A 140,140-nucleotide genomic window follows, 5' to 3' on the forward strand; every position below is an offset into this window, starting at 1 on the left:
GACCCTTTTGAAAAGGTAAAAAAACTTACCTGTCCTGCAATATACCCTCGGAGAAGCTCTCCCGGTGTGTACAAATGATGCGCCGGGGGGGGGGGGGGGAGGAGGGAAAATCGCTCCCCACTCTCCTGGCACATCATTTGTACGTGCCGGGAGAGCTATTCCGAGGGTATATTGCAGGACGGGTAAGTTTTTCTTACCTTTCAAAGGAGCCTGGAGGCTTGGGGGGAGGTGGGTAGGTCCATGCAGGAGTTTACTAGTCAAATGCCTCCAGACATTCTCCTGGGCTAATCCTGAGAGAACATCTAGATACCCACCCCAGCATGTGCTTAATGGGGTAGGTGTGGACAGGCCCCCAGGAACATCCTCGTTTTTTAAATGCGGATTCTGCTGGGATAAAGGCCTGTCTGGATCCAGCCTGAATCCACACTCAGATAATGTGGGGTTTTTTTTGCCTTGATATTCTGGGATATAGGGCTGTGTGGAAGGACCCAAAGTCACCCTGGAAAACCTAGCAAATTTCTAGAGAAAATACTTCCAGCAAAAGTTTTTCATTTTAATAGGGGAATCTATTATTCAAGGTTTCCTGTATCCATAGTAAGGTCAGGACTGTATCCCATGACATACAGCAGTCATATTCTGCTCAGAATTTTGCTTGTTGTTCTTTCATTCTGTGTCATTCTGAAATGGTATAAATGCCCATGAAATGTTGGCAAGTTTAGAATTGAATGCTATGGAACATTACACAAAAGAACTAGTTTTGTTTTTTAACTACTCCACAATAATTGTTAAAAAACAAATTTACTTTCTTGATTTTACATGGTTTCAGAAAGAGAGACATGAAGCTAACTGTATAATTAGGTGAGATGTGATATTTCAACACAGTAAGACATTTCTGAGTTCTATAGTTTACAAAGCAAGCTTATACATGCTCAATCAGAAGCTACAATCTTATACATCCTTCCCTAGGAGCAAACCCATTGAGCTCAGTGAAGCTTACTTTTGAGTAGCTATGTATGCATTGATTATATCATTATCACCACTATCATCACTGCTTCCACTATAACTACTACTGGTACATAGCAATTTGGATTTTCTGACTATTTCTTTCATTTATATGAAGCCTTTCTTCTGGAGTTGGTAAAAAGAGAGAGAGAGAGAGAGAAAGACACTATTATATAAAAATGTATGTTTGAGGATTTATTTTTGCTACTGAGTATAAGACATGATCATCCTCAATGAGTCTCAGGTGAAATTTTTAAAAAGCATACTAAAATTGGTGATCACAACAAACCTGTAAAATATATCAATAGCAACGTGAAAAGAGAATTTTATCAGAAGGTAAATCAGAGTCCTTTGTTTACATGTTTGACCTAGACTGTATTTATATTGTAGACTTCAACGTCTACAGTATAGATGCAGTTCAATGTCACTTTAACTACCATGGCACAATGCTATGGAAACATGGGAGTTGTAGTCTGGTGAGGCACCAGGACCCTGGCAAAAAAGTCTAAAGACCCTATAAAACTACAGCTTCTGTAGCATTGAGTCATGGCAGTTAAAGTGGTATCAAGTTGCATTAATTCTGCAGACTGGATCAAATGTGTTCAGGATTTTAGAGGTTAAAACGAGCTTTTACAAATGTGATTAGAAATTAATTGGGGCTCCGGCGTTGTTCTTTCAGCACAGGTGTGATTCTCCAGATTGCCTCATTCCTGCTAATAAACGGGCTGTGGCGCTTTTAATTAAAGACAGCTTTGGAGATCCCTGAGGGCGTGTGATAAATGAACAAAATGGATTCTGCATTATTCATCTTTCATACCAGACTTTTCTTAAATGGCAAGAATATTTCTCTTTTCTTGAACTCTACTTATCCTCTGAGTCATGGCATGGGCAGCCCCAAGGGGAGAAGACCCATTGAATCAATGGGATTCATGTAAATCCTTCCTAAGCATCTCACAATTGATTTAGTTGACTCAGGTCTGAGACAGCAAGAAAAAAAAAAACCAAGCCAAGAAATTGAAGTATGGAGTGCATTTTCCATTGAATTTCCCCTCATTATCTTGCTTTCGAAATTGCATGTAATAGCAACCGGAGCCACTAGATGTTCCCATTTCAGCAACTTTGGCTAGCGGCCCCAGCGTGAAGGTTGGCTTTCCCTGCAGAGCAGTTCCAAGAGAATGTTTTTTTATGGCCTATTGAAAATGTCAACACAAGGCGAGGCCTGCCAAGTTATTTATTAATGAACAGCATTAAATATCACACAAGAGTTCAGGAATAGCTTCAATCTGATTATGCCTGTAAACCCAGCAACATCAAAGGAATGTTTGAGGCTTGGGACAGGTCCATGCTGGAGTTAACTAGTCAATCGCAATGCTGTACCCAACTCCAATGTCTCACAGTTGTGATATCTGTTCGCCTGGTATAGTTCTCACTTTGAACATAATGGTGGATGTTTAAGGCTCCATGGTTTTCAGAATATTCTGAAAACAACAGTAAAGTGAAAAGGGCTAAGTATTCTCACAAATCCTTCTATTATCTTTTATTTAAACTCCATCTTTCTGTGGGCATGAAACCTGTCTGTAAGAAGATGGACATGACATTGTGGTTCTCGTACTATTTTCTCTCTTAAAAAGCAGAGATCTGGTATTTGTTTGGAGTCTGCTCTTAATTTCAATAAACCTCTAATCCTGGAAGGGTCAACTATGTTGTCTGAATGCTAAAGGAGTAAATAAAGAGTTACTGACTGGACTTGCGTGAGACTTGGGCCCCATTTACACTCACCATATGTTGCAGTTTGAAGCCTCATTATATGGCTAGTGTAGACTCATATAATGCAATTCAACTGCATTGAGTTGCATTATATGAGTCTACACTGACCATATAATGCAGTTTCCAACTACATTATATGGCAGTATAGCTGGGACCTTTGAAAGGACTGGGAAATAAATGGAATGTACTACAGTAAGACCCTAATATCCATGGGGATATGGTTCCAGCTGGACTATGGTTATCTGAAATGGCAAATACAACCAAATACAATTCAATTAGCCTACTTTTAATTCCAGACATAGGGTTGCATTGGAGAACCTAGATATGTATCCCTGTTTTATACGGTTCTGGCCCATCTTATAGGTCCAAACACATCTCCTTCTATGAACCGTCTTGGAGGTTATGATCTTCTGGGGAGGCCCTGCTCTCGGTCCCACCTTCTTTGAAGGTGCGGTTGGTGGGGATGAGAGACAGGGCTGCTCAGTGGTTGCCCCTCAGCTCTGGAAGTCAGATCAGCGCCTTCCCTTTTGGCCTTCGGAAAGAACATAAAGACATGGCTATGAGATCAAGCCTTTGGACAGTAAAGTAATGCAGTACAAGAAATGAATAGGAAATACGTGCAATTGACAATTGGAACGGCTCAGATTACGATTGGGATTATGTAATTTTAATGTTAATATTAAGATGTTTTTGTTTTATGTTTAATATGATTTTAATGGTTTTAATTTATAGTTATATGCCATTGTTTTAGATATTATGCTTTGGTCTTGTATGCATGTTAGCATTGAATCTTGCCATTACTTGATGTACACTGCTTTGAGTCCCCCCAGGGGCGACAAAAGTGGTATATAAATGCAGCAAATAAATAAATTTGCTTCTTAAAGTGGCCAGCTACAGAAGTGTTTGAACTCCAATAAAAATTCATAAATATCGAGGAAATTTCAGAGATTACAAATTTGAACGGAAAGGGCAGAGAAAAAAAGAGTTCTTAGCATAGGTTCCATGAACTGTCCTTGGGGAGTCAATAAAATTAATACAAAGAAGGTTTTCCACTTAATTTCCCTCCTATTTTGGAATATTTTTATGTTGTGATGGATCTTAAAATAGAAATATAGTACAATCGTCATATCCACAGAGAATACGAAACTACAGACAATAGTGAACCTTTTGGAAATGAAGAACTTCTGGTTCAAGAATATCACAGAATTGTGCTGGAGGATCTAGAAAATGTAGTCCAGGGCCCCACCTACACTTCCATATAATGCAGTTTTAGAATGCAGATTAGCTGCATTAAGATGGATTATATGGCAGTGTAAACTTGTATAATCCAGTTCAGTGCTGCATTATCTGAAGCCCCTTCCATACAGCTGAATAAAATCCAATATTATCTGCTTTGAACTGGATTATATGGCAGTGTGGACTCAGATAATCCAGTTCAAAGCAGATATTGTGAGTTATTCTGCCTTGATATTCTGGGTTATATGGCTGCGTGGAAGGGCCCTGAATCTATACTTACTATTACAATTAAATTCAAACTGGAATATATTGCAGTGCAGATGCGGCCTAAATCAAGGAAATCAATTTCGAAACAATAAAACTGCATGCAAAGTTTTATATGTAGAATTGTATTTCTCTGGAGAGGGGTTCCTCTGATTCTCAGAAGAGACTGTAAGGTCAAGCACATTGAACTGGAAAGAAATACTATACAAGTCAAAGAAGAGAAAGTGTCAGAGAAGCAGATTAGGGCAGCATCCTCCATCATAAAAGCACCCCAGTGGTTTATGTGAAGCAGTTGTTTGCATTTACTTGCTCCTAAATGCATTTAAAATAAACAGATCACTTCCTAGTAGAGGCCTTGGCGTGCAGCAGTTTACTGTAATAAAAAAGGGAATATTATGCTGCTGGTATTTCAAATTCAACAAAGAAGCAGCAAACCTTTTCCTGTTATGGGGAAAAAACGGAAAGAAAATATAAAAAAGGGATATTTCTCAAGAGGATGTTTTTAAGCTTATTTTTGCTTCAAGAAAAGGCAACATGTTTTCCTTGGCAGAAAGTTAGGGGCTTTTTGCTTTAGTACCGTTTAAGAATGTGATGATTTAGGGCATTATCTCGTCTTTCTGGATAACGAAGGCTCCTGTTCAGAATTATTTCAGGGCTTTCTTAATTTTATAGAACATTTTAGACAATAAACAGGCACCAGGTCAACAAAGTTCCTAAGCCTAAGCCAGATTCCCAACAACGTAGACAATAGACTTATTAATAGAAAGGACCATTAAACCATGCATTTGATTGCTGTACCTTGCTGAATCAAGTCCATGCATTGTTTCGAACATTCCTGCAGTAAAGAGAAGACATTTTATTCTGATGTAAAAAGAATACACTCTGAAGAGATTTTGCCAAAAATGAATTGAAGCCAGGAATTAAATCATTACAAGCACACACACACACAATTCCAGTCCATCCTTAGTATTAAAGTATGTTTTAACCTGGTGGTAGCAGGTCCTTATATTTATATGCCAACTTCCCACAGCCCTGGGGCTCTAAATCGCAAAACTGTAAAACTTAAAACAGATATAGATAAAAGATTAGCTCAATAAAATACCCACTTTTAATATTCACCTATTATTATCATCAACAACAACAGCTTTTATTACAGTCCACAGACTATTAGGAGACATATAAAGGACATATGATATAGATATGATATAACTCAAAACAATTTAAAATGATATTCCTTAAAAAGAAGGCAGTCCTTCAACCACAGATTCAACCAGTCATGGCTTGAAAATACAGTAGAGTCTCGCTTATCCAACATAAACAGGCCACCAGAACATTGGATAAGCAAAAATGTTGGATAATAAGGATGGATTAAGGAAAAGCCTATTAAACATCAAATTACATTATGATTTTACAAATTAAGCACCAAAACATCATGTTTTACAATAAATCGACAGAAAAAGCAGTTCAATACATGGTAACATTAGGTAGTAATTCCTGTATTTACGAATTTAGCACCAAAACATCACAATGTATTGAAACAGCTGTGGATCTGGGCAGGACACAGACTGTGTTGGATAATACAGAATGTTGGATGAGCAAAGTTAGGATAAGCGAGACTCTACTTTTATTTTTAACAATAAAAAAGCAAACTTTGTATGTCGGAGATACTCTTTTACTATGCCATTGTATACAATGGGACTTGATCATTCATGGAGTTTTATTTCCATAGGGGAGGTGTCACCTTAAATACAAATAGCACAGCATACTTTTAAAGCCTTTCCCAAAGACACTGTCTATGCCTGCTGCTGGAAAGATACCAAATAGAAAGATAATCCATTCTCTGAGTTCCAGAGCCCCCCAAAAGGTCCTCTCCTATGTTCTCCCCGGGTGTGACAGAAATGTGATGAAGATGAGGGCCTTCCTTGAAGATCTCAAAGCCCTAGAAGGGCCATATAGTCCTTCAGATCATCTATCCAGAGCCATAGAGGTCTTTGGGGCTCATACTCACCACTTTGCATTGTGCCTGAGAGCAGACTACCAGCCAGTGGAACTGTTTTAAACAAAAGAGGCACATAATCCTTGTAAGCAGCTGGTTGAAATTTTCAACCACTCTTCAAAAATATTCATGCTAATGAAAAGGTTATTCCTGTCAAGTTAAAGAGAGAATGACATATTTATTTTACCCTAATTCTAGATCAGGCCTGCACAACCTGTGGCCCTCCAGGTATTTTGGACTTCAGCTCCCAGAATTCCTGAACCTTGGACAAGCTGGCTAGGGCTTCTGGGAGTTGGAGGCCCAAACAGCTGGAGGGCTGGAAATTGTGCAGACCTGCTCTGGATCATTCACCAGATTAGGTTCAGAATTAACACAGAGAATGTTGCTATGGCACAACACGCAAACAGTGTGAATAAATTACAGAACAGAATGGAAATTGTTTTCTCAACTTGCTAGTTAGAGTTAAGGAAGCTGGAATTACAATGGAATGTGGAAATATGACCAGGGGACCACTCATTGGTGAATTAGTGTAATTGAGAACAAGTCCAAAAAGCCAATACTTCTAATGAGGCATTCTTGTTGACTAGTTCCCACTTTTGAAGCTCTAGGGTTGCCTGACTCCCATTCAGGAAGCAAGTAACTGTAGTCGATCATAAAGATCAGAATCTTCTTTTTATGTTTATATCGATACCATCTATGTCTATATATATTCCTATATTCATAGAAAATTATCTGCTTTGTTGTCAGTGCCATGTGTTATTTATATTCATTCATCTGTTGGCTTACACATGGAAAGCCTCTGTTTTTGGGCCGCAGAAATCCATGTGATACCTTGTGTTTTCCCTAATAGAGGGAAATGACATGCATAGAAATGTCATTTTTTTGTGAAATGGCTCAAATGTTTGCTGTTTCTTCACTTTTTCCATTGCAGTTTACAAGAATTTCTAGATGTAGATGTAGATGTAGATGTAGTTACTTGATGCAACTTCAGGTAGATCTAGCTCATAGCACAACTAGAGTGACATTTTTTAAAAAGCTGCAACTCTAAATCCCCAAGCCCTTCAAATAGTTAATTGCCACTACAGTTACAGTTTAAAAAATAAATTGTTACTTTTTCAAAGTTTTAAGAATGTTTACAATACTTGAAAAAAATGAATATTTTAAATTCATAGGTCACATTTTATAAACATAAAATTACCTTCCAAAACCAAAGTTTTTCCTCATTAAGTTATTATGTAACATTGCTATATTTTAGATATTGGGGGAAATTAATTAATTACAAATGGCACATTTTTGTAATTTGTTACATTCAGGTTCTGGAAATAATTGCTTACTATAATATGTTTTTTAAACTTGAGTCTTACGTGCATGAGTCCAAACCCTGCACTCACTGTGAATGGACTGCTGGCTGTTCCCACGAGGCACAATGACTTCTGGTGAGTATCCCACGGGTAGGATCAGTTTAAGATGAGTTTGCCCCACCTTTGACAATTTCGGGAGATACTCTGGAGTATCCTGGGGCTTCACGGCATAGAAGGATAAGGTCTGATTTGATCCAATTTGCTGTTCAGATTGAATACCGGTGCCGTCATCCTGCCATCAACCCAGGGCTCATCATCTCACCCTGCATGAGGTGTTAGTGCTCCTAGCTGGCTACGTTCTATAATGTGGATGCTCCTTTATATGTTACTCAGATTATGATTTAGTAAAAGCTTCTCTTGTTTAATATAGTTGCAGTTAAAATGAGGATCCTGACTATCAGGTCTGTTACACTTGAAATAAACAGAAATGGATACGAAAGCAAATGCGAATTGTTTGAAAGGAATATCTAAGCAGACATATTGGGCTGTTGGTTCACTGCCAGGCTCCAGAGAGGTGGTGCATAACCAGGATAGCAGGTGAAATTTGTCCAATTTTGTTTATCCAAGATCAGTGAGCTAATAGGATTAGTGACATTATTTTTCAGCTCTTTAGTCACTAGCAACTCAGTGGAAATAATCTGATATTGACCAAGCATGTTTGTGTGTGTGTGTATGGGGAGGCAAAATACTATTATCCAGAGGAAGGCAAAGTCCATTTCTGTTAATGTTTGGTAAGAGAATAAACTTAAATACCCTCTTACTTAATGGATCAGACTAGTGTTTGTGAAATGCACCATTGCAACACGTGTGAATGTCATGAGCTATCGCATGATAACCTGATGCCAATAATGCACATTAGTCGGCAGAAAAAGGGCTGCCAGCTAATAAAACTCCCACTTTAGTTTCCCAGCCAGATTATATCAGCTTTGCAATAGGCGCGTGATTTCCACTCTGCCTATTACATTGTGAATCAGAACAGCAGTCAGGATTAAAAATGTGGTTCGTTTTTTCTGAGTAGTCAGAATAAATCAAATAGAAATTGATATTATGCAAGATTGTTGCCCTTTCCCTGATAGACTTGCATAAGGACATTATATGTCCAACACTCTTTTGGTTTGCTATTTATAGACATCCCAGAATGGTAGACCAAAACTAGGGCAAGTTTAATGACACCAGGAGCACAGTTTCTTGGATATTCTCACCTCTGATGTAAACTACCATCCTTTTAGGCTACTGATTTATTTTGTGATTTTGTGCAAAGTCATAGGCCTGAACTAGAGGTAGAGACAGTTAGTTTTTGGAACTCCAAAAATTTCCCAGCCAGCATGGCCATTGATTGTATGGCTGGTGGATTCTGGTAAGTGTACTCCCCCCCGCCCCCAAATCAGTCTTTCCAAACTCTAAGCTTAACTACATTACACACAAATTGATGTAAGGCGGTAAGAGGAGTTCTGCTCAGTCAGGGCAAAGGTCTGCCCATCCAGTCCAGCATTCCGGTTCTACAGTGGTTAGCCAAATACCAGTATCTATGGGATGCCAACATTCTGATTATGGATGCAATATCCTTCTGCTTCTGTTATCACATACAGAGATAAGTACAAACAAACATGTGTACCACCCTCCCAACATCAATTCCTTTGTATATGAGGAAAATACATTCAGAAAATGGCATCTTTCCTTGCATATCAGATGGTCTTCCACATCAGTAGTGGCAGACCATGTTGTTATTTGGCCTCGAATCTGTGATGCTAGTCAATCAAAACAGCTATACTTGCACCAGTCAGGGACAAGGCCAGGTCTACCCAAATCAGCTACATTGGCTTGGAAATTCTGGGGATGTAGTCCAAATAATGCCTCCAAGCTACAGGTGTTTAATTAGATTACAACAGAATTATGAACAAGTAGGAGATAATAATTTTCCCGGGGGAAAAAAACATTTGAGCGTTCAGAAAAGTAGAATGGTTGCATCATTAAGATTTTGTACAGTGTACAATGCATACATGGTATCCCCAAGGTGTTCTGCCATTATAATTCATTTGCTTGTCAATTAAGACCACATACAAAGCTAATGGCCTTAAGAATACAACTATTTTTTTAACTTTTAAAACCGCCGCTTGCCCCATGGGCAATCTTTGGATTTCATTGGTATTTGGAAAAATTTCATAATCATGTGGTCTCTTGCAAAAATAAGATGCCTAGACTTCTTGGTAAATGACGTGCATTATAGGAACTGTTCTTGGAAAATCCCACCCACCCGTCACCTTTTTGGAAAAAAGAGAAACACGCACCCACAAAAAACAACAACATGTTATTGAGCCCAGACAATGGAATGTACTGGGTGCAATAAAATGGAAAAAAAGTCCTCAGACATGACAAGAGATGGAATGAAATCCCTCAGAATTCATGTATCAACAAGTGAAGGTACGGCATGCAGAGCACTTAAAAAAATAATTTTGCAACAAATAGGAAATCCTCTTTCTTATTTGCTATATGAAAATGAATGTATTTGCTAATAGAAGGCATCCATTAGCTATTACAGGATTTGTTTACACTTCTGATTAATTATGGTAGTAGCAAAAAAACAACTTTCCCAAGAGCTCCATTTAAAAAATATGTGTGCATGACCATTCATCTGCCAATGTTTCCCATTTTTGGTGGCAGGTGAGCACAGAGCAGCGTCAGACTAAAGTGAGTGGAATCGTATTAAAAGCAAAGGAAGAAGTGTTGGTTTGTAAGAAAAATGGCAAAATCCCAGTCAATATTTTTATTATTAGAATCAACCGATGTCACAAACTGGGGAATGAAATATTAAGTTCTCTTAGGGCTTAATCCAGAATTCAGCCAAGTGGGGTGGGATTTTGCTTCCTAAAGTCTGGATTTTGTTTGAGCTTTAAAATGATGTAGAACACAGACATTTCCTGCCTGTAAATATTTTGGAACGTACTGATTTACCCTGCAAAATGGCCAATGGACATTTGCTGATTGAAATGGGATGATGAAGGAGTGTTTCAACTCATTTGAAATACTCCTTCTTCCATTTAAACTGGGTGAACCATTACCTTGACTTTGTTGGAAATGCAGAATGGGAGCCATTGTAACAAAAATCTTGTAAAACAAAAATATTTTGCAACAGAAAATAATAAACGGTTATATTTCTAGGGGATGCATTAGTAGCCCAAGATAATGAGCAGCATCTTCTCTTTGTTTTGACTATGGGTTTATGAGATAGAGCCGCCTGCTCAGTTGTGTCCTCATCAAATTACCTTCTTTCTGGGGCTGCTTGCTTCTGCAAATCCTGTTCCATGTGTACACTGTAGAAATAACAAATCTCAACTTTGCCAGCATCATGTTTGGTTCTCCAGTTATTTTCCAACCTTGGTTCTTAGAGTACTTTTGAGGGAAATTATTTAACATTGGGATGAGGTGGCAAAGACTAAACATGTGGCATTTCCTTGACGTTCTTCGAAGGAGAATAAACACTCACGATATTATCTACAGGAATATTTGGGGCTGGAGTCTAAATTACACGAGTGGTTCATGATTCTGGCTCATTCTGAAACTCCCCTTGAAGAAAGTGACAGCAGTTCTACGCAATATGAAAGTAGTTGTGAAATTGTCAGCCAGGGAGTTTGCCTGGCTTTATGCACTCTTGAGAGATAGCAGAACCCTTCAAAGAGAAAGCAGAAGCCACAGCAAATCTGTGGTAAATTTGCATGAATTCATCCAATTGTAAGTGACTGACAGAGGACTAGTTAACATGCATGACTGGTTTACTGAACTGGGAAGATGCTGCCAATGTCTAGAGTGAATTAAACACTATTTTCCCATAGGATTCATAATATGTGTTTTTATGAAGTGATAAGCTGGTCAAAGGTATTTTTTCTTCATGTAATCCTTTCCAACATATACAAGCAGTTCTAAGAAGACACACAATTGCAGAACCCAGTATATCTACATGTTTACCTTGTGACAGTAACCCCTGTAGGATGGCGCATGAATCAAGCAGCCATTCAGATTTTGTAAGACTGAAACTCCCAGCTTCCCTAGTTAACACAACCAGTTGTGAGAATGCTGCTACACTCAGTCCAACAACAATGAGAGGAACTCTTTATTACCACTCCAGATGTAAAACATAGAAATGTTCAATCTGACTTGAGAACAATGGTCCAAACAGGTTTGTAAACCTGCTCTTGCAATCTGTATGAACCTGTAGCTTAATATCCTCTTCTTTCCTCCTCCTCCTCATCTCCTTTTTCTTCTACTATTCATTTATATACTGCCGTTCATCTGATAGCAGGATTCAATGCAGTTTTTTCCCCTGTGTCAGGAGCAACTTGAGAAACTGCAAGTCGCTTGTGATGTGAAAGAATTGGCTGTCTGCAAGATGTGAAAGAATTGGCTGTCTGTTTTACCATCCTTGTAGGAGGCTTCTCTCATGTCCCCTCATGGGGAGCTGGAGCTGACAAAGGGAGCTCATCCGCACTGTCCCCAGATTTGAACTTCCTGCCTGTTGGTCTTCAATCCTGCTGGCACAAGGATTTAATCCATTGCACCACCGGGGATTTCTAATACAGCTAACAACATATTAAAAATAAAACAAATTAAAACCAATACAAAAATCAGAACAAAAGTATTCATATCAGATTTAAAAACAATTAAACAGTGTGTAAATAAAAACATTCAACATTTCAAATACTGAAATATGTTTCATATATACCTACCTAACAAAAGTTACTTTCTCATAGGTAAAACTACTTGGGCATTCCACCCACATGCCAGTGGATCTTCAACCAGCAACAAGCTTCCCCACACGTATTTTCTTCCATTCATTTTAAGAGGTTTTGGACCAAATCGCTCTCCTACAGATTGTAGTTAAATGCCCAGGTTTTTTTTTTTTTGCTATGTAGTAAAACAACTGGGAAAGTTCCTTTGCAGACTCCAAATTCCCGAGTTCACATTGTCCAAAAAGAAATGCTAGAATCGTGGATATAATGTCACAAATACAACTGTTGTAAACCCTTCAGTCGCAGTAAGCATTCACCTCTGCTAAGGATACCAGAAGCAGATAAGCCTGTATAAGTACTTTTGGTTTTTAATAATAATAATAATAATACAATAATAATAGTGCAATATGCATGGTGGTGAGGCATCCTCTATTTTCACCCCAAAGCCAGCAAATGCAGAGATGCATCTACAAGGGATGTATTTTCAATTGAGGGTATTCCTCCTCCAAACACCCCTCAAACAGAGGGTGCCTCCAGACAACAGAGGCCAGGCTACCTCTATGCACATACCCTTACTGATTGACTTTGCAGCTTCATGGCTACTCAAATGCTAATTCAAGCTTTCCCATTGCAACATTCACTTTTGCTTTAAACAGGCAAGGTTTCGTTCTCCCACCCTGGACATTCCACAGGTATATATACACTCCACTTGCTTCACTGTCAACAGAACCTCTGAAGATGCCAGCCACACATGCAGGCAAAATGTTAAGAGGGCATACTGCTGAAACATGGCCATACAGCCTGAAAACCCAATTGGTTATCATTTCTGCCCCCTCTAACCCATGTCAAGACAAGGTATATGATTCTGAAGGCTAGCCTTCCCCTGAGGAAGAAAATCCTACAAGCACCCCTTCTCCTCTCCAGTGCAATAACCTATTAAAAAACAAACAATACATTAATGACCAGTAGCTGCAGGTGAGTATCTCTGCCTAAAGCAGTGGAGTATCATGGCGACTTTCTGAACCGCAACTTCCATCATTCCTCACTGTTGCTTAGGCTGGCCAGGAATTGCTATCCAACAGCATCTAGAGAACTTTATATTATAGAGTATGACTGGCCCTTGTCAGCCCCTGAGTAGCATATATGGTGGTTTTTAAATAAAGGAAGCAACACCAGCTATCTATATATTATCTCCTTCATCTGTGATCTGTACTAATTATGCATTTTTTCCAAAGCTTGTTACTGTAAAACTATTTTTTTTAAAATTGACAGAATAAATTATGAAGTATGATGTTGTTTCAACATTAAGTTTCAAAACAAAGGAATATTGGCTTACCACTTGGATAAAACAGTGTTGTTGCTGCTGAGTGTTTAAGAGGACAAGGGTTTCAGTAGCAACAATAAAAAAGACAGAACAATTTGTCCTAAGAAATTTTTCCATAATCTTGTTTAGTTCCTACTTAGGATTATGGAAATATGCTTACTAAATTGATATGTGAAATTAAATTCTAGAAGATGGAAATTATTCATGCCATAGATGAAGTATGCTCAAATATTCCAGGTTATTTTCTCTAGGAACAAGATTGTCAATGTTATATGAAAAATAAATTGCCAGAATTTGATTTTTTTCCTGCCATGACAAACATTTTCCTGCCATTTATTTTCTTGAGACTGATTGTTGGTTTGTTCTCAAATATATAAGGAAGTCAACTGTTGCTTTCTATCTGTTGTGGTTGGATAAATTGTTCCCTGCCATCCTCTATAAAGTGAAGGATGATCAAAGTACATTAAAGGAAGCAACAAGTAAATAACAGAAAACATAAATTCCTCATGATTTCTAGTGTAAAAGTAAATTCAGTTGAATTTGGTGATGCTTATTTCAGAATAAGAGGTATAAGACTGAAATGTTGAGTACTTAACTTGTTAACTTTGGTAAATGCTGATATTATGTCTAAAACATATTGAAAAAACATCTTTCAACAAACAAGATTGAATCAAAAAGATCTTAGATGCATTCATATATGTTCATATTTGAAAATACTCATGTCAAGATACAGTGTTGAGATTAGACTAATTATTTAAAGTTTTGTGGAAGACATCTTACTCTTTCTTAAGCACTTGTTTCATTGGCTTCTGTATTGCTTTTTGTGTTGCTTCATATTACATAGCAACCTCATTGTTTTTGAAATGTTACATTCAAATGAAACATGCCCCCAAATTATCAAGAACATCATCTGGCAAGGTAAGATGAATAATCGGATATTAAAAATGCACACAAGTACCATTTTGATTTTGTGTACCATTTTGATTTTGCCTTTCTAAGTCCTTGTTTAAGAACATATTTATGACGACTTGTAACTATTGTGTCAGTACATTTAACTATTTATTTCTTCAGTTCTTTATAGGCTTGTTTACATACTCTTGTCATTCCATAATCGAGATTTGTGAGGTTTTATGTCAGTAGGTGGCGAATGCATTCCTGGGCCATGGCTCTAAAAGAACTATTCAATGTGCTAAAGCTAATCTGGGAGATAGTTCAACACCTTGGAGAGCTCATTTAAAGTTATCCAAAACTCTGAACAGATTCACTACTCCATTGACATGATTTGTCAGCTGCCATTGTCATTCCAGTGTCAACAATCAATTGCCCTATGATTTTGATCATTGTGCAGAGCCAAGAAGGAGTGAAAGACAAAATAATGAGTGTCCGCATTGTGTGGGAATATTTTGGAAGAAATGTTTGAATCCTTATTTCTCAGATGTCTGAGAACTTTCTACCTCATAATGCGCATGTCTTATGAATGTAGGGGAAATTGCTCCTTCAGGAAATCAATAGGAAACTGGTACGATACTGATTATTCCAATAGAAGCTCCATCTAATCCATTCATATAGGCATTTTAATGACCTTCTACCCATTAGTGAACCACCAAAGATCATTGTTTTCACTATCAATTAATAAAGGAGTATGACATATCATTATCATCTTCTTGGAGTCATAGAACCATAGAGTTGGAAGAGACCACAAGGGCCTTCCAATCTAACCCATTGCTATGTCTGTATATACAACCAAAGTACTACCAACAGATTACCATCCAGATTCTATTTTACTACATACCGAGAGGAAATGCTTAAAGCAAAGTGATATTATTTTAACACAATGTCGCTATTGAGAAAGCTTTAAGAAACCAATATGCAATTATTGTTTACATTCTTCTTCCTATATATTTGTCCCAAGATCTTCTGGTGTCTTTTTGAAGAGAGGGGCAGGGATATAGATATTCCCGAGTCTCTTTGGGGAGAAGGTGTGGGATATAAATAAAGTTTATTTATTCATTTCATTTAAAATCTGACCACACAGACACACACCACCTAGAGAACAACAAGAACAACAAATTCCCCTTAGCATCTGTTCACAGATAATTCCTTGGTGCTCCTCACAGTTTTTCCGAGTACAGGCAGTCTCAAGTTACAAACATCTCAGAGTTAAGAATCGGGGAGAGATGACAGGAAGTGAATGAAATCTACCCCTAGGAAAGGAAAATCGCTCCTGGAAGAGTAATCATGGGGAAAAGGTGTCTCTATTGAAGCTTTATCACCAATCCTTGTTTCTGCAACAAGCCACATTTTTCAAAATCCAGTTATCTCAGGGACAGAAAGTGAGGTGAAATCTTCTAAACAGGGGCACAAGCAGCAAAACAAACTCCAGTGTGGTGTTAACCCTTCCTTATGCTATCCAAAACTAAAAATACACATTTTTGGGTGGTGTTATACTTAAAAATGTACTTGTTCTGACTTACAAACAAATCCAACTTAAGAACAAACCTACAGAACCTAACTTGTTTGTAACTTGGGACTGCCTGTATAGAGCAACGATCACTGTATTTTATTTCAGTGAATATATCAATACCAATAATTTTGACAGAAGACAGTATTACAGATGCCTTCCAGATGAGTTATCAAGATGTTACAGAGGTACTTGCTGTTGTGTCGATTTTAAATGCCTAATTTTTATTATCTTTTGTTGTGTTAATATTTTATAAACAGACACTCAGAAAGACATGATGCAAAATATCTCTAGTCTGTACCTATGTAAATGATTAAGTAAGTCTTGTTCTTTATATAAATATGCAGAATTTATAATTTCAGAATCTCATATGGCACGTGGAATTTAAACTCTTATTAATTCCCAAGCTCTGTCTCCAGTGGAAACATAATTCATATAGAATTCATATTTCATATAGCCTCCTCCCCACATATGCTCTCAATCTTGTTATATTTCCTTTTTCAAAAATTTTCCCTTTCCTCTAACGTTGGGGGGGGGGGGGGTATAAATTGGGCAGAAAAAACTCTAGGATCCTATTACTGTGAATTCTTCCCAAACCTCTCCAGTATTTTCTGTTGGTCATGGAGGCTCTGAGTGCCAAGTTGGCTCCAGATTTGCTTCAGTTTCCTTCTGGTTGGTTAGAAGTGTCCCCCCCCCCCAATTCACACTGAATTTTAAGGTAAAATCTTTCCTCTCAGTGTTTATCATAATTTTTTTCTGTTCCAGACTACTCTATGTGAAGGAAAACAATTTTAAGTGCAATCAAATTAAATGTATGCAAAATATTGTGTGTATGCATTTATGGATTTTTATTTTTATTTTCTGGGGAGAGGATCCATACCCTCCATCTTATTCTCAAAAGGCAAGAAATGCAAAGAACTACTGCTGTAGAGCAGCGGTTCTCAACCTGGGGGTTGCGACCCCCAGAGGGGTCAATTGGCAATTTTGGAGGGGTCACGGCACTGCCTCATTTGCCTCCCCAGAATGGCTGCTGGGCAACTTCTGGCAGCCAAATAGCCAGCCAGCACCCATGCTGCTTCTCCTCTTTAAACATCTGTCCAACTCCAGGTCAGGCTCCTCCTCCTTCCTCCTTGGAGAAAGAAAAAGAAAAGAAAGAAATAGAACGAGAGAGGAGAAGGGTCGGCACCTGCACCTGAAGAAGGATGTCAATAGTCTGTTGATTGGGTTTGGAGGTAGGGTGGTGCCTGGTAGCCCCTGAGTGTGGATGGGCATTCAGGGAGTGGCTTGCCTGCCATCCCTCATGCTAAGTGGTTGCATCATGAGGACTGGCTGGGGTGGGGAGGGCCCCCTCCCCCCATCAAGCAGGGATCCCTTCTCCTTTTTTCCCCTGGTGAGGTTGGCGGATGACTGCTCCATGCCGGCTCCCCTCCCCAGGCCTTGCCTTACCTTGGCTGGGTACCTTGCAGCCCTGAGCTTTGCTAGGCCTGGTGCAGGGTGGGAGGGAGGCACTTTTCAAGGCAGGCCTCACTGCCCAGCATCAGTTTCTTGTTTTTAGTGCTGCGGCCGCAAGGCACTTTCCCATCTGTTTGGCAGATGGGCATGCAGATGGGATCGCATGAAAAGCACCTTTAATCAACAAACACCTTTCATGTGACTCTGCCTGTGCCCCCCCTGCCAAACAGGCGGGAAGGCGCCCTGTGGCCGTGGCAAAAAAAGAAGGGGCCGGCACTGGGCAATGAGGCCTGCCTTGAAAAGCACCTCCCCGCCCCGGGCCCAGCAAGAAGGACGGCTGCAAAGTTCCCTTCCCTCCAGAGCCCAGGCAAGGGAAGGTGATGCCCAACAAGTGGCCTATCCTTTGCCTGGCAGGGAGGGGGTGGACCTTGATGCCTCCAGACCTGCTAAGCCCAGTGTTGTGCCAGTGGGTGGGTATGTCCAATGGCTGCCTCTCGCTTGGCGCTGGCTCTTTCCCTCGTCATCTGGGTTCAGTTCTCTTTGGATGTGGGTGAACTACAACTCCCACGTGCAAAGGTCACTCACAAACCCCACCTGTATTCACAGTTGTCCACGTTGGTTATGTGTGACCAGTGTGGTTCAGATCAATCATCATTTGGGTTCACAGTGCTTGCCAGATAGATGAACTTCTATTACTACAATTATTATCATTATTATTATTATTATTATTATTATTATTATTATTATTATTAATATTATGAGTCTGAATGACCATCTGCCAGGAGTGCTGTGATTGTGCTTTTCCCTTATGGCAGAAGGAGGTTGGACTGGATGGCCCTTGGAGGTCTCTTGCAACTCTAGGATCCTACTACTGTGAATTCTTCCCAAACATTCTTCCCCCAGTATTTTCTGTTGGTCATGGAGGTTCTGAGTGCCAAGTTTGCTCCAGATCTGTCATTCATGGGTGTCTTACTGGTCTGTAGAAGTCAGAGCTGAATCAGTTGAAGTACTGCAAATCCTATCATCCGTTGTTCATACTCATTACGATTCATTACAGTAGCAAGATTACAGTTATGAAGTATCAACAAAAATAATTTTATGGTCGGGGGTCACCACAACATGAAGAACTGTATTAAGGGGTTGCCACATTAAAAGGGTTGAGAACCACTGCTCTAGAGTAACCAAAGCAGCTGGTGTTGAACTAGTTTTTTTAAAGCATCTGAATGCTCAAATATTGGCTTGTTCTACAAGGCATGTTGTTCTCCATTCTACTTTGTCATCACTTCAGCAGCTATGTTTCTTTTCTTCTCCCTATTGTTTTACATTAATTAATCTTCCGCCATCTGCACAAATTGCCACATGAATATTACTTTAATTTGTTTGGCTGCAACAGCATGCTTAAGACAGTTGCCTTTGACAGGACATTCTTTGCTCAGACAGCAAATTATTCATTTTCTCCTATTGTGAAAGATGCCAGAAATGACCTATTCAATATAATGCAGCATCAATCTGATGCAAGGCAATTGCAAAGCATTGCTTCTCTAGTGATGTCTAGAGAAGCAATGATTTGCAATATTTAGTCATTTGGCATAGTTATAAATAGGCAGAAATACCATTGGCATCAGTACTAGTTAGACCTTTCACTTCTGCCAGCTTAAATGTTGTCTAAACTTGGACAACAGCTCTTGCTATGATGTGAGGGACATATTTGGAAGCACTGTGTAACTAATGTCACATTTACATGTTGTTACCATTTTCATGGTGTCTTCATCACTGGCAATCCTTCATGGCCAAGTATGATTGCCTTCCAGTGTACAGTCCATAGGTGACTATTCTTGATCTGCATGTTCTTCCACAGTGAGAACATCGATTTCCAGATAGAAGGCAGTCCCAACCAATGGTTGACTTGATGCACCTTCCTCTTGACATGTTTCTCCAGTTAGAACGCTTGAAGGTCAGGGCTTCCCACTTCTCGGTGTCTATGCCACAGTTTTTAAGGTTGACTTCAAGCCCATCTTTAAATCTCTTTTCCTGTTCACCAACATTACGTTTCCGGTACTTGAGTTGAGAGTAGAGTAACTGGGAGACGGTGATGGGACATTTGGACAACATGGCCAATCCAGCGGAGTTGATGGCGGAGAATAATAGCTTCAGTGCTGGTGGCCTTTGCTTCTTCCAGAACACTCCTTATTTTCCCAAGAGATTTGCAGGGTTTTTCAGAGACAACACTGATGCAATCTTTCCAGAAGTTGGGTATGATGTCTGTGCTGCTAAGAAAAAGACTGTGCTGCTAAGAAAAAGCTTTGAAAAAGCTAAGAAAATGCTTTGTGCTGCTACGGCAGCACAAAGCTGAGGTCCAAAGAAGGACAAGAGAACTCAAGAACATCTGGTGGACAAAGAAGGCTGACGAAATCCAACACCTGGTGGATACCCATGATGCTCAGGGATTTTTCAAAGCCACAAAGGTCATCTATGGACCAAGAAACCATGGCATACAGTCTCTCCGCTCATCAGATGGAACCAAACTCCCGAAGGACCAAAAATCAATTGCACTACTTTGGAAAGAATACTACCAAAGCCTCCTGAACTGCAGCTCCAATGTGGCTGAAGAGGTTCTCTCACAAATGTGGGGGTGAGCAGCAAGTTGTGTTGTTTGAAGTGATGCGAAAGGGGAGAAAAAGCATAGTTCTGCCTGGGAAGTGCTTTATGGCCCATCTCCTGATGCAAGACCATGGCCATTGTCTCTGTACAGGAAATATATCATGAGTGGCCAGATTGTGTGCTGTCATATCAATATACATTAGTAATTTCACAAATGTATTCCAAATAAGCAAATATTGAGTAGTCAACTAGAGCTGTCTTTAGGATTTTCATATTTATTTCAGTCTTCATTGTCTCCCTTAGCTCAGATGGAATAAGTATTAGGAAACCATGTATGCTCTTGTTGAAACTTTTATCATTTCATTATCTTCTTGTGGTGAGGCATTATTATTCCTCCAGCAAAGACAAAAGTGTCCCTTTCCTGCTTTCCATTTGTCATCCTGATATTTTGTCTAGTTGACCTATCCACCACAACAAAACTAATCAGCTGTTGCACTGACATTTTGATGTGCTTCTACAGAGCCTTTTGCTGGTTGCAAGAGAAGAAATGTGCTTCATATACACCCAGGACTATTACTTGAACAACCCATGACTCAAGAGATGGAATAAATTCAGTTTTGTTCACTGATATTTGGATACAAAATCTGAACAATGCAATTTAACATGTTTTCTATAATGGATGCTTTGAAGAGTTACCCGTCTAGTAATATCAGGCAATATGTAGCCAGGGGTTGAATAGATATTCATATTTGCTTTATATATTAAATAAAAAATTCATAAATTAGGGGTGGGAACATTTTAGCTTCAGGCAACATTCAGCCTTTCAGCCTCATACTGCTCTTTTTCTGACAAAACAAAACTACCTCTTCAGAAAGACTCCAGGAGTAGTTATTCTCCCTTTAAATAGCTGACAGGTCATGGTTTAAGTTGTTAAAAAGTTAAATAGTTATTGCAACCCTGGTTAATACTTTGATGGAAAATCTTATAGCTATACCAAAGATCTCCAGGTAGTCCTGGGAAAAAATCCTGCCATAAATCCTGGAACTCCATTATTGCTGGGCAAAAAGGACAATACCAGGGTAGATGGTCTAATGATCTGATAAGGCTGTTTTCAATATTCCTCTTTTTAGGTTTTAAGCAGCTCTTCATTAACTTTGCAGTTTTGCAGTTTAGCCAACAAAGCCTCCACTGGACTTGACCCCAGTTTCAATTAAGGTTCATCTGAGCAACCAAAGATACTGTTTTTCTTTTTTACGTTGGCTGCTGTTCAGGCTTGTCAAATTAGTTTTACAAGGAATGAGACTTGATTGGAACATACACTGTCATATGATACACAGAACAAGGAAAACATACCACTCCACTGGAGATTACAGTATTTATTAAACTTTGAAAAATGTAACTCACTTGAACAGTATATTAGGCTGTATTTTTACACACACTTACCCAGGGACAAAGTCAACTGTACTACTAACTGAGGCTGACTCAGAGCTTGAAAGTAAGTAGTTACAGATACCATAACTATTGATTCTCCCTCCCAACTCCCAAAAGAACCCAAAGGTATAATTGCAATTATGGTTGCAATTGCCACATAATGAAGCCACTCTATTATAGGATGATGCATTTTCAAGTTATTGTTATGGAACTGTGGCTTTACTACATGGTACAGGGGTGTATTGTTTGGTTCCAGTGTTGGCTTGCATTATGCCTTATTCTGTGTTGTACATGTCAAAGTAAGAATGAGGTAGATGGAAGGAGAGCATATTTTAATTTCAGAGGAGTCACAACAGGATGCGCTAAGTGAGAAGGCAAGTAATGACAGAGGGTCACTCTTTTGCCAGAGATACTATTTAGTAACCATTCAGCCTTGTTACCATCATTCCTCTACCCAACTTGTCAGTTTCCAGTATTTTTAATTTCCTAAAGCAGGACACGCTGTGTGAGCAGCCCCCTTGAGTCCCCTTGCAGAGAGAGGATGGGTTAAAAATAAATAAATAAATAAATAAATATTAATATTATTTCATTCATTCTCAGGACTTTATTGCACAAGACAGGCATTGCAGTTGGATTGTATCCCTATCAGATTGAGGCAATGAACATCCTGCTGCTGATCTGCCTCCTACCTGTGATTATCCATACTAGCTACCGACTAGTAAAACCTGTCAATAGCTTTTAATTCTACCATATTCCCATCAACTACCTTGGTGTGATGGGTCCCTTCTCATTTCCACTGGTATGCCGGAAGTAAAGTGACATCAGGATGTGGGATTCACCTTCTCCCTCCTTGCTATCCCAAAACCAGCTAGTTTGTTTTTAAAAGCTAGAATACTGCAATTGCTCTAAAATAAAAATTTAAAAGCACAAGAAGGTGGGGTGATGAGATTTGTAGAAATACAACACATGTGGTGTATTGGAGCAACTGTGTAATTGAAGAGAGGTGTGATATCAAAGGTGCTAAACCTTGTATGTATCCACTATCAATCATATAGTGGAAAAGCGGGTTCATATGATAAAGCCCTCAGAGACACATTCCCAGTCCAGCTAATGAAATGGACCAAAGGAAGCAGAAAACTCTTTTATTGCAACAGGTCCATTTCCAGGCAGAATTCAAATACTGAAGATTACTTTCCACAAGCAGGTAACCCCCTTTATATTTCAGCAAGTCTCCGAAAATTGATTTTTTTTAGAAGAAACAGGCAATGTATAATGCTATGGACTTCCATTTGTTATTGTTGTTTTTATTTACTTCAACTGTTTTAAAATGTTATGATGGCTTAATTGCTTTTGAACTTTTATATACTTTTAATATCTAATATTTGTTTTAATTGTTATATCAAACAATGAAAAGTTGGATAAAAACAATAACAACAAGAATGACAAATAAAATAAAAATTCAAATGCAGGAAAGACATTTGCCTTTCTCTCTTTAAATTTCTATATCATGAAGTTTATTAATGGGCAAATCACAGTTTTCAACATGCCAAAATAAGCTTTCCCTTTTATTCTGCAGTGTGTGAGTGTAATACCTAAATGCATCATGACCTCAGCCTAGAAGCTAATATCTAACACCCATCTGCTTTGGAACACTCTAAACTTCATATTGTATAACTGGAACATTGGGTATTGGTTAAAAAGACCCCATCACAATTCATTCCTGAGCCGACCTGAACTTTAAAACAGAAGATTAAAGACATGGGCTGCTCAGGTTGATTGTTTTAGTGCACTGGGAAAACATGTGTGTGCTCATTAGATAAGCAGCTATGATTTGCTGCTTCATACTTTGAGCAAAATCCATGTCTTAAAGACTCCAGTAATCCCTGTCTTCTGCTCCATAAAATATATATGATATTGTCCTATGAAAGACACTCAGAGAACACAAGTCAAAAGCAAAATATGACCCTTCTGATTTCACTGGGATTTTTGAAGAAAATTTAAGCCATTCGAAATGTCTGCTTTGTGTTGAGGAGTAAGGGAGGGAGTACTTTTGAAGGAACTCTAGAGGTGTAGTTGTTTCAGCACTAAAGTTCCCCAACATAAGATACCTCACAAAACTACAAATCCCATCATTCCATAAAATAGCACCATGGTGTTTACAGTGACATCAAACTGCTATAATACCACAATTGTTGTTATGTACCTTCAAGTCCAGTCTGACTTAGAATAATTGTACGAGTTATATTTATAAACAAGATTTATTCCAAAGTGGTTTGCCACTGTTTGTTTCTTCAGATGGGAGAGTCTAACTTCTCATTCAGTATGTTTCCATGGCTGAGCAGGAATCTGATCCTGAGTTTCTTGAAGTCCTAATCCAACACTCACATTACTATATCACAGTAGCCCCCATTTGTGTACTGTAGATACTCATATCTAGGTCAAGAGACAGAACATTTGAAAGGATTCTCAATGGAATGACAGCTGAATTTCCACACAAAGACCAATTTACTGAGGCAGGTTCCACACAGGCTTTTAGCCTGCGCCCAATCAGGTTTAAGAAACCCAATTGGGCACAGGTTAAGTTCACACACCTCCCCCCCACTAGATACATTGATGGACCTTCTGGCAGGGCACCCAGACACTGAACAACCTCCCCCCCCCCCCCCAAAAAGGCCTAAAAATTAAAAAAAAATTCACCTGGTCACTATGAAACTGCTGCCACAGTCCTCCTCATGTGAAGAAATGACATGGCAGGAAAGGGAGTGGGTGCTGTCTTGGGTTTTCTGGAAATCCCAAGACACCTGTGTAAATTGGGCCCGAGCATCACATGGTATGATCCTTGGCCCCAATCCACATAGGTCCCACACTGGAAAGATCTGGGTCTTTTCATGTGTCAAATTAATTCAGGACAAAGTAGGGTTTTCCTGCTTTGTCCCAAATTAATTTTGTTTTACCAGAGATGTCGTTTGGACACCTCTGGTAAAACCGCAGGATCTCCCGCATTATGGGCGCTGTCTGGATGGGCCCTGAGCAAAAAGGGATGCCAGAAAGGTTATTCAGAACAATTGCTGGCACCATGCCATATAAAAGGATCCTTTCAAAGCCTTGTTGTTGAACAAGGTACATTGTTTTCTAATGCCGGATCTTGATAATTCTGACAACAGTTCCTCAGATACCTTTCACAGTCACCTACAGACCCACCAGTACACTGATCTTGGAAGACTATCCTACTCAGACAGGGAGGGATCGCTTAAGTAAGTAAGTAAGTCCTCAAATACCTCAAGGATCTCTTAAATGAATGGATGGATATATATATCTGGAAATGTATGTTAAAACATGTTGCTTTCTCCAGACTTTCTGCAATTTCTCCCTGTTGGAACAATGACTGGAGGTCATCATGTCCTCTGGAATTATTAGGAACAGAGGGCTCTATGGATTGGAAACATCACTGTTTTCAGCTCACCAGAAACTTAGACAAGATTATACAACTGTCTGGTTTCAAAATGCTTTTCGACACATTGCAGAAATCCCTGAGGTATTCACTAATTTTAGAGTATAGATGTCCCCATCACAAAGAAGAAATAATTTTAGAGAAAAATGAAGGGAATCATGGAATATATTTTACTTATGATGTCTTACTTTAAAATGTATTTATGACCCATGGGGATTCTAGGTATTAGAGAGTAAACCACACAAGATGACAGTCCTCTGTTTTCTATTTGCTAACACATGGACACTTCTGGTCTTCATTAGCACAGCTGGTTATGAGACAATTACTTCACAGACTTTAATTTGATGAGTATTGAGAGCCAGCACAATGTGGTGGTTTGAACATTGCATGACGACTCTGGAGACCAGAGTTCAAACCCATGCTCAGCTGTAGAAGCTCCCTGGGAGCTCTTGGGCAAGGCACACACCCCTGGTCTCAGAGGAAGGCAATGGCAACCCCCCTCTGAACAAATTGTGTCAATTGTGATAGTTTCGCCTTGGGTTCACCATAAGTTGGGAATGATATGAGGGCACACAACAACAACAGCAATATTTATGTTAGTTGATTTTCCCATGCAGAAATAGTTTTGCTGTGAAAATGACTTATGTCCAATGAATTTTGTGCATGTGGAAAGTATATGTGTTCATTCTAGGTTCCTTGAATTCAGTTCATCATTATGAGCTCCTTCTCCACAAACTGTACCCAGCACTGTTCCTAACCATTTTTTTTATTAGTCCACAGAATGGACTAGTAGAAATAGAGCTGCCATCTATTTCATGAATGGAAATGCTTACTCTTTGTACAAAAATGTCTTTGGATGTTAGCTAAAGAATTATAACTTATAGCACACAGCATTGTTCTCAGTAGTTCAGATAGCCAGGCTCAGAATCAAACTCCTTTGATAAAGTACGAATAGAAATCTGTAAACTTTTTAGTTCAGAAAACACATCCTTTCAATATCACAGAATGTTAATTTGTTTTGAGGTTAGCTGTTTCAAATTATAGCTTTCCAGCTGGTTAAGCGTGGGAAAAAGATGAAACTCCAGCCATGTAAAAACAATTATTCAGGCTAGGGTGCGTGGAGAGGGAGAACTCACAACAGTGCTTTCACCTGAATTGGGATGGCAAAAATGAGTGGTTTAGGACATGATTTAAGTCAAGGCCCCTGTACTTACAAAATGCCAACAATCCATTAAGAGTGCCCTTGCCAGTTCAGGGGATGGGGGTGTTTGCATCTGGATCAGCAACTAGTGCTGACATTTGGATTAATTTTTACCTTGGGAATCATCCTTTTTCTTGCTATAGACATTTTAATGAGAAGGAAAACTAATGATCATTTTCCAGAAAATTCATAGCATACATTGAAATTAGCTAATTCTATCTATTCTCAGCTGAAGAAGTGAAGGGTTTCACTTCTTTAAAGAGCCAAAGCACACCAACATTTTGTTTTGGGGCAAATATATTGTCACTCTGCACAAGAAATGTTTTGTTATTAATGAAAATCAGCTGCCTGCTTCAGACTAATCAGTTTATCAAGATGGGCTGTACTACAAATTGGCCATTGTTTTCCCCCTATGGCTAAGCTGTAAAATAGACTGATGAACAGATACCAAATATACATAGACACTCATCACAATTGTGACAAAGCTTAAACAGAGATGATATAGAGTCATTTTTACACTCTAAGGGAACATGGGCAAACCATGGAAAGAGCTTTTGCTCTGACAAAAATAAAACAATGCAGTCGTTGTACATGCAAAAAATCTCAAATCCAAGGTCGTCTTTAGGGTTGTCAATTTATGGGACTGAATTTTCTATATTTAGCCTTCCATTTAACCTCTATTTTCTGGCTGTACAGAACTCAGACCCCACGTCTTCCTTTACTCAAGACTCAACATTAAATTAACATTGATTTGCTATTAGACCTCTATATCTGAAGATAACATGCATAAATCTACTTTTAATGTTACAAGCAACCATAAACTGCATGTTCACATATTATGGGCTGTCACTTTTGAATGCCTCAGCTACCTCTGTTTACCTAAAATTACTTATTTTATCCTCAGAAAAACTGAAACCAATAGTCATTTACCAAGTTGGCTGGAATGTTCTGAATTTGATGTTAATGAACTAAGAAAAGAATTACAATTCTGTGAAAGGCGACCAATGGAAAATTAGACTAATTTCAGCATCTAGTGTGGCTTTGAATATAAAAGTGTCTTCAAGCCAACAAAAATGTTTGCAGTTTATTCAACACTGTTATGACTTTTAAAGAAATGTTCATCTGTTCATCTAAATGTTGATTATATAGCATTAATCATGCTTCCTTATGGGAAGTGAAGAGAATGTCAACTGGGGTTTCCTTTCCTGCTTGGATGTATTGCAGTACAGACATATCCCAGTTAACAAAGACTTTGATGAAAAAAGTTCTTTCCAACAGTCAAACTACATTAATTCTATAATGTAGATGCACCTTCTGTAAACCAGCCAATGACAAATATGGTAAGGTAAACAGCAGCTGTTTTCAGAATCCCTTATTGAGGATAAGTGAACAGCAAAACAGAGACAAAGGAACATCAGATAAGACTGCTTCACTAGCTCTCCCCAAAAATGTTTTAAAAAGCACAGATCTATAGGTCTAGCCTAAATAAATAAAATAAATAAATAAATAAATAAATAAATAAATAAATATCTCTTGGGAAAAATGAAAGAAAAAGCCATGGACGTGGTTTGGAAGAAGCATTCAAGTGGTTTCCAGAAGGTTCATAATGTTTGTGTCATACTTGTGCAACAATTCATTGACCTAATTCATGATATCCATGACAAACATGGGCCTATCCCAACTGGTTTCTGGACCAATGCATTCAGTATGTCATACCCTTCATGCGATTTTCAGCTTGGAACAGACAGATCTGTGGGCGGAGGTCATCGATACCTCACATTGTCATAGACAGAGCATTATCTGGTCAGGCTGAGTATCACAGCTACAACCTACCCTTTCAGGGGTGGAGGAGCTATTCAGATGGTCCACTCTCGAAAGCTAATGGATCCTTTGAGATTCTAATAAGACTTTGAAGGTGCTATGGCTGGCATCACTGATGATCCTTTTGAAATCCTGGTCAATAAATGGAATCAAAATCTAGCCAGGGTTTTTGACACAATCACTCCCAAACGTCCTCTTCGACCTGTTACAAATAAAGCTTCCTGGTATACAGAGACCCTCGGAGAATGAAATGGAAAGGACAAAGTAAAGAGGCCACCTTTGTTCCTATAAGGTGACAATACGTGTAGAAAAGAAAGCTTTGTTCACTGAATGCATTGCATCTGTGCATCCTTGCCCAGCCGAGATGTTCAGAGTGGTGAGAGGCTTAACCCAGGTGCCCTCTCCTCTGAACCCATTAGAACCTTCAGTAGGTCACTGTGATGCTTTTAACAACCACGTTGCAGATAAAACGTCTCACATAAGAGCCGACTTAGACATTGTCATTGGAGCAGAAGACAACAATGAGGTGTCCACTGACTCTGTGATTGGGATTAAACTAGATCAGTTTCAATTGGTGAGTACTGTTGAAGTGGACAAGTTGCTGGGACATTAAGGAGTACAACCTGCTTTCTTGATCCCTGCTTCTCTTGGCTGGTCATCCAGGGAGGAGATGTAATACAGCAGCCAGACTGGTTACGGGAGCATCTAAGAGTGAGCATATTACACTGATCCTAAAGTCACTCCAGATTGAGTTTAAATGCATGTTTGCAGAATTGAGAAAGTAATACTTCAACAGCAGGTCAGAAAAAAAGGAAATGGACTTTCGCAATGTGGTCTTTCCCATAGAAATGGGCCAAAATTGAAGACAGCACTGCTGGGATTTTTGAAAACTGGATGTATTTTGGGAGGGGGAAGTATATTTGGAACACCAGTTCCTGAACATCCCTCTCAAATCTGAGTCGGATCCAAAATAGTAAAAAGGACTTTTTGCCAACTCATTGGACTAGATTTTAGAAAATGATTTGATTTTGATGACTTGAGTGAGATCACAGTTCTAAAAATGCTCTTGTTCTGTGGGATAGGATCCCTGTTCCATGTGCCATCATAAGGGGTGCATCTACACAGTACAATTAATTTATTATTTATTTATTTAAATTTTTTCTATACCGATCTTCTCACCTACAAGAGGGACTCAGATCCGGTTCACAACATGTGTTCATATACAAAAATACAAACCACACAATGCATCATCATTACACAATTAAAAACATATTACAATACAACATCGTCATCATCACAATCACATAGCCATGTCGTCAAAGCATTCCTGGTCATAATTCACAGTTATTCATTCTCCTTCCATATGAACCAAAGTTGACTCAGTTGTCAAAGGCCGCATTCCATAGCCAAGTCTTTGTTAGCTTCCTGAATCTCAGGAGGGAGGGGGCAGTTCTAATCTCCTGTGGGAGGGAGTTCCAAAGCCGGGGAGCCACCATCGAGAAGGCCCTGTCTCTCGTCCCCACCAACCATGATTGTGACAGTGGTGGGATCGAGAGCAAAGCCCCCTGGAAGATCTTAAAGACCTCAATGGTTCATAGGGGAGAATCCATTCGGACAGGTAAACAGGGCCAGAGTCGTTTAGGGCTTTGTAGGTCAAAACCAGCACTTTGAATTGTGCTCGGAAGCTAATCGGCAGCCAGTGGAGCTGGCGTAACAGAGGGGTTGTATGCTCCCTGTACCCAGCCCCCGTTAGAAATCTGGCTGCCAAGCGTTGGACTAGCTGCAGCTTCCGGGCAGGACACCAGCCATCTTTGGCAGAGAAGGCTATTTAGCTCCAAATATGTCAGCTCCAAGCATTCCATAACATTGAGCCATAGCAGTTAAAGTGGTATGAAACTGAATTACTTCTACAGTGTAGATGTACAGGACAAGCTGAGAAGGACTGGGGAGATCAGCTAAAAGGAATTGATATGAAGCTGTCCACCCAATGTATTTCTGAAAGCTTGTTCTTTTGACCCCTCATTTTGTACATGTAGTAGCACAAAGATGTGGTCTTCCAGTTAGCAAATGCCTATAAAAGATCTTTCCTGCCTTAGAAAAAACAAGATGACTCTCACTCTCCCACTTGCTTGCTAATAAAATTCTATTTGCCAAACCTCCAAGCTATTTTATAGGTCATTAAAGCCAGATAAAATATTCTGCTCTCACTGCTCTCTGTTGTAAAATGGTCTGAAATCCTATAGAAACAACCTTCTCCCAATCCATTATCTTAAAAGGGTCGTTTCACATAACCCCTTGCAGAGCATCTGCAAGTGGGCCGAAACAATCTCTGTAGCTGCTCCACTTGGGGCCCTTCCACGCAGCCCTATCTCCCAGAATATCAAGGCAAATAATACCACAGTATCTGCTTTGAACTGGGTTATCTGAGTCCACACTCAGATAACGTGGGATTTCCTGCCTGGATATTCTGTGATATAGGACTGTGTGGAAAGGCTCTTGGAGGGAAGATGGGAGTGTTTCCACTATGAGCTGCACATCTCCGTGTCTTTAAAAGACTGCACATCTCCGTGTCTTTAAAATTGGCTTGTGATCCAAGTGTAAACCGTAGACCACTGCATATTACAAGGATGTTAGAATCCCATCCTTGTTCAAAAAATAGGAATTATTTTTTGAACAAGAACTCTCAGAATCCTCTAGCTTATTGGCTGGATAATTCTGGAAGTCAGGAAGGAAACCAAATCAGGAACATTCCCACTGCCCTCCTAACTTACTTTCTTGATCATGAAGAAAGGAAAATTCATGAAGAAAGGAAAATTCTAAATCAAACAGGAATGCAAAATCATGGCAAAATCATTTGGAGGAAGAGATAGAAAAGCATAAGATGAGAAAAGACACACTTAGGTTGTACCTACACAATAGAATTAATGCAGTTTGGCACCATTTTTACTGCCGCGTCTCAATGCTATGAAATCCTGGAATATATAGTTTAATGAGACACCAACACTTTTTGGAAGAGAAAGCTAAAAACTTTGTAAAGCTACAGTTCCATAGCACTGAGCCAATGGGACTTAAAGTGGTGTCAAACTCCATTAATTCTGCAGTGCAGAATTATAGAGACCCACCTCTAATTTCTACAATCCAGGGGGTGCCATCCTATCTAAAGATACTATTCAAAGAAATAAGCTACATTGTTATTCTGATCTGAAGATTATTTTATATTTTCCCCATGATATTCTGATTCTTTTGGTGCATGGGGCATTGGCTGCATGCACCTTTTTTGTTTTATTTCATTTAATTTTATTTCAGGAAACATGTTTCACCAGAAAATGCAACCTCATTTGTTATATTTAAGGCAGCATATATTCTTTTTGTTGCCGAGCCTCTTTGGAAGGTTTCCTCTGCTCTTTCTGGCAGGCGATGGCCAGCTGAGATTTAGCACTAACATACGGAGGATATTGCTGACACAACAGAATGGCTTTAATAATCTGCATTGCTGCAAGGAGGACATGATACTCCAGGGCACTGCCGGCTCTTCCCATTGCAAGAGCCAATGGGGCAGCTGCTTCCCTTTCCCTCCCCTGCCTCTGGAGAATGCCAGAGTGCTCTTCCCCCACCCCGCTTTTCTTCAGTTTCCACTGAGCCAGAAAGATCCCTTGGGTCACCACTGTCTTTAACATAATGAGCCATCAATGTTCATTAGGAGCACACATGGGTATGAAACATTGCCCTCTTCCACCGAAGCAAGATTTCTTCAGAGCTTGGAAAAGTTACTGCTTTGGACTACTTACAACTCTCATAATTGCTTGGCATTCATAGGCGCAGTCTGTGCTAATTAAGGAAATTTAGTAATTCAAACTAATGTTTCCAAGTTCTCGCTAAGACCTCTTAAAGGACTCAAGCTTTTTTGAAAGAATAGATCCACAAAACACACCAATCCTATTCTTGCTGTTCTGCCTGTCTTCAAAAAGTGCCAGCAGCAAAAACTTGGATCAGACGTGGTTCACAGATATCTGATTTATTTCTACATCTACGCCAACTCCAGCTGAGGTTTTTGGGTGGATAGCAACAATTTAAATTTCCACTGATTTCAGGCAATATTTTCTCTTGGACCAATCCTGTGAGGCCTGTGAGGTTTTGCTCTCTGTGCAAACAGCAACTCCATTCGAGGTGTATAGTGTTCAAAGACAGGCAACTTATTTTGTCAGAAGGGGCTGAAAATCATTTAAGCACCTCTTCCTGTTGATATAAAAATCACCTTTTGCCAGGTGTGCTTAGCCCAGTGTAAAATACACCAGAGTGGAGATCTGACTCTCTTTTATTTCTCTCCACACAGAAGAAAGATAATATAGAATATTTTTTCAAAACTAGTTCAAAGCCAGCATAACAGCAGCTAGATATTTATACATTTTCTTAGGAACATTAACCAAACAGGCATCGCTATTTGCATCTACATCCCATTACACTGTCATAACCATACTAATTCAATAATAAATAATATCCTAAAGCTGCTATCTGGGAGGACCCACCATACTCTGGTCCAAGTATGAGTGAACCCCTTTTAGCTAAGTTACACCAGTTATTAGCAGCCATCTCCTTTTACTATTGGCTGCCTCCCTTGCTGAGTGTGTAAAGGTGAAACTACTGTCACAATGGACCGCTACATCAGCATGGTGTCTCACCAAGAGTTTTGCTCTGATGCATTGCATGGCATGGGCATAAGGCTGGAAGTTAAATTCATGATCAAACATACATTGTGCTTCTGTAATCACATTTCCCCCAGCAAACTCATCTCATTGTTCATAGCAGTCCACATTTCCAGTCCTTTGCATTATTTTTGGCCACATGGCCATGAGCATAGCTTTTTTTATCCATGGAAACATATATTCTGTGAAGTAGGTGTATTAATACGGCTAGACTGCTATTTGGGGATTTATACATACAAACCTTCTTTTAAAAAGTTCACCCCAGGTATGAATCACTTCCTGACAGGAGTCATCATATCCCACCAACCAGCTCTGCCCATCATTAACTTCTGCTCTTAACTCCATAGTGAAGTGATACCACCTGGAGTGCTGGTCACGCACTAAAAAAAGAAAAAAGAAAAAAGGATTTTCTATCAAACTGCAGGATAAAAGTCAAGGATTTTTGAACCAGATTAAAGCCTAAAGAAATGCATTGTAAGAAAGGCAGAAGTCATATTTCAGGATCAGAGCATTTATGAATATGAATATTTTTAGTTCATGTAGACCAGTGGTTCTCAACCTGTGGGTTCTCAGGTGTTTTGGCCTACAACTCCCAGCCAGTTTACCAGCTGTTAGGATTTCTGGAAGCTGAAGGCCAAAACATTTGGGGACCCACAGGTTGAGAACCATTGATGTAGATGAATCCACAGAGAGAAAACTATAAGACAAGACCTTTCAAGATAAGAGATACAGGGCACTCATGATTCATTTTAGCTTCCCTTTACTTTGCTCCCTCTTTCTGACTTTGTTTAACCCCTTAAACATCTATGCAGGGGCAGCTGCCTAGGTTGTTGTTATGCCATTTGGTTTTCTTTATAGCCTGGAAGACTATGACCAATTTGTTAGAAGCAGGGAAACTAGGCTACTTCTGATGGCTACAGTAAAAATACATACTTTCCAGAAGCACTGGGAAAAATGAATCCACAAAAGACTTTCACTGCAGGCAGAACTCCTCCCTGCTATAAAAAGAAAAGTTACAGGTTTTAATATTTACAGGGATGTGGGTGTGTGTCTGTCACATACACCTTGTGTTGTGTGATTATGACTCTACTCAATTTTATTGGATTCGTTAGCATCTTTTGTAAGAATTTTGTTATGGCTTAAGGCTGGATAGGTTTATTTTAATTAAAAGAGTTCATTTGAATTAAATTAATTGTGTGTAGCTAGTGCAGACAATGTACTACCAGTGATGACGGAGTGAACTAGACATGTGAAAAATGCTTATTTGAAGTCATGGGTTTTATTTTGTGTTATTTTAGATATTGAGATACACCTTTTTAAGGCAGACCACATTTTAAGAAAAGGTATTATTATATATTGGGGTGAATCTAAATGACCTTTCAAGCCGAATGACTCTGAATAGAAAGGCGTTCAGCATTTGTGCCAAGACTATAATGTTTTCATTTAAGATATAAGTAGAATCATCAGTGTGAGTGAGTTGAGGCAATTCCTCTTAAAGGAGAATTGATGCCTACTAACATACTAGTGACAGAGTTGAACTAGGAGTGCTGAAGGAGGTCATAGATGACCTAGGGGCCATAAAGACAACCATAAAAAGGGGGAGATCTGCAGCTGCCCCATATAAGAGAGGAGTGAATGTACATAGCAGGCAATCCATCTATATTAGAAGTTAATCTTAACAGAAGAAGAGCTGATTTTAGTACCAATATGAAATCCTATGGTATCACATAGTGTAGGAAGAATAATCTGCTTGGGTATTATCAATGTTATCCTTAATCTTATTCCTTTTTTGCATCTATGTATAAATAAACCTTACATCACTCAACTCTCCAATATTTCATAGATGAAAGCTGGGAAATGTGTGGTCAAGTAGAATCATGGCATGTTTATGATAGCAAAATGTATTAATGAAGATAAAAACACAAGGCAGGAAAGGTGACAGCAGTTTGCTTTTTCCTGAGACTATTGGGAAGGGCCATTTGGAAGAGGGAAAGCACAGAGAGAACATTACAAAAGTGGGTTGCAAACATCACGCATACAAGGTGCAGATGATTATTTTCTACATCAGGGACACTAAGAGGTGGTCCCCAGTCTATTGCAGATTAGAGACAAAACTACACCAAGATCCAGATTTCACTGGACTTTAAATTCATTCAAGTACAAACTGTGTGAGTCACTGAACTTTTCAAAGTTTGTTCAATTATGTTCCGAATAAATGTTTATGTAGGCATGTGTGCACAATAATTCACTTCTCTGTGAGATAGCTCTGTCTCCACCCCACAGGCCACAGGGGCCATTGATTGGCTCAGAGGAATGCTGAAAGCTCCCAACCTATCTTTGAATGTCTCCCATTCCACTCTCTGAGGGCCCTTCCAAACAGGGCCCAAAATGCAGGCCCTGTTGGACTTTTACCGGAGGCATCCAAATGACACCTCTCGTAAAAGAGAATTAACTTGGAACAAAGGAGGTGAACCCTGCTTTATCCCAAATTAATTTGATACTCCGTTAGATCTGGACCTTTCTGAAAAACCTGGTTCTAATAGGGTATGGGGCCTGTTGGTACTGACCCACGGGTAGTCTCTTGACTACCCAGAGGTCAGTCCCCACAGCTCATCCCAGTTCTTCCAGATTCCAAAAACCCAGAGAAGTAAGGAGGGCACCCCCTCCCCAACCCTGCCCAAAAGTAAAAAAAAAAACCTTAACGTGCTGGCATGCCACCCCTCCAGCAGGCCTCCTGGCCCCCCACCTCCTGGCACGTCATTTCCATGCACCAGTAGGCCTGCTAGAGGAGAGACATGGTAGCCTGGTAAGGGTTTTTTTTTTTTTTTACTTTTAAGGGCTTTCGGTTTGTTGAGGGGGATGAGCATGGGGATACCACCTCCCCACTCCAGGGTTTTGACAAGGGTGTGGGGAGTTAAACCCACAATGAAGCGGATTTCTTAAGCCAACTTTGTCGTGGGTTTAAACCCAATCTGGAAGCGTCTTGAGTCTGATATCCAGAATTGGTACACTAGTACACCTTTTCGTATTGACAATAGTATATGCAGCACTGGCCTGCTAATACAGATTGAGTATCCCTTATCCAAAATGCGTGGGACCAGAGGTGCTTTAGATTTTTTTAAATGGATTCTAGAATACCTGTATTTGCATATAAGTACATAGTGAGATGTCTTGGAGATGGGACCCAAGCCTAAACATGACATTTGTTTATGTTCCCTATGGACCTTATACACATAGTCTGAAGATAATTTTATATTTTGGTAATTTTGTGCATGAAACAATGTTTATGTAAACAAAAATATCAGAAGCAAGGATACTACTATCACAGCCAGGCAATTCTGTAGTACGGTATTTCAAATTTTGGAATTCCTGTATTAACACCTGTGAAGAAACCAGCAAGTAAATGGACGTGATTACTAGTTCTGTGGGGGATGTGTTCAAAAGAGTGAGTAGCATGGACATGTAATTTATCAGGACGTCTTTTCTAGAAGACAGAGAAGGGTATGTGTGTGCGCTCATTACACATTTCAGAACACCAGCCTGTCAGCTTTATGACATAGCTATTCCTTTGGATAAACAAAGCTATAGTTTAAAAATAAAAAGTATTTATTTTTTGTACTGCCACAGCATGGTAAGGTTTCATAAAAAGAGATGAGTAGCATACATGCACACGTATGCATGTCAGTTAATTGCATATCATAAAATGCATTTGTTTGCTCTCATGATCAAAAAGCAGCCACTGATTTATGAGTTGGAACGTTTTCCCCAAAGCCCTGGAGGCTCTGAAAATAACATAACCTTCGGAGAATCAGAAAAGAACAACCATTTTTAATAAATAAAATCCCCTAGAAACAGTATATATTTAAACTCCAATCCAAATTATGATTATATTTCACATGAGAAAACAGTAGGAGTTTTAGAAACTGTCATCAGTTCCTTGTTGCGGTTATATGGTCTCATGAAAAAAACACCAAAAGTCCACTGTGAAATTCTTCTGTTTCCTCTTTTCAAACACTGATATGTTTGAAATGTAGTTGTATAGCTAAGAAGTTATACATATTTCTGCTTAAAGTTTTTAGAATAAATGGCTTTCTGAAACATCTTCATTTCCATGAAAACTGAAGATACTATAAGGCAAGTGTCTTTAAAAATCAAGCTGGTCTAAACTTCAATACATTTTCCTTCATAATATGATCTAGAAATTCTGTTTTATACAAAAGCTATACTCTACTCAAGTCTTAGCACTAAATTCAGTCTGAAACATGCACAGTTGTCATTGACTTTCCAATATCTATAACAGTAGAAAGAGAGAACTTTGTGATCAGCAATGGACAAAATGATGCCCTCCAGATGTTTAGTTGCATCTCCCAGGATTCCTCACCATTGGGCTAAGGCTTCTGGGAACCGTAGTCCAAGAAATAGGAAAATGCACAAAAAGTATAGACATCCTACAAGAGACACAACATTTCAATTCCAGAGTATACTAAAGCTTATCAAATATTGTATAGAAAAATTGTGGAAGGCAAACTCTATGTTGCCCATCTTGTTTAAAATGATGAAATCTAAACCAATGAAACTTGAGGTAGGTGCTTAATGTGAACATAGTGGTGTATATCTCAGAACTATTTTTGCTTTTGTTACATACAAGACAACAAGTACTAATTTTATTTAGTTAAAATCAGACTGCAGCTTGTATTACTATCTTCAGCCACTAGATGTCAGTCCCTTTCTAAGCAAAGTTAGACTTGTGAGATTCAGATCCAGGATGGCTCTCCTTCTGGTTGGCAAGTAAAAACATTTCTGTTCTTCCAGACCTTTACAAATTTTTGTTGAAGGTTGGGCTGTTGATGCTGTATTGAAGATGTTTAAATGATTTACATGTCGGGATTTTAAGCAGATTTAAATATTTCAATGATTAATGTTTTATTTTTTTAATTATTTTAAATCTTATGTTTACATTTTTGTTGTGATTATATATTGTTTTTAGCTTGTATTATTTTAATAGACTGTTATCTGCCTTGAGTCCCATTATTCGAAGAAAGATGGAATAGAAATAAACAAAAACAACAACCACAACAACAGTTTATTTCTCCATAAAGCCTTTAGGGAATTTTATTTTACTTTCCTTGGCATGCTACCTAGAACTCATAAAACAGCTGGAGCTCTCCAGAACAGTGTTCAGATTATGGTGTTGATTTGTGCTTCAGATGAGAATTGTGTAGCTCTTTGGATTGTAATTTCCAATAAACCAGAGTCAGGATACCCAATGGAGAAGAATGCCAGGAGTTGCAATCCAACATCGAATTGCACGATGACTACCACTGAAGTACATCTACAACACCTAAAATACCCACTCCATTCTATCTGCACTATTATAAATAAATCCTTCATTTGTAAGGTTTCCTAAGCCATGTCTTACAAGGTTTATGGGAAGAAGTGGGCTATACTTCTTGTACTTCAAGTTTAGATCAGTTTCTCAAGTTCCCCATCGAATTCCCTCTCATAAACCAAAAGGGCAAATGCGTTTCTGAGCTGAAGGTGGGCGTGATCTCTTTGAACATAATGAAAAAAGGGCTTTCCAGTTCAGGAGGTAATAAATGTCACCACCTTTTCCCAGTGCACAACGATTTCCCTCTCAGAATCCCAGATGGCAGACTTGCCCCAACTTGCCATTCAGTAAATACTATGTGTCTGGCCTGAATAAAGTAGTCAGAAACATGCACAATCTGCCCTCATAAAAATCCCCACTGCTTTGCAACATTCGGTTTGCTTGAGGGCACTCTCATGAAGAGATCCCACTGCCAATTTTGCCAAGATCAAAAGGACCATCCGTGCTGCTACCACCACACACGTTTTCAATCTTGGGGCAATTTCAGAAGCATATTCAATGTCCTGGTCTCATGCTCATTTCCACAAGAGGAAAGATATTTATCAAAGCAGGTCAACTGAACTTGTGTTGGAATTAGTGCATAACAACATATATGAACAACGTATGTATGAAGATAAAGAGCCCACGTTGTATTATTACAGTATACTAATACATACAGAGCAAGGATCCAGTATACTGTTACAGTATACTAATACATACAGAGCAAGGATCCAATGCCAGTATTATGTACATGGGCTATGTATAACTTTATTTTCATATATTGTGGTCCATATTGCATTAAAATGCAATAATAATTTTATTGGCAGTAGGACGAGGCATCCTGACTACATTTCAGTAGGTTGATCTTCAAAACCAGCTAATGTCAAAGTCTGTTTGGCATTACTAGAGTTGTAGTCCATTCATATTGTGTGTCTTCAAGTCAATTCTCACCTATGGCGATGTATCTGACCACCATTTTTTGACTAGTTTTTTGTTTAGGTGGGATTTGGCAGTTTTCCTTTCATTCAGTATGATTTGTCCAGGATTGTGCAGTGAGTTTTTGTGACTATTCCAAGTCTTATTCCAACACTAAAATTACACCAACAGATTCTGAATCTTTTAAATGTGTCATCTTTTCTTTGTTCATATGAATTCAAAAATGGATAAAAAAGAAATCAAGGCTCTTGTAGCCAATAGGTGATTCTTGGAATGATGCAGTAACCCTGAACTCGTGTTAATGCTTAGTAGTGATTTAGCACATCACTACTAAAATATTCAGAAATCTTGTCAGAAAAACTGTTTCTTTTATTGTGAAGCCAAATTTTAACTGCAGAGCTGAGCAACTTCAGTGATAATTTTCACCAGAATGAACAAGCAGAAAGAAAAATATCTGGAAAACTACCAACAGTTTGTTGATATAGATATTTTAATATTAAAAGCAAATGGTAAATGTGTCTTTATAAACAATAGGCATAAAATAGATCTATAATAGTAAAGCTCTGTCTTTGTAAATGTTTTTTTTTCACAGTAATTTCTTTGGCATGTAATATTTTCCCTTTTAAAGAAATAGTGCAATTTGAAGAACGTACATCATGTCAGTGGATTAGAAATTCTATGGCTTTTAATACAAGTCCTTATAAATTTCTTGTAGGAGTGGGTGAAGGCTCATATCTGTCTCCGTTTTCTTTATGATCTGCAACAGCTGCACATGCTCCGTTACAATCTGCCGGAGATCTGTCATTTTCTGCAACAATTTTGCAAACAGCTGTGATGACTCAGGGTGATTCAGCTTTAACTGGAGTTCCAAAGCTTGCAACAAATTGTCTTGAATATCTTCGATGGGCTTCACATTGAGTAATCCAGGGCGATCTAAAAGTGAACAAAGCAAAACAAAACAAAATGTTAACACGTGTAAACTGTATTCATAGGGGCTTCTGCAGGATTTCTAAAGCAATACCACTGTAGCAGTTGGAGATAAATAGGTCTGGGTTAGGGCTTTTGCTAGTTTTTATCATATATAAACTGCTTATTATAGAAGGAACACTATTTTACTGAATCAGGAGATAAGGAGATGCATATTTTTTGAATCAGCAAAATTCCTAAAGCAGTCTCCAGCCCTAAGATGAACACTCCAGCAAATACTTCTGCTCTGGTCATTTTCTGTGGAAGAGGTGCAATAAGAACAAAGCATTTTTAGGATGACAATGATGTTCTCCTTAACACGCTGCATCATATGAGTCTGAGCACCATCCTAGACATCTTTTCTAAGAATGTGATTTGTAATAATTCTTTTGATTTTGAACACAGCTAGTCTTGCTTTTTTTATCAAGTTCTCTTGAATCAACTGAATGGATGGTGCATTTCTTAGACCTATAATGATATAACAACATCAACAACAACAGTAATAAGCTTTATTTATATCCCGCCCACTCTCCCCGAAGGGACTCAGGCGGCTTTAATTTTAAGCTTTATCAGGGTTTATGCCTTTCTGCTTTTCATGCCTTGCCTTTCCTGCTTTATTGTCACACCATCCTTTATTCACGGATCAAAGGATACTAGACCCTTCTTTCCACTTTTCCCTTCCTGCGTGATTTAATAGGCACCAACACCGTTATATGTATTTTACTTGCCCTTTCGGATATTATATGTTCCCTTTTGCACTTAGGTGCAAGAGATCAAAATAATAAATTAAAGTCTTTTGAATGACTGAACATCTCCAGGTTCTCACAAGCAAGTGGAAATCTTTCAAGGAGACATTGTATGGGAATTCAAGCACTGTAATAGATAGATTAATCACTATCTTTTCCTCCTAAGACCCACTTTCTATACACATCCATCTCTGTTCCTTCATACATATTGTATTGCATTTTGTTCGCAGGCATTTTCTTATGTTTTTTAGTTTTGTGAGAAGCTTTGGAAAGGCAAACAAGAGCACCAACTTTCAGTACTTTCTACATCATCTTTGTTGGATAATTTTCTTGCAATCCCTGTTTCAAACCCCAAACTCTGCGAAGGCTAACTACTGGCTTCATGTTGAACTTAAGATAATAAACAGTAAAATTCAACAAATACGAGAACCCAATAGATGGTGAAACACTGCTTATAACTGTGCAGGATCTTCATGTTACAACAACAATTGAAAATGACTTATTGCTGCCTCTGCTGCTAATGTATAACTTCTTCTAAACTTACTTGGCAACACAAAACGACATCTTGATTACCAGAAATCCACTGTATGCATGCAACAAAATAAGTTAATAAGTAAAACTATGGCTAAGCTATCCAACTAAATGGGCAGACTGGGTGTAGTCTCTTTAAGACTCTTCTGCTGCCTGGGCTGGGCTTACTATGCATTAAAAGGAAAAGGGATATATTTGGGGGGGGGGGGGGAGGGAGAGAAAGAAGGACACTGTCTCAAATCAGAAAATTGCCCCCCACCATGAATTTTTCCTTCAGTCTTCAAATTTCTAGCATTTCAGCAACTTAACACTTCTGTTGAGTATTTAGAAACAAGCTTGTTCCCTCCTCCTGATTAATTCCCCTCACATATTTATACATGGCCCCCATGCTCATTTTAGGAAATCAAATTTTCTGCATCAGCCTTTTCCTGGTCTCAGTACTTGTCCCTCTAATGTCTTCTTTTGCGGGTGGGGGAGCTTTAATGATGTGGCCACTTGTGACAAGGCTAGGTTCTTGTTTCTTTATTTGTACTTAAATATTCCTGAGCATTAGTATTTGGATTCTGAAACGGCTATAAGCCACATATCCAAAGGCAAGGGCAGTTGATACTAAGCCAGAGGATCCCAAACTTTGCTTCTCTAGATGTATTGGATTTCAACCCTCAGAAGACCCAGCCATCTTGGCCAAATGACAGGAATTCTGGAACCCGAAGTGAAAACATCTGGAAGCCCAAAGTGTGGTAACCACCACTGCATAAGCTATCCCTGTGCAGTCCACTGAAATGGGGTGTACACTAGGAGTATAGAAATGTTGGGGAAGGTATGAATTCATTATCACCCCAAACATTAATTCTATCCCCATACCCCGTGAAATTATCAGTCTGTCTCTAGACTTCTAAAACTGTTGACACATAGAATTCATATTTACTGGGTTGACTTTTCCTTAGTCATTATGGCTGCTTCTTTTCTTTGGGTGCCTAAACTGTATTTTCTGCTGCACTGGAGACTAGGATGTGGAGCAATCGCTTCAAACTACAGGAAAGGAGATTCCACCTGAACATGAGGAAGAATTTCCTAACTGTGAGAGCTGTTCAGCAGTGGAACTCTCTGCTCCAGAGTCTGGTGGAGGCTCCTTCTTTAGAGGCTTTTAAACAGAGGCTGGATGGCCATCTGTTGGGGGTGCTTTGAATGCAATTTTCCTGCTTCTTGGCAGGGAGTTGGACTGGACAGCTGATGAGATCTCTTCCAACTCTATGATTCTATGAATGATCCTGTTTTTAAAGCTCTGGACAAGAGTCTCTGTGAAGAAAAAGTCCATTTCTGTATCCCTTTCTTAAACTTCTCTTAAAATGGGAAGATGAAAAATGTAGTTCTGTAATATTGTAGTTCAGCAAAACTCCCATTGATAAAATGTACTCTTAGTAGTAATTTGGACTTTACAAAGTATTTTCCTCATACCATGTACAACAGATAAAGGAAATTTAAAAAGTAAGTCTATCATATCACAGCTACTTCCCTTTATTTAAAGAAGGATACGTGGGCTGAACTAGTTCCTGTGAAGATTTACAATCCAATCCTATGAATCACTTAAAAAGTGACTGAGTCACTCTGGAGAAAAGGAGTGTGATAATCTATAAGCTAGGAACGGATATGACTTGGGATTCTTGTAAAGTTCTCTTTTTAAACATTTCAAGTAAGAACATATAGGTTTTTTTTTAAAAAAAACTGGAAGCCACACATCACTGCTTTATTAGGAACACTATGCAGCAGAAATAGAAATTCTGCTTTAGCTATTAATTTGTACTTTGCCCAAGAATATAAGGGATATCAAACTTCTACTTTTAATATAATAAGAAAGAAAAAGCTCTGGGATACCAAAAAGTTCATTAAGAAAGATCTCTATACTTAGTATTTATAAAACTAACAATCAAACATTAAGTTCCAAAGTGTCTGCATGCCAGGAAAATGGGCACTGGCTTTATAGTTGGGACATCTAGTGCAACCAGAAATTGACACTGAAAGATTCTCAATAGCAGATTTTCAGATATGCAATATATTGGGAATATGGAAGGATATCCCTGTTATATGAACCGCTGTGAGTCGCCTTCGGGCTGAGAACAGCGGTATATAAGTAAGGTAAATAAATAATAATAATAATAATAATATGAATAGAAGTCCACTTACATGACATGGGCAAAACCTCAAGTGCCAATATGTTCAGTTTGTTTCTAGGTCTACTTATCATACTTCACTGGATGACTAAATGACATAAAAATCTTTAAATCTGAAGAGACCTTACCAGTTTGGCTTTTGGAATAAAATATGGCTTTAAACAAGATTAGATGAAATCTGTAGGATACACTGAAATAGCTGAATATATGACTCCTCTGCACACATGCATAATTCACATAATGAAGTCTATAACCCTTCTTTCCCATCATATTTGAAATGCTAGAGAATTCTTAATTAGTTTGCCTCACCGAAGAATGAATATGGAATGATGCAACCATATGCATCTGCCCTCAGAAGTAAGCATCACAGTGGGGTCCACTCCCAGTTGAGTGAGTACAGTATATGATTACAACATAAATGATGGGTGTTATCTCTAAAATAAGATCAAGGAGGCTTCCAGATCTGGCTTTAAGAAGTCACATTATCTGGTGCTTAGAATTTTACAAAGGGTCTAGACCAGTGGTTCTCAATCATTTTTTGACCAGGGACCACTTTCCAACATTAGTAGCAAAAGGGTTACAAATCAGGTTTTGGTCAACTTTAGATTTGGTTTGGTTATTTGGGGTGCTGATTCAGAAAACTGCATTGGATAGACCACATAAGCTCTAGTTTCTGATACAGAACACATGCCATCCAGTAGTTGCCATCTGCTCACCCTCAGAAAGCCATATTTAATAAATCTCGGCAGTATAAGAGGGTTTCACGAGACCAGATGCTCTTGTTACAACAGTGTAGTAATGGTGAGGCCACGGACCATATTTTTGTTCTTGTGGACCACTGATGATCCACGGACCACAGGTTGGGAACCACTAGTCTAGACAAGTGGCGATGAACTTATAGCATGCCAGAAGGGAAACACAGCACCCTGGCATGTGAGCTGTCACCTGCCCCCCACTTGCTATCTGTCCTGCTCACTCACCCTCCCCGCTTGCTCGCTTTCTTGCCCCCACTGATCACTCATTTACTGTTTCTGAATATTTGATCTGTCAATTCCAAAAAATGGCCCCAGTTTTCCTTTATTGGCCCCAGTTTTGAGATAAAGTCCCCATCCATTTGCCCATAGAAAACCATGATAACCACATCTAAGAAAGTAGAGCTGATATGGGCTACCCAATACAATTTTCTGAATCAATGCCCCAAAGAACCCCCAAAACAGACCTAAAAACCAAGTCACCAATATTTTTTGTTAATCTGTGTAATCAATCCACAGATCGAAGTGGGAATGAGCAAGTACCACACCCCAGCATGTTTATGCATAGTAGGCCAGTTTCCTTTGAACCCTGGATTAATATGTATAATGGCTAATACCATAATACATTTCAAACCTTACATTGTTTTACACATGTACGTCTCTGGTAAAAAAAAAAACAAAAACCCAGGCAGAATAACTATTTCTGGTTGCATTTAGCTCTTTTCCTTCACCAATATAATCTTTATAATTTTCAAACATTATTTCCCCCTGAACATTAGTTGGAATATGAAGCTTGCTAGAATAGTAAAATCGCTTGATGGTGCCCCTGCACTATAGACTTAATGCAGTTTGACACGACTTTAACTGCCTTGGCTCAATGCTATCGAATCCTGATTGTTGCAGTTTGGTGAGTCACCAACATTCCTTGATAGAGAAGAGGATAAACCAGGATTCCACAGCATTGAGCCATGGCAGTTAAAGTGGTGTCAAATTGCATTAATTCTATAATATAGATACACCCTTGGACTGCCAGAAATGAAATCCCATGGAATCTTAAAAATACATGTGCTCTCTCTCTTTTTTCACTCACTCACACCCCTTTATAAAGACATAGTTTTACAACAATACCACTAGCAATGTAATATCAATAGAATGAAAAGTATTTCTGAAACACTGCAGATTATGGGGAAAAGCCTGATGATAAGATTCAGATGTTGGGATGAAATAGAGGGAAATGTTTTAGAAGGATGTTTCTTCTCAATGTGAAACCTATTTTCATTCTTCAAAAATCTGTGTTAACCATGCCTTTTGTTAATCATTCACTTGCAAAAGGTCCATAAGAATGAGTTTATGTTTTATGTACACAGGCAGAATTCCTATGCATTTCTTATCTCTTACAGCAAATGCTACTGAAAGTCATTTAGAGTAAGAATCAGTACTTGTCTGGGAGCCTTTGTCGTACTGTTGGTATGACTCAGCACTTGTGTGCCACGCTTTAACAAGTACACTACAAATCAGGTTTTGAGTTCAGAGAAACGTCTTACACAGCTCAACGTCTTGGTTTTTAGGCCTGTTCCCGGGGTTTTTTGGGGAACTGATTCAGAAAATAGCATTCGATAGGCAACATCAGCTCTAGTTTCTTAGATATGGTTATCATGGGTAAGCTGATGAATCCGATGAAGACTGTCGGTATATGGCATGTCTTCCATCTCTCAAAAACTAGATGAGGGGAAAATTGTGCCATTTTTGCAATCAGCAAGTCAAATATATCTGGAAACAGATCTGAGGCACCAAAATTTGTGTTGGCTAGTGATCAGTTCTGCATACAATTAAAATGTGTTTCATTATTTTAAGACGATCAAAAAATCATTTTAAAAAGGCGGAAACTGTGATATTCTGGATATGTTCATTGATGTGTTTGTTTTTAAGACGGATTTTATAATCAACTGTTCATGGACTGGTAAAAATTCAAGGCTCACAAATTACTGTATGTTAAGAAGAATAAGTGCAAAATTAAATTGTGTTGGATCCAACATGTGCCTCCTTTTGCAAAAAATGTTTCTGATCCAGCAGGGAAGAGGAAGAGCCTCCTTGGTCAATTTCCCTTCCAAAAGGTTGGATCTAAACACAAAGTTCTAAATAAAAATGGCAATTTCAAACAACAAAATTAAATCTATTTTAAACGGCTTTGCCAATTGTTGTATAAGTTTTTTCAGATTTATGGCAATTCTATGGTGAACCTATGATGGGTTTTTCTGAGCAATATTTCTTCTGAGAGGTTTTTCCTTTGTCCTGTTTTGAGGATGAGAAAATAAGGTTTGTCCAAGGAGAACCAGGAGAAGAATTTTGGGATCCAGGGTCATTATAGGCAATTTAATATACCTAATTTATTTTTTTAATTTAAAACTAAATGTAATAATAGCATGCTAAGAAGAATTTATGGCACAAATTCATACCATATTTTTTCTTAGAAGTTTAATATTTTCAGTAAATATGACTTGAATCTCCTCAGAGAGGAAGGAAGGGAACAATAAAGTAAATAAGAATAGTAATAATTTAATGTTACTGCTTAGCAATTTTTCACAATAATTTTATATTAATGCTTTAACAATTTTGTACAATAATTCATTCGTACTATAATCATGTAGTAATTCACAGCAACCTTAAGAGCAGTGTTTCTCATCCTGGGGGTCGGGACCCTTGGGAGGGGGTTGTGAGGGGGGTCACCAAAGAGCATCAGAGAACACAGTATTTTCTGTTGGTCATGGAGATTTTGTATGGGAAGTTTGGCCCAATTCTCTCACTGATTAGGTTCAGAATGCTATTTGATTGTAGGTGAAATATGAATCCCAGCAATGACAACTCCCAAATGTCATGGTCTATTTTCTCCAAACGCCACCAGTGTTTACATTTGGAGATTCTGAGTATTCATGCCAAGTTTGGTCCAGGTCTATCATTGTTTGAGTCCACAGTGCTCTCTGGATGTAGGTGAACTATAACTCTCAAGCTCAAGGTCAATGCCTATCAGACTCTCCCAATATTTTCTGTTGGTCATTGGAGTCCGGTGTGCCATGTTTGGTTCAATTCCATCATTGGTGGAGTTCAGAATGCTCTTTGGTTGTAAGTTAACTCTAAATCCCAGAAACTACAACTCTCAAATGACAAAGTCCATCACCCCAACCCCACCAGTATTCAGGTTTGGGTGTATTGGGTATTTGTGCCAAATTTGGTCCAGTGAATGGAAATACATCCTGCATATCAGATATTTACATTACAATTCATAACAGTAGCAAAATTATAGTTATGAATTAGCAACGAAAATAATGTTATAGTTGGGGGTTACCACGACATGAGGAACTCTATTAAGGGGTTGCAGCATTAGAAAGGTTGAGAACCACTGCTTTAGAGGATGAGTCTGGCTCAGAAAACCTAAGATTCTGGATGAGTATTATATTATTGGCCCAACATTTTAAATTAATTATACAACATTCTTTTCTAAATCAGAAAAGAAAACATTTTGTGTACAGAGCCCTTATGTAACCAAAGACTGAATACTTTTACAGTAAGAATAGGGTGTTAGCACTCTGTTTCTCAACCAAACTGTTACCAAACTACGAGAAAAATCTCCTAACATTCTGAAAGCTGGTTTTGGCCTTTAAAATATTATGCGCACTATCCAAAAATATACTTGTTCTAAAATCTTCCTCATGCAAAAGCATTCTGACACCTTATGTAATTGTTAAATGTGATTTTAATAGTCTAATAAAAATGTTCCCTAATGCTGTAGTTTTAAGTAAAAGAAAGAAAAGCACCAAATAATATTTAAGTCATTTTAAATCTGACATATGGCAAATTATGTAAAACATATGTGAGGAGAAAGAGATAGAAAGACACAGCTGGGGGTTGCTGGATATGAGATAAGCATTGCTAAGCAATGCACAAGAAAACAAGCCAATACAAATTGGCTCAGAAGATCAACAGTGAGAATTCAGAGGACATAAGCAAAACAAATACCTTTGAGGAACCTGGCACTGTTTCTGACATGGAACTGCAAATCAGCAGTAAAACTCATGCCTTGCAGGTGGACAGTCCCAGGATCGGCCCCTAGCACCATTCGTTAGAAAATGAAGAGACCTCTGCTGAAGTAACAATAGCTCTGACACGTGGTCAAAGCTTACAGTAAACTACTTTCTGGATCACAACTTCCACGATCCCAATGCCACAGAATCAGGAGGGGAATTCTAATAGCTACTTTGCCTTGGTGTAAGGCAATTTCTACAGTATATCTTGTAACAGAATGATTGGCACTGCCCAAGAACCAGCAGTCTGAGAAAAAACTAATGGTCAAACCTCAAACCAAGAAATACGACCGAGAAATAACCAGAAGTCAGGATTAACAGATAAACAAAGAATATAGAACCACGCTAAAGCACAGGACAATGTTCTTCCTTAAAAATGGATTGTGTGGAGCAGGAAGTTCTCTCATATGGCCAATCTAAATACTCAAGGTCAGTCCAGGACCTGTAGGCACTAAGCTGTGTAGATAGATGCGGTCAATGGGCATTTTGGTGACTTACAAAAGTTTGAGTCTGAGCAGTATAAACAACCATATTTATTTGAATCTAATGCTCACCTTTTTTGGCTACATTACCTTGCCAAATTGGTAATGCAGTAATCTCAGTACTGGACCAAAGCCAAAGGTGAAGCTGCTTCAGGAGCACCTGGAGCCCCTATTTGAGGGACCTCATCTCTAATTTAATTGCCATGGCTCAATGCTATGCAATCCTGGGATTTGTAGTTTGGTGAAGCATCAACATTCTTTGGCAGAGAAGGCTTAAGACCTGTAAAACTATAGTCCCCATGACTACATAGCATTGGCCATGTAGTCATGTAGTCAGTTAAAATGGATTCATTCTGCAGCATAGATGCACCGCAAAGTTTTCTTTTCAATTGCTGAAAGCTTTGGTGTTTTAACACATTTGTTATTAAAGAAGGAATTCTAAGCAGAAAGCAACTGTCATGGTTAAATGACAACTTTTTGCTGCTGCGCATTACATTCAGCAGCAAATGCTTTTTTAGTTTCAGGGTTTTGAAAATTGAGGTGCGCATTAGATTTGATGGCACATTAAACTCACATAATTATGGGTATATAAATGACAGAAACTATATAAATGACAGAAGATGCTTAGAACCTCTTTCAGAAGAGTAATTTCACAGTTTAGCAGTTAAAAGGGAAATCTCAAACTAATTTTCCCACACTCTGGGAACAAAGATCATTCTGAGAGCATCTGTAATATTTGACTTCCTACTTCTTCCCTTTCCTCCTCCCTATCAATTGCATCCCAACCCAGATCTTGCATCATGTGCACCTTTGGATTTTTCATTCAGTTGTGCCTTCCTCCACCCATGCAGAGAAAATATATAATATTAATCAAGACCTCAGAAGAATGAATCTTATCTGTCAGACGTGAATGCAGTATGTGTTTTCAAGGTGGGTCTAACCAATGTTTGTTCCAACAGACTGAATGCAACTCCTGAACTGTGCACAGAAGGGCACCAGCAATTCAGGAATTTCCCTGTTTTCATTTCCTGTCTGGGGCTGTAAAAACAGGAAGTCCTAAATATGTGGTGGGCTAAAATACATAGCCAGCAAGCTGGGTTTGGCTTGGCAATCACAACTACTGCATTCCTGGCTCAAGATTCATTCCAGCCCAAGAACAAGTATAGTTTTGTCACACTTACCTCCACTGAGAATAATGACAGCTATAAATATTGCCAGATCACTGTCGTCTAATTCCAGTGCATTGAACTTGACTGCAAACTCAAACTTGGGCTCCATAAAGTCACAAAAAGGTTTCCGGAGGCTCTTGAGGAACTCCCGAGTCATGAATCCTTGTCCATCAGATATGAGAACACCGTCTTTATTCATCATGGAGGCCAGGAGTGTGTAGATGATCTCATGGACACCGTATTTCAGGAGGGTTACTTGGTCATTCAGGTCCAAACTCACAAAGCCTGGAATGCTTTTGGCAAATTCTGTGATCTCCTGAACTGCTTCTACTGAGCGAAACTGACAGCGTTGAAAGATACGGATGGCCACCTCTTTGTTCTGCTCTTGCATTGGGGCCAAATGTTTGCACTTGATCTGATCTTCTCCCATCATTAAGGAATTCATATCATAGATTACAAATGGCTGGAAAAGAAATCATCAGTTAATTCTCATGTTTTCTTACTGAAAGCAGACACAGGGACAATGGAAATGATGGTTGAAGAACAAAAAGAAACCAAGAAACAATATGTATATATTCTGTTAACATAATTGGGGAATAATTTTGAAAGATAAATACAGAGAAATAAAAACAACCAGCGGTAAAATGCTTAACCTTCTACAGAGCCATAATATTTTCAATTGCAAGGGAACTAGACTTTTAGAGAAAGTGAGTTTTACAAACTCTTCCATGAAAACAAAGTGACTTTTGGTACTGTAAACAAAGACATAATTTCCCCTAATATAAACTTATTTATTAAAAAAGAGTAACATTTAAAAACAGGGAACATTTTTCTGTGATAAATTTTAGAGAGTAATTGCATTCACAAATGATTTCAGCTGTATTTTCTGTATGTATCTGCATTTCAGATAAGAAGGGAGGAGGGAAAAATGAGTCATGTGACATCATAAGTCCAATTGGTTTACTGCAGCATAATGTTTCTCAGGCTTGTTTATGTAATTGCTTGTTTTGACACCACCTGATGACTTCACATTAGTGAATCTGTGAACTACCACTGAAGAATTACTGTGCTTGAGGTAAGGCCATGTCACACACTATAATCTAATCATTATTTTATTTATTTGTATCCCTGCCCCTTTTCCAGCCCTGGGACTCAAATCCTTTTCTTGAACTTGATACTCGTATATGGTGTGTGTTTCATATGATATCTGTGACCATCATTTAAAGAATATTCATATTAAACTCATCCTGTTCTCTTTAAAATCAATAGTACATGCAGTGAAACATACTGAGGAATGGGAGGCACATCTCTAATACTCATGCCAGCTTAATAAATCAAACTTTAAAATAACTGTTTTTAAAACCATGAGGTTGTATTCGATTGTAGCTTTGCTGGGATAGGCAACTTGTGTTTCTCTAGGGACCTCATCACATCCAAGCCTCCCTTCCTCCCTTTCCTCACACACTTTTAAAACAGTTCCTAGACGAAGTAACATGGTGTTACACTGCATCTCCACCAGCCCTAACATAACCACTGATGATGGATGATGCCAGCCTACTAACATCTAATGGGCCATGTTGCACGCCCCTCCTTTGACACTTGGACTAGTGGAAGTCAGGGCATCGAATTCAGATCTGGTTGCTTTCTCTACTGTAAAAGCTGTCCCTTAAAGTTGGAGGGTTCTTTAGAGCCATATGCAATCTGGCTCACAGGACTACAGTACAAGGAGGATGGATCCAAGACAACTTGATGCTATGCCTTGGGCAAGGATAGGTTCTTTCTCTGTCTGTTAAGCCAGCACTGGGTACAACGCAAGGAGTTTGCTTAATATTAACTTACACACAAGTTATTAGCAGGAACTTTTATTTCAACAAGCAATGCATCATTAATAACATCTGTTCCTATTAATTGCCCTGTAACACGAATGAAGGTATAGATGCAAATTACAGAGATCTATTTAACAACATGAGCCTCAATCCACTTGTGCTGAAGTAACTGAGTACTGTGAGATGTAAGTTATTTCACAACGGCCAAGAAAGTGTAAAACGAATGTTTTGATTACAGGAGTTTCTGGATCAGCAAAGAAATGCTTGGGCTCGAAACACCCATCGCTTGCAGGAAGAGGCAAACCAGTCCAAACTAGAGGAGCTCAAATGGACTCTGTAACCTACAGGATATCTTGCCGTGCCAGAGTGTGTTGTATGTTTCAGAGAAAAGTTGGTTATATAGTAATTTCAGACTGCACAAACGACTTGACCATTAGTAATCATTGACATGTGATGTAGATGTGGGCACAACCAAAAGGAGGAACACAATGTTAAATTGTGTCTATCATAACCATTTTGATGTTTTAGAAGACAAAGTCCATTGCAGTACAAATAATAATAAAAGTTTTACTCATTATTTACTGAATGGGTGCATTTACTCTGGCTATAGTACTTTTAAACGTCAACTCAATAAAGCCAGCCCATTTTACAGGGGTTTGTTTTTTCCATTTTTAGTTTTATGCTGGTAAATTCTACCTGGGCAACTGGTTCCTGAAAGTTCATTGTCCCATGAATGCACCCCATATAAATTGCACAAACAGGACCTTACCATAATATGATGATCAAACATCACAGAGTCACTCACAATGTTCAAATAAGCACACACGCACAAGATGTCTGGCAGATGTTCTAAGAGAAGCTACATAACTAGCACAAAACATGCATAAAAAACTTGTAACCAAAAACGTAACACCAGTTCTTTGAAAATTCGGCTCTGTTTATCAGACTCTTTACTACAGGCTATAGTACAATCCAGACTATTTATTACTTTAGTGTTTGAAGAGCTTTTTTTTTTGTACAACAGCTAAGACTTTCTATATGAGAAAAATAATGTAAATGAATGCGCTAGTTTTACATAGAACCACAAAGTATCTGTTGCTTTAGTTCATGGATTTTTGTAAATATCAGAACAATGTTTCTGTTTCCCCAGATTACTTTGTGGCAATATCTGGCACTTGTTGCAGTGGGTTTCTTTCTTTCTTTCTTTCTTTCTTTCTTTCTTTCTTTCTTTCTTTCAGAATAATATTTTCTTTCTTTCTTTCTATCAGAATAATATTTCCTCTCTCCTACTTCTAATTTTTGAAAAGAGTTACAATGCTATAGTGCAAGAGTGAAATGTTACCTTTGTACTATAACTCTCTCTCTATATATTAAAAAATGGGAGAAAATTTGCCCTTCCAATCATACAACCATCATAGCAAACTATGCACCAATTAAAAACCCAAACAACCACTGATGCAGATCCAATAAACTGCTATGAAGAGCCTCCAGAAGAACAGAACAGGGGGCACAGAAGCAACAATAACCAGCAAAATCCAAGAATTCACAATTCTTTAGATTTGGAAGAGCCATCAGTTATGAAGTTACTGGATTATCTTCAGCCAAAGACTCTCTCACTGTAACTAAAGTAATCTGCATTTACAACAAGGATAAAATTGCAGGGCAATGTGAAAATATAATAAAACGAATAGACAAGTCAAAATTCAACAACCCAGAGTGATGAAAACAAAATTAGGGAAATACAAAAATATCAGTAATACAGTGCCCCCTTGGTAGTCACTGGGGTTTGTATCGAGGACACCCTGTGGATATCAAAATCCATGGATACACAAGCCCTATTACATACAATGCCATACTATAATGGCATCCCTTAAATAAAATGGCAAACATCTCAAACCAATGATGGAGAGAGCCTGAGGATCTGTGAAATGATGGGAGACTATAGCAAGGTATGCCTACAAATACCCTTGCTATAGTGTACTGTTTTTGTTTTTGTTTTTTGGAATATTTTTGAACCATGGTTGATTGAATCTGTGGATGCAAAAGCTGTGGATATACTATACGTAATTACTTGAATTCTAAGATACCAACCCAATCTATCTTATATGTACTTCACTAGTCAATTTGGGACACTGACTGAAGCACTGGCTTTTTAGTTTATATATTTATTTACTTCGTTTTACGTGCCGCCCTCTCTCCCTCATAGAAACTCACACTGGTTGCAAACAAGTCATGTATGGCTGTGAAATCTGGATAGTGAAGAAAGTTTAAGAGAAAGAATCAACTCATTTGAAATGTGCTGGAGATACTTCTGTGGATCATGTGGACCATTAAAAAGACAAATAAATGGATCTCAGAGCAAATCAAGGCTGAAATTTCCTTAGAAGCTAAGATGACTAAACTGTTTTACTTTGGAAACATAACAGGAAAACTTGACTTACGAGAAGAGACAGTAATGCCTGATGGGACAGAAGGCAATAGGAGACGAATAAGACCACATTGCAGATGGGTAGATTCAATCAAGGAATGCACAGCTCTATCTTTGCAAGATCTAAGCAGGGTTGTTGTTGATAGGGTGACTTGGAGGCCTCTTATTCACAGGATTGCCATAAATCCAAGTTACTTCACAACAAGTATTGAAAATTGCTATGTAGTCCCTCTAGATTTTTATTACATGATGGCATCATTTTTAAAAAAAAGATTATGTCATTGACCATGCTGTTTAGAAACAATCTGAACAAGAGGAGAATTCTCAAGAATTTGATGAATGGATTAGATGATGCCCAGAGGCAATAGTCATAGTTATACAGGAAACTTTTACAACATTTTTGAAATATTTTCACCATAGCTTCAAAACAAGATAGCAAAATCCATGGAGAATTCATGTTGTAATTAATTTTATACTGAGACCAGATTATGTTGGTTCAAGATGACATTGATAATGTACAAAATAAACAGACTCCAACAGGCATTAAGCACTGTAAAGTCCCACTGATTTCAGCATAAGGAATTTCAACTTGTGCTGAATTCTCCCACTGATTTAATGCCGCATAGAAGAGGCTTAAATTCACTTGAACATGCCTCCCATGATGAAAGGGTAAAGTTGCTCTGATATAATATTCAAAAGATGTGTTGTCATTTATATTTGAAGAGGTTGATTTACAGACCACTTGTGGTATATTTGAATACTTGGATTTTAGCCTATAACGTCCTGTTGGATTGAGAAAGTCATCTATGCTGTTGTTTAATACATAATGGCACAATAAAACAGGGCCAATTCTATGCATAAATAAACATAAATGCAGAAAATGAAGGAAATACACAAGGAAATCAGCAATATAGTAAGCAATGTGAAGTGTTTTATGATGTTTTAATGTGCACAATAAGGTCACGATGTTTTATAATACTCTAAGGTTTTACACAGCAATATATACTATTTGCATATATGTTTTATATGTGCTGAAATTCTGAATTCCTTGTTTCCTTCTTAACATTAACATCAGCATCTCAGGTCTATAAACCAGATTCATCACCTTTAAATTGATATTTGTTGTTCAATTAACTTTGTTTTTCTCGTGAAACAAGAACAAGCCAACTGCCTCATATCCTTTTAATTTAGTATAGATCGAAATCTGATTTTCAGACACCTAATTCAGTGTTAGTTTCCATATCATATGTCTAAAGAGAGGTGGGCAACTGTAGATTTTCAGATGTTATGGGGCTGCAACTTCCATCAACCTTCATCACTGACTATATTAGTAGCTGGGGTCCCTCAAGATCAGGAAGGCCATGGTTTCTCACCTCTGGCCAAAAACAGAAAGGATTCAGAACCTGAAAGCAAAATTCAGGTTCGGTATTTTCATATATGAGGCATAAATTGTCCTTATGCATTTCACTTGCATTGTTTACATAAATAACTGATCACTATCAATTGAGGGTAGAAAACAGAAAGTCAATTCATAAACTGTATCACATCTGCTAATGATATTTTAATTAATATTCTTCCCTTTCCAAACCTTGCCCAATGTTAAGCAATACCAGCCCACTTTTACAAATGTGTAACCTTGACATCTGACATACTATATGCATCTCAAATAGACTACTGTAATGTGCTCTGCGTGGGGCTGCCTTTGAAGACTATTCAGAACTTCCAAGTAGTCCAATGGGCAGCAACCAGATTGCTTACCGGAGTGGTGTAAAGGGAGCATACCACCCCTGTGCTACATCAGCTCCACTGGCTGCCAGTCTGCTACCAAGCACAATTCAAAGTGCTGGTTTTAGCCTATAAAGTCCTAAACAGTTCTGGTACAACTTACCTATCTGAACGTATCTCTCCCTATGAACTGATATGAATGTTAAGATATTCTGGGGAGGCCCTGCTCTTAGTCCTGCCTCTGTCGCAGGCACAATTGGTGAGGACCAAAGACAGGGCTTTCTCAGTGATGGCCCCTCAGCTGTGGAACTCCCCTCCTAGTGAGATCAGACTGGTCCCCTTCCTCTTGGGTTTTTTAAAAAAGGGTGAAATGCACTTGGTTATGCACTCAGGCATTTGGGTAGTACAATATGGAATCGGCACAGTAACACTAATAATGGCAACAGGACTAGGTACCATCTGTTTAAGTTTTATGATATTTATCTGTTTTACAGTTTATATTGTTTTGTTTATGTTGAGTTGTGGCATCAAAATTATGTAAGCCGCTCTGTGTCCTCTTTGGGAGAGAAGGGCGGGGTGCAAATATAGTAAATAATTAATAAATAAATAGTTCCAAATGGAAAGCGTTTAAAGTGTGAATGAACCTTACAGACAGTGTGGAGTTTTTGAGTTTTACTTTAATTACTTAAATGCATAAAATCCACCTCAGAGCTGCTTCTTGCACTTGGACACAGGCAGTCAAATACCAATCACAAATTATACATGTAGCATTAGGTGCAAAGGGTTTGTCTGTGTGCGTATATAAAACTCACAATTTTGCAGATAAAACTGTTTGTAAGTGGTAATAAATTCCTTTCCTCCATACCAATTTTCCTAACGTGCAGCTTGCAGCTAAACACAAATGCCTTGAGAAAAGGAGTTGCCCATTTCTTAGATCCATAAATGCCCTCTACAGAAAAAGTGACAGTGATACGTTTAATGGTTTTATGAGTATGCTAATGACACCGTTCATTGTCCACTATTGTGATGGTAGAGGGAGGCAGAATAAGATAGAGAAAAGTCAAAAGGGCTAGTCATCCTCATAAAGCTATCTCCTATCATGGAAAGGAAAGGAATCCCAGACACTATACATATTCATTGCTAGGTAGACGTTAAGTCATTATTCTGATTTGTTTTTAGATTAATTTTCAATGTGGCTTCCTCCTCTTCATTTGAATCTGCCCCATCTCCTCAGGCACTGACTTTTTCTATCTTTGCAGTTGGAGAGAAAGAATTACATTTTAAGAATTCTAACTGAAATATTTTGAAAACGTGCCTATGAAAGTACAGCGCTTCTAGCTTAACATAGTGCCTGACATCAGAAATTATTATCTGAAAACAATGGGTTGGATCCAAGTGGACATTCCTTCACTGAAGGGGACAAACTGCCTTCTCCCTTTTCCACACAAATCCTGCACCATTTGAGAAAATATATATACTCGGACAGTTCCCAAATGCTCCAGAAGTATATGGGTGGGAGAGTCAAAATGCCTTTAGCATGGTTGAGATTGTTCAAACTAACAGAAACTCATCTAGAATTCATTCTGCTAGTCAGAATATGATAGTGTCATACAAAAAAGAATGAAACTAAACACAAACATGCACAAAAAAGGTGTAAGCAAAAAATAAGAGATACAAGAGAATTTTGAGAAAGATGCTGCATTAAGATCCATTGTAATAATGCAGGAAAAAGGCATGGAAGATTGTACTCTTGAATGATAAGGGAGAAGGAAGAGTACTAAAAGAAGTCACGAAATTGTGTAGAAGCTGAATGAGTTGTCTGTCTTAAATACAAATATATGGCACCATGAATTGCTATTTTTGGCAAGAGAGCCTTAAGAATTGAGGAAAACAAGAGTGTCAAGAAAATATGTTGTAGATTTTATTGACAAACTGAAAACAAACAAATCAGTTGCTTGAAACGATATACATCTCCGAATTTTCAGAAAACCTCAAATGAAAAATTGCCAATGAAGATTAATTTACAAAAAAAAAAATGTCTCTAGGATTAGCCTTTTTACTGGGGTAATATAATGATACTTTTTAAAAATTGAGCATGGGAATTCAGGGAATTATAGGCTAATTATCTTAACTTAGCTGGGCTGGTAGCACAACTGGTTGATCAGCTGCAATAAATCACTGCCGACCGAAAGGTGGCAAGTTCGAAGCCCAAGTTGGGGTTGAGCGCCCAACTGTTAATAGCTGTTTAAAAAAAAGCTGTTAAAAATGCCCAGTTCACTGTTGACCTAAGCAGTTCAAAAACAGCTGTGAGCTGTGAGTAGAGGAATTAGGGATTGCTTAAAGCGGGGAGGCTAATTTATGACACCATAAAAATGCCGGAGAGCAAGGAGGAAATAATGTGATCAAAAAGACTCAGCGTCATAGTGGATGAAGCGACAGTTCAATCTGTGGCTGAATTGAGCAACCTCCAGGATCCAAAATTGAAGAACTGCTGAATGGCCTCTATCTGTCTGTATGTCAAAAACGGCATTGAATGTTTGCTGTGTATATGTACATTGTGATCTGCCTTGAGTATCCCCCCTTCGGGGTGAGAAGGGCGGAATATAAATACTGTAAATAAATAAATTGAATTCTGAGTGAATTCTTGAAAAACACTATTGCAGATCAGATTCTGTAGTATTTAAATAGTGCTTACCCCATAGATGTCATTTTTCTCCAATTCCTATCAGCCTCAGCCTGCTGGGCAGTAGTAGTTCATCAGAAACCAGAGCTGGAGAGGCCCTGCTCTCGATCCCGCCTGCATTACAAATACGTTTGGCGGGGACGAGAGACGGGGCCTTCTCAGTGGTGGCCCCTCAGCTATGGAACACCCTTCCCAGACATTAGATTGGCCCCTTCTTTGTTAGCATTTCATAGGAAGGTTAAAACCTGGTTGTTTGAACAGGCATTCAAAAAGGCAGTCAACAAATATTGGAACATGGAACGACTGGATAACGAGATTGGATCTTGATTTTTACTAAGAGATGCTATGTTGTATTGACTTTGTAATGATTGTATATTGATTCCATGTTTTTTAATTGTTTTGTTTTAAGACGTTTAAGCATTGAATTTTTGCTACTGTAAACCGCTTTGAGTTGCCCGAGGGTTGAGAAAAGCGGTATATAAATGGAGCAAATAAATAAATAAATAAATAAATAAATTTTGGAACATGGCCATACAGCCCGGAAAACTCACAGCAACCCAGTAATACAATAATGTTTGATTATTGGGAAAACCTTTCAGTTTATTTTTTAAAATAGTATCATCTTGCACCTTTGCACCAAATTGAGGTCCTTGGTACTTTAACTCCACTGGGTATAGGATTATGTCTTAAATGCAGTAGTGGGAGTCATACAGTCCTTCAATTGTGATTGATTGCCATTCTCATGTGTCTCAGGCAGTGTATTCTAGTGTGGGGGCTGTTGGGAGTTTCAGTCCAGCAGCACCTGGAAGGCCACATGTTTCCTAACTCTGCTTTAATTAATTGATCTAACCTAGTTCACCACCTATTTTTAATGATAGCAAAGTTCCATATAACAAATGGCTCCTTGTACTGCTGAAGTTAAGAATGAAGCCCATGTACACAGGAGTTCTCTTAAACCTAATGAAGATTTCCTCTTTAAAATTGGGGGAGAGGATCTGATACAAATTTTACAGTCCAAACAAGGATATCAATGATTATAATATAACGTGTTAAACTGTGCAGAGAATCCCACTATAAATCAAAGAAAAAGGAATGCCAGAAGCTGCAGCCATGTAAGAATGGATCTCAAGGGACCCAGTGAGCATATGTTACACATGGCTATCATGATGTTTGAAGTGGGTGTTACGGCTCATTCTGTAACAGATAGCTCTATTGGATAATATGGGAGATAACCTATGGAAAAGGGGTGACAGTCCAGGAAGAAGTGGTGCTCAACAACTCCAGAAAGGTTATGCTGACCTTCACATTCTTGTACTGGATTCAAATATTTTATTACGGTCTTTTTTCTCAAATGATGTTTACTTACACTATCAAAAACATTTCCTGTGTTTCGGCCATTGGCTGAAATATGTAATTACCAATGCAGCAGGGTTTTTTGTTTGCTAAAAAAAATACTGGTCTGCTTGTATGGTATTTTTGGTTTTTTTGGCCTCAGAGAAGAGAACAGAAAATATAGAAAACTCACGGATTTGTCTGTTGTCTTTCCTGTCAAGATGGCCCTTGCCTTGGCTTTGGTTAGAGGGAACGATTTGATGTATGAATCATACAAGAGCTTGGCGAGGGATCGCAGATCAGCTGACTCGGGGTTTAGCTGGTCGATGTCACTTGAAATCTCTGCCAAGAGCTTCTCCTTCTCTGCTTGTGGCATCCTCCCAAACCTGATAGCTGGGGGTGGGGGGGGGGGGGGGAGAGAAAGACAAATGGCACAATAATGATAAACTACACGCTAACATCAGTTAACATCATAATTATCAGTTGTAATAATTTTTTCATGATCTTTCACAGCTGAACAGAATGGAATTTTTATGGCAAAAGTGCATTAAGAAGAGTGGAAAGAAACGACCAACCCATAAAATGCACATGGGAGTGATAGGATTCACAGAACAGTCAGTGATAGCATCTAAGCTACACAAAGATAGTTTGCATGTTGTTGGCTAGTAATAAAGATCCCCAGGAGAATCCAGAGTATTTTGCTGGAAGGCAGACCCAAGGGATCTGAATCATTATAGAAGCAAGCTCATATTGCTGTTTCCTGCCTTCTCAGAGAAATAATTTGGGATTACACCAGAAAGTGCGGGAAGGCGGAGAAAGCAGGTAGCAAGGGTACGCAGGTACCCTTTCTTTGCACTGATATTAGATGTTTGATCTGTTCTCACTGTATAGGGGCCATGCTGGCTGGGGAATTTGGGGTATTGTAGTCCAAAGAGTAATTTTACCTAGAACTGTTCATAATTAACATCATCTGCAGTGTATTTTAGACTCACAAGTGTCGACTATATGTGTGCCCCTCTTCAGAATTGCCATGCAGGCACAAACACAGAATTGTGATTTGAAAGATGCCAAGGTCTAATTCTGGTTTTCTACACTGATATGCAAGTGAAAGCAACAAACCAATATTTGTGCAGAGAGTCAATAACTTTAAGAGTGCATAGAAGTGTGGCAAGATTTCAATACATGAATACCAGTAAACAATTTTATGAGCCAAAGATTTCAGACCCTAAAAATAGAGAAAATAAAAGGGAGAAGAAGGGGAAGAATAAGATGTAATCATTTTGTGGGATTATTCTAGTAAAGAAAAGTAAAACATTTGATCCATAAACCCAATGTCCACCATTGCCTCCTTATGAACAGCACGGTCACTTGACACAGCCTCCACATTTTGGTTGCCTAGTTCTTTCCTGTTAAATAAGTCTTTGGCACTCCGTTGGTTATAGTTGGTTGTTGGTCAGAAATAGCACCGCCTTTACACCTTGAAATAATTACAAAATCAAGGTAGTTTTTTTTATAGTTATTATGCTTTAAAATACCCTTTAATGTTATTTTTAAATTCTGTTTTTTAAAAAGAAATTTAGCTTAATTGTGTTTTAATCTTCGTATTAACAGTTTTTAAAATGTTGAACACTGCCTTGGATTCCATGTTGAAAGAAAGGCAGGATATAAACATACTTAATAACACACACACACACACACACACACACACCTATATTCATGTCAGGAGTGACTTGAGAAACTGCACGTTGTTTTTGGTGTGAGAGAATTGGCCATGTTCAAGGACGTTGCCCAGGGATGCCTGGATGTTTTACCATCTTTGTGTGAGGCTTCTCTCATGTTTCCACATGGGGAGCTGGAGCTGACAGAGGGAGCTCAGCCTGTTCTCCCTGGATTCAATTGCTGACCTGTTGGCCAGCAGTCCTGCTGGCACAAGGGTTTAACCCACTGCATCACCGGGGGCTCCAACAGATAGATAAAAAAGGAGGTCACTGAGCATCTAATTGCTAAATTGAGGGACATTGGCTAAGTTTAGATCCCAATTGCCTTATATTTATTTTACAGTTAACTTCCAAGGGGATCCTACTCCAAAAGAATCTGAAGAACAATGGAATCCCACTTGACTAATTTCAGGATTCATTTACATTGTTTCTGCATCTCACAATCCGAAAGGAAATCAGGATAGGAAGGACAGTATAAATTTAGGCCACCTCCTGAAAATATTCCATGCCTGTTATTTATCCAATAAGAAGCCTTGGATAATTCCCTGCTGATCTTTGTTCTGGACTCCAGCCTGCAGAATACTTTTTTCTCCCAACAGACCATGTACATGTACTCAGTCAGTTGCCAGTAACCCCTGCCAATGAGAAATCATTGTCAAGTTGCCACCATTTTTTTTGGGAAAATGTTTCTCTCCAAACCCTGGGGCTTCATATGTTAAGTATAAAGCCTGCGTGAAAATAAAGCCAGCATCTAAAAATACTGATCTTGCGCTTTTAGGATGAATGGCTAAAAATATTGTCAGCATTTTGGATGAAACGGAATGAAAAAGCGATGCATGCCGTCATCAGCAGGCCATTAATTCCTTCCTAGGCTAGAGGTGTAAACAATTTGCAGTAGTAAAATCTCATTAATTTCAAATATGCTGCTCTGAAGCCAGTAGCTTTAGAGCAGAATTTTTGTAATCATTTTTAAGCAACAGTACTTGATCCACAGACCAATGGTTCTCTGTAAAAGTGGAAGAAACATATCTTCCCTGCTTTGTCTCAATTTTATAATTACATGAGTATGATGTCTAAAAATTTTTCTCTGGGACTGGGAAGGCTTTCCATGGCTTGCCTGTTACCGCGACTAGTCATCTTATAAAAAAGGATTTAGCCTTTGGACTGACCAATATATTGGGGATATCAAAACTATCTCTTAAACTTCCATCATTAATGAAAAACATTGATGTTATTCAGTTTCAGCAAGAGGATTTCAGTGATTGTCTTTAGGTTGTGTTGCTTTCATGATGTCATTCCAATTCAGTGAAGATGTGTGGATTTTTTACTCCAGATGTTTCAAATAACATAGTATGAGAAGAAAAAGAAGAAAAACAAAAACAAAGGGCACCTTTGATTATTTTTTACTTTCTAGTTAGACCTTTCTACTTGTCATATCTGGATTGCTTTGTAAAACATGCTGATTCAGCAAATGCGATCGATCAGGCAGAGTTGATCTTTCCTGGAAATCTTAGCATCACAAAGATGGAAATCACATCACATATTATCTAGCTGAATTATCTTGCCATGATTTTTTGTTTTCTGGATTTCCCTTTGCTTCTTGAGAAAAAGACTTGAACATCAAGAAGATAATATTTCCCCCAGCCCTTAAAAAACTGAGCACCACATCAAAGTGAAATGTGAAGATTTTTCATTCTGCAGTTCAGTTTACCAACAGCAATCACCTCTGAATAGTAGGCGTGTCAGTGATGATGAAAGCTGAGAATGGATTATCTCGTTTTTAATTGTGCCTGCTGTCTGCAGAGCTTGTTTGCATCTAGTTTGCATGACTTCCTGAGTCCCACTTTTGGGAAAAGTTCTGATCAACTGATTGATGGCTTGATCAACTTCTGCTCACCCAACCAACAGATATCACATGGCTTGTGGCTCATGTGACCAAGATTTTTTCTGGATTCAAGCCAAACTTCTGTTTATTAGAATAGACAGCAAGCTCCCACTTCAACTGAAGATGGCTGGTGTCAACACATACACTGTGGTACGGAGTTGGACTGTCTTCTAGCTATCCTTGGAGAGCTGTGTGCTTTCTACAGGTGGTGACAGTATTATTTGTAGTCTTTGTTTCGACAATACATTTCTATGAACATCAAATTTTATAGCCCTTAACAAAGCCGGTAACCGATAATTCCTCTGTTCCTGAGAAACACTGTTGTATTTGCCTACAATAAACCCGTAGCAAAGCACATAATCCCTTTAACAATCTGAGAATTTCCTAGATTAGTGCTATAAACGACAAGGACCGGATTTCAGTGCAAGTTGTTTCTCTTTGTCATGCTGCTTCCATTGCCCACTTGCGGACGACAAAGAAAAAACTTCCTTGGGTGGCTGAAGGAGGTTTCAGGTCCCCAGACCAAAATATGAAAAAGAATATGATGAGATTCAGAATTCGCCACATTGGCTTTGGGATTTGGGAAGGCTTCTAGACTAACAAGTAATATTTCCAAGGCTCTGTTCAGATTAAAATGAGGGAAATAGGCAATATGATTAAAAACCAGTTTTGCCACAGTGTACATTTGCTGGAACATTTCCAATTATTTTAAATTATTCCCGGAAATCTTTATGTCTGTCAATGATTAGTAGTCTTAATATTATACTTTGCCCAATGGATTTGGTATTTCAGGCATACTTTGTAGATAGCATAATTTTTAGGATCCAAGAGCTATTCCATTCACTCAATATATGATTTATTGTTGCCACTTCTTGTAGTGAAAATCTAAAGCACACACCTATTCAAATATTTGTGACCTATTCAAAGTCACAAATAGATACAGTATTTACTTTTACTTATTTTTCATCATGTATGTGTGTGTGTGTATATGTATGTGTGTGTGTGTGTGTGTGTGTGTGTATATATATATATATATATATATATATATATAAAATATTAGAATCACAAGAATCAAGTCTGAAGGTTACCAAGGAAAGAAATCGGAAGGCACATTTGGCTTTTCCTGATGGTGGAATATGATATAATAGAAAACAAAGCCCTGTGGTTGAAAAGCCCACCCCACCTTGAGCCTCAAGTTTGTAATGGGAATATAATGGAAGATAACCTTTATCACTGGTACTAGGATTTGGTATAGACGTTATTGGATAGAATGAGGTTGTAGTAGGCATTACTGGACAAGAGGTTTAGGGGAAAACTTAATACACAGCTTTTGGCTTTTGATAACAGACCTAAATCTTTCTTAGCTTATAGTTCCTTCTCGAGGAAAGTTATACAGTTAATTCTTATTTCATTTGTGAAGCTAATAAATGGATGGGGGGGGGGGATATACTAACATGTGTGGTACAAATGTTTCTATCAATTTATAAATCACATGTATGACTAAGTGATGTGCGAGGCTTGACGAATGCAAGGCTGGGATAAAAATTGCTGGAAGAAACATTAACAACCTTAGATATGTTGATGATGCTACTTTGATGGCTGAAAGTGAGGAGGAACTGAGGAGCCTTCTAATCAAGGTGAAAGAAGAAAGCACAAAAGCTGGGCTGCAGTTAAAAAAAAAAAAAAAACAAGATTATGGCAACCAGACTGATTGATAACTGGGAAATAGAGGGAGAAAATGTGGAGGCAGTGACAGACTTTGTATTTTTATGTCCAAAGATTACTGCAGATGTAGACTGCAGCCAGGAAATCAGGAGACATTTACTACTTGGGAGGAGATTAATGACCAATCTCGACAAAATAGTGAAGAGTAGAGACATCACACTGGCAATGAAGATTCGCGTAGTTAAAGCAATAGTTTTCCCCATAGTCACCTATGGATGTGAGAGCTTGACCATAGGGAAGGCTGAGCGAAGAAAGATAGACGCTTTTGAACTGTGGTGTTGGAGGAAAGTTCTTTTTTTTTTTTTTTTTTTCATAATTAATTTTTATTATCCACAAAAGAAATGCTATATACATAAAAAAGAGGTGGAACAATATAGTGAAAGAAAAGTAGGAAATAAAGATGTATAAGTCTTAACAATAACTACTTCGTTCTTTTCTTTAAGCCAGATTCTTTACAACAATTCAATTTGTTCTCCTCTTTTTTTCTAAACATCTAATAATTTTTTTATTGCATTTATATTCCTTTCATTACAAAAACAATCTCTATAATTCGTATAATTACTTTTTCCCTTTCCCCAGTTGTGCTACCCCTTGTGCTCCCCATCTCCGGAGTTCTTCTTTTCTTTATACTCCCACCAGAACCTCATTTCTTCTGGTGGGGGTTGGCTCCCATCTTCTTTCCTTAAAGTTTCCTCAATAAATATTTTCCATATATTTTCAAAATCATTATCCTTCCTTAGGCCTTTTTTAACTTTTAAATTGCATGTTAATTTGTCATTTATTGCTAATTTCCAAATTTCCTTGTACCATTCTTCTATCTTAATTTCCACCTCTCCTTTCCAATATTTTGCTATTAGTAGCCTTGCAGCCGTTAACAACATTGTTATCAGATTCTTTTCATTTTCCTTCCATTCATCTGTATTGTAAATAGATAATAATATAGTTGCTGGATTTCTATTAATTTTTTTCTTCATAGGAGGAAAGTTCTGAGAGTGCCTTGGATCGCCAGAAGATCCAACCAGTCCATACTTCAGGAAATAAAGCCCGACTGCTCATTGGAGGGAAGGATAGTAGAGGCAAAGATGAGGTACTTTGGCCACATCATGAGAAGAAAGGAAAGCTTAGAGAAGACAATTATGCTGGGGAAAATGGAAGGAAAAAGGAAGAGGGGCCAAACCAAGGGCTAGATGGATGTATGGCATCCTTGAAGTGACTGGATTGATCTTGAAGGAGCTGGGGGTAGTGATGGCCGGCAGGCAGCTCTGGTGTGGACTGGTGCATGAGGTCATGAAGAGTTGGAAATGGCTGAACGAATGAACAACAGCAACCTGACTAATTTAGTTCAAAAGATTTAACAAAATGGCTAAGAAGCTATAGTGCTGGTGGTAACACACTGAATCCAAGGAGAATGTCTTGAGTTACCAGCAAATGCAAATAAGCAGAGTGAGCACAATTGCAAGATTTTATTCAATTACCCAATGGAAAAAAATGCAATGCAACTGACAAATGTTTGCATTGATTGTTCTGTTTTATATTGTGATGCCAAATAGGAATCTTAGAGCCTAACAGATGATGTTATGACTTAGTAATTTTTAAAAATTAACTCATGAAATATGCTTCAATAAGAAATCATTCAAACATATTTTGAAAGTACGATTCTTGTCCTCAAAATGAAAAGAAAAGATCACATTCAAGAGAATATTTCTCATTGCAATTGAATTGTTGCCATTACCATCCCAAGTTGTGATTTCCTTTTGGCGTCAGTTAACTACGTTTTATACTGAGAATAGCAAAAACCACAGAAAAGATATTTTCCCAGTCTTGTCTGCAGTTATTTTGAATTATACACATCTCTATGTTATGACATTCTATTCCTGTTTTCATTTGGCTTTGACAAGCAAAGTCTACAGAACCTTCATTAGAATTTGCTTTTAGGGAGGCTGATATTAAGTAATTTCCCATGAATTCATATGATGAGTTTGGAGTAGAGGAGATTATGTTTAATAATTTCATACAATATATACCAGGTTCTTACGTCTTTCGAGCTTAAACAGAGCACACTAAATGTTATGCACAAATGCATTCTTTTAAATCCCAGTGGCAATTTCTTTTAGTGAAATACAGCGTTGCAAGAGAGAGATCATGAACACAGAAGTTTTGGGTTTGGAGACGGAAAGATTGCTTAATTCTTTTCCTACCCACCACTTTTCCACCCCAATTTGTCTAAGCCACTTTTATTCAATGGGCTGCCGGCTGTTGTTTACACTTATATTCATAGGCACATTTGCCAAGTGACCCACATGATTGTTTTGCATTAAAGTACACCACAGTTCAAAAACTGTACAAGATTTTACATCAAGGGGCAAAAATTAAGGTTCTGGCAAAGATGTAAGATACATAAGCAACAAAGAAGTAAAATACTGGTGATTTTTTACTCTCCACTAAAAATTGGCAGAATGAAAAACATGGAATGTGCACTGAGATAGACCCCAAAACTCTGCCTTTTCATATTCCATTGTTGCCCTGACATTCCTCTTCTCTGCTACATCCTCTAGCACCATTTACTCCAGAGATTGGGAAAGTAAAGTTTAAGGCTGTGGAAGCCCTTCCTCACAAGGCCCATCTCCCATAAACTTTCTCTTATGGAAAACGTTTTAAAGAGCTCAAAATGTGCCATATGATTTAGTAGGTGCAGAATGTAACCATGTTTTACTGCAACTTCCATGCTATCGCAGAAGAAAACAAACAAACAAACAAACAGGAAATTGATTACAATTTTCTGCTACTTTAGAACAGCCAATAAGACTGCCAAATTGCCCCCATGTGCTCCTAGAAGGCAATAACGGTTTTATAGTGTGAACCTTACTTAGCTGTCTTCTCCAGATTTGGTCAATGTGTAGACATCACAGTGTCCCATAGCAACAGATATTGGCAATGTTACTGTGGACAAATTGTTTGAAGTAAAGAAGATATATGTATGCTGATGTTACTGAAGTAACCAGATGCCACCTAGGGAGGAATTTCATCCAGTTAAGCCATATAGGCAGGAAAAGAAACTGTCACAGCACAGTGAAGGACAGCAAACAATTCTCACTTGGCAGCAAGTGAAATGGGAGAAGTCCCCCCCCCCCCAAAAAATTAGGGTGTTCTGACTGACAAACAACATTAGAAAAAACAGCAATGTTTAGTAATGTGGAAGGCAGGAGGAAAATAGGAAGACCATGTTACAGGTGGATTGACTCCATCAAGCAAACCCTGAGTTTCCAAGACCTTAGAAGGACCATCAATAACAGGATATTTTGCAGGTTTTATTCATAGGGTAGTCAGAAGTCAAAGCTGAGTTGATGACAATGATACAAAAAGTAATGTTGTTCATGGCGGACAAAAGTCTTCATAAAAGGATCTCTGCTTATATCCGGATAACTGCTGTTCAGATCAAAGTTGAACCTTCCAATACCTCTGAAACTTCTACCCATAGAATAGTGTTCAGTAGCTCCTTAACTTTTGGGGATTCAATTATACACAACTTGATTAATTTTTAGGAAATCTCTTGATCCTCTAGTAGGACCCTATGTTCATCTTCTGCAACTGCAGAGTCGCACTGAACAACCAAGAAATTCCTAGTGAGGTGTTGTTTCAGGTAAAGAATAGCATTATTTAATCCATTGTTTTCCTACTTTTGTAAGGGTTCTGCACCTCAACCTTCACAAAAGTGTGGGCCTAATGTAATTTTAACTAGGAATCCTTTAGCATCATAGCCCACAATTCTGTCTCTGGAGATGACATGATCATTACTGGACAATCTGGTGGCACCAGTTGACAAGAAACCACCAGATCTTCTATCTTCCTCTATACAAGGTAGCTTTTATTTATGGTACATTTTATTTTAGCTTCCCTATTAGCCACATTGAACTGAATTTGTGACGTTGCCATAATCATATTCCTTTAACAATAATTATGTGAAGTGAATGTAGTTCCAGAAATCTCTATCCTGTTACCTCAGAAGAGTATATAACATATGATCTCGTTTTTTAAAATTACCAGCATTCCATCAAACTTATGCATGTTTCAAGCAATGTCTACATTTTCAGATGTAGATTTCAATTTGAAATCCTTTTCAGAGGTAGGTTTCCTCATGCAGATGAAGTAACAAAAGCATTACTTAGTCAGTACACTTCAAAATGTACCTCTTACCATTTGATGCAAATCAGCAAATTAGTCACAAACGAAAAAGGGGCATGAGATGGGTAACAAGGAAAAGGCAGTAATGATATAATCTTGATTTCTAAAATAGTATGCAAATAACCAGGCAAGCTAAAGCTAGTGCACTTTGATAGAAATGTTGCAATGGAAAAGAAGGAAAGAGGATTGGGGAAGTAGAAGAGAACTGTAACCTACACAACTGGGTAGTTTTCCAAGCAATAAATTTGGACCGTGGCTGACCATGAGCCATGTACATGCATGAGTGTGTATAGCTCTTTTTTTACTAATATACTTTAGGCCTGTTTTCTCCATCTTTATCCAAAAAAACTTGAACAGTAGAAATAACACTTTCTTTTATAATTTATGGAGGTATCACAAAATTAATGTATAATCTATCACTAATAACTGATGGGAAACATTCAGACAAAACAATCAGGATTGAAAAATGGCTGGAGGGCATCATCAAATTATATACCAAATGAGGTAGATGATCAGTTTATACATTTTTGGCAATGTCCAGATTCCATGCATTGGAACACATTGGAAATAGAAGGATGAAACTTCCCAAATTTGTACTGAGACAGAAAAATGTACAGTATGGTAGAAAAAGCATAAAAGATAATGAAGTGAAGGAAACAGTGATGGGAACATAAAGAATGATAAACATTGCTTGTGTATAACAGATGCAGCAAGCAAAATACCAGCAAGCATACTGCTGATAAGTGCAGATCTTTTCCAGCTGTCACACATTTTACAGTGTTTTGCAAACTAGTGCTCAACTACATGTCTATTCTGGCTTCAGTTTTCGAAAATTCAGGGATCCAAATAATACTACAACAATCACAATGGGTCCATACCCGAAGAGTTTAGGTTCATACCATTTCCTACTCATCTGTCTTATTTGAGAGTCTCTCCTCACTCATGCAAACTGGTTTATGGGGTGTTAGATTTCCAACTGTGGCTGATTCCTGTTTTGATTTGGTACTTTTTGGAAACAAAATCCATAGATAGCCTTTTAATAAATTCCATGTATAATGTTGTAAATTTAGATACTGTTTAAGCACTTTTAAAATAACTATAACATTTATACTTTTGTTACTGACTTTGTAAAGAGGCAGCATGGCATAGGTGCTTGATCACCCAAAAGTGATAAGACCAACCAATAAATTAATGGCATGAGCTAGAAAAAAGCTTTGGCCATCTTGCCCAAGGGATTTTGGGAGAAAGGATGTTTGAAGCTCAGGAAATGGTCTGACGCTGCCTTCTATGATGCTTCTGGTTATACCTGCTGAACTTGTTTCTGATCCTTAAATGCCATAACAAAATGTGGATTAATACCATCCGAGCCACTATGTCTGTACTACATATATGGAGGGAGGGAAAAAAAAAAGAAATTATACACTCACCATTGTGTGACATTCCAACTGCAAGGCATTTCTGGAATCTGCAGTATTGACATTTATTTCTGCTTTTCTTATGAATACGACAGTTGAGATCACATCGATCATAGATTAACTTTAACCGAATTGTTCTACGAAAGAAGCCCTTCAATAGGAATAAAGGGATGGGGGTTAAAGATTGATCATTAAAAATCTTCCTGTGTCTGGCGTCATTGAGAGGGAAAACATGTATTCATTTTATACCAAAGATACTGCTTTTAAAGTTGTGCCAGAAGATGTAAAGAATAATTCTTAGCATTGTATACACTCTGATTGCTCAAGTGTTTGTACAGAACAGTGTAGTATTTCATAAGATTCATTTATGTTTATTTTAAACCACGTCCTCTTGGTTTCAGTGGAGCTTACTTCCTGATGTATATGTTTATGAATAACACAATTCCAAGTAACGAACACATAATATGTAGGATAATGGAGGAAGATGGAAGATAACTAATATATGCTAAGAAGTAATTGTCTATTGTCTCAGATATAACTTTGCAAGAATTTGACATCTGCTTAGAATTTTAAATTACAGATCGTGAGAAAATGATTTGACATACCTTTTTTAAAAAGTGAAAATGTTATCATTTAAGTAAAAAATAATAATTAAAAGGTTGGTGCCTGAACAGCTTTTGGTGTTTGGTGAATTTCATCCTTTAATTTTTATTTATTTCAGAGACCTGAATACACATAAATTACTCTAATTACCGCCTAATATTTGCTTTTTGAATTACTACAATTCCACATCCTTGCACCTCTTGGTTTACTCCTTTTGTTGTGTGACTATAGGTTATTTCTGACATGTGGCAACTACAAGGCCATCACAGGGTTTTCTAAAGTTAAAAGTGGGTTTCCATTTCTGGTCTCCAGAGATATAACAACAACAACTTCTTTATTCTTATATCCTACCACAATCTCCCTGAAGGGACTTGGGGCGGCTTACATGGGGACCAAGCCCAGCATAAATAAGAATTACAAAGAAACCTACTTAAAACATATAACATATCACAAGAAAAATATAGTTAAAACAATAAAACCAAACCAATAAACAATAAACATCTTGAAAAACCTCAGAGATGTAAACATTTATGGGTGTGGTTAGTTTCTTCAAATCTGATGTTTCATAAAACCTTTACTTCTAAACCAAAAAAGTATTTTATGAATTAAGAGTTCAAACTGTGATCTGGATGTATGTTAAAAGGATATGAGGACATTGTTAGTTAAAACAGGATCAGAACAGGTGAAATATAACTTCATCTGTACTGCAGTTATGTAATTTTAAACCAATAGGCCTCTAAAGGTCTGATGTCCTCCCCAGCCTTAAAGGCCATGTGTTCAGTAGCTTGTAGTACTTCTCTATGCTCAGTACATTGCAATTGTGTCTATATTTTTAATATGTCAATGGAAGCAGGCAAACAACTGGCTCTGCCAAATCCAATTTTAGAAATTATGCTATGAGCATGTATTTTATGAGTTTTGTATTTTAAAGTAATTTAAATCACAGCACCATAATGACGTAAGGAATAAAATCGAATTTGCTTCTGTTGCTTTGATGGAAATATGAGGACTTGGGATTCAGCACTATTTTGTTGTAATATGTTTTAACACACACACACAGACAAGTAACATGAGAATCTGTAACCATGCAAAATGAAATCTAGCATCCTCTGATTATAAATTGTTTCCAAACAGAAGGAAGAAAGGATTCTGTGGAGAAATCATCAACCTAGAGGTTGCTGGCATTCCCAAACTGAATGTGAGACTGTTTGCTCCTGTTCCCAAAACATGATGCTCTCTGGATAGATATTTCACGGCCCTCTGAGGTTCATCCAATGTCTAGCCTAACTGAGTTACATGTTCCATTAAAAATAGGTCATCAGAAGCAGGGCATTCTATCATATCTGATAATGGTGAAGAAGAAGAAAAATAATAATTGATAAGTGGTTCTACAGAGAGATTCCTCATCACTGGAATTAAAGTTTTTACATGACTGGAAATTTCAACGAAGAATAATCTTATTTAAGTCTACCAACCTTGCAGCCTTCACATGCATGAACTCCATAATGAAATCCAGAAGCTTTGTCCCCACACACTCTGCATTCAATGGCCATTAGAGAACTGGAGGTGTCTTCATGAGATTTATTGTACATTTGAACTTTTTCTGAGAAGTATGGTGGAGATGGAGGCTCTAGCTTGATTGCATCTGTACAAAAGGCAGATTGTAAAAGAGGAAATCACTACAAACTTGAAATGTATGTTAACACTGGCAACAGATATCTCAAGCCATATTTTGCAGTCATTAATACATTATTTTCTCTTTCCCCCATTTTCTTTTAATCATCACAGTCAAAGAACCACATAATCATAGACTAATGAGCCATCTAGTCCAAACTCCTGTTCAATGTAGGTTCTAAAGCAGGCTTGTTCAACATGCAGCCCATTTGCCATATGCAGCTCAGGGCAGTGAGAATTGTAGTTACTTCCATCAAACTAGATATTAATGTGTTACTTTCTCAAAAACAGTGTCAAATATCTCATTAGTTTTATGTTGCCCAATTTTCTTTAAACTTTATAATAAAAATATTTTAAAGATTAATGTTATTTTATTACTAAGATATATACATTTTCTATATCAGTGATTGCAAATTTTTGATCTGCTCAATATTTTTTTAAAAAACACTGAATGGGGCAGCACATAATTAGGATTATTATGCAAGGACCTTTTTTTGTTTATCAGTGGTGGCAGATACCACGAAAATTATGCATGGATCTTCTTTTTTTACTCATTAGCTATCCTTAGTGTATTTTATGTGTATGCCAAGACAATTATTTTTCTTCCAATGTGACCCAGGGAAGCCAAACGTCTGGACACCCTTGATCTAACGCATCACCGCTTGTCCACTTTCTGGAGACATCCAAATGAGGAGATTCTATCACAGTTCTGCACAATTGTAGCCTTCCAGGTGTTTTGGACTCCAGCTCCCACTGGACAAGCTGGCTAGGACTTCTGGAGGAATGAGGCCCAAACATCTGGAGGGCCACAGGTTGTGCAGTCCTTCTCAAACACCTCTATAGGCAATTGGTTCCATTGCCAAAACTCTGGTGGATTCCATGCCAGCTCATGGTGAATCTGCTTTCGGCTTTAGACCAAAGGTGCTATCAAAGGTGCTGACTGATGTCTTCCCCCAAAGAATGTGAATACAAACTAATCTACAAGATGTGTCCTTGCAAATGTTGTCGGATTGTCATTCCCGTCAGCCTTAGTCAACGTGGGCACTTAAAAGGCACAGTGGAAGCTACAGTCTCAGTCTAGAGAATCACAAGTTCCCTAGCCTAGCCATGCCTTATGCCAGATGATGGAATATTAAAATGAAACTCTGATTCAAAGTATGCCCTCTTCCCTCATAGTGTCATGCCATTATATTATTTGAAGAATAAGCACATCTTCTGCATATTTTATTAATGTCTTTGGTTTTAACGAAAGCTGAAACTATATCACCCCCCCCCCTCATATTTATTTGAAAGTGAAAGGTCTAGAAACACCTCTCAAGTAATAAAAATCCAACCTACTTTGGCATTCTTGAAATTTCACATCATATTTGTAGTCAATGGCCATTTGGTCGGTTCTTGCCAGAGCAAGGTCTTCATAATGTGGCGAAGAAAGGCTGGAAAAATCAACTGTCGTGAAGGGCTTTATGTCGAAGGAATGTGAATGTTCATCCATTGCAGAAAGGTCGACAGGGCTAATTCCAAAGTTCATGGGCCAAAACGGCATTTCTGTGTCAACCATTGTAAACCCTGAAAGAAAAAAGAGAAAAAAGAATGAAACTTCAGAATTTAGGAAAGAAAATGTTATCATTTATATAGTTAAAACTGGTGCTCACATAAATTTAAGTGCTAGGAAAGGAATAATGGGAAATAACAAGGGCATAAGGGACAATGTGAGAAAATACAAGATATGGAAAGGAGATGAAACCTATCTAGAAAGGGCTGAACTGAAAACCTAGCATAATTTTTATTTCTGTTTAAATAGGAGATGCCTATTTCAGAGCACAAATGGCATAATATTGTTGAAGGCTTTCATGGCCAGAATCACTGGGTTGTTGTAGGTTTTTTCGGGCTGTATGGCCATGGTCTAGAGGCATTCTCTCCTGACGTTTCGCCTGCATCTATGGCAAGCATCCTCAGAGGTTGTGAGGTCTGTTGGAACTAGGAAAATGGGTTTTATATATCTATGGAATGACTACGGTAGGACAAAGAACTCTTGTCTGCTGGAGCTAGGTGTGAATGTTCCAACTGACCACCTTGATTAGCATTTGATGGCCTGGCAGTGCCTGGGGAAATCTTTTGTTGAGAGGTGATTAGATGTCCCTGATTGTTTTTCCTCTGTTGTTTTGCTGTTGTAATTTTAGAGTTTTTTTTAATACTGGTAGCCAGATTTTGTTCATTTTCATGGTTTCCTCCTTTCTGTTGAAATTGTCCACATGCTTGTGGATTTCAATGGCTTCTCTGTGTAGTCTGACATGGTGGTTGTTAGAGTGATCCAGCATTTCTGTGTTCTCAAATAATATGCTGTGTCCAGGTTGGTTCATCAGGTGCTCTGCTATGGCTGCTTGTTGCATGAACACAATATACATATCTAGATATAGATATAGTGTACTAATTTGGGTGTCTCTGGTGCACCTTTAGAAAACACCATGTATATTAGGCAGTATTTGTTTTCATCATGCAAAGTAGAGTAAGAATGTATATCAGAAGTTGCAAGATAATATAGAAAACAATGGGTATAATAGAGAAGTAGGTTCACCACAATCCTTTCAGATAACTCCCATTAACTGAGATGAGAATTGTGTAGGAGGCCCCCTCATGGATTGTGTCCAATACAATTATTACTTCATTGTTTATGTGGAAGGCAGACTCACTTAACTGGAAACCCAGCCCCTACATAAAGTTGTTGTTGGATGGAGCACACCTTACACAACATTCAGAATCCCTTGCCATTATATCTGAAAATACCTTTGTATAATCAGTATCCTCCAAGTCCCTCCAGATGCATGGGACTACAATTGTCATCACTCCATTGAGGGTAGGGTAGGTACGCTTGAAGCAGTGGTTCAACACATCTGTAAAACTCCAGGTTGTGGAAGGATGTTATCATAGGAGTGGGAATGGGGCCTGGTTTAGTGGTAGCACACATACTATTTTTTCAGACAGAAGATCCCACACATAATCCTAAATATCTGCAGCTTAACAAGTGAAGAGCATCCCTAGTAACAGAGCTTCTTGGAGAAGACTAAAACTGGGAAGGGGTATGTCAGCCTGAGGAGATACCACTGAGCTATACATTATATCCATCATGCTGTTGGTGTGGGGAAAAAAATCCACACTAGTTTTGTTTTTCTGCTTAGACAGGAATCTTTGGGTTTCAAGTCTGGCACTTTAAAACTATCCAAAGTTATTGTAAGGTCAGACAAGAGCCTACTTAATAATAATATTAAGTAGGACTTAAGCACAACATTAAGCAGACCAAACACTTATCTCAGCAAACTTTATGATAAAAACCCTTCCTCAAAACGCTACTGTTCAATTGTTGCTGAGTGCCTTCAAGTCACTTCTGATGTATGGTGACTCCACCATGGGATTTTCTTGGTAAGAGTTTTTGGATGGGGTTTGCCATTGCCTTCCTCTGAAGCCATGAAAATGTGACTTGTTCAGGGTCACTCAGTGGTTTTCCATGGCTGAAAAAGGATTCAAACCCCGGTCTCCAGAGTTTCAGTCCAATACTCAAACTGCTAGGTAATATTGCCTCTCAGTTAGACAACCTCAAAACTTCTAAGATTAGACTGAAAAATCATGGGTTTTGGTTATTTCTTTTGAATGTGGAGCTTATCAGCATGTGTGGACTTTGCACCTTTATGTAATAAAACTGAACTGATTCTATTTCCTTTAAACCACAGCCAACACTTCTGTATCCTTCTGCCCAAAAGTTGTTTTTTATCCTAAAAGCAGCAGTGTTTTATCAAAGGTAACTGTAAGAATAAGGAGGAGAGGCTTGTGTCAACTTTTAACTTCCTCTGTGACATATGCAAACATTTCACAGTAGCTGGTGTCACTGCGAAGGCAGCCAATGAACTCTATGGCCCAGGTGAGTCTGGGCATGCCTTGAAGTTTGAAATCCTATGCATATTTCTTTGGGAGGCAGCACTGGGGAACCACTGGATTTTCTCCCAAGTAAATATGGCTAGGGAGCAGGTTAGAAGAATTTTCAGTGATTATGAGACTTGGATAAAGTACAAAGTAGTCACATGAAACATCCATCACATGAGGCTTTCATTCAGCAGTTTGTTCACTTTGCTTGTCTTTAGAAATTTCTAAAGCAAATTAGGAATAGACAAGACAAAAGAGAGGACATTATTCATTCTCTCTCCTGCAAAATTTGATGTTTGCTGAAGGAGGTCTCTAGGTCTTTCTCCTTCACCAAACTTTCACATTTCTTTAGGATACTGCTCTGTTATAAAGTCAACTTGGCTTTGTGAGGAGGAAACAAAACTGAAAATGTGTTAGAGTACCCTTCGAGGTGAGAAGGGCGGAATATAAATGCCGTAAATAAATACATAGATTCTATCATCACATTTATTGTATCTGTGAAGCCAACTATTTGGAATTAATAATATTTTTAATGTTTTTTTTTTAAATTAAAACACCCTTTGTCGCATGCTCTTAGAGCAGTGTACAATACAAACCACTGAAAACATTTTTTTCATATTAAAAGCATAAATAAATTTGGACCATATAAAACATATTAAACACCACAACAACCAAAACCATTTAAAAAAGCTTGAAGCCATAGGCATGTACATTCAAAACATGTTAGCCCCTGAAAGCTTTAATAAAGAAAAATATTTTGGTTTGGCACCAGAAGAAAATCTTTAGTGTTGAGGGTGACCTGACTACTTTACCACAGGGCCATGAAACAGAACTCATGCAGTAAATGTGGCATTAGACTTATCAACCATTGCCGATTAATGAGTTGGCATTGTGATGCAGCTTATCCTAATACTGAAATTATATGGATTACAACTATAGAGCAAGGCTATGAAAAACATTACACAGATTTTCCATTGGGACCAAGCCTTTGTTTAATAAGTGGCATTTATGGAGACTTTCCTATTGCTTTAATTGCAGAAATATCATTAGTTAAAATGATAGTTTGTTTATTTTACATTTAAATCCCATCAGTTCTGCTAATAGGCAACTGAACCTCCAGGAGTCAAATTCATCACCTTTGTGTTTCCTCCCCCCCCTCCCCCCCCCAGCATCTGATCCCGCAAACATATATACACAGAAACACTTCATACACTTTCCATTTTGAGAAACCAAGAACGACCTGGGAGGTGGAAGGGGAGGCTGTATCCGAGTCATTCCCAAATGCAATCTGAAGTATTCCAGAATTTGAAAAAATCCAAAATCCAGAAAACTTTTGGTCCCAACCTACACAATCCTTCTGGTTGCTTCAGTTTGTTTATTCATTTGCAATGCTGTTTATAACAAACAACAACAAAGACAGAGGGAGAGAAGGCAGAATCTGCCTCAGGCACACCACACACAAGATGGAGGACAAAGGACAAATGACAAGGTCTGGCCTAAGGCAAGGCCGTGAGGGAATCAGAGCACACACACCCTCACACACACACAAGGCCAGTCAGTGGGAAGCTACCACTGTCTTTTATATTTTGCCTTTGCTGTCTCCCATTATTTATTAATATTTCTTTTGCTGCCACCAATTTATTCTTTTAATAGGCCACCTCTTTCACTGGAATGTTTAAAAAGCCGCACGAAGACTTCAGTTGGAACACAACAGGAAAATGTTGCTTATTTTGAACAGTTAATATGCGTAATAGTTTCAAATAACTTCCCAGGCTTTACTCCTGACAGAGGATGGTAGTTTTATCCGGAGTTTCTTAAAATAAAGTTACACACAGGAATACAAACAGGATATTTACAACCTTTTGATTCTCCCTTCTTCCCCCAGCACTCTAATCACTATAGAGGCCTATCAACTACTATCCTCAAAGAGATACCTTTAATAAAACAAACTGTTCCCAACTCTTCCTTCCTTCCCCCTTCAAACTCCCGACTGTCTTCTTTCCCACCAAACTCCTAACTAAACTTAAAATGGCTGCTTCAGCATCTTCTCTTTGCCTCTGGCTCTGCCCAACTCCAGTTACCGAGCTTTTCCCTCCAATTTCATCAGCCAATCAGATTGCATTTCTGGCTATGCAGCTGCCTGTTTGCTCCACCCACCTTTCTCCTTAGCTTTTGCAAGTTGGGCCTGTTCTCTGCCTTTTAAAAACAACCCTTTAAGGTAGGCCAATCCATTACACTATTCAATTTGTATGAAATAGCTGATAAAATGTCATTATTATCAGATTTCTTTTTTAGAAATAAGATCTGAAAATGTGGTTAGGAAAAAAATGCTAAGAAAATTCATGTGACCAGTAAGTTTGCACTGCTGAATAGGAAAATCGCAATAAGAAGAAACATAGTTGTAAGCTAAAATAATGTCAATGTTATCCTAGAGTCCATATTCTTGAAGTGATGTCAATCGACACTTGCCTTTTTATTCTATGAGAAAATGACAAACTACTTAATTTTTCTTCTTCGTATAAATGGCAAGGCGTTTCCTGCCTTCTTCATCAGCAATGTCATTTTGTGCATAAACTATGACTGCCTTGCTGCATGTAATTAAAAAAAAGAAGCTCTGGATGGATTGTTCACATTTTTCTTTTTAATCTGCCATTGCTGTGGCCTAGTGCTTCAGTTCACAAAGGGAAAAAACAGATTTTGCAGAGCAACATTTTGCATAAATGCGTGAAATCTTGTTTTAAAAGAAGTGCTACTTGTGTTCTTACACGGCCAGCAAGAACTATTGCTCGGGAGGCAACCTTGACATTTCAAAGCAACCCTCCCATTCTTCACATCCATATCCTAGACGTTATCAGAAACAAATAAGAAACCGCTAAGAGACTCTTTCACAGCATCTCAGCACTGAAACTTTTTTGCAAGTTTCAATGATGGTAACAAATAATAAAATCTTCCCAAATGCATTCATCAGACATGAATTTCCCCTAGAACTTGGGATATACTTCAATATTTTATAGGGATTCTCCCCTTGTTAAACTAGTATTATGAAAAGTAGTGAAGATTCTATTATACCGAAGGTTGGATACAGCACTATAATTTCCCTAAATTTTGTCATATTTTTGCATTTTATTCTCATTTTCTCAAATCCTGTCTGTGATAGCATAAGATAAGATCAGATGTTAACCCGATGTAACAAAAAGAATCTTCAAGTAAATATTGGAATTCATGCCTCCAAAGCACATTACAGATGGATAGATTCAACCAATAAAGACACTGGAACAGTTTTCCTTACCTTTGGTTGAGTTAGTAATCAGAACGGAGGAATTAGAAGACTAAGACTTGAAAGAGCAAGTACAAAGGAATTAGACAAGATTTTTAATACTAAAGTTAGGATGAATCGTATAATCACATCACCAATTTTGATATATGTTGTGAAAGCTGGATAGTGAAGAAAACTGGAAGGAAGAAAATAAACTAATTTAAAATGTGATGCTAGAGAAGAGTTCTATGGATACAGTGGACTGCTAAAAACATCAATAAATGAATCCTAGAGGAAAGTCAAGATGACTAAACCAACACTGTCATAATTTGAACATATAATGAGAAGATATGACTCACTAGAATTGACAATAATACTTGGTAAGGTAAAAGACAGGGGGAAATGATGAAGACAGTGCTTTAGATAGATGCAATCAAGTCTGCAAGACCTGAGCAGGGTTGTTGAGGATAGGGTGACCTAGAGCTCTACTTTGAAGTCAACTTGAAGGCAGTTAATAGCGACAGTTGTAGTCCTAGGCAGTCTGAGTCTTCCTTAACACAAGAAAACTATGTTTCTGATTTTCATAATTGCTTATAGTTTTTTATATTTTAAACAAAACATTCACACACACCCCACTTGCAAAAAAAATTGCTTTGATGATATAGAATCATCATTAGAAGAAAAACATACCTAAGGAATTTAGAACACACCTGATCTCAACCTGACTCAATTAGGTATAATTAGATAGGAAAAGGAGGAAAGTTTTGATCAAAATACAATATATTGAGTTTCATATTGAAGGCCAGTATCAAAGTAAATATGTAAAGATGGCAAATGAACTTGAAGTTTTTATAAATTTTTCTTCATGTCATGAGTACAATAAGTAGAAGATAAAACTTGCATGACTGCCATTCTGTAGGTCCTGACTATTTTAATTAGAAATGAGACATATTGAGGTCTAGCATGTTGTAGCGCGTTGAATCCTGGATAAGAAATCTGGAAGACCTTGTTTGGCCATGGAAACCCACTGGGTGGCTTTTGGCAAATTACAATCCCTCTATCTCAGAGGAAGGCTTTTTTTTAAGAACCCCACCTTCATTCCCCACACAGCATCTAGGTTGTGGGAAGCATTTTCACCACATTTTGTCCCCCTTTTAGGCCCTTTATGAATTAAACCAACCCTGCTCTGTTTTTAAAAAGGCTTCTTCTAGACCTAAAATAACCCTGCAAACATGGCAAACATGTTCTCATGCTCCCCAGGGAACATTTAGGAACAAAATATCATCATCATTATTATTATTTATGAAGGCAGAAAGTGAAGGAGAATCCTCCGAGATGGTGGTGCTAATGTGGCCCCCTAACCCCTCTCATTTGCCCAGCCCTATTCACAGGCAGGGAGATTACAGTTGGCCCTCCCCATCTACAGGTCTGAATTCAGTGGTTTTGATTACTTGAGGATTTGATTAAAATGTTCTCTCTAGGAAGTCCTCCAGTGCAATTCTATGGTTATTTTCTGCCAGGTGTTGAAAACAAAGTCACTCTGGAGGACCTTGAGGACCTGAGACATTCTCTCAGATTAAACAAAACAGCATTTTTTTATGTATGGTTTTTCACTTTTGCAGGGCCCTGTGCACCTAATCCCAGAGAATGTGGAGAGCTGATTGTACATGAGAGTTAGCAAGTTAGTTCCTTGACCTAGTGGGCAATCTTGTAAGAATATATATACAGTATTATACATTATCCCTACTTGGTGGGGCAATGCTCCACTCATCCTTATGGATCAAGGGAAGGCAGAACAGAACAGTTTCGTCTTTCTGAGCCTGTACAAGGAACTCATGACCTGTATTGTAGCCTGATAGGTAACAAGTTTAAAAGGCTGACCTAAAGGCAAAACCACAATTTCATCATCATATAAAATAAAGCCAAGGAATGGCACAAGTGGATTTAGTCAGCCAGTGCCATAAATAACTCTGCCCACTTGGGGATGGGAGCTCAGAATCAGAACAGCAGTTTTATAATCAAAAGATGCCAGGTTGAAGCCCTATTGTTTCAATTATTACTTTGAAACAGAAGACAACAGGAAATACCTCAGTCTGAGACTACAAAAAGGTGATGTTTGATTGACACTTTAATATTATAAGATATTTGATTTACATATCGTCATGACAGTATTAATCAGGACCACGGCCAGCCTCTTTTTGTGGTCAGATTTAATCTTATAACATGTTGAACATCTAATAAGTAGGGTTTTGTAAATGTTTACAAGGTTTAGGGGCAACCTGAAGGCTAATAGTGCTAACACAAAACCTAATGCCAAATAAAACCTTGTACACTTTATGTCACAAGATTCTTTACAGATTTTCCTGAAACAGATTACTACAGTTACCTCCTCAAATTTATTTTGTTTATAATATGTGTGCCACACCTTTCACCATAGCCTCAAGGTAAGTTACAGGTACACAGAAATATATACAACACAAATATATATAAAACCATTTGTAAAAACTTATATAAAATCAAGATTAAAAACCAGTGAGTTGCAGTTGAATTCAACTTTTAAAAAGCAAGCCAGTCAATTAAAAGGGAGGCAGGCTATCATAAAATGACATGAAAGGCTTGGGAGTAAAAGGGAGGACTTTGCATGGTGCCTGAAACATAACACAGAAAGCACTACCAGGCCAGCATGGTCTAGAAAGGCATTACACCATCCACTTTCTGTTGCTACTAATATATTACCTTAATGTAGTCATTATTATTTTATTTGTTTTTATTTTGTTGGTCATACTAAAAGAATCTACCTGAAGAGAAGGACAAAATGGATTAGATAGATAGATAGATAGATAGATAGATAGCTGTGACACTACCACTGAACAGATACCGGCAGAACAGTTGCTGATGAAGAATTCAGCACTTAGATTTGTGAAGGAGAAAGTAGTCTTCAAATAGCCAACTTAGCCCTTTTAAAACTTTACTGTCCAAAACAAAGTGTTTTTTCATACTACACAATTATAGAAATATGAATTTCACAGAATCCTGGAGGTTGTAGTTTCTGGTAGCCCTAGGAATGCTTTGCCTGAGAAGTCCAAATCTCTCTCTCTCTCTCTCTCTCTCTCTCTCTCTCTCTCTCTCTCTCCCCCCCCCCCCGCTCAATTTCACATTATGTTTACTTAGCAGTTAAACTTGAACCATAGTACTACAATTAGGTGGTGTAAAAAGGGCCCAGCCCTTTAACTGACTCCCAAATGAGCGCGCAGTCAATGTAGGCCAGGACTACTGTGACATAAACCCAATGTTTATTATCTGTCAACTACATTGCCACCACATTTTGTGCCACTTCTAGTTTCCAAATATTCTTAAGAGCCAGCCCTATTATACATCATGGTTATCAGGGCTAGGTATTTTTAGGAAATGGAAAGAAATAGGACACCAGCTGAAGTTGGTGAGAGCCACTACAAGTCTAGAAGTCATCTGAGCATCCATCAAAAACATGGAGTATAATAATATCCCCCAAGTTCTGAACTTGATTCTAAAGAGGAATGAAATTATCATGACTGAAACAAATTTTCCAGTCCTCCTCCTGACCTTGACACAGTTTACCCTCAGCTGGGTATTACCATGTAAATCAGTGGTTCTCAACCTGGGGTCCCCAGATGTTTTTGGCCTACAACTCCCAGAAATCCTAACAGCTGATAAACTGGCTGAGATTTCTGGGAGTTGTAGGCCAAAAACATCTGGTGACCCCAGGTTGAGAACCACTGATGTAAATAATCTGTGAGTGAAAATGGCCTTTATTCTGCAAAGTGGTTTTAAGATTCTTAAAACACACACACACACACACATTCATTTTAATTATGATTTATTTGGTTAGATATGTTTGTAACTTTTTACATTGCAAAATATGAATGAAGATGTGCCATGTGCAATTTCTTATGCTAAGGTATCTCCGACTGCATCATGGTACAATGAAAATGAAATACTAAGGTGTATTAATCTGCTGCTCTCAAGATGCTTTGAGCTACAACTTCTATAAACTTCTACTGCATAAATCTCAGGATGATCAATGGCCAGGGATGGTGAGAATCTCAAACCGACCTCCAGCTTGAACAATCTGGAGGACATCTTCTAATGTTTCAATTATCAATCAAACAGAATGGTGGAATGGAACAGTTTAGGATTTTTTTCAGTGTTGACATTTTCATCTTAAAGTCTTTTATAACAACAACAAGAACGAACAATTACAGGAATATTTCAGCAACTTAGTCCAAGCTAACTACACCCCATCCCAATGAGTGCAACCTGTTTTCAGTTCTCAAACAATCTCACATTCACTTTTTGAAAGTGGAAATGTTGGCCAAGCATTTACATACAACAATGACAGGAGTTAAATTTGCCAGTCGGGTCATTCAAGTTATAACTGGTGCTCCCCTGAAAGCCAAAGCATTCCTTCACTTTTGAAAGACGGTATATTTGTTTTTTCAATTCTTTACAGTCAATATGGAAATCTGTTTTCAGCCACGGTGTGTTATATATGTAAATGCTTTAAAAGGAAACAGCACACAAGAAATACTTTCCTCCTCAATGACAAATTAATATGTAAATGACGGTCTTCTGAATTCAAAGTCATGTATACTAGAAATTAATCCAACATAAGATACTAATAAGTGACAAAAGAAACAGAGACAAATTCTAATTTGTCAATTCAAGTTGAAATACATTTCAAAGATTATATGTAATATCAATTTTTTTTCCAGAACACTCAGGGGTCATTGTGTCATTTTAGTCGCACAATTTTGAGAGAAGTTAGGTTGACTTGATATTAATATTATAGATACAGGTTGAGCATCTCTTACCAGAATTCCAAAACACTCCAAAATCTAAAATGGTCCCCATGAGGCACATCTACACAGATTATATAATGCAGTTTGAAGCCAGCTCAAAGGCTCTTACACGAGTTAAGTGAGAAACTGCACATAAAACAAACTCACCAGAAAGTCCAGAATAAACCAGATAATGTACTGCAGCAGTTGGTACAGGGATTGAATAATAACAATTATAATAATTTTATTTCTTACCCTCTTCATGCTGGGTAATACCATAGCTAAACACATAATCATTATATAAAATACACATAAAATATGGGTTTTTTAAAAGACAGAATACATATATTAAAATATAATGGAAAGAAGATACAAGTTTAAAATTAGTGATTAAAATCTGCTGGGTAAATCTGCTGGAAGAGATGGGTCTTCAGGTGTGTTTTAAATTCCAACAGGTCATTTAGCTGTCAGACCACAAAAAGTAATGCAAAGTGTTTCAGGTGATATATAAGTGGCATTTCTCCACCACCCACCAAGGCAACTTATCATCAACCAAAAAATACCCCCTTTATCAATTTAGTTGCCTCTTAGGGCAGCAGAGCACCTGGAGAAGCAAGTCAGATAAATCTTCTCTATGGACAAATGTTCTCACTAAAGGGTTTTCAGGCCAAACAAATACTTTCACACATATCAGCAGGGGTTCGGAGGCTAATATTACCTCTCCATAAATTTTTAATAACACTCTCAAGGAACTTTGGAAACCACTTAGCCCCCTTCCACAGCTGAATAAAATTCCACATCTTCTGTGTTGAACTGGAATATATGGCAGTGTGGATTTAGATAACCCAGTTCAAAGCAGATATTGTGGGATTTTCTGCCTTGATATACTGTGTTATATGGTTTTGTGGAAGGGCCCTTGGTCATGCAAACACATTTGGGCATACACACACCCTCTCAGCTTCAGAGGAAGGCAAAAGCAATCCCCTTTGCCTAGAATTTTTTTTTTGCCATGATAGATTCACCTTATGATCACCATATGCTGGAAACAACTTGAAAGTACACAACAACATCAATCATTTAAATGTTAGTGGTGTAGACTATTTCCCATGATATCTGTGTGGATTTCATTCAGCCTCTGTGTGCCCATTTCTATGCTACCCACATTTTGAGGGCAGATGAAGTTTAGTCCATCATTGCCTATGAGGTCTGCTTTCTTGAACTGGCAATTTCCCAACTCTTCTCAGTTTGGCCCCAGAAGTCCTCGAGGTACATACAGAACTGACACGCAGAGAGCATGGCAGACAAAACTTTCTCTTAACAAGCCTTTATTTTCTCACCTGTTCAATCTCAAGAAAAACAAACTGACCAGGGTTTATTGATCTACCAAATGGTTTTTCAAGTAGCTGTACTTTTGAACCACATGAATGCTATTTAAGAAATGCCAACTTGTATTAACATGTATTAACATGTGTATATATAGCAAGTGCTTTCTGTGTGTCTGCATGCAAGAAACCCATTTACTCAGATTTTTGCTTCAGTGTAACGAGAACAAGACAGAATTTTGTGGAACCTTACAAGATTAACAAAATGCATTTGTTATGGTAAAGCTGTCACAGACCCAATGTACTTCACTGCAGTGAAATAGAAAATGCTACCACGATGGAAACAGTGAACTTTTGAAAAGAAAACTCTGAATCCAATGAAAATTCTATACAAATATCAAACTAGGTGCAATTTAGCTCCTTTTGAAGCTAAATTGAAGGACAACTCTGTTTCTTCTGTTTCTGAATGTAGTATGGATTCACTTTGGTACTACTAGCCTATAACACACATATACACAATTTCTCTCTAATAATTGATCTACTGAGAACCTAACATGCTTTATTTGAACACAGGCTGCTAGACTCCACTTCTATTTTGATGAAGATTCACAAGTAATTTTTTTGCAACATCTATCACACCTCAAAATTAAGGAAAAATATTTCACACGATTAAAGACATTATCATTATTTTAAAAGTAATTGTTCTTGTTTTCTTTCCTGTCCAATGTACTTGGTGTTCTTTTATGGTGTTTAACTTAAAATCCATTAAAACAGAAATCTGATTTTATGCATGTTACTGTTTTATATTCCATTTTATGATATAGGAAGCATTCAAAGAATGCTTGCACATGCACTTCAATACAATGTTTAAGTGCATGTTCATACTGATATTGTGTATACACATACGCAGACAAGGATGTTGATGGGCCTGCAAATCAAAGGCCATAGCTTTATCTGAAAAATTATTATACAAAGTAAGATTATAGAGAAGAGAAGTAAAAGAGAACTTGTTTGAGATTATCAGTGATAAGTGCCCAAGTAACAGAATATGTAAACCAGCCACAGATCAAGTGAGATTTTGGACAAATTACTAGGGCAAGATATTATTAATGCTATCTTATTAATAATATCTTAATTTTAATAATATTAATAACATTTAGCACAGCTAGTAAATCAGCAGCAATGATAAGATCTACCAACCAAAAGGTTGCCAACTTGAAGCCCTGGGTCAGCATGAGCTGCTGACTGTCAAGACCAGTTTACTGTTGACCGAAGCAGTTCAAAAAAGGCCTGAGCTGTAATTAGAGAAATTAGATACTGCTAAAAAAAGCAGGGAGATATTTTACGACACCATAAAGAAAAAAGATTAGAAAATACCGGGTGACCAAAAGGAAGGAGGAAGTCCTGATGGCTCTTCGTTACAGAAGATGGAGCAACAGCACCCCCCTGTGACTGGATATGAGCACAAACTTCCAAGGTGCCAAAGAGCTGGATGTTGGCATCGACACAACATACCTTCTTTCTGTTCTGTCTATCTCTGTATTGTTTATCCAAAATGGCATTGAATGTTTGCCGGATATATGCACCCTGAGTCCCCTTGGGGAGATGGGAAGGGATACAAATAAAGTGTTAGTGTTGTTGTTGTTGTTGTTGTTGTTGTTGTTAGACACTAAAGTAAAGGATCATTTATTAGAAAGAAGATTGGCAGGGAAGTAATTTGTAAACATCTGACCCAAGGGGGGGAGGGAGGGTCGACGGGATAAGGAAAGATTTTGGATTGTGATTTGTTGCTGTATTGTGATATTGTATATTCTGTAACATAAAAGGAAGGTAAGCCAGATAAGAAAGAGCTAGAGAAAAGAAAACTAGAGAAATCATGATAAGCATGTTCAAAGGTCTAAAGCAGGGGTCCTCAAACTAAGGCCCGGGGCCCAGATATGGCCCTCCAAGGTCATTTACCCAGCCTTCACTCAGAGTCAACCTAAGTCTGAAACTACTTGAAAGCACACAACAACAACCATCCTATCTCATCGGCCAAAAGCAGCCCCACACTTCCCATTGAAATACTAATAAGTTTATATTTGTTAAAATTGTTCTTCATTTTAATTATTTTATTGTTTTTAAGTGGTTTTGCACTACAAATAAGATATGTTCAGTGTGCAAAGGAATTCATTCATGTTTTTTTTTCAAATTATAATCCGGCCCTCCAACAGTTTGAGGGACTGACCTGGCTCTCTGAGAACCTCTGGTCTAAAGAGTCTATCATGCAGGAGATAGAGCAGACTGCTTCCCGAACCTGTAGAAGGCAACACTGGAACCAGTGGATGGAAAGATTGACAAAGAGTAGTCAGACTAAACACTAGGAAAAAAACATTTCCCAACAGTTAATGTTCACAGTTAAATAGACAACCTCTACTACCTTTGCAGCAAGTTTTAAAGCAGACTGGATGTCCTTCGGGGATACAACAGTTACCTCCTGAATTACAGAGCTTACACTGAGCAGGACCATGTAGATACGTTCCAAAATATCACCAATTCTATACTGTATGATAATGCTTTAATGCAACCCCCCCTTGCTTTATATTAGTCTCCTTTGGAAATTATGCAATATCCTCGTAGTATTGTAACAATGTGATACTTGCTAGAAACTTTGCAGCTTCCTTGCACATCATGGGCAAGAATGGGTGAGAGATGCCTATCTGTCATGGCCCCATTAGAAGAATTTGTTGTGGAGGATAAATTAGAGACCATGAAGAAGTGAGGTGTTACATGCCTCTTGGATTCACAGAAAGGCCCAAGCTGAGGTGGAATGGCACGAAATCTTTCTCCTAAGTGGTGAGTAGCTCTGCCACAAACTGGATGGGTAGATCTAACCACCTTCTAACTCCGGGCTATTTTGATGCCTAAACACCCAAGCCACGTGAAGAATTGCATGAATGAGGCACTCCTCTTCCCCCCTCCATTTTCCAAGTTTTTAAAAATATCCTGCCCCAGAGTGTGGTGGAAGCCCCTTCTTTGGAGGCTTTTAAACAGAGGCTGGATGACCATCTGTCAGGGATGCTTTGAATATAATTTTCCTGCTTCTTGGCAGAGGGTTGGACTGGATGGCCCATGGGGTCTCTTCAAACTCTATGATTCTATCCTTTTTTCCTACTTTTTACCAAATAATGTTTTACCAATATTTTTACCAAACATTATTGTTGTCTCCAATGAGTCACAACATCTTGAGATATGTCCAAAATGCAATATTCTCAGTTTAGTCATCTTACTTCTAGGGAGAGTTCAGACCTGAGTTGCTCTACATCTCATTCATTTGTCTCCATAAAACTCTCCTCCAGCACCACATTTCAAATGATTTTGATTTTTTTCCCTATCAGCCTTCTTTACTGTCCAGCTTTCATGACTGTGTACAGAAATTGAAAGGATGGTGCATGAATAGTTCTGACTTTGGCATTTGACAATATGACTTTAAATACTAAAGCCAGAACCATCCATATCACATTATAAGCTGTAATAACTACATCACGAACTACTTAAAGAAAAGCCTCCTGAAGTAACCTACCTTAGCCTTAAGACATGTTTCACCCTGTATATATTTTTGTGGAAGTCTTTTAAAAAAGAATGGTGGGCAAGATCTCCGTGATTTGGGGTAGATCTGAATACTTTAAATTTATATCATCTTTTTTTTTCATTTTTAAGGAACAACTATGAGGAACTGTGCAACTCTGGCTATGACTTTTTGTTACCCCTGCAACATGCCTACTGGGTCTGCTGCTATTGCTAAGAGTCATGTGGTTCAGCTGTGGGTGTATTACGTAAGAAGAGTGACTGTGACATTTTCCTTTTGAACAAAATCAGATAAAAATAATTCACCAACATTTGACATTCTAAAGAAGTCGTCTCACCAGATGACTGAAAGCACATAAGGCTGGATAGTAGTCATATATTCACTGAAAACCCCAGTCAGCAAAAAACCACAAAAAACCCCAACATCCCTGTAGTATATACTATCCACATTGAGAGGATGGCCTAAAATAAACTCTGGATAGATGCATGAATGGTCCCCAATGCAACTGAAGAGTAAAAGCAGATCAGAATAGTCCACTTCCTGCATTCCTTCCATATACAAATCTCCAACTGGAACCATTTTATATCCAAGATGGGTCCTTAGAGGCAACATTTTCCCACATCCTGTCCTTCCTATCCTTTGTGGAATAAAACAAATGCAAGCGTTCTCACATTAATTCCATGAAGCCTACAGCTTTCAACAAGGAATGTCTCTCTTTGGATCTTCATGTTGGCTTAGGAATAGAAAGCGTAGACTATCATTTTCAACCAGTTGCACTTATTTTTAAAACATATCTTGGAACATTTAATGTCTTCGCTATGCCTTATTCCCAAGATTTACATTTACAGAATGTGATTTTAGTTCCTTGGAAAGGAAAATGAAGCTCAACAACAACATTGATTAGTACTGTTAATTTGAGTCTCAGTATTGGGTTTTGGAGAAACAGAATATGGAGAAAAGAGATGTACTGATATTAGAGTCTGACAAATTAAAGAAGAGACAGAACATCAATCAAAAGAGTTCACATAGTACTGAAACCCAGTCACTGGAACATTTCCATATGCTTATGCATAGCAAGGGGAGAGCTCACTATGTAATATTTTGCAAGTGAAGCTGATCAGTAATCTAATGTTGAAGATATTCCACCAATGATATTAAAAATTCATGTTTTCAAGCTTATTTATTATTAAACAAAAACATATGACTAGCAAAGGATACTTTACAGTATGAAAATGTATCTGAATTATATTGTTAATTACTTAAAAGATTATAGAGCATTATAAACAACATCAGAACTGCAGCTAGAAATATTACACACCAGATATTTCATAAGGGATTATATACCCGTACTATTCATTGGCTGTCTGTCTATCTGTCTGCCTACCTACCTATCTACAAACATTATTCAGGGGTAGTTATGTCAGCCATGCAGAAAAATACAGCATTGATAACAAGAGACCTGCATGCATATCATTCTAGATTGTCTAACTAACAACAGAAGGATATTTAAGACAAAATAGGCTTGTGATGCTCACATTATCATTTTTTATTCCTGTATGATTTTGACACCTTTGCACAATGAAGAAAAACTAGTAAAGCTTCAAAAGTGTGCAATATGTATGTTGTACTTTTTTTAGTTTGCCCAATAAATGTATTACTGTTTTGTGCATTTTTGACTTTGTAATATGTCAATTAGTTACTTTTGAATTTAATTTGCATACCAAACTGGGTAAGGGAAGACCTATATCATTACTTTGGATCTGAGCAAGTTAAATCAAATCTCTAATGAAACAAGGATTTTAAATAATAATTATAGTGACTAAAGAATATATAAGAAGCCCCCAGTGGTGCAGTGGGTTAAAGCACTGAGCTGCTGAACTTGCTGACCGAAAGGTTGCAGGTTCGAATCTGGAGATCGGCATGAGCTCCCGCTGTTAGCTCCAGCTTCTGCCAACCTCGCAGTTCGAAAACATGCAAATGTGAGTATCATAGAATCATAGAATCAAAGAGTTGGAAGAGACCTCATGGGCCATCCAGTCCAACCCCCTGCCAAGAAGCAGGAATTAATAGGTAGAGTAGATTAATAGGTATTGCTCCGGCAGGAAGGTAACAGCGCTCCATGAAGTCATGCTGGCCACATGACCTTGGAGGTGTCTACGGACAACGTCGGCTCTTCGGCTTAGAAATGGAGATGAGCACCAACTCCCAGAGTTGGACACAACTGGACTTAATGTCAGGGGAAAACCATTACCTTTACCTAAATATATATACATGGATTTATTTGATGCCTAATTAATGTCTATAATAATATTCAAACACTATACCAAGAACATCACGTACAAAAAGTCTACCAAATGCAACTACCAATCTTAGTTAGATGTGCATAGAAGAATTACATTATCTTAAAATTAACGTTTGTGGGCACAGTGAAGAGGAAATGCACAACTCTGCTTCAGACAGGTACACATTCCTCTTCCATATGCTCAAGCAAATTATGAAGGCATGTAAGTGGAAAAAGACATGAATTCCATTACCACATCAAGAAAGCACAAAGTACAATGTGGGCGAGGGACGACCTCCTTTATATCATGAGCACATGGAGACGGTATGATACATGTTGGAAAGAAATTGCAAAATTGTCTGCGGTGGCTGCAGAGAGGCATTCCAAGGCATGGCCTGAGACTTGGAAAATGAGCCCCTGTCGAGCAACTTGAGCAGACTTGAGCTTATGGTTCAACAAGTACATTCAAGCATGGTTGATTATGGCTTAATAAGTAGCCCAGAGAGAACTAGCATCACATAGTAGCTAAGAGGCTGAGCTATGAGAAACAAGACCCTCCAGTTTAAATCCCATTCATGAATACACTAGCTAGCTTTTGGTAAAACCACATTTACCTTGCTCCCAATGACAATATGAGGAGTAATACCAATCTACTTTATAGGGTTATTGAAATAATATTTGTGAAGTGCTTTGGACACTCGTGTACTTAATACAAGTTAAGATCACATGTAATTTTCTTATTCTTCCAAACAAGAGGAAGAGATTAAAAGAAAATAAATGATAGGAAAAATTTGGGATACTAATATTGATCTATCATTTAGTCTAAAATGATTGAAAATAAAAACTGAATATCTATTAACATGTTTTATTGTTATCCTGACATTCTTCCAGATAATTCTTAAATTCTAACTTATAGACCTTTGTTATAAGTTAGTCTGAGAGACAATTGCTTCCCAGAAGTTTCATGATTAGCAGCCAAATGTTATCATACAGTTAGGATGCTACTGAAAAAAGTAACAAAGGAGGACGGACCAAACCTCCCTTCTCTGCAACTTTGGGCAGTACCAAAGACAATGGCATTAGACATATGAACATGTGTGTGCATGACAGCACATGCTTGGTATTTCATTTTATAGAACTCAGATGTAGTTGCTATTCATGCTATTTAAGTAATATTTGGTTTGGCCCTGCATGGATCTGAACACAGTTGTTCAAGGCCCAAAACTCTGGATTTCTGTTTCACTTCAAACAATGTTGCCAACTCTACTCAATGATAATGAAATTTAATGGATCTGGAATGCATCTTGTGAACAGGGCTGGAAAAATTGCAGGTACCTGATCCTTTCTGTTCTTACTTTTTCCCACTGGCACTCAGGAATACCAAAATTTTGTACAGTCTAATGTAAGAGTTTCTTGAAAATCTAATTCACGGTCCAATAAAACAGAAATGTAATACGTTCCCAAGCTGCCAACAGAAATCTAATGATGTTAGTGTAGTTTAATTGATTTTAAGTAGGCGTTCAATACTTGTGCTTTTCCTATAGGCAACTGGTTGGCCATTGTGTGAACAAAAAAGAACAGAACAGAATGCAGGACCAGATTGCTAGCATTGCCACAAATAGAAAAGTACTCAGTGTCAAATGGGAGATATATTTGTTAACTCAAGAGCAAAACTGGACCACTATGCACTGCCACTTATTGTATATTCTTATTCCACTTACAGAAAGCTGGTCTAGATACGGTCCAATCTAGCATATCCCCTATGCTCCTACAACTACTAAGTTTATTTAAATTTGTAAATCCCGGTGGGGGGGGGGGGGCAATTTTGAGGTAAAGACAGGTATTGCATATATTCTTCATTTATTTGATGAGATGACCATCTGGAGAATTCCAAATTCTATTAATTAGTAACCTTTTCAGAAGGAGCAGCTTCCCACAATAGAAAGAAAAAAGTACGACCTGCTCCAGAGTGCTATAATGCTTTTATTGTGACTCTTTTTGATAACTGTTCCAGAATAAAGTGGGATTTTCTACCATCCTTGATGTAAATCACCAGGAGCTGTGGCAGAAATCGCTGCCACAAACAGAAAAGTGCTCCAAAGCCAGATGGGAGATGCATTTGTCAACTCAGAAGCAAAATTGGACCACATGTAACCTTGCCCCACATTTGCTTGTTGAGGACTTCTCCTGGCAGAATTTCAGTAATATGTATTTTACTGGAAAGTTGTCAGTGCAGTAGTCATGCAGCATCATTCTCAAACTCCCTGGGAATTTAGATTGTCACAGTTATTAGGATGTGACCTTTCCCTCAGATTTTTTTTAAAATATTATTTTAAGACCAAGGCAGCAAAAAAAATCTCCATTGGGAGTAGTTATGCTTCCTTCACAGATAAGAAAAACAACAATGACAAAACTATGGAGAGCTCCATATATTTCTACAAGGCAGAACATTGAGTCTTGACAGATGTCTTATGTATCTCAAGGGATTTTGAAAACAGTCATTTGATGTGTTATATAAAGAAGATGGGAACATAGGAAAGGTATTTCCCCAACCTTTTCCCCCACCAGCAATCTCTTTTCTCTGTAATATTGAGATAAGGGGTGAAAAAATGCAAGAAGTGAAAACACTGAATGTATGCAAACAGAACAATCAAGCCTCATCTCCCTCTACAATTCCAAGATTGTAGTCACAGATTTGTAAAAATAAAAGCTTTGCCTTAAGTTCAATTATTTTCTAACAATCATTTACATATGTACGCGCCTTCAAATAATCTGTCAATTTAGGGCGATCTCAAGGATTTCATGGCATGTTCTTAGGCAAAGAATACTCAAGAGGTGGCTTTGTCAGATCTTCCAGTGGTTCCCAACCTTTGGTCCTCCAGGTGTTTTGGACTTTCAGAAATCCTAGCCAGCTTACCAGCTGTTAGTAACTGTGGGAGCTGAAGTCCAAAACACCTGGAGGTCTAAAGTTGGGAACCACTATGCTTAAAGCAGTTGATCTTCATTGCCAATCTTTCATCCAAAGTATTTACTAGGAGTGACTCTATTTGGCTTCCAAGATCAGGTAGGATCTGCTGCTTTTAGGATATTATTTATGTCTGGAACTCCATTCCAGATAAACTCTTTCACTTTTCTGCCAGTAGCAGTAATAAGTGACCACTTTACACACACTGTCTCCTAAGTATTATTCAATATGGGGTTCATGAAGAGACTCCTCCCATTATTCCCCAAACAATCTAACCTAACCTAAATCCAAACCAAGACAGTCAAAATGATTGTTTTTGATATGATCTGTGGATAAATTGAGTCATGGCCATTTTCCTGTTCAGAATTCAAAAAGGCCAGATAGAAGCGGTGCCTCGGTTGAAAGAGTAGAGGGAGGTCAGTGCATCTTTCAGGTTTGCCTGGGACAAACTACGCTCTCAACTTTCGCTACTCTATTCAGAGAAAGGGAGGACTCTTTTTTATATAAAAAGATGCTAATTACATTGACCTGTGAATAACTCCACCCAGGCTTTCTCTTTGATTTTTTACAATGAAAATTTCTAAAATTATTCATGCATTGTAACACCTAAAAACACTTTGTGCCACATAAATTATGAGCTACCTGCCGTGAAAAAGACAGAAGAAAAGGCACAACTAAATCAACCCATAATGAAGACGATCCAAAATCCTCACCCTCTTCAGATACGTGAAGCAAACATGTGAGATATGTTTTCCAACACTGGACTTTGCTAGCCAAATACAAAGAGTCACTAGCAACAAGGATACAATATGAGCAAATACTATCTCTTTGCATAGGTATAAGTTGTGGGATAGGGTGATTTAAATGAACAACAAACATTTCTATGCTAGACAATCCTGTGTAAGCAGCATTCCTGTTCCTCACAACACCTCACTGGAACTGACTTACAGAGTTTATTTACTTTTAGAAGAAGTACAATTATATGTTTGCGACATCACTACATTTCAAGAAAACAAAACCCTCCTTTTTTAAGACTTCATTCACATATATACATGGAAGTAGACTCTACTGACCTCTGTGAGGCTTATTTCTCAACTTATTTCTGTACTTTAAATAATCAGAAACTGACTTTGTCTTGTAAGAAGATAGGAATAAGCACTTAGAATAATATATAGTTTGCACAGTTATTTTGCAATTACTTTGAGACTAATTTGTCTGTATTTGGTAAATAACAAGGCATTAACCTTATTAGATAATGCAATCAAAGAAGAGTATAGAAAATAGATAGGCCACTTAGGTACAATTTATCTGAATGTACAGCCACTGTGTCCTTTGTATCCCCTGCTTTATTAATAACAGGTATTTAAGCAAAGAAAACTATAGTGGACACACAACCAAATGCTTCCCAAAAGGAAAAATAAATGTGGTTAATCTTAGTTGAAGCAGAACTCCATATCAACTTGTATGTTTGAAAAATGATTCAGCCCATTCTCTATCTGCATTTCTATTTCTGTGACATGCATAGTTTCAGCAGAGCATAGCTACTAAACGTTTATTTACGGAAGGCAGGATTGAACTTTGCTGCCTACAGAATTTGATAAAGATATTTGTGCCCCATTAATTTACAGATTTTTGATTTGCTACCCTTAACACACCTATAATTGAAGTCCACAGTCATAAAATCATTGGGATCATACAGGTTCACATAGCCCTTATCTAAGCCTCCCTTTTCTTTCCTCACTTCTTATGTAACTGTTCTTCTTTTTATAGATTCATTTGTTTTAGTTATAAATTAACTCTAGGGTTGACTCTCCCAGAGACTAAATACTACAACATTTCCGTGGTTAACATACTACATGAAAGAATTAAAGTTTTAGAAACTAGTTTTCTGAACAGTTTCCAAGCAATTTTAGCAAATAAAACACAAATGCAGAAACTGCAAAGAAACTGGAGGTTCATCACTCATAACTAGGGCATTTGTGCCCCACTCTGTGATGGTTACCGACCGTAATAAAGTCTTGATTGATTGATCTCATAAGTGATCACTATCACTATAACTATAGACAGGCTCAGATGGTATTTGAAACTTCATTGCCCAAGCTATGGATTGCCAATATTTTTTTGAAATTACAGAGTTTCATTAAAAAAAAAAATGTATACAGTGCAAATGTCCTATGTGCAATTTAAGATAGTTACTAATTTTAAAAATTAAAACAACCTAAATTGTCACCTATAATAATAATCTTTATTTATACTCTTCCCCCTCTCCCCGAAGGGACGCAGGGCAGCTTACCCTAAAAGTGTGCAGTACATACTTTTTTTAAATGTACATACTTTCTTTTTACTTTTTTCTTTTTTTCTTCTTCTCTTTTTCTTTTCTTCTCTTACCCCAAGGTGTTGTAGGGGAGAATGGGTAAGGGGAATGGTAGGGAAATGGGTTTTTTTTATCTTCTAGGTTTTTTTAAAATCTGTTCTTCTATCTCCTATATCTGATGTTTTTGTTTGTTTGTTATACTTTCTTATTGTAAAACCAATAAAATTTTATTTAAAAAATCAAAAAAATCAAATGATAGCCTTATATATATAATGTAGGCGCATACCTAAAGTTTTGTTTTACGTAGTTTTGAAGATCAAATTAGGTAGGTGACGTCCCCCATTCTGCATTCTCCATACACTGAATAAACCTATTTCTGGCTTTTGTCATGATTCTTGCCAGCATAGCAGGCATTATGTTGGCAATTTCTTCCTGGATGTTGGTCTTCAAATCTTGTAGGGTCCTTGGATGGGTCACATAAACTCAGGATTTCAAAAAACCCCATAGAAAAAAATCACAAGGGGCTAAATCTGGAGAGTGGGCCGGCCACTCCAAATCCGCTCAAAAAGTAGGCCTCAACGGTAAAAGCACGCTCCTCACTATTCCAATGCATGATGGAGACTGAACTGTGTCAGGACAAAACTTTATGCTCCTGCCTCTCAAACGAAACCCCTAGTGCTCCGCTACGTCTTCAACCGACTGAATGGCGCGCATTTTAAAAAAGGAAGTTATGCTGCCTCACCCTGTATATATCTCTAGAGTTACACTTAAAAATGCACCTGTTCCAATTTACATACAAATTCAACTTCAAAACAAAACCTATTATGTTCATAACTTGGGGAGTGTCTGTGCAATTGAAAGTTGACTTTGGCACTTCAAACAGGAACTCCAAAACAACATGAAATCTAGCTGCGAAATGTTTGAATATCTACCCAATTGTGTCTTATGTGGAAGTGTTTCTTTAGGCATTCAGTACTCTCCTTTGATTTATATACCATCTTTTTCCCAGCCCAGAAGCTAATGTGGCTTACAACATAGATGAAACACTTCAAAAACCTTCTGTGGATGCCAAAGATTTCCTGCCTCTGTGTTACAGCCTGATGAAAAACTGTTAACAGCTTTTCATTTAGCTGAATATATTGCTTAATTATGATGCAACTGTTCATTATTCTACTTCTCAGTTTGATAACCTATTCTTATAGTTCTTGTGGAATCCTAAACTGCATCAGTAGGTCCAGGGAGGTCATAGTACCCCTCTGTTCTGCTTGGGCTGAATGAGAATAAAGCTGTGTCCAGTTCTGGGCACCACAATTTAACAATTGGCAAGCAAGAACATGTCCACATAAGGGCAACCAAAATGATCAAAGGTCTGAAAGCCAAGATTATGCTTAGGGAGATGAATACGTTTAGCATGAAGAAGAGAAGGCTAAGAGGTGACATGTTTAAATATTTTAAGGAATGTTATATTGAAGATGAAGCACGCTTATTTCTTGTTGCTCCACAGACTAGGGCATGGAGCTATGGATTAAAACCACAGGAAAAGAGATTCCACCTATACATTAGAAAGAACGTCTCAAAGGTAATGGCTGTTTGACAGTGAAATACGCTGCTTCAGAGTGGGGTGGAGTCTTCTTCTCTGGAGGCTTTTAAAAAGAGAGGCTGGATGGCCATTTGTTTGGAGTGTTTGTGTATTCCTACATGGTGGGGGTTGGACTGGATGGCCCATAGATGAATCTCTGTGATTCTTAACAGTTCTTGAGGAATCTTGTATTTGATCAATGTTGTCAACTATGCACTTATCTTCTAGGGCAGGTCACTCGGATCTCATTGTTTTGTCTTTGTAGAGACATGTGTAGTGAAAGTGGCAAGATCATAAAAACAAATTGCTACTATGGACTCACACAACAATAGCAGGATTTCTTCACTAAGTAAAGTAATTGCAGGTATACCTCATTTAAGGCAGATGTATTCCAGGAAATTTCTTCTTTAACAGGAAATTTGGTGTCAGAGGAAGAAATAATATGGAAGAGCATTTCAACAGCTATCTTCAAAAATGTTTACTCGAAAGTAGTATTATAAACATGTTAAATGTAATATTTGGGTCAAGTGAACCTTGAATAAATAAATGAAAACATTGTGAACTTTCTAAAAACTGCTAGGAGAACTTAAGGAACTCACACTTTCTTAGATTCAAAGGAAGGCAGCCACAAACCTCCTCTGAACAAATCTTGCCAAGAAATCCCTGTGATACTGTCCCCTTGAGCTGGAAGCAACTCGAAGGCACGCAACAACAAAGAGAACACTGAAAGATCCTTGGCAGTTTCTTATGATTATTATTTGATAGGCAAACCTTTACATCTCTCTGTCTCTCTGTCTCTTTGTCTCTCTCTCCACACACACACACACACGCACGCACACACATTAAGCTGGGAGTAGATGGTGAGGCAGGTTTATTTCCTCTCTGCTTCTCTGTCTCTTCTGCTCTTCATGCATGTGCAGTAAGAGATTTCGGAGGTAACCACTATTTACTTTGCCCATTATAGGCAAACATATACAATCTCACTAGAACTGGCTTCAGTAGAATCTGATTCTTTTCAGCTCAAACTTAACTGCAATGTTTACTGCAATGTTTACAGCTTTTTTGTCAGTTGCTTTGTTAATTAAGGTATGTTTGTATACAGTAGTCCCACCACATCTGCAGGAATACAATTCAGGGACCTACCAAGTATTTTTAAAAATGTGGACATCACCCATATTAGTAAATAGCAGTGATGTGGACATACACAATTCAGCATGTTTGAATCATTGTCTATGCCATTTACTTTATATAGAGTTAAATGATTTCCAGTCATTAGAAATTGAGGATCTGGGTATGACTGATCTGGAGGGCCCACTGTACCAACTAAGTTATTCACAATGGACAAGTAAGGTTTTCTATTCATTACCATCTTGAATCATCATCACTTAATTTATATGATCACATATCTCTGTTTGAAATCAAACAAGAGCCAATCAGACCAGAGGCATTTTTAACGGACTAAGTGTGGCTGATGAGTAAAAACAAAAATCAGGAAATGGTAACAATTTTCATGTAACAATACGTTACATCAGAAATGATGGAACAACAATGATGGGATTGGGTATGGAAAAAGAACTACAAAAATCTAGTCAGTGCACTGACAAGGAATGGCTTCTAAATATTCAGGGACACTCTTTTGGTTGTTTTGAAATTTAAAAAAATGGAAAAGTGCTAGAAAAGGACCTTGCTGTTTAGGAACACATGTCGATAACCACATTGGGGAAGGTTGCTGTGTCTTTCTCCTTGACCACTCAACATGCTTTCTGGGAGTCATGGGAGTTACAATACAACAATATCAAGAAAGTCCAAGTTGATGTTACTTGTAATCAGCAAATATTTAAGTACAGCTCCATTACCATTGTCAATTGACCATGCCAGCAGGGCCTGATGGAAATCAAAGTTGAGCAATAACTGGAGGGCCACTTGTTGCCACCAACCTCTTCTGCTGTAGCCAAAGTGACTCCAGTGAATGTTTGAGGACTACGCTGCAAACAGTGTTTTCAAAGTGTATGTCTTAAGAATTTAATTAATTTCAATCTGAGCTATCCAAAATGTTTTGTCTATCTTTGTAGTAGATTACACCAGGGCCAATATATATTTGGGTTTATGAAGTACAGAGCATAACATGGCACAACAACAGGGCTGTAAAATCGACAAATGTCTCCAGTTAGTCAACTCTGCTTCAATAATTATTATGAGGAGTATCTGAATAATCATAACATGGCTTTTCAGTGGTGAAATCTTTTTTTCTGCCTTCTCGTCCAAATGATTGTGGGGCAATTTGACATTGGGTGTCTATTAACAATGTTGTTGCAATGATGTCAGGTCGTCACATATTTTGCCTTAATAAACTAAGCTAGGCAACAAGGTATATGATTATGCACACAACCCACTCCCTTCTCAATGCAGATTTTTATAGTTAAATATACAATTATATATACAGTAGTCCCCCAGTATCTGCTGGGGTTGATTCCAGAGCACCCTATACATACCAAAATTCATAGATGTTCAAATCCCATTATATGTAATGGTGTATTAAAATGGTGCCCCTGATATACAATGGAAAGGTTTGCTTTTAGGAATTACTTTAAAAAATATTTCAAGCTGTATATAGTTGACTCCATGGATATGAAAGGCAGCCTGTAGTTTACCAATATACTCTAGCTCAGGGGTTCTCAACCTTCCTCATGCTGCGACCCCTTAATACAATTCCTCATGTTGTGGTGACCCCCAACCATAAAATTATGTTCCTTCCTACTTCATAACTGTCATTTTGCTACTGTTATCAATCGTAATCAGATACGCAGGATGTATTTTCATTCACTAGACCAAATTTGGCACAAAGACCCGATATGCCCAAATTTGAATACTGGTGGGGTTGGGGGGGGGGGGTTTGATTTTGTCATTTGGGAGTTGTGGTTGCTGGGATTTGTAGTTCACCTGCAATCAAAGAGCATTCTGAACTCTACCAACAATGGAATTGAACCAAACTTGGCACACAGAACTCCCATGGCAAACAGAAAATATTGGAAGGGTTTGGTGGGCATTGACCTTGAGTTTTGGAGTTGTAGTTCGCCTACATCCAGAGAACACTGTGGACTCAAACAATGATGGATCTGGACCTAACTTGGCATGAATATGCAACATGACCAAATGTGAACACTTGTGGAGTTTGGGGGAAATAGTCCTTGACATTTTGGGAGTTGTAGTTGCAGGGATTTGTAGTTCACCTACAATCAAAGAGCATTCAGAACCCCACCAATGACAGAATTGGGCCAAACTTCCCACATGGAACCCCCATGACCAAAAGAAAATACTGTGTTTTCTGGTGGTCTTTAGTGATCCCTCTGACATTCCCTCGTGACCCCTCCAGGGGTCCTGACCCCCAGGTTGAGAACCACTGCTCTAGCTGGACAACTGTAGTTAACCCGACTCAGGTCCAACCATAGCTTACCTATCCTGATATAACAGGGGACTATACAACCCTTCATGTATCATCCTAGTGCACTTAATATAATTAATATCTCAGTACAGTAGGTGCAGGAGCTCCCGGTGGCGCAGTGGGTTAAACCCCTGTGCCGGCAGGACTGAAGACCGACAGGTCGCAAGTTCGAATCCGGGGAGAGACGGATGAGCTCCCTCTATCAGCTCCAGCTCCTCATGTGGGGACATGAGAGAAGCCTCCCACAAGGATGATAAAAACATCAAATCATCTTTTAAACAGAGGCTGGATGGCCATCTGTCAGGGGTGATTTGAATGCAATATTCCTGCTTCTTGGCAGGGGGTTGGACTGGATGGCCCATGAGGTCTCTTCCAACTTTTTGATTCTATGATTCTATGATTCATTCAGGCGTCCCCTGGGCAACGTCCTTGTAGACGGCCAATTCTCTCACACCAGGAGTCACTCCTGACATGACAAAAAAAAGTACAGTAGGTTAAGATAGGATTGTCTCCCATTTATATATCTATCTTTTTGTCCTCTAGCCTTCACATTCAGTTACTCTAACACAGTTTCTTAACCTTCCTAATTTTTTTTTGTCGTGTCAGGAGTGACCTGAGAAACTGCAAGTCGCTTCTGGTGTGAGAGAATTGGCCATCTGCAAGGACGTTGCCCAGGGGATGCCCGGATGATTTGATGTTTTATCATCCTTGTGGGAGGCTTCTCTCATGTCCCCGCATGAGGAACTGGAGCTGATAGAGGGAGCTCATCCGCCTCTCCCCAGATTTGAACCTGCGACCTGTCGGTCTTCAGTCCTGCCGGCACAGGGGATTAACCCACTTAGCCACTGGGGGCTCCTACCTTCCTAATGCTATGACCCCTTAATACAGGTCCTCCTCGTGTGGTGACCCCCGACCACAACATTGCTTTTTTTGCTACTTCATAACTGTAATTTTGCTACTGTTATGAATCGTAATGTAAGTATCTGATATACAGGATGTATTTTCATTCACTGGACCAAATTTGGCACAAGTACCTGATAAGTCCCAATTTGAATACTGGTGGTGTTAGGGAAAACATTGATTTTGTCATTTGGGAGTTGTAGTTGCTGGAATGCTCTTTGATTATTCACCTATAATCAAAGAGCAATCTGAACTCCACCAACAATGGGATTGAATGAAACTTAGCACACAGAACTCCCATGCCCAACAGAAAATATTGGAAGGGTTTGGTGGGCATTGATATTAAGTTTTGGAGTTGTACTTCACCTACATCCAGAAAGCACTGTGAACTCAAGCAATTATTGATTTGGATCAAACTTATCACAGATATTCAATATGCCCAAATGTGAGCACCAGTGGGAGTTTGGGGAAAATAGACCTTGACATTTGGGAGTTGTAGTTGCTAGGATTTATAGTTCATCTACAATCAAAAAAGTATTCTGAACCCCACCAGTGATAGAATTGGGCCAACTTCCCACACAGAACCCCCATGACCAACAGAAAATAGTGTTTTTTATTGTCTTTGGTGACCCCTCTGACACCCCTTCATGAACCCCCCCCCCTCCCGCAGGAGCCCCAACTTTAGGTTGAAAAACACTGCTCTAACATTTAGGAAAACTGAAGTAACCTTTTTCTGTGGATTTTGTAGCACTTGATGCCATTTGGCCAATTAATCTACTATCGAACACATTTTTCCTCCATAAAAATGAAATATAACACTTGCCTTCAGGGAAAAGTAGTACAACTATCACACCTTAAACTTAGTTTTCCTTGGTTCTTTAAGATTTTGTCCCTGACACCACTGGATTGCAGAGAAATGCATACTAACAGAACAATCAAAAATCTTTCAAGAGACTAGCTTCAGACAGCACCCCAAAGCAGTACTTCAAGAGCAGATTAATTTGGAGGGGTGGTTTCAAGACAAACTATGAGGTTTTTCATTGGTATTTGAAATCTTAAAACACTATTGTAATAGCTTTCCAAACTCAGCATCACACATTCCCAAATTCATTTTCAACTCCAGTGAATCTTTCTAGCTGTTTTCTAGAAACGCTTTCAGTTTCCGTTCCCTCTTTGTGCTCTTCAGCAAAATCCTATCTTATCCTATTTTACGCATGTTTTTGCACAAATATTTTATATGAAACATACTGAAAACAAAATGTCCCTGTGTTTTAGACAGAGATATTGCAGATATTCTAAAATACTGCAAACATGGAACATGTCACAGCCTTGCAAGAGCTTCCAAGCCATTTTCGGCATTTTTCTGTCCTGAGAAGAAGACCTTCTTATTTAGAAAACTACATTTTTTAATTTCTAAAACAAAGATAAGGTACTTGGAAGAGTTTTCCAAATCTTCACTTGAACTTTTGCCTACTTAGAAAGAGCATCCTGCCAATAGAAATTAATGGAAAGATGTGCACATGACTTTCACAACCATAACATTACATCACACTATGGATGTAATACTGGATGATGCATTCGATCAGCTGTTTGATGTGACTCTTGTTACTCCCTGCTACTTTAGAAAAATTGCTTTCATACACAAAATAGGAAGACAAAAATAACATTTGCACAAAGGCAATTTCCACAAAGTTTTAAGTGGTGAACAGGACAGTGAAAATAGCAGTCAAAAGATGAGCATAACCTGGGTTTAAACCGCATAATATATATTTCAAAAAGTAACAAGACACAGATATGCAAGTTTTCATAAATATAGTCATTTGTTGTCAATATTTAAATACTACATTTCAGTTATGTAGGTAATTTCTACAATATAAAGAAAGAAAGAAAAAGATACTGCCAAGGCACAAATTAAACAAAAGAGGCTTCAGGCGTGACAACTGAAAAAACTGTAAATTTATCATAAGGACTACTATTTTGCAGTAGCATAATTAATATTTTTAGTCATAGGTAATAAAAATGTCAATGAATCTTGTTTGGTATAAAAGCTAGTGTCTTAATGCACCAAATTAGGCTAGTATCAAAGAATAAGAGAAGATTATGGATAAGCCAGCTCTTAGTATTAATAAACTAAAGAAACAAAAAGATGCACATCTTTAGTCATTAAGGTTGAGGATCCTTAACATAATCAGGAGATCAAGGGCCCTTCTACATGGTCATATAATCCAGAATATCAAGGCAGATAATCCATATTATCTGTTTTGAACTGGATTATCTGAGTCTACACTCACAACCTCTGAGGATGCCTTCTATAGATGTGGGCGAAACATCAGGATAGAATGTTTCTGGAACATGGCCATACAGCCTGGAAAACCCATTGAGTCCACACTGGATTTTATACAGCTGTGTAGAAAGGGCCCAAGATTCAAGTATCTACTAATTGGATGCCCTTGGTCCAGTCACTCTCTAACAAGGTCCTTTTAAAAATAAAAGGGTGGGGAGATGGATGTATGCCACCTTGAGGTCATTGGAGGAAAGATAGTTTAACAGTGTAATGAATGAATTAATATATTTGTAATCAATTCCTCTGAAATTAGGCGGAATTGGTTACAAATATATTTATTCACTCATTACATTTTGAAGGCAAGGTGTGGCACTGTTAACAGTCACAGGTAATTTCCTCAATGCTTGATATACTAACTTCCAGCACTATCAAGCAATCTGTTAATCACATCAATATGGCGCACAACCGGCTACATCACAAAATAATCTGAACTGTAGAGCTGGGAAAGAAAAGGTTGACACCCATGGCTCACAAGACTAACTGATAAACAAACTGGAAACAGGGATTGGGGTGTTACTGAGGTCCCTTCTACACTGCTGTATAATATCCACATTATCTGCTTTGAATTGAATTATATGGCAGTGTAGACTAAGATAATCCAGTTCAAAGCAGATAATGCGAATTTTCTATTTTGATAACATGGATTATCTGGCAGTGTAGAAGGGACGTGAGAGTCTCTTTTGCAGTCTCCCATTATTTTCAGGGTGGTCTCAAAGGAGTGGGCCTGAATATTCTGTTGCTACAAAAATGGCAAACAGTCCTATAGCATCTTCAACAACAATAATTTTATTACAGTCTAGGCTTTGTTTGTATACTGTTCTGATCATCTTCGGAATACTTAGGAGTTATGTTTGGACTTTTGAATATATTTGGAAACATCACACACTAATGTATTCTTCAAGCAACATTACTCACTTTGTTTCAACCACCTGAAGCATGCTGGTATAGAAACAATCATTTTGACACCTTCTCTTCAATACAGGTTCCTGTGATCAGTCTTCTGCTCTGCCTAATTTGATCCTGCTTTCTACCTGTGTCAGCCCCACATAATGAATGCACACTATTTATTTTTTATTCTTTTTCTGCCGCCATTGCACCATTTCGTTGCTGCTTTGCAAATGGAAGGCACTGACGTAAGTGCATAATTGCACCATGCTGGCACCCTCTCCATGTCAGATCAATTGCACAATTACAGTAAAACATATAACAACAATAAAACTCAGGGAAAGGAATAAAGCAACACCGATTCATACACCTTGGGATGAAGGAGGGGGGGAAAAGGTGAACCATACTGACATGACTGTTGTATATTGGAACTGTAGCAAAATGAGACAATGACACCAAAAACAATAATTGAATAGCAGTGACATTGGAGTCATTAATAGGTTTTTCTAATAATTGAAAAGTTACGATCCAATAATGATGGAAATACAGTGCAACAACGGAAGGATCACAACATCATGTGATAAAGAAAGATCAAACATGAAACTAGCCTAGTGCAATTATGCAAACCTACCACGTAATAAAGTCCTTATTTAAAAAGCCTGAAACACAGAGGACTATCTGATTTTAAAGAGGGTAACAATATAACTGAATGAGGCAAACAGTTGCCCTGGTTTCTTAAGGAGAGGGTACAAGTCCCAATTGTCCGGTGGGATCCAAGATGGCTTACTGCCCACAATGAAGGCATCTCTTTCTGTTCCTCCTGCAACATCCACTGAGAGCTTCTGAACTTGCTTCTTTAGGAGAGACTACTCTGCCAGACATATAAAGTGGTCTAACATTATTTTAAGGGTAATATTAACCCTAACGTTTTGAACTAAGAGTTATTCAAAGAATAGCATAGGTCCCTTTCATGCTACTTATTTAAACCATTATGATTCCTCTCTGTGAAATCCTGGTGCTGGTATTTGGTCAGTGTTTTTCAATGGTTAGAATCTGGCACCAGTCTAGGGATCACCTCTTTGGGCAACATTGCTCTAGAGAAGTGTTTCTCAAACTGTGCTCCTCCAGGTGCTTTGGACTTCAGCTCCCACAATTCCTAACAGCTGTTGAGATGGCTGGGATTTCTGGGAGATGAAGTCCTAAACACCGGGAGATGCACAGTTTAAGAAACATTACTCTAGAGGACTTATCTGACTGAAATGTCTAATAAACACACTTAAACTGCAAAATCTAGGATATGATAAGATACAGCCATGACAGTTAAAGTGGAATCACAGCACTATATCTGTGTAGTTTGAACAAGGCACCGGGGGGGGGGGGGGGGTCACCACTCAACTCTTTCTCAGTGGTTCTAGCTGAGATAGCTGCACATACCTCCATAGGATTCCTTATAAATCATCTTGCCCTGAAGCTAGGCTTGAAATGGCCGATAAGCATATCAGATACACCTGATCCTAGAGATCAGCACTAAAAGAGCAAAAAAGCTATCAATTAAGTTGTGATCTAGAAGCTACAGTAATATTTTGAACATGTGTCATTATGAATGGTTGTTATTTTGACTGTATTCTTCCCTGAACACATTTTAAGTGGAGTCATGTTTTATAAAAACAAAGAAACCAATGTTCAGAACTTTTATCAGGCTAGATATATGAATTATGAAAATAAAGACTGGGGTTCAGTCCATAATTACAAAATATGTTATAACTTGATTTAATTATCTGCATCAAAAATAGCAGTCAGTACGAGGAATGGCTGATTAATTCTGATGGAAACATATGCAACTTTTATTTAAGGCCTCTTCCACACAGCTGAATAAAATTCCACATTTTCTGCTTTGACAAGGAATATACAGCAGTGTGGACTCAGATAACCCAGGTCAAAGAAGATATTGTGGGATTTTCTGCTTTGATATTCTGGGTTATATAGCTGTGTGGAAGGGCCCTAGGAAGAACTGGACACTATTTTAAAAACACACTGTTAACTTCTAGTTTCCTGTGTCTGCTCATGATCCTTGTTTGCTGTCTGTTCTGGTACCCACTGGATTTTTCTAAATTATATACTGGTATTCATATTTTCTTCCTGCTGGAGGGCTGGAAACATAAATGCAGCACAACCTTATGCATGCTTACTCAGAGGTAGGTCCAGCTGCAGTTGGTCTCAGCAAGTACACACAGGATTGCAGCCTTGAAAACACTACTTCTACAAAACAAAAACTGACAGCGTGATGCCTCGTTCAGAACTAATCTTACAAGTCGGCAATGACTGGAGTGTTCAATTTCAGCAATCTAAGCAAAGAATAAGGCCTGTAATATCTAGCTATGGTGCTCACATAAAGTCATTGTTGTGACATTCTGTTGGTGTATTAGTATGCAAAGGGATTGTGGAGAATCATAGGATGCACCTAAAGAAGGAGATTTAGTTTCCAAAAGCTCATGCTGCCAACTTTGTTTACTCAGCCTCTAAGGGCCCTTCTACACAGCCCTATATCCCAGAATATCAAGGCAGAAAATCACACATTATCTGAATGTGGACTCAGATAACCCAGTTCAAAGCAGATATTGTGGGATTTTCTGCCTTGATATTCTGAGATACTGGGCTGTGTGGAAGGGCCCAAAGGCCTCTTCCACACAGCTGAAAAAAATCCCAGATTATCTGCTTTGAACTGGGATGTATGGGAGTATGGACTGAGATATTCCAGTTCAAAGCAGATATTGTGGGTTATTCTGCCTTGATATTCTGGGTTACATGGCTGTGTGGAAGGCCCTAAGGTGTTACAAGATCCATTTGAATACTGATATCCCAGATTAACAGGGCAAGGTCTGTGAATTGCAACCCCATGCTAATGTAGCAGTTAAGCACTCTGGACCAGAATGGTTTTACAGTCAAGATTGAAAGAGATAACCCATTAGTCTAGAGGAGGCGAGTTTAACTTTATTGCTACTAAACACATTAGTGGTATTAGCCATCACTCCTTTATTCATTTCTACAGGGCCCTTTCACACACCCCTTTATACTGGAATATCAAGGCAGAAAATCCCAAAATATCTGCTTTGAACTGGGTTATCTGAATCCACATTCAGATAATGTGGGATTTTCTGCTTTGATACTCTGGGATATAGGGCTGTGTGAAAAGGCCCCATGTGAGTTAAAGTCAACTAATCCCTTCCACTGTAGATCTCAAATACCAGTAAGCATATTGCATGTATATATAACTGCTAAATGCCACTTTTCCATTTCAATGTATTTTTTTGCTATGTCTTTTTTTCAGTTATCCTTTCTTGTTTCTTTTTCTTTCTATTTTTCACATATTTATAACTTTTATTATATTTGGAAAGTCATGTCTCTCTCTATATATATTTATTTAGAAACACATTGCGCAAATGCATATTAGAAAACACACTCACTTTCCCCTCTATAATGTGGATAACTAAAGTCCCTGCCCTTAGGTGTTAAAACCTGTTCTTCTGACCATCACTGCTTGAACTGTCAGCAAGTTCCTAAAGGCTATAATTAACATTTTTCCTTTGAATGCCTTCTGTTTGAAGCAATAACAAGTAGCCCACTCCTGTGATATAAAGATTGGACAGTAACTTTTCACAATATTGATGCAAGTTAAATTCATAAAATTTTTGAGTGAAATAATTTAATGGATAAAAAGGACACTTAAGAAACTATAGAGTGTTTTAAAAATAGCCAAAGAGAAAAGGAAGAGCCGCTTTCCTGCTCCCTCATGGTCTATGGGTCACTTTACTCTTGTCTAGAATCCTGGTTTTGACGAAGAAGATAGTGAAAGAGGCCTCAGTTGTAGTTAACTTTCCTTTCCCAAAAATGTAAAGCCTACTTTTACAGCTGCCCTAATGAGGTGTCCAAAGATGGAGTGAGAACCCAACCACAGCCTTAAAATGAAAAAAACAAAAAAACAACAACAACCCATTGCTATGAAAACAGGGCAATGGGGACATCAAATGCTTTGGGGATATATACTCAATTTCTGTAAAAAGCAAAACAGGCAAAAATCGGTCTTAGACGATCACTGGTGAGACACTACAGACTGACAACTCAAGGGTGTATCTACAGGACACAGTTGCAGCAGTAATCACATCCTACAAAATCCTGGGATTTTCAGTTTACGGAGTATAGCACAAGCCCCTGCAGAAGGCACAGATAATAGTGACTCCTGTATTTTGACTATATATGGGTCAGAAGCACACCACAGAACCACACTAGAGGACTAGAGAGCCCACAAATACTTCCAGGGGGGATATTTTTGGTGACATGAGTAAGTGATATTGAACTCATGGTCAAGGATATTGACCCCATGGTCAAGGGAGTCACACTGTGTTGTCAGTACCCCCCCCCCCCCGTTAAACATTCAGTGGTTCCATAGGAAAGTACCCTAACAATTAAACTGTTAGATACAATCTAACTCAGCATCCTAAGCCAGCTCCTCATAAAAAAGATTAAGTCATAGAAAGAAAGCAATGAATTACTTTTGCAATATTTACAGCCCATATATACTTAGAAATAATTTCCATTCAGTTTCCAGCATGTATTTTCATACTTTTCTAGTATACATAAGTATGACTCCAGACATGTGTATCATCGGGCTTACACTTTTTAAAGATGGGGCGAGGAGTGTAGTCTTAAGACAGGAGAACATCATACTCGTATGCAATTCTGTGTACCTCCAGTCTGATAGTCTAAGTTGAGAAAAAAGCTTTATTTTTAAATTTGATATATATGTTGATTGAACCACTTGAGGAGATCAGTTTCTAAAGATTCTACAAGTTGCAAACATGGAAATACAGTTAAAAGAACAGTAGCTAAATGTTTTCCTGTCTAACAGGAATGAAGATCAAGAGAAACCCGCGGCTGTCTCACTCAGACATGAGAAAAATAACCATCTCAATTCCTCAGGCAATTTGTTATCATTATCACTGAGTTGTAAAACAGCATGAGGAAACTTATTTTACAACCCTCAGAGGTTAAGAATATATTCCATAACTCTGGTGCTACAGGCTGTGGATTCATGACAATGAACAGAAACTACACTGCAAAATATATTTATGTAATGAATCCACATTACTAATATTGCTCATTACTCACTCTTAGAGCATACATTCAGATCTGGAACCCCATAGATAAAAACCTGTCAAACCAAATCTGATTCAGATTGTGTAAAAATTAAGCAATGGTTTAATTTAATTTGAATACATATATAGATGATGTATAGATGATATAAAGATATAAAGATAGATAGATAGATAGCATTTTCAGGAACGTTGTATTTGTTATGGCATGATCACTTTTTAATCACCAAGGCTATTTGCCTCCAATTTCGTTTCAAATAAAAGATTGAGTCTCCCTTATCTGAAGTACTTGAGACCAGAAATTTTTCATATTTTGGAATGCCTGTATTTGCATGTACATCGTGTTTCCCCTTAGGGAGCCCTGGCAGGGGAAAGATAAGAGGCAGATGGGGGAGAACCCCACTTACACAAGGCCTCTGTAAAAACCTGACATCTCAGCCACTTCCCTGACTGCTAAAGCCTTCACCATCCTTTTGGCAAAGTAGTCAGAAAGGGAAGGGAAAATCCTCCTCCTAAGTATTTTTCATTCTTTTTGGGCTGGATATAAGCGGTCATTTTGTGCTCATGCTCATGGTTGTTTCCAGTGTGGTGTTGTTGGATGTGTGGGAGGTGAGTGAAAAGTATCTTGGACATCTGCTTTTGACAAGGGTCTTGTGTAAGCCGAGTCTTCCTCCACTTCCTCCTTTTGATATTCCCCTTCGGAAAAAAAGTCAGCCGAAACTGAACGTGTGATTAGCCCCCTTTCCCCAAAGGCCAAAACAAGCAGTGGCGGAAAAAGTATTGTGTTGTAGAGGATTGCTACGAGCCAATACTATTTCCAGAAAAAGAAGACTCAATTTGTATGTCACTTTGTAAGGGTATGAGCCTAACATGAGGTATTAAAACTAAGTAAATAAAATGTAGGGGTTTTTTTTCATAGTAGTGGCAAAGAAGTAATATCCAAGGAATGTCAGAGTAAGAGTAAAGCTATCTGTCTACTTACTTACCTATGAGAGAGAAGATAAACCGTATTTCACATAATCTAGGGTACCACTGAATGTAAGGCACATCCTGTTTTTGAGGCTTCAGTTTGGGGGGGGGGGGGAGGGATTGTAACAATATTATTTGAATATATTTTAGGATTTCCTCTGTATGTACAATACTTTTTTCTTTCAATGTGGCTTTGTCGGGCAATCTTCCCTTTGGGGTGAAGAGAGAGTGTGAATAAATCTGCAAGTCATCTGTCTGCATGAGTCTATTTTACCAAGTCTATGGGTTTGTTGGGGAGGCAAGGGAAGGTGACAGCATTTAGCTCCACCAGACAGTAAACAGACATTTGGCAAAGGACAAAATGGTAGGTGTTTATAGTGCTGTTGAGGCTGGGGCCCTTTCTCTAGCTCCTCCTCTGCCATTTCCTCTCTTAGAGGTACAACAGTTAGAAAAACCCAAAGCAGTCAAATCTAAGGTGAACCCCATTTTAAAACCCCTTAAACAAAAAAATGCATTAGATTTTGATGAACTACAGTAAGTGAAGTAGGAATAAAGCAATGAGGGCAGACATCCGCTTCTGTAAAGAGGCAGATTACACTTGAACACTCCTCCATGAGAATTTAAATTCAGAAGGACTAACAATTTCTTAATTTGTCTGCCAAGATCCTTTTTTTTTTTGCCCCAACTCCATGGATTGTAGGGGAAATAATGCCGGATTCACATAACTTTCCCCTATTTACAGCAAGATGGCCGGTGGAAAGATGCACAAAGAAGACAAATAGCAGGGAGTAAAAGTGTTAAGTACACGTGTGCATATGCAGACACACCTATTGCAGTTTCTGATTATTTTTGGTCAAGAGGATGTATCACAGAGCTGATTATATCTCAGAGCTTGACTCTATGAAACCATTTGTTATGTGCTTATGTGGAGACGTGTGGAAGGATAGGGGAGCTCAATCCAATTCTCTACTAATAAACAGTATTACAGTAGAGGAAAACAATCTCACCTCTGCAGACTAGATGAGGCTTCAGCTAGTTCAGGCTAAGGCTAATTTGAATGTCTGTTTCCCAAACACAGTCACACGGCATTATCACAATTTGCTGAAGTACTACTAATGGGTATATTTAATTTGAAATATAACAAAACCTGTTTATACCCTGAAATCACCAATGGTTAAAAATCTCTCTGACCCCTCTTAAGGTTGAATGTTAATCAATATACTGTAATATATATATTAAAGTCTTGCACTCATGAAATAGCTATCAAAGAGCAATTGCAATTGATAGTACAATTGTAGAATCATGGGGATTGCAAGAGCCACCCAGTCCAAGCTCCAACCATGCAGAAACATACAACTAGACCTCTGTTTAAAAACATCCAAAGAAGGGGAAGTCAGCATCCTTTAAGTCAGTCCATCCTATTGCTAAATGGCTTTTATAGTAAATAAGTTTTTTTCTTAATAATAGAATTTTCATATCATCTCAGACACTATGTGTACCATTCCTTAGTCTTTTGTCAAATTTAACTATGCATCTGTGATTGTTTTGCTGTTGCTAAAACCGATATTACAGACAACCACAACACTGCTTAGAAGCTACAAAAGTATTTCTTTTACTGCTAATAATCAACCAGCAAGATGGCAAGCAACTTGTTGTTCAGTAAGGTGAGATTTTGGGATTCACAGAACTAAATTCATAGACTTTGTCCTGACTGAGCAAAGACTGTGCTTAGTCATGAGGGAAAGAGGTGTCTTCTGTAAGTCTCTATAGCATTATTGGTTAGCTGATTCTAGGAGTTAATTTGATTTTTTGACACGTGCCACTTTATGAATATTATAAATAATTTACTCTGTGATGCAAGGAATCTTTCAAGACAGCATACTATTCTATAGGCACACATATCTCTGTGCCTTAAATTCACTTGTCAAATGTCAAGGGGTTTTCATGAGATGGAATACTCATAGGTGGGCTCGTCAGTTCCTTCCTCTGAAATACATCCTACAGCACCTGGAATTTATTGGTGGTCCAAACACATACACTGCCATATAATGTCCTGGAGTCTTAATAAGATACAGCTGTACTGGGAATAGTGAGCTATTGCTTATTGTTAATATATCTTCAGCCATCAAGTTCCATTCAAAGTCCAACTTGTAATGTCATCATCATATAGCAATGTATGACAAAACTACAACACTGCAAGACCATACAATGTGTGTAATGAAAAGTAGATTAACTAACATAAATCTGTTTAAGTCGCCGCGAGGTAGGTTAGACCAAGTCCTCATCTACACTGTCATATAATCAAGATTATCCACTTTGAACTGGATTATATGGCAGTGTGAATTCATATAATCCAGTTCAAAGCCGATAATGTGGATTAACGTGGCAGTGTAGATCCGCCAAAGCTCTATATTGTTAGTTTAATATCCTTCTTTTCAAAACAGCCAGCTATGGGAAGACTACAAGTATCTTCTCAGGTGCTCATATATAGAGGCAGATTGTTTCTGATAGGGGAGGTAAAATATAGCCCTCACGACAAGCAGAATTTGATAACAACCTCTGATTTGATAAAGATGTCACAACCTCAGGATGCCTGCCACAGGTGCAGGCAAAACATCAGGAGAGAATGCTTCTAAAATATGGCCATGTAGCCTGAAAAACTTACAACAACCCAGCATTTGATAACCTTTCTTTCCATGAATTTGTCTCTCTTTAAAGCTGCTCAATTTGGCAGCCAATATTACACTTTGTTGTAGAGAATATGATAGCTTAACTATGTGCTTTGTTAAGAAGTATTTCCTTTTATCTGTGTTGAGTCTCTTACCATTCAGCTCCACTGGATAACCCTGGGTTCTGGTGATATAAGAAATAGAGAAAACTTTCACTCCCTCCAAACTGTGCAAAATTTATATGCCTTTCTCATTAGTAATTCACTTATTTGCTTTTTTCTGAGTAAAAAAAACCCCAACAACTCCAAACTCAAACCATTCCTCAAGCAAGGAGTATGTTCCCGCTCTTGGTAAGTTTGCTTGTCACTATCTGCATCTTCTCCAGAACAGTATCCAAAAATCTGCTAACACTACAGGCTTATATACAGACAGTATGGCATTCGCAATTTCATTTTTCAATTCCTTTCCTAACAATCCCCAAGATGGAAATGAATTTTTATAGCAGCCAGACATTGTTTCTGAAAACATCTATTTTTTGGAAACGTTAATTTGGTGATCCACCAAAACTCCTATCATACTTATTCTTTGTGTTTCATTGCATATATATACGCACAGTTACGGAGGCTAGTTCCAAATGATGAGGGAGAATGGCATGATATCTAGAATACTGTTACAAAAGTGATACCTGTGCACATTCATTTTTATATCAAATTTGAAATGTCCTACAACTGTGTCAAAACTGATGCTTACACCAATTTATCTGGCAGTAAATTGATCTCAATAGGAGCTTACTTTCCAAGAGACCAATATAGGATTGCTCTGTAATATGCCTTTGATTTCAAATAGATCCTTTAAATGAATTACACCACCTTCTCAATCACAGGGACTTAGATGTACAAAAATGCACAATTTCAATTTCTAGTCAATGATGTCTTTTGTGTGTGCTCAAAGGTTTAGAACAGGCATGGGCAAACTTTGGCCCTCCAGGTGTTTTGGACTTTAACTCCCACAATTCCTAACAGCCTGTAGGCTGTGAGGAATTGTGGGAGTTGAAGTCCAAAACACCCGGAGGGCCAAAGTTAGCCATGCCTGGTTTAGAAGCACTCAGTGTATTTATTCCAATAGCAAAACAATGCGAAGTGAGTTTTCACTACTCATAGGTAAAAACAAAACAAAAAATGTGATTGCAAACACAAAGACATGGACCATGGCCCCTTCTACACAGCTATATAAAATCCACACTAAACTGGTTTATATGGCAGTGTGGACTCAGATAACCCACTTCAAAGCAGATATTGTGGTTATCTGCCTTGATATTCTGGATTATATGTGGAAGGGCCCCATGTGTGTTTGGAGTTTTGGCTAGAATAAAAGGTTTTACACAAATAACGATTAACAAATAACTAGGAAGGAGTAATGTATTATATTTTCAAGGATGTTATTTGACATGAGGGCACTTGGGTTGCTCACCACCTATAAAAATTCATTCTAGGAGTAATTAATTCCCTCTACTGTCAAGTGAATGCTCACCTCGAAAAAAAGGTTTCACGCGTGTTTTTAAAAGTTCATTGGTGTTACACATTTGTTGGCACTGCAAAAGAAGTTACAATAAAATCCCTCCAGCTTTCCCTGCCATGTAAACTCTGTGACTTCAAAAGGAAAAGCCCAGAGTTACCTGATGATTTCAAGGAGGAAACACCATCCCTTGTCACTTATTTTTAGGGCCCCTCCAGACAGTCCCTATATCCCAGGATCTGATCCCAGGTTTTCTGGTTTAAACTTGATTATATGAGTCCACACTGCCAGATAATCTGGTATAAACAGAAAACCTGGGATTAGATCCTGGGATATAGGGGATCAATTTACAGATGGCATTTTTTTCCTGTTCTATGTATGGGATCAAGCACACATGGAAAAAAATTATAATTGCACATTTGCATCTGAAAAATGTAGAAACACTGTATTTTGTTATGTGCTACATGCGCCGCCCTGAGTCGCCTTCGGGCTGAAAAGGGCGGAAGAAAAGTGTGGCAAATAAATAAATATAGGGTCTGTCTTGAAGGGGCCTTAGGCATTAGATGTAGAATCTATTAAATCATTTTGCAATTGTAGAATGCATGATAAATTCAAAAGAGCTGTAGAAACAATAAACAAATTTTGGAATAATGTTCCAGCGTGGACATGCCCAATAGGAATAGTAAAGCTGTTTTCAGACATACAATTAAAATGGCCTTTTATTTAAATCAGTTTATAATATGGAGATGAAAACTGACAACTGCTGGAATGTCTTCTCACATTCACTCTTACACGGACAAAATTCACACAAGAACATCATTGGCAGAATTCAGGCGCAAAGACACGTTTCAATTTCACATGTGAAAACCGTGGATCCTTGGTATCTGCTGGGGTTTAGTTCAAGTGGAGACCAAAACCCTTGGATACTCAAATCCCTTTATATGAAATGGTGTAGTAGAATGGTGCCCCTTATATAAAAAGACAAAATCAAATTTGCTTTTTTGGATCTCAAAAAAAAAATTTAAGTCATGGATGTTGGGATCTGTGGATGCAGAATCCATGAACACTGAGGGCTGAATGCACTGGCTCCAGTGTTGTTATCACCTGACAGCTCACAGCAAAGCAGTGATTCACAGATGATCCCACACCGAGTACCACCTTACTGATTTTGTATATATGCCTTCAAGTCACCTATTAATTTATATATTTTTTCATGTCAGGACCAACTTGAGAAACTGCAAGCTGCTTCTGGTGTGAGAGAATTGGCTGTCTGCAAGGACCATCCTTATGGGAGGCTTCTCTCATGTCCCTGCATGGAGAGCTGGAGCTGACAGAGGGAGCTCATCCAGGCTCTCCCCGGATTCAAACCTCCAATCTGTCAGTCTTCCAAAACACAGCTTGCAGTAACTGTTATTCATTGGTGGTCTCCCACCCCAGTACCAACCAGAGCTGACCCTGCTTATCATCTGAGATTAGAAAGGATCTAGTACCTTCAGGACATCAGCTGCCTTCAGGACATCAGCTGCCATCAGGGCCCTTCCACACAGCCATATAACCCTGAATATCAAGGCAGAAAATCCCACAATATCTGTTTTGAACTGGGTTGTCTGAATTCACACTGCCATATATTCCAGTTCAAAGCAGATGTGGGATTTTTTTCAGCTGTGTGGAAGGGACCCTAGAAAGAAACTCCTCAAAATGGTACCAAAAGGAAACTTCCACGTGGCACAACTGTATAAAATTATGACCTTGCTACCAAGTTGGATCATAACTCATACGTATTGCCTCAAAGTTACAACACTAACAGGAACGCGCAGTCTCCAGTGCAGAATGCCCTTGGGAGAAATGACAGTGGGAAACTTACAAAACACTCCTGCAGACTCGGGATATGACACCGAGGCATCATATATTTCACAATGTATAATATCTGTTATGGCAGGATTATGCTTGGAACATTAGTGTATACATTAACATTCTCGATTGTGGTTAGGAAACACATTTTTTTTAAACCACCAGTCTTTTCAAAAGGCTTCCTTTCCATCACCTTGCCTCCTCCCCTGCAGCATCACCACAGATATAGGTGTCTTGAGGTTGTGGCAGAGAACACAGTGGACCTATCCCAGAAGTCAATCTGTCCCACTTTAATATAGATAACTATGACACATGTTTTGTGAAAGGAAACTTAACACATCTGCTCCAGGTGGCACAGCCCAACCTAGGTCCCTGAATAAAATCCCACATTACCTGCTTTTTTTCTGTATCAGGAGCAACTTGAGAAACTGCAAGTCGCTTCTGGAGTGAGAGAATTGGCCGTCTGCAAGGATGTTGCCCAGGGGACGCTTGGATGTTTTGATGTTTTACCATCCTTGCGGGAGGCTTCTTTCATGTCCCTGCATGGGGAGCTGGAGCTGACAGAGGGAGCTCATCCGCACTCTCCCTGGAGTCGAACCTTTGACTTGTTGGTCTTCAGTCCTGCCGGCACAAGGGTTCAACCCATTGTGCCACCAGGGGCTTTGAACTGGAATATATGGCAGTGTGGACTCAGATAAGCCAGTTCAAAGCAGATATTGTGGGATTTTCTGCCTTGATGTTCTGGGTTATATGGCTGTGTGGATGGGCCCCTACAGGAGAAGCCCATCTTTCCCTGATGAACAGACAGTGCACCCTTATGAAGATCCCTGCATCTACTGGGAACAAGATTCATCCCTGGATTTGGATGCAAAGGTAGGCCACACACCTGTGGCTGGAGTGGGCACTGAACCCTTCCCTCTCCCCTTTCTGAAGCTTCTCCTGGACAAGACTGAAGAGCCACAAAACGCCTTTCCAACTGAGGGCCCTTCCACACAGACCTATATCCCCAAATATCAAGGCAGAAAATCCCACAATATCTGCTTTGGACTGGGTTATCTGAGTCCGCACTCAGATAATGTGGGATTTCCTGCCTTGGTATTGTGGGATTGAGGGCTGTGTGGAAGGGCCCTTGGAATCATAGAGTTGGAAGAGACCACATGGGCCATCTAGTCCAACCCTATGCCATGCAGGAAAAGCACAAAGTATCCCTGGACACCAGGAGCCCCCAGTGGCACAGTGGGTTAAAGCACTGAGCTGCTGAGCTTGTTGACCAAAAGGTCACAGGTTCGATTCTGTGGAGCAGCGTGAGCTTCTGCTGTCAGCCCCAGCTTCTGCCAACCTAGCAGTTTGAAAACATGCAAATGTGAGTAGATCAATAGGTACCACTCTGGTGGGAAGGTAATGGCATTCCATGCAGTCATGCTGGCCACATGATCTTGGAGGTGTCTATGGATAATGCCGGCTCTTTGGCTTAGAAATTGAGATGAGCACCAAACTCCAGAGTTGCACACGACTGGACTTAATGTCAGTGGAAAACCTTTACCTTTACGTTTACTGTCCCTGTTCAGCCCCTGTTTAAAAGCCTCCAAAGGAGAAGCCCCCATTACACTATTTGTGTATAACTAAGTCCTTGAACTTCACTTTCAAGCCCTGACACAACTATATTTATGAATTGGAGAGGGGGGCTTGGGTGGGCATGTGAGAGAGGGAGAGAGAAGGAAAGAAAGATTGAGAAAGAGAGGATGTACTGTCAAAGACTTTCATGGCCGGAATCACTGGGTTGCTGTAAGTTTTTTGATCTGTATGGCCATATTCCGGTAGCATTCTCTCCTGACGTTTCGCCTGCATCTAGGGCAGGCATCCTCAGAGGTCTTAACTCACAACCTCTGAGGATGCCTGCCATAGATGCAGGCGAAACGTCAGGAGAGAATGCTGCTGGAACGTGGCCGTACAGCCCGAAAAACTTACAGCAACCCAAAGAGAGGATGATCGTGAAGATTCCCCTTTCTCTCCACCGGCTCCATTCAATGAGTCCTGGGTCTCTCTTCCTCGGATAAAGTGAAACCAAACCCCAATCTGATGCCCAAGCCCCCTTGGGACTGATGGCGAGCCCAAAGAGTGCCAGCACAGAGGGTTTCCTTGGCCAAGAGGGACCCTTCCCCAGCGAGAAGCCCCCTTCCTGGCTCCCGATGCGCCCTCTTCACCCCTTGCCTCGCCACGGGCTTGCCCCCTTCTCACTCCACAGAGAGTTCATGCAGTTTGACGTGTGGTCTGGAGCCTCCCTCCTCTGGCCAAGAGTGCCGGACCCGAGCGCCCTCCTTCCTTCCCTCTCCCTCTCCGCTCTCTCTGGGACTGACCTGGTGCTGTCAGCGCGGCTGGGGAAAGTCTCCTCGCCTGGTGGCATCTGGGCTTCCCCACCCGGGCCGCCCTATGGGCAGGAAGGAGGGCCCGCCCCCAGCCCCGCCCCCCAGCCCAGCCCACGCCCGGGAGACGGACACGGCCCCCCCCCGGGAAGGAAGGAGGGGAGGAGGAGGCGGCGGACCGAGGCTGGCGCTTCGCTGGAGAGGAAGCCACCGAGGAGGACATGGGCATGGGCATGGGCTGAGAGAGGCGCAGCACACCCGAGAAGGAAGGCAACATGCCAGGCTATGGGATCCTAGGAGTTGGAAAGTTGGAAGGTTTTCGCGTTCACTTCCCACCCAGTCCACACATTGCTGAAGTCAGTCATGCCGCTTGACCCCACTTGAAGTGCCAGGGCTCCACGCTATGGCAGCCTAGAAGTTGTAGTTTGGTGAGACACCAGCACTCTTGGGCAGAGAAGGCATCTTCCTTGAGCCAGGACAGTTCAAGCAGCGTCCAACTGCATTCATTCTACAAGTGAAGATGCACTCTGGGGGGAAAAGGGGGACAATAGCACTGAAACTGCCTGGTGTGAGAGTCTACACACACAGATCCAGCGTGGGGAGCACATGTGTGGAAACAGGTGTAGACTTCCACCTGATGCTAGGTCAGGCATGGGCCGGCTTGGGCCCTCCAGGTGTTTTAGACTTCAACTCCCACCATTCCTAACAGCCTTAGGTCACTCCTTAGGCGGCTAAGGGGGAAAAGGAAAGGCCTGAGGCTGTTAGGAATGGTAGGAGTTGAAGTCCAAAAAAACACCTGGAGGGCCCAAGTTTGCCCATGCTTTTGCTAGGTGCATCTGCACTGTAGAATTAATGCTCTTTGACACCATGGCTCAATGATATGGAATTATGGGAGTTGTCGTTTCACAAGGTCTTTAGCTTTCTCTGCCAAAGAGTGCTGGTGCCTCACCCAACCATAAAGGTAAAGGTAAAGGTTTCCCCTGGTGGCGCAGCGGGTTAAACCACAGAGTTGCTGAACTTGCTGTCCAAAAGGTCGGCAGTTCAAATCTGAGGAGTGGGTTGAGCTCCCGCTGTTAGCCCCAGCTTCTGCCAACCTAGCAGTTCAAAAACATGCAAATGGTTGAGTAGATCAATAGGTACCACATGACCTGGGAGGCATCTACAGACAACGTCAGCTCTTCAGTTTAGAAACAGAATTGAGCACCACCCCCAGAGTAGGACATGAAGGGAAACCTTATTTATTTATTTCAAATATTTGTATCCCGCCCTTCTCTACCCCCGAAGGGGGACTCAGGTAAAACCGTTACTTTTACCTTCACTGGGTGCTCCACAACCCAACTACAGCTCCCAGGATTTCATAGCATTGAGCCAGGGCAGTCAAAGTGGTGACAAACATCATTGTACAGTGTGGATGCAGCCACTCTTACAGCATTGTTATTCCAGTTTAATTGTCACGGCAAGGTCCCATGGACTGCTGTTTGGAAAATGGCATTGAGAGTTGTCAACCAGAGAGCTCTTGACTGAGACTCATCACAAAGTCCAAATCTCAGAATCCCACTGAATGGTGCCATGGCTGTTGAAGTGGAGCGATAATGCAAGCTTGTGTGATAGGGCCCTGAATGTAGAGGGTGTCGGAGAGAAACAACATTACGGGGCTATTTTGAGGCTTGCATGGACATGTACAGGACCACACACACACACACACAGAGACCCCCTCCAAAACATCACTGCAACAACTCCCTTCCATGCCTTGTCCTCCCAGTGGATCCCATCCACCATCAGGAGTGTGTGGGGGGTTGCTTTTCCTCTGTAGATTTCATGCAGTTTGACAAAACTAACTGCCATGGCATCATGGGATTTGTAATTTTACAAGGTCTTTAGTCTTCTCTGCCAAAGAGTGCTGGTGCTAAACATTGAGCTGTGGCTGTTAAAATGGTGTCAAAGTCCATTAATTCAACAGTATGGATGCGTCTGAAGAGAAGCTCAGCAAAGTTGAACCAGGGCAGACCTGGACCGATCCATCAGGTTTGACAGTGCTTTCCACTCCTCAAGGAGAAACTCAAGAGAAGTGATATGATGAGTCCATTGAGTAACCAGCAATTATTTATTTCCGTATTCTTCATCTACTCTTTTTTTCTTGTGCTCTTCTTCCTCATTGCTCCAGATAGCTTTGGCCACCATTCATATCATCTTTCAGGTATCTATGCTAAAAATATGCTTTTGGCACCTACTGTCTTCTATTGTTTTTTTTATTGTTAATTCAATATTAGAGGTCTAAAGAGTTTATATTTTTCTGGTAAATTAATTACAGAGTCCCCTCCTCCTGGTTGGCTTTTCTATCTCTAATTTTTTGGGGGGGGGGGGGGGAATTACCTTTAAAAAAAAGATATACAGCTGGCCCTTCATACCCACAAATTCTGTATCTATGGATTCAAAGTAAAAATGGTCCCAAACAGCAAATTTGATTTTGCTATCGTATATCAGGCACAGCATTTTACTATTCTATTGTATATGATGGCACAGATTTTGGTGTCCACGAGGGTCCTGGAACCAAGAGTACTGATATTAATACAAGCAGTTCCCAAGATATGAACAAGATAGGTCCTGTAGGTTTGTTCTTAAGCTGAATTTGTATGACAGTCAGAACAGGTAATTTTTTCAAGTGTAACTCCACTCATGTGGTGTTTGTTTTGCTGTCTGTGCCCTTGTTCATAAGATTCCACCTCACTTTCTGTGATAATTGGATTTTGAAAAATTTGAGCTGTTGTGGAAACAAGAATTAGTGAGAAAGCTTCAGTGGAGACCCCTTTTCCACATGATAATTCTTTCAGGAGTGGATTTCCCTTCCTAGGGGCAGATTCCGCTCACTTTTTATTGTCTACCCTTTGTTCTTAACTATGAGCCATTTGTAAGTCGGATGTTTGTAACTCGGGGACTGCCTGTACATGTTTTCATAAGAACACAGAGAGAGCTTTCAATGTTCAGTTTTGTTTTCCACCTTTGCTATACTATCAACCATGCAAAAAAAGTTTATCAAGTTATTTTTTCTATACCCAAAGATTGATGGATATCCAAGTGCATTCTGGCTTGGAAATGTAAATGCTCTTCACTAAACTGCACATCCCAGAATTCCATGTAATGTTGCCATGGCAGTAAAGGTGATATAATAATGCTAAAATGGTGTAGCAGTGTGGTAGGGCCCATGGTGCCTGAAGGCTGTAACTGTGTTTCTACGGAGCAGCTACAATGTCCTCTGACTCTAATCCAGTGGTTCCCAACCTGTGGTCCAACCTGTGGTTCCCAACCAGTGGTCTAAAAGAACGAAAATATCGTCCACAGCCTCACCATACTACACTGTTGCCTTGGGAACCACTGCTCTAATCCTTCTTGTTACTCAGAAAGAGTGAGGTGAGAATGCTATTACTTTGAACTTAGAAGGAGAGAACATGTTGCAGTTATAAGTCACAGAAGATAGAAAGGACCAACAGGACTAAAAAACAAACAAACATTGTGTCATGATGCTCCTGAACAGCAGCTAAGAGTATGGAAGCAGAAGACCCCCAGAAATACCGATGCCCCCATAGCTACATGGTGGTGCCAAGCCTCCATGCTACTGTTGACTAAGGGTGCATCTACACACCATAGAAACAATGCAGTTTGAGACCCCTTTAACTATCATGGTCCAATGCTGTAGAATCATGGAAGTTGTACTTTGGTGAGGCCCCAGTACTCTTTGGCAGAGCAGCCTAAAAACCTGATGTAAGTAAACTCCCATGTTTCCATAGTATTGAGCCATGGCAGTTAAAGTGATGTCAATCTGCATTAATTCTGCAGTGTAGATGCAGCCTAAAACCAGGAAAAATATGGCCAATAAGGAGGGATTTATGGCTTTAAAAGAGCAATGGGGAAATACAAAACTTGACTGCAAAACTGGTTTAATAAAAATGTATATGTGTTACACATTTGTCGTGCATCCAGAGGAAATAAATCAATTCTTCCCTTTTCAGAATAGAATGGTTCTGCTGCAGCTAAAGTTAGTTGTGATTTGCAGTCTGGAAGCAACAACTTGCCCAAGCTCTGGCACTCATTTCTCATCAAATACAAGGCATCTTGCCAGAAATTACAACTAACTTTAGCAGCTTTAGAAGTATTGTATTTTGAACTCAAGTGGACTGAGCTATTCATCCATTAGAGGAGAGAGAGAAAATTGTGTGTGATTTCTGTTTCTGTTACGCTAGGAAAAACAGAATTTATATCTGCATTGTTTAATTCATTGTTGTTGTGTGTGCTTTGAAGGCCCTTTCTACATTGCCATATAAAATCCAGATTATCCGATGTGTACTGGATTATATGGCAGTATAGACTCATATAATCCAGTTCAAACAGATAATGTGGATTATCTGCTTTGATGGTCTGGACCATATGACAGTATAGAAGGGATCAAAGTCACTTCTAATTTACAGGCTGGATCTGCACTGCCATATAATCCAGATTATCAAATCAGATAATTTAGATTATCTGCTTTGAACTGAATTATATGAGTCTACATTGTCCCATAATCCAGTTAAAAGTAGATAATCTTAGGGCCCTTTCTACACTGCCATATAAAATCCAGATTATCAGTTTTGAACTGGATTATATGGCAATGTAGACTGATATAATCAAGTCCAAAGCAGATTATGTGGATTATCTGCTTTGATAATCTGGGATTATATGGCAGTATAGAAGGGGCCTCAATGGGTTTCCATGGCTGAGCAGGGATTTGCCCTCTGGTCTCCAGAGCCATAGTCCATTGCTACCAAACCACGCTAGCACTAATTATTTAGCCATTTAGATTGTTACATTTTAATCATTAAATGAGCTGAATCAAACTCAGACAGCGAATGGACTATGATTTCTTTATCTGAGTGACAACAGTCCTAGAATACTGTAGTTGTATGAGATTCAGAAATAACCATAATATTATGTATATGAAATGAATGCAAAAAAGCAACACAAATGTTTCCCATCTTCTACAGTATATACACCAAATTATGGATTGTGTAAAGATGAGTTGGGTCAATAAAGGAAGCCATAGCCCTGAGTTTGCAAGACTTGAGCAAGGTGCTCTTAATGATCAAGTCCCTTGGAGTTATTTCTTTCTCATCATAAGTTAAAACTAGGCAATGAAACAAGCACATCTATTGTAAGTAAAAGTATTTTTTAATTCAATGAAAAAGTCTGTTAGGCCCCATATAATACTGATGTGCAGTGGACTCAGATAACCTCATTCAAAGCAGATATTGTGGATCATCTGCCTTGATATTTTGGATTATATGACTGTGTGGAAAAGCACTGGGTTCTCCGAGTCCACACTACCATATAATCCAGTTCAATGTGGATTTTATACAGCTGTGTGGAAGGGGCCCTAATGCTTGTAGACCATTTGGATGTAAATTCAATGGTCTAAATCCAGTAGCAGGTTCTAGTTAAGTAGACCCATTGTACCAGTGGCATTTACATAAGCTCTTTCCTAAATTTCAACAGTTGATTCAATTGCTCTGTTCTTATGGGGACTAACATGCCCACTTTGGTAACTGAGCAGTGTATTGACCACTTAATTGCTTGCAGTCTAGATAGAATTGTTGATCTTTATGTGGTTTTTAAAATATCATTTTCTTCACCATGGTATGTTCCTTCTCCATTAAACATATACATTTGTGAAACAATACTGGTTTTCTTTATCACTTAACTTGGCGACAGAAAATTAGTATCCATTCTGATGTTGTAATTCTTGTCCGTGCACAAATACAAGCGTAAAACATTGGTATGCAAAATCCATCCCAGAAAAGATATTGATGTTTTTCTAAGAAAAAGAATTCTGGATTTAGACCTTTATGCCAAATAGAGAATGAGTTTGGTTTCTCATTCACTCACTAACTCCTTGAGAATGAGCAGCCAGTCTTTCTTATTTTGTATTGGTTAGACATCTAACAAATCTACATAAATATCTGAAAGAGTGGATCAGAAAATCCCAGATTGTGTCCCTTTTTTAATTTTATTGTATAGACTTGTATACATACAATGTACCCCGTGTTTATATTGATGTTGTTTGTTAGGTTATGAGTATATATCAAGTGACTAAATGATATTTATCTCCCCAATGGAGATTCTAGAAAACAGAACATTATGAGACATAAGAGTGAGCAAATATATGTTTGAAAGGGTGTTTTCTTTTTCATTTTTCAGCAGCTCTTACCTGCCGCCCACTATTCATTGTTGCTCTCACTTTATATCAATCGCAATTACTGTATATACTCAAGTATAAGCTGAACTGAATATAAACCGAGGCATCTAATTTTACCACAAAAACTTGGGGAAAATGTGTTGACTCGAGCATAAGCCGAGGCTGGGAAATGCAGCAGTTACTGGTAAATTTCAAAATAAAAATAGATACCAAAATTTTACATTAATTGAGGCATCAGTAGGTTAAATGTTTTTGAATATTTACAAAAAAGTGTAATTTAAAATAAGACTGTCCAATTCTGATTAAAACATTCTTCTTCTTCAATGTAAATGTGCTTCTGTATCCTTCCAATAATAATGAAGAGTAAAATAATAAATGTAATAATAATAATAATAGAGTAAAATAATAAATGCTATAAAATAATAATATAGTAAAATAATGTAAATGCAATAATAGTAATAATAATAATAATAATAATAATGTAAAATAACAACAACAACAACAACAACAACAAGGAGGGGCCCTGCTCTCGGTCCCGCCGGCCTCACAAGCGCGGCTGGTGGGGACGAGGGACAGGGCCTTCTTGGTAGTGGCCCCGCGACTCTGGAACTGTCTCCCGCCAGAGGTTAGAACTGCCCCAACAATCCTGACATTCAGGAAACAGGTGAAGTCGTGGTTATGGAGACAGGCCTTCGAAGAATGAGACAATGATCTGGATGGAAGACGGTGTATATTCGATTTTAGTATGACGACTGACCACTGTAGTTTTAAATATATGTGCTTTTTTAATGTTCTATTGTAATGTGTATTTTGATATTTTACCGATTGTATGTGTTTTTATGGTTGGAAACCGGGCTGAGTCCCTCTTATGAGGTGAGAAGCTCGGTATATAAAACTTTGAAATAGATAAATAAATAAACAACAACAACAACAACAATAATAATAGTAAAATAATAAATAACCTTGACTTGAGTATAAGCCATTGGGGGGGGGGGGCTTTTTCAGCCTAAAAAAGGGCTGAAAAACTATGCTTATACTCAAGTATATACAGTAATTTGTTTAAAGGAAGCATAGCTTGTAACATGAAGGTCTCCTTTGTGCTTTGTTTTCTAATACACATTGATTTCAATATATTATCAAACTTATTACAGGAAAACTTTACATCACAGCCCCACATTAATAAAAACATATTTATTTCATTAACCCTTTAATAGGTTTTTTTTACAGATGTTTACTTCAAGAGGACAAAAAACAAAGTTTTAATACATGAATAATTTCTATGGAGTATAGTTACTAATTCTTGAAAAACCAGGTTCAGACTTGTGGACCACCTCCTTCTGTTTCATGTGTTTGACTCGGTTGACAATGCTTCATACAGTGGAGTCTGAAAAGTCTGGCTACATGCTTTCAAAGCCCGTCTACATCAGGCATGGGCATACTTCAACCTCTAGGTGTTTTGGACTTCAACACCCACAATTCCTAACAGGCAGTAGGCTGTTAGAAATTGTAGGAGTTGAAGTCCAAAACACCTGGAGGGCTGAAGTTTTCCCATGCCTGTTCTACATTGACAATGCCCCAGGATAGAGCGACTGATCTTTGAATAGCTTCAATCTGTAGGACATCACACAAATATTTTTACAGTACAATCCTGTATGCCCAGGACCGATATCTATGGTTTCATTTACCCAGGTCTGACAAAACTTGACTTCTCTAGATATTTTTTAGGTCTCTAGTACGACTCTATGGTATTCTTGAAGATTTTCATTTCAGTAGGGTTCCCTTTATTTCAATAGGGTTGTCAGTATGGTAACACTAAAGACAGCTGGTCTTGCAAGTTTAGGCGTCTTATATGTTATATGCCTAACCAAACCTGAAGCCACAGCAATAACTCTTCTTTCTTTTCATAACCCTCTTATCTAGAAAACTGGCAGCATGCAGCACAATTTTACAGGCACTCTCAGAAACCAGCAAAAACAGAATTGCTGACAATAAATATTGTTCCTTTAATTTCAACCCTCCCCCCACACAACCCCCATATAAAGAAGCAGTAGAGGAACGTACCCCGATCCAGTTCAGACATGCTGCAAAGAAGTTCCAGTTCAGTAGACGACCTGTTTTTCAAGCATGACATCATTTGACCAAGCTCTTATCATGCAAACTCCTCTCTGAAACTCTAAACTCCTCTGGATATGCTTATTATCATTGTTTTGTTGTATCCTCGGGGTAAGATACTGCATCTAGCAATTTTCTTTTAAAAAGTCAAATGAGCCAGGTTTTGGATGGAAATTGAATAGCTGTTTATTGTACAGACATTTAAGAGCTGATTGATGAATTTAAGACATTTCTTAATCCTTATAAATAACTTGGGATAATGGCCTAAATCCAATGGTTAGTCCCAATGAGAATACATTTAAGAAATAAATGAAATTTCCATAAGTGTTGAAACAGGGGAATAATGTATACATTTCAGTTAGGACAAAAGAGCATGGCTGTACCATAGTAAATTGGACACTAGGTTGGTTGATTTGCACAGTCCACCAGTAGTGGACAAAATACTGTGAAAGACTATTTAGTGGTCTGAAAGTTTTTTTCTAAAATATACTGTAATCAGCAGTGACGGTTCCCTCCTCTATAACTGTGTCACTTCGTGACTGCCTAGAAGTTCTGCAATATTTTCACTGTACATTTTGTGTATAAATATTCTCAGTGGGGTAGACTAGACATGCCAAAAATAGCAAATAGTCTTGTGGCACTCTGAAAAAAAACTTAACACAGACCAAATAATGTGTGGTGTGGATTAGGCAAAGCAAAAATGGCCTGTCACAGTTCTTTGAAACTAATTGTACCTACACATGACTTTTGTGGAGGCAATTGTGGTTAGTACTAATCGTCATTTGTAATTAGGGTGTCATACAATTGTGGTGTTATATCAAAGTATGGTTAAAACAAATGAGCAAATGGAGAGAGATAAATTAGTACCTGTGATGTATGTAAAAGAGAGAGCACAGCAAATCTGATAGTCACTCTTAATACCATCCGTTGTTAGCTGGCCGTATGGTTTGTTGACTGAATCCAGATACAACCTCTAAGGCAAAGTTTCTCAACCTGGGGGTTGGACCCCTGGGGGAATCATGATGGGGGTTTCACAGGGGCTGCCATAGACCATCAGAAAACATATTTCTGATGGTCCTAGGAACCCTTTTGGCAGGGAAGGCTGAAGATCTCTCCACCTGTACTCTCTTCCTTTTTTGGAAACAGACGGTGAAGCCTCCCACCAAAAGCCCTCCTCTTCCACTGTGATTGGCCAGCATCTCAGCCAAGGAGAGGGCTGTTTCTGAGACTCCAAGTGGGGAGGGGAGAGCAGGAGTGCTTGGTGCATTGATTGTAGCTGAACTATAAATTTCAGCAACTACAACTCGCAAATGTCAAGGTCTATTTTCCCCAAACTTCACCAGTGTTCACATTTGGGCATATTGAGTATTCGTGCCAAGTTTGGTCCAGATCTATCACAGAGTGGGAGAAAGTGCTTAAAATTACATTTTTTATTTCATGCATTTCTACCCCTCCCTTCTCCCCCCAAAGGGAGACTCAGGGTGGCCTCACACAAGCATCATGTGATGCTATCAGCATATAAACAAACAAAGATTACAGTTAAAACAGTAAAAATTATTAAAACACATTATATAAATTCATTAAACAAGTTAATTAAACAATAAATTAAACATGACAATTAAAACAAAGACCAAGTTGGGTAAATCCAATGTCGCAGATGTCCTAAATTTTCTTTCCAATTACCACTGTTCACTAATTGAACACCTGGTCCCAAAGCCAATTCAATTGTCTTCTAAAGGACGGGAAGGAGGTGGCCAACCTGAAATCTTTAGGGAGGGAGTTCCACAGATGGGGGGGGGGTGGGGTGGTCACTGCCAAGAAGGCCCTGTCTCTCGTCCCCACCAACCATGTTTGCGAAAGTGGTAGGGTCGAGAGCAGGGCCTCTCCTGACGATTTTAAGCTTCATGATGGTTCGTAACAGGAGATACGTTTGGACAGGTAATCTGGGCCAGAACTGTTTAGGGATTTAAAGGTTAAAACCAGCACTTTGAATTGTGCTCGGAAGCTAATCGGCAGCCAGTGGAGCTCCCTGTACGCCGCTCCGGTGAGCAACCTGGCTGCTGACTGTTGGACTAGTTGAAGTGTCCGAGAAGTCTTCAAAGACAGCCCCACGTAGAGAGAGTTGCAGTAGTCTCTTTGGGATGGAACCAGAGCGTGGACCACCGTGGCCAAGTCAGACTTCCCAAGGAATGGGCGCAGCTGGCACACAAGATTTAATTGTGCAAAAGCTCTCCCAGCCACCGCCGAGACCTGGGGTTCCAGGCTCAGCGATGAGTCCAAAATCACTCCCAAATGGCGAACCTGCATCTTCAGGGGGAGTGTAACCCCATCCAACACAGGCTGTAATCCTATGTCATGTTCGGCCTTTTGACTAACGAGGAGTACTTCTGTCTTGTCTGGATTGAGTTTCAATCTGTTCGCCCTCATCCAGGCCGACACAGCAGCCAAGCACCAGCTCAGGACCTGCACAGCCTCCTTAGTGACAGGCAGAAAGGAGTGATAGAGCTGAACATCATCCACATACAGATGACATCTGACCCCAAAACTCCGGCTGATCATGGGATAGAATCTGCCAGATTCACCTGTGTTGAATCATTTCTGTGATATGGAGGAATAGGCATTCCTACAGATGCTCTCTATTTATCAAATTCTTTTACAAAATCCTGAATGAGCCTGAAACAGTATTTGTTTTTTTAAAATAAATTAATAAATTAAATAAATTAATAAATTAATCCTGAAGAATAGCACAATTGCTTTCACTGCATTTTCTTCTTCATAGTAATCTAGGCTTTCGAAATTGCACTACTGCTAGCTTGTTAACTTTTTAGTTCTTTTTCTTAACCAACTATAGCAGTGGTTCTCAACCCGTGGGTCCCCAGATGTTTTGGCCTTCAACTCCCAGAAATCCTAACAGCTGGTAAAGTGGCTGGGATTTCCGGGAGTTGTAGGCCAAAACACCTGGGGACCCACAGGTTGAAAACCACAGAACTATAGAGTTCTAGTGCCTAGGAAATTTCGATAAAAATTATAGTAACCTGATAATTTTGCTTTAATTTTGAACATACCTTTATAAATGTTCATATCATGTTGGAGCCCAAACTTATAATTTTAACTATAAAATGGAAGGAGATGATACGCTTTGCTAAGAAGACTCTTCTTAGCAAAGCGTATCATCTCCTTCCATTTTAAAACTCATTATTTCATTCCAACTGTGAAAAAACACAGTTAAAAGCTATCTATAGGGCAATCTTGAAAGCCAAGATTATTATGGAGCTTATCCCATTTGGGGGGACGAGGGGCAATTTAAACCTCTTCCCATGCCTCCCTGTCCTGGATCAGACCAGTGGAATTTTAAACCCCTTGTGATGATCTGTTATCCCTTTGAATCCCATCACCTTTAACACTCCACTTCATCAGATGCATTGCAAAAGTGGGAAGTTCTAAGGCTGAACTCTCATATAAAAAAGTTCATATCAATAGCTCATCCAGCATTGCACTTCGAATTAGTTCATCTTTTTCCTGTAAGTTTTTTTTACTGTCTACCTTTTACAACCCCATTTACAGCAATTAGAGACACAATGGTAATAAAATATACAACAAGAGCACTACATTGTTTTCCGTCATGGGTGATCACATCCATGACACCACACTACTAGCAGAAAATTGCAAAGGCTTTGAATGATTACTGAAGAAAGTAAAGGAAGTAAGTGTACAGGAAGGCTTACAGCTGAACATTACAAAAACAAAAATAGGTTGCATAACTTTAAAGTAGATGGTGAATATTTGAAATAGTTCAATATTTTCCATACTTTGACGCGATCATTAATTAGAATGGAGACTGCAGTAAAAAAGCAGCAGCAGCAGCTGCTGCTGCAGAAGAAGATGATGATGATGATAATAATAATAATAATACAGTGATACCTTGAGTTAAGAGTTGAATTTGTTCTCTGAGTTCTTAACTCAAATTGCTCTTATTACAAAGCAGTGTTTCCATTGAAATGCTATTAATCTGTCTGCCCCACCCAAACTCCCCCTTCCATTTTTGTTACATGTTTTTAGGAAACAAAATGTGTATTGGCCAGTGTAATAGTAAGGCAAAGCCTGCACATTCACATACAACAATAAACAAGGAAAGATCAACTTTAAAATAGTAGAAGTACAACGTTGTGGCAAGGAAGCACAAAGTGAAGAGGCAGAAGCTTCATTTTCTTCATACTGTACAGTACTCATTCCAGCCCCCCTCCCTCCCTTGCTCTGTTTCCCTCTATCTTTTCATGAAGCCAAACATACAAGGAATCTCTCAAAATGGATAAGAGGAAAGCAGATAGCAATCTTCCAAAGCGGACAAAAGCACAAGGCATACAGATATGAGGCACAGAGGCTGCTCCCTGAAGTCCTGTACTCTTGTGCTTGTGTTCCCTCTCACACTAGTACACCCTCTGATGCTCGTATGTTAAAATGCTGCTCATATGTACAAATGAAATCAGGTCTGAGCGATGGCTCATAACTTGAAAAGTTCAAAAGTAGAGATGTTCGTAAGTCGAGGTTCCACTGTAATAATACATTTTATTTCTTACCCGCCTTTTCTCACAGCTCGAGGCAGGATACAACATAGTTAAAACATATCATCATAAAAGCATTTAGTAATGCTTAATTTTAAACATATTTCTGTTAAATACACATAACAAAATATATGAAACAATTTAAAATTCATAGTTAAAATTGACTGGGTAGGCCTGCCAGAAGAAATAGGACTTCAGTGTCTGACTAGGATTTGGAAGGGCAGCTATAATAAGACAAGATTCTGAAGTATAAAGATACCAAACTGAATGATAAAATTAGGATTGTCCATGTTATTGTAGTTCCCATATCTATGTATGATTGTGAAAGCTATACAGTGAAGAAAGCTGATAGGAAGAATACCTTATTTGAAATATGGTGCTGGAGAAGAGTTCTCTGGATACCACAGACTGCTAAAAAACCAACGAATGGGACCTAGAGAAAATGAAAACTGAACTCTCCCTAGAAGCCAAGATACCTTAACTGAGATCGTGCACTTTGGACTTACCATGAAAAGACATGACTCATTAAGAAAGACGGTAATGCTTACAAAGACAGAAGGCAATAGAAAAGAACACTGCATTTCAGATGGATAGATTCAATATGGAAAGCCATAGTCCTGAGTTTCCAAGACTTGAGCAGGGCTGTTGAGGATAGGATGACTTGGAGGTCTCTAATTCATAAGGTCAGCATTAGTCAAAGTTGATTTGACAGCAATTAACAACAAAAATATATAGAAAATGGAGAGAAACGGCTGATATTTGTCTTCCTGTCTTAAATATCCTACCTTCAATTCATATTTAATCAGTTAGACATTTCACATTGGTTCATCCTATAAATGTTCATCATACATTCCACAGTTTAATAGGCATAAAGCACCTAGTATATCAACTTCTGTGTTCTGGAAAGAACAGGAGATTATCTAGCCAGATTCCTAGTATCTAGAGGGCAATCTTATACTCAAGTAGGCTCACTATAAATCAAATCATTCTGGCGGTGAAATACGTGCTGTCCAGAAACTAAAAAGGTTTACTTTAAAATACATAGAACAAAGTGTTGCAGGTTTTACTCCTTCTATTGACACTGTTAGAGCACATGCCTAACCTCTTTCTGTTCTTGGGAGCAGCAGATTTGTTAGTGTACTTTTCACACATCACAAAATTGGCTCAAGATAAGGGCTCACACACAGGATCCATTTGGTTACATATAAAAGGACAGAAAGGAGGTAACAGTATTTCTTGCTAAAGCTAGAGTGTTCAGCTAGAGCTGCAAGTCACATCTTCATCTCATGCAACTGACTTACCTTTAACAAGTGATCAGTGTTGATATTATGTAGTCTTTTACAAGATAAAATATGCTACATGGGTTGTAGTTTTCAGCTCAATTAATGGTATGTGTGGCAATATTAGCAAGCTGTGAACTATTTTTCCAGAGAAGAAAATTGCCGTAATTTTCAGGAAGTAACCTTTTTGTTCCAAAGCAGCTGCTGTCATTGACCGCCATTATACCTACAACAATTCTAATGTTCTTTAGTAACTTTCAAGTATTTGGCATCTCTCCATTATTGTTCAGCTTAACTGCTTTTTAAGCGCACTAGGATATTTGCCCATGATGTGCTTACAACCCCACCTTCGACCTTGATACTCAGTTTTGTGACATTATGAAGTCTGTATTCACTGGACTTGCACAAAATATAAAGATATATATTAGAGGAACTATGAATTACATGATTAAATAAAATAATACAGTTCAGTCCTAACTTTGCCCTAATGTGCTTATGGGAATATCAGCATAGATTTACCAAAAACAAAACAAAAACAAAACAAAAAAACCCCTCCACATTGTGAGTTTCTACTAGGATATACTAGGACATGTTGAGAAAGGGAGAGATTCTGGAAAAGATGTGGGGTTGTAGGGAGGAAGTTCAACTAATGCTGGGGCCAACTCAAAACAAAGATAGCCCCAAGCTGCTTTCTTACTGGAAGACTTCTGAAAATTCCTTTTGTCGTGATAAGCAATTGCTCATCTTATTGTAAAGGCATGTTACAGTTGTGTCATCAAAGCAGAAATTTCAAAATTTACCATAAAATATTAGCACAGGGAAGATTTTACTAAAACCACTTTGAAATAACAGAAACACCTATCTATCTATTCATCCACAATTGTTCTGTTCAATTTCTTTTATATAAAACAGGCTTTTGGAACACAGTTTTACAAAATAGTTCAGACTTTGACATCATCCAGAAGAACACTCAAGTATTAGTTTTGGTGCACAAGTCTTTATTTTTAAAAGACTTGCAGATGAGTGTTAATCTGTGATCCACTTAGCACTTTACACATTTCAGAAAATAGTTATGTGTAGATCCAAACATGATATTTATGTGTATTTCACTGTGTCTGTAAAATATTTTAGGAAGTCACAATCAACCATGCTCTTTTAGTGCATGTGCAAAATAAAACCATGTATTCAAATATAGCTGCATTATATATTTTATTCATTAATTTCATTCAAATATTTATATCCCCCTTCTGTTGTGTTATTTCAGGGTGGTACACAATTAAAAACATGTTATACAGTTGTTCTGTGCCTTCAAGTAACTTCCGACTTATGGAGAAGCTAATGCAAACCTATCATGGGGTTTTCTTGGCAAGGTTTGTTAAAAAAGGAATGTTCCTTTGCCAGTGAAAAGTTTGAGACTGAGAAAGTTTGATGTGCTCAAGGTCACCCAGTGAGTTTTCATGGCCTAGTAGAGATTTGAACCTTGTTCTCCAAAGTCATACAACCTTATCATACTTCCAGCCGCTGGCACCTGTGGCACTTTGCTTCATCATGGGGCATGGGGAATCCGACACCCCACGTCCGGCATCACCTGGATCCAAGGGAGATCAACCACATTGGGGGGGGGGGGAAGCATGAGTACAAGTGGTGCATGCAACTTCCCTCATAGACTGTATGGCAACGTGGGAGCTCTCCCATATCGCTTTACCAGCAGCATGCACCGGGTCCACCCTCCTTCACCCATGGAGCTGACACGGCATCATGTGATGGGAGCTGGTCAGTTCCGTGGGTGACCTAGGCTAAAATCAGTGCATGGTGCTGATTTTAGCCCAGTGTAATGAGGTTGATAGTCCAGTCCTCAAATCACTACACTACACCATCACTATAAATGAACAAAAAAGGTTTAAACAGTTGGAAACATGTACATCTAATGGGATTAGACCCAAAGTTTTTAACAAAAAGCCAAGCTTTAACTTTGAACCTAAAAGAAACCACCATTGTCATCAAGATGCATTCCATAAAAAGTGTCCCAGCAGAGACACTAATGGGATACACAGGAGGGCTCCTCCAGCAGAACTCTGTTCTTGGGCCAATATATATTGGAAAAGGTGCTCCTAGAAGTATTGCGGGCTGTGAATGTTATTACCAACAACTTGAATTCAGACTGGGTGACATGGCAATCTATGTAGCTTCTTATGACTAGTGTCATGTGTTGATTATATGACACTCTAATTAACAATCTTGTTGTATTTTGCACTCACTATAGCGACTGGCAGTACTCCTAACCTATATATTTGCTCCATCAGGAGGAGTGCAACCTCATCCAAATAGGTCGCTAACCCAGTATCCAGAATCAAGAATCACCAATCCATCTTATCTAGATTCAGCTTTAATTTATTGGACTTCATCCAGCCCATTACAGCCACTGATCCATGACCTACTCAACATGAACTCACTCTGATAGTAAGGGGAAGAAAAGCAGGATGTCCACAGTTTAATGGCAACCACAGTTTAATGGCCATAGAACTGAACAGGAATCCTTCAATGCTTCCTTCTAGAACCCATTCCACAGATAAGCACAGAGATAGCTCTGTTTCTGCCATCCATCAACCACACATTCAAGCACCTTGCCCAAAAATGGATTGTTTGTCATAGAGCAGTCATGCTCATATACCTCTAAGGCCCCTTTTACACTGCCAGATAAAATCCAGATTATCTGCTTTGAACTGGATTATATGACAGTGTAGACTCATATAATCCAGTTCAAAGCAGATAATGTGAATTATCTGTTTTGATAATCTGGATTATATGGCAGTGTAGATGGGGTCTAAGTTATTGCCAAACATAGATATCTGGTTCCTTTGCAAAGGAAGTTCCTATATTTATTTATTTATTTAGAGTTTTTATATACCTCCACCTCCTAAGAGGGACTCAGGCCGGTTTACAGCATGAAATTCATATACAATAACAAAATACAATGCATCCTCGTAATACAATAAAACAAATACATTAAAATACAATGTATATATGCAACATATGTAACAGTTCAACAGTGCAAGTGATATTTATTAGGCTGTAGGTCATGATCTTTGATATGTTAGATTCTGCAGCATGATTTTCTAGATTAACGTTTTCTCAAGAGATGAGATTAAGCCTCCCTAATTAAGTGCAGAAATTGAAATTAGTGGGGAGAGACAAAAAATCTGTTGTACTGGTAGCAGAAACCATTTAAATTGGTTAGCGTTTAAAATGGACCAAGAAATGTAAGTCCATCTCCCCGGATCTTTCTCAGTCAGTTAAAAGTGGGCCTAACATTATCATTTCCCACCCCCTCATTCACTGGGATTGCACACCCTGGTTTCATCTTCTTCCTTTTGGTTAAACAACAGAGCTAGATTTTTTTGGTTTCATATGTAGAATGTACTTTAGAAACACAAAAACAAAACTTGTAAATGTAAGAGATACAGTAGCCAGTATGAGGTAAGAGCAATTATTTTGTGAGCTGAGTGACTGTCATGCGTACATGCTTCAACAAGCTCCTGTTATCTTTGTCTCATGAACACAAGTGGTGTCTTAAATGAGTATGACCAATTGCCTTTGCAGACATAACATTTGGTTAGGATTACATGCATAGGATCACAAGCAATGTGTTGTTATTGTTATTCTTATTTGCCGTTGACTTCATCTCATGACAACCCTATGAATGGGAGCCCTCCAAGTGACCACTTTGGTGTGACTTTGGTGGGGTTGTGTATTCTCACAAGACAAGAGGCTATGCTGACAGTAGCACCAATATTGTGGGGTCTCCCATGTTAGGTGTTTCCCCCCCCTTTTCCAAGGAGTCAGAATGAATGTGTCAAACAGCTACTGGGCAGCAATAATACTGGGGAATGATGCTGGCAGAGGATCCTTCAGAGAGAATGGCAATGGCACAATAGGTAACTCTACAAGACTCTTAAAAGTTTTGCCTTGAAAACCTTACGATCATTCAAATCTACCAATGTACAGACATTAAGAGTTGAACTTAAATAATGTGGACTGGGGTTTACAGAGAAGCAGGAATTCTGAAACCATTTAAACATATCCCGAAAACATAGGAAAAATCGTATGCACCATGGGAGACATTAGAATGACTACAGTAGATTTGCTGTTCTCAGGAACTGTTAGAATAATATTTTTTTCATGTCAGGAGTGACTTGAGAACCTGTAAGTCACTTCTGGTGTGAGAGAATTGGCCGTCTGCAAGGACGTTGACCAGGGGATGCCTGGATATTTGATGTTTTACCATCCTGTGGGAGGCTTCTCTCATGTACCTGCATAAGATTCTGGAGCTGACAGATGGGAGCTCACCCTGCTCCCTGGATTTTAACTGCCAACCTTTCAGTCAGTGGTCCTGCCGACCTAAGGGTTTAACCCACTGTGCCACCAGGGGCTGCATTATAATAACAGTACAATTCTATACATGCCTACTCTGAGTTAAATCCTGTTAAGTTCTAGGAGGGTTGCTTCTAGGTAAATATGTAAATATTTCATAGTTTGAAAGGAATAGCCAATTTTAAATTAGAGAACCTTTAGGAAATTTGGTCTGTCTCTGTACATCACTTTGCTTAACTTAAACTGGATCTACACTTCCCTATATCCCAGGATCTGATCCCAGATTATCTGTT

General features: G+C 38.7%; 1 protein-coding gene across 2 annotated transcripts; it reads right to left on the reverse strand.

Moving 5' to 3' along the window:
- Positions 1–39,480: 39,480 nt before the first annotated feature.
- Positions 39,481–121,376, reverse strand: PPARG (peroxisome proliferator activated receptor gamma). Of its 2 annotated transcripts, none has more exons than XM_060765947.2 (7): positions 115,723–115,742; positions 74,530–74,757; positions 72,993–73,162; positions 70,927–71,065; positions 60,183–60,382; positions 50,008–50,458; positions 39,481–40,032 (listed from the first exon to the last, which is right to left on the reverse strand). In XM_060765947.2, the coding sequence occupies exons 2-7, from the start codon at positions 74,747–74,749 to the stop codon at positions 39,785–39,787; spliced, it is 1,428 nt and encodes a 475-aa protein (XP_060621930.1). In that variant the 5' UTR covers positions 74,750–74,757; positions 115,723–115,742; the 3' UTR covers positions 39,481–39,784. The 2 variants fall into 2 exon arrangements, with proteins under 2 accessions (XP_060621930.1, XP_060621929.1); XM_060765946.2 differs by lacking the exon at positions 115,723–115,742 and adding an exon at positions 121,291–121,376 and having other exon boundaries at positions 39,482–40,032.
- Positions 121,377–140,140: the final 18,764 nt, after the last annotated feature.

The sequence above is a fragment of the Anolis sagrei genome, chromosome 2, assembly GCF_037176765.1.
Source record: "Anolis sagrei isolate rAnoSag1 chromosome 2, rAnoSag1.mat, whole genome shotgun sequence".
Lineage (NCBI taxonomy): Eukaryota > Metazoa > Chordata > Lepidosauria > Squamata > Dactyloidae > Anolis > Anolis sagrei.

What these genes read in the sequence shown, in the direction of transcription:
- PPARG (XM_060765947.2), bottom strand. Translation starts at nt 74,749, where the DNA reads ATGGTTGACACAGAAATGCCGTTTTGGCCCATGAACTTTGGAATTAGC. An exon ending in AGTTGGAATGTCACACAATG is followed by an intron (nt 60,383 to 70,926) that starts GTGAGTGTATAA and finishes CCCCACCCCCAG; the next exon opens with CTATCAGGTTTGGGAGGATG. An exon ending in GAAAGACAACAGACAAATCC is followed by an intron (nt 50,459 to 60,182) that starts GTGAGTTTTCTA and finishes TTTCTTTTCCAG; the next exon opens with CCATTTGTAATCTATGATAT.